Source organism: Oncorhynchus masou, chromosome 31, assembly GCF_036934945.1.
Source record: "Oncorhynchus masou masou isolate Uvic2021 chromosome 31, UVic_Omas_1.1, whole genome shotgun sequence".
Classification (NCBI taxonomy): domain Eukaryota; kingdom Metazoa; phylum Chordata; class Actinopteri; order Salmoniformes; family Salmonidae; genus Oncorhynchus; species Oncorhynchus masou.
In genome coordinates this window covers 89,474,040-89,618,218 of record NC_088242.1, presented here as the reverse complement: position 1 = coordinate 89,618,218, position 144,179 = coordinate 89,474,040, and the positions used below count along the sequence as shown (strand labels likewise).

Sequence of the window (144,179 nt, the reverse complement as noted above, 5' to 3'; positions counted from 1 at the left end):
GAGAAAGAGAGGGAGAGGGAGAGGCCAAACTGATTTTGTATAGGACCAGATAAAGCGTTTTCAGCCCTATAGCCACAAAGCTGCAGTGGTGATTAGATTTCTCTCTCATTCATCCTCAGTCATCAGTATTGCTAATCAACTAAAGGAATGCGTAGGTTTTTTCCACCATCTGCCTTAGTCGTCACAGATTCAAAAGAGATCATAAGGACCAACAGAACCGTTTGTAGACATTTGAATAGTCACCTAATTATCAAAACTCAGAGGTGGACTGTAAAAAGCCTGTCGAGTGCATATACTATACGGCTTAATCCAGATCACTCACTACCTCTATTCACATGGGCTTATTGTATCTGCTGATAAAAGGTGAGAACTTGGGTCCAGAGCTAGATCCAATGTCCATCTCCATGCTCACAACCGAATGTAGCAAACAGCGTTTGGTAAGGAGTGTTTGCGTGTTGTGTTTGCATTCAGATGAGATCAGATCGGATTATGAAGACACACAGTGTGCGAGAGTCACTTTGCTCCACTGAGACGTGTTTAACACCTGTCCAACAAATGTCGTGCATAACTTTGACCTCTGCGAGTCAAGGGCAGACAAACACAGAAATATCTCACACAATCTGCTCACGCTTTCATATCTATACTTAAATACATACAGTACCCACACACACAGCATCCATGCATACACTATAATACTACTCCCACTCAACTCCTCAAGGAAATTCACACAATACTATAAATTCCATTAACAAGGGATCCATTCCTCTGCCACCATCACCCTTCCAGACTCCGGCATGAGAAGTTATTCCAAGTGGATATCAGTGTTAGAGCTGTCCATGATGTATGAGGAGTCAATCATTGAATAGGAGTAGGGTCAGCCCTCGTCCGTCATCCCCACCCGCCCTCGTCGCACCCCCAACTGTCTCAGGGGAGTTCATGGCGAGGGCCTCCACTGCGCCTCCCTCACTGACCAGGCGGCTGAGAGGCACAAAGATACCCTTAAGGAGCTTTGCGCTCTGGAGGAAACGTAATCTTTTTTAACGCCATCCCTGAATAGAGAATGGAGCTTGGGTAGAGGGAGGAGCCGGCTACAGAGTATCTCCCAGCCCACATGGCAGCCCAGCCCCAGATCTGAATATCTGAGCCATGGCAAAGAAGCTGAGACACTCCCGACACCAGCATAGGAATTAGCCCTCCGACAGACTGTGCTAAATCCCAACTCCTCTCCCCCCACTCTACGCTCTCACCTAACCATAGATACTACGCCCCCTACTTTATTTCTGACCCCCCCCCCTTCCACTCTGCACGGTACATGTCCATTGGGTTTGGGGCCTGAGAGACAGAGGGTGAGAGACAGGCAGACAGACACAGACAGAATTTAAAATAAATAAAGCGAGAGAGAAAGAGAGAAAGAAAAAGAAAGAGGGAAAGAAAGAAAGAAAGAAAAAAAGGAGAAAGAAAGAAAGTGAAGAGCTTTCATTTAAACTGTTACTGTGCTGGAGATGATAGCCATTACTTCCCAGTTTAAGTATTCCTATTGAAGACACTCATTGTGCGTCCATCACCAGAGTCATTCTTCATCATGTCTTGGTTTTGCGACAAATTCAGCAGCAGAGGACAGACACAAAGAGGACATGCGGCATATAAAGAAAGAATCTCTCGTGACAGACTCGTGCAAAAAATCTCTGAGCCCATTATATTTGTAGGGAGGCGTGACAGATTACCGGCGAGGCGGACTCTTTAGTGATGAGAGGTAGAGAACCCTCTTTACCCAAACACTTTAGGAGCAGTGCTCTGACATGCTCCTTTAGCACCCGGTCAGAACACTATTCCCAAAGCAAACACAGTCAAGGGCTTCTCTCCACAAGTCTGGCCCTGCCTGGTTGGCCCTGTCCGGGGGTATTGTTGGACGAGGCCACAGTGTCCCCCAACCAAACCGACCCCTGTCCCCGTCTCCAGTATCTATGCTGCAATAGTCTATATCTGGCGTAATTCTCCTGTCTTATCTGGTGTCCTGTGCGCATTTAAGTACACTCCCTCTGACTCTCTCCCTCTCTCCCTCCCGGAGGACCTGAGCCCTAGGATCATGCCTCAGGACTATCTGGCCTGATGACTCCTGGCATTCCCCAGTCCACCTGGTTGTGCTGCTGCTCCAGTTTCAACTATTCTGCCTGCAGTTAGGGATCACTGACCTGTTCAACGGATATGTTACCTTGTCCCAGACCTGCTGTTTTAACTCTTTCTCTCTGCCGCACCTGCTGTCTCAACCTCTGAATGCTCGGCTATGAAAAGCCAACTGACATTTATTCCTGAGGTACTAACCTGTTGCCCCCTCTACAACCACTGATTATTATTTGATCCTGCTGGCCAACTATGAACATTTGAACATCTTGAAGAACAATCTGGCCTTAAATGGCCATGTACTCTTATAATCTCCAACCAGCATAGCCAAAAGAGGACTGGCCACCCCTCAGAGCCTGGTTCCTCTCTAGGTTTCTTCCTAGGTTCCTGCCTTTCTAGGGAGTTTTTTCTAGCCACCGTGCTTCTACATCTGCATTGCTTGCTGTTTGGGGTTTTAGGCTGGGTTTCTGTACAGCACTTTGTGACATCTTCTGATGCAAAAAGGGCTTTATAAATACATTTGATTGCTTGATTGATAAACCTCCCTGAAAAGTATTTAACCAGCGTCGAAGAGCCACAAGAAAACAAGATGTGGGCAAACCTAACAGACCCCTAGTACAAAGCCCTGACCATGGTATTTTTTTGTCAATATAAAAGGAAAACTTCATCCAAAGACAATCTTTTGGTATTTGTTTCATTAGTCCATTGTTGACATAATCCCAAAATGTTTCTCGTCAGCAATCAAGTTAAAGATGTAACTTTCAAAACACAGAAATCATGATGCAAAATGCATTAGACATGGATGATTTTTGTGTTTTGAAAGTTGCATATCTTAAAACTTGATTGTCCCATTTTTCTTTCTTGCCAGCAATGTCAACTAACTAAACTAATGTTAGTTAACTAACTAAACAAATACCAAAAGATGGAATTTTCCTTTAGCAGGAGTAAAGAGAGTGAAGGTGTGAATGGAGATGCCGAGCTGTATTTCATGCTCAAAGTGTACACAATTGTAAAAGCAATTTCTTTAAAAATGTAGAAGAAGAACATTAACCTACAATGTGCCTTGTGGAATTCATGATGTGTCGGTCACAATACAAATGTGACAATTGTAAATTATTTTGTATTTCGTTACCTACTGTGATCTACGGTGGCCCTAAGGAGCAAAGTAGCTTCTTGCAATTAAGATTACTTAATCCATCTCTTCAAAAACTGTCCACGTAAATGAAACATAAAGTATTATATCGTATCATATCATGTCATACTTCGTACCTTGTATCTCACATCGTGTCATATCTTATTGTCAGACAATCAACAGAACTGATTCCATACCAGCTGGCCTATAGTGCTTTCTTGGCTAGTGTAATAAATTACAGTGAAGGTGATGTGAGTGTGTTTTTTGGGGGTTCCATGTAGAGCCCTCAGTGGAAAGGGTTCTACATGGAACTAAAAAGGTTCTAACTGGAACCATGCTGCAAAGAGCTGAGTTGTGTCCCAAATGGCACCCTATTCGTATATAGTGCACTACTTTGGGTCAAAATCTCTATGTAGAGAATAGGGTGCTATTTGGGACTCAACCCTGTAGTCTGAGTGAGAACTATTTCAGCTGAGCTGACATGGCTGGCGTAGATCACAGAGAAGGTCTCTTTCTCTCTTATAGAAGAGATTACATGTGAATGGGCAATTATACCTGTATATAAATGTAGGATCTTAATTTGATCATTTTATTTTTCAGTGAATTTTCCTGCTCGGCAGGAAATGCAAACTTGTAGTATATTCGACATTTTAAAAGGCTTCTCATGTTTGTAATTTCCACTTACAAATTTCTGACGTGATTTGCACAAACAAAAACTTGATCAACCCCTAAAAAAATGCATTAATTATAATCTACATAATAATTCACATTACCTGTTGCTGCAGGATTATTTTCCTGCTGTAGCAAACTGTCTCAAATGAAGATCCTACATCTGTAGGCTTATATAAAATCTTATAATCTGATAAACAAGAGCACAATGAAAGGCGCTGATTGCTTAAAGTCCTATTTATGATTCAGTGTGAAAATGATGCTCATTTTATTGGTGGTGGGTGGGGATAATCACACAGTTAAAAAACACAGTTCACTGAGAAATTACTCCATATGCTTTTTGTTTTACCCCAACTCTAACCGAATGTAATGAAATTCACAGACCGCTGTCCAGTCTTACAACTGTGTAGTACAGTTGTGGCCAAAAGTTTTGAGAATGACACAAATATTAATTTTCACAAAGTTTGCTGCTTCAATGTCTTTCGATATTGAAGTATAATTACAAGCATTTCATAAGTGTCAAAGGCTTTTATTGACAATTACATGAAGTCGATGCAAAGAGTAAATATTTGCAGTGTTGACATTTCTTTTTCAAGACCTCTGCAATCTGCCCTGGCATGCTGTCAATTAACTTCTGGGCCACACCCTGACTGATGGCAGCCCATTCTTGCATAATCAATGCTTGGAGTTTGTTAGAATTTGTGGGTTTTTGTTTGCCCACCCGCCTCTTGAGGATTGACCATAAGTTCTCAATGGGATTAAGGTCTGGGGAGTTTCCTGGCCATGGACGCAAAACATCGATGTTTTATTCCCCGAGCCACTTAGTTATCACCTTTGCCTTATGGCAAGGAGCTCCATCATGCTGGAAAAGGTATTGTTCGTCACCAAACTGTTCCTGAATGGTTGGGAGAAGTTGCTCTCGGAGGATGTGTTGGTACCATTCTTTATTCATGGCTGTGTTCTTTGGAAAAATTGTGAGTGAGCCCACTCCCTTGGCTGAGAAGCAACCCCACACATGAATGGTCTCAGGATGCTTTACTGTTGCCATGACACAGGACTGATGGTAGCGCTCACCTTGTCTTCTCAGGACATGCTTTTCTTCCGGATGCCCCAAACAATCGGAAGCGGATTCATCAGAGAAAATGACTTTACCCCAGTTCTCAGCAGTCCAATCCCTGTACCTTTTGCAGAATATCAGTCTGTCCCTGATGTTTTTCCTGGAGATATGTGGCTTCTTTGCTGCCCTACTTGACACCAGGCCAACCTCTAAAAGTCTTCGCCTCACTGTGCATGCAGATGCACTTACACCTGCCTGATGCTATACCTGAGCAAGCTCTGGCACGGGTGGTGCCCCGATCCCGCAGCTGAATCCCCTTTAGGAGACGGTCCTGGCACTTGCTGGACTTTCTTGGGTGCCCTGAAGCATTCTTCACAACAATTGAACCACTCTCCTTGAAGTTCTTGATGATCCGATAAATGGTTGATTCAGGTGCAATCTTACTGGCAGCAATATACTTGCATGTGAAGCCCTTTTTGTGCAAAGCAATGATGACGGCATGTGTTTCCTTGCAGGTAACCATGATTGACAGAGGAAGAACAATGATTCCAAGCACCACCCTCCTTTTGAAGCTTCCAGTCTGTTATTCAAACTCAGTCAGCGTGACAGAGTGATCTCCAGCCTTGTCCTCGTCAACACTCACACCTGTGTTAATGAGAGAATCACTGACATGATGTCAGCTGGTCCTTTTGTGGCAGGGTTGAAATGCAGTGGAAATGTTTTTTGGGGATTCAGTTCATATTCATGGCAAAGAGGGACTTTGCAATTATTTGCAATTCATCTGATCACTCTTCATAACATTCTGGAGTATATGCAAATCGCCATCATACAAACTGAGGCAGCAGACTTCGTGAAAATTAATATTTGTGTCATTCTCAAAACTTTTGGCCACGACTGTACACGAGGCTCAAATGTAACGCCTTCACACTTGACCAGAGACCTGACAGAGAACTTCTGTGATGTGTTGTGTGTTGGACATCTTCCCTTTGCCACTTTGTGTCAACTGTGTCAACCGTGTTCTATTCTCCTCAGCAAATGAGCCCAGGGAAGAAACCTCTGTCACCCCTCTGACACTATTATTTTAGAATGGGACTTAAGACTACATTTCAACAGGGAAAACATGATAAAAGGAGGGGTCAGTAATTCAGAATTTCATTTAGCCATTCATCCCTCTGTGGAATCGCCTTTATTGGAATTCAATGTTGTTGCGTGTGTGCATGCGTGAGTGTTTGTGTGTGTATGTATGTATGTGTGAGTGAGGAGGGTTGGAGGGGGGAATATTGGACCCCCTTTTATAAAATCCCTCGCCTCTAGCCTGCCTGATGGGCTCTCAAATACATTCCTCTTGAGCCTGGAGCAGACTTAGATATATTTGTTATATAATCAAATGTGAAATACAATGTAGTTTATGGTGAAAGGGGCCAGGGCCTTTATTCGAGAAGGAAGGGGGGGATATCATTTACTTTGTTCTCTCTTTTCCAGCAGCTCGAACCAGCCTCTTACTGCTTTCATGTCGTTTAGATGAGGGGTTAATAAGGCAGAGCGTTGAAGAGATTATGATCCGATTGGGCAACGCAAGGAGGGGTAAGAGGGGTGGAGTTTAAAGCTTCTGAGAAAGGGTCAGGGGGTGAAAATAAGGGTGGTGGTGTACGACGCCAGGCTGGTGGGGTGTACAATGGTGGGGTGTACAATGCTAGGCTGGTGGGGTGTACGACGCCCGGCTGGTGGGGTGTACGACGCCCGGCTGGTGGGGTGTACGACGCCCGGCTGGTGGGGTGTACGACGCCCGGCTGGTGGGGTGTACGACGCCAGGCTGGTGGGGTGTACGACGCCAGGCTGGTGGGGTGTACGACGCCAGGCTGGTGGGGTGTACGACGCCAGGCTGGTGGGGTGTACGACGCCAGGCTGGTGGGGTGTACGACGCCCGGCTGGTGGGGTGTACGACGCCCGGCTGGTGGGGTGTACGACGCCCGGCTGGTGGGGTGTACGACGCCCGGCTGGTGGGGTGTATAACGCTAGACTGGTGGGCTGTATAACACTAGGATGTGGTACGTACAACACGAGGCTGGTGGGGTGCATAACGCTAGGCTGGTGGGGTGCATAACGCTAGGCTGGTGGGGTGCATAACGCTAGGCTTGTGGGGTGCATAACGCTAGGCTGGTGGGGTGCATAACGCTAGGCTGGTGAGGTGTATAACACTAGGATGTGGTATGTACGACGCTAGGCTGGTGTGGTGCATAACGCTAGGCTGGTGAGGTGTATAATGCTAGGATGTGGTACGTACGACGCTAGGCTGGTGGGGTGCATAACGCTAGGCTGGTGGGGTGCATAACGCTAGGCTGGTGAGGTCTATAACGCTAGGATGTGGTACGTACGACGCTAGGCTGGTGGGGTGCATAACGCTAGGCTGGTGGAGTGCATAACGCTAGGCTGGTGAGGTGTATAACACTAGGATGTGGTACGTACGACGCTAGGCTGGTGGGGTGCATAACGCTAGGCTGGTGGGGTGCATAACGCTAGGCTGGTGAGGTGTATAACGCTAGGATGTGGTACGTACAACGCTAGGCTGGTGAGGTGTATAACACTAGGATGTGGTACATACGACACTAGGCTGGTGGGGTGCATAACGCTAGGCTGGTGGGGTGCATAACGCTAGGCTGGTGGGGTGCATAACACTAGGATGTGGTACGTACAACGCTAGGCTGGTGGGGTGTATAACGCTAGGATGTGGTACGTACAACGCTAGGCTGGTGACGCGTATAATACTAGGATGTGGTACGTACAACGCTAGCCTGGTGGGGTGTATAACACTAGGCTGGTGGGGTGTACAAAACTAGGTTGGTGGGGTGGTGGTGGAGGAGGTCTAGGGGGGTAGGGGCCAATCGCCCTAACATCAGTGCCCGACCTCACTAATGCTCTTGTGGATGAATGGAAGCAAGTCTGTGTAGCAATGTTCCAACATCGAGAGGAAAGTCTTCCCAGAAGAGTGGAGGCTGTTATAGCATCAAAGGGAGGACCAACTCCATATTAATGCCCATTTTTTTATGAGATGTTCGAAGAGCCGGTGTCCACATACTTTTGGTCAAGTAGCACTGTAGTAGTAATCAAATGCAATCTTGACTTATGTACACCAGGATAATTTACACAAGATCAGCTAAGAATGATATGTTCAGCAGTAGACATATTAGTGTAAGCAATGTCAATAATCCAGTGTATAAATAAATATGCGGTGTGTATAAACAGTGTAACTGAAATACAATGTACAGTGGTTCAATGTCTCTATAGCATGGGACAGCAGTGTTGGCTGTGTGTGTGTGTGTGTGTGTGTGTGTGTGTGTGTGTGTGTGTGTGTGTGTGTGTGTGTGTGTGTGTGTGTGTGTGTGTGTGTGTGTGTGTGTGTGTGTGTGTGTGTGTGTGTGTGTGTGTGCGTGCGTGCGAGCGTGCGTGCGTGGTCGGCGGCTAGTGATGGCTGTTCATCAGTCTGATGGTCTGGTAATAGAAGCTGTTCATCAGGCTGATGGAAATAGAAGCTGTTCAACAGTCTGATGGTAATAGAAGCTGTTCAACAGGCTGATGGAAATAGAAGCTGTTCAACAGTCTGATGGTAATAGAAGCTGTTCAACAGTCTCATGTCCTGGTAATAGAAGCTGTTTTTTAGTCTGTCTGCACCTGTGCCGTCTGTCGGACGGTAGCCAGGTGAACAATCCGTGGCTTGAGTGGCTGAGGTCCTGATCTTGGCCTTCCTTTGAACCTGGGTGCTGTAGATGTCCTAGAGGGATGACAGTGTGCCCCTGGTGATGCATTGGGCTGCCCGCACCACCCTTTGGAGAGCCATATGGTTGAGGGCGTCGCAGTTACAATACCAGGCAGTGATACAGCCCAACAGAATGCCTTTAATGGTGTATCTGTAGAAGTTTGTGAAGGTCATAGGGGCCAAGCCAAATTTCTTCATCCTCCTAATGTTGAAGAGGTGCTGTTGCACCTTCTTCACCATGCTGTCTGTGTGAAGGGACCATTTCAGGTTGTCGGTGGTGTGCATGCAGAGGAACTTGAAGCTTTTGATCCTCTCCACTGCGGCCCCGTCGATGAGGATGGTGGGTGTGCTCTCTCTTCTGTCTCCTGTAGTCCACAATAAGCTCCTTCATTTTGTTGAGGGAGAGGTTATTGTCCTGGCACCACTCTGCCAGAGCTCAAACCTCCTCCCTGTAGACGATCTCGTCGCTGTTAGTCATCAGACCTACCACTGTCGTGCCGTCGACAAAGTTGATGATTGAGTTGGAGTCGTGCGTTGCCACACAGTCATGGGTGAACAGGGAGTACAGGAGGGGGGGCTGAGCACACACCCCTGGGGGGCCCCGTTGTTGAGGTTCAGCGTGGCAGAATTGTTGTTGCCTACTCTCACCATCTGCGATCGGCCTGTCAGGAAATCTAGGATCCAGTTGCACAGGGAGGAGTTCAGACACAAGGCCCACAGCTTAGTGAAGAGGTTGGAGGGCACTGTGGTGGTAAAAGCTGAGCTGTAGCCGATGAACAGCATTCGCACAGTGCAACGGTGCAGTCAAAACAAATCAAATTGTATTTGTCATCAAATTCGTAAACATCAGGTATAGACCCCAGTACCTCCAGGCTCTGATCAGGCCCTACACCCAAACAAGGGCACTGCGTTCATCCACCTCTGGCCTGCTCGCCTCCCTACCACTGAGGAAGTACAGTTCCCGCTCAGCCCAGTCAAAACTGTTCGCTGCTCTGGCCCCCCAATGGTGGAACAAACTCCCTCACGACGCCAGGACAGCGGAGTCAATCACCACCTTCCGGAGACACCTGAAACCCCACCTCTTCAAGGAATACCTAGGATAGGATAAAGTGGTCCTTCTCACCCCCCCCCCCTTAAATGATTTAGATGCACTATTGTAAAGTGGCTGTTCCACTGGATGTCAGAAGGTGAATTCACCAATTTGTATAAGAGCGTCTGCTAAATGACTTAAATGTAATGTAAATGAAATGCTTACTTCCAACAATGCAGAGAGAAAGAAAATAGAGAAATAGTAGAAAAGTAAAATACGTAAAAAATGTAACTAATAATATATACACAATGAGTAACGATAAGTTGCCTGTATACACGGGGCAACAGTACCGAGTCGATATGCGCAGGGGTACGAGGTAGTTGAGCTAGATATGTACTAGATATGTACATATAACTAGGAATACAGTGACAGATAAGAAACAGCAGCAGCAGCGTATGTGATGAGTCATAAAGGCTCAATGCAGATAGTTAAATAGTTAACCAAATACCTACCTGGACTAACTAATTAGCAGTCTTATGGCTCGGGTGTAGAAGCTGTTCAGAACATTTTTGGTCCCAGCAGAGGGGGCATGAAATAACATGAAATACCATTGACATGCTTAATATGGAAGTAGTAAGATGAAGCGGATGCTAAATTACAGGACGGTTTCATTAGCACAGACTGGAATATGTCTGGCTCTCCTTTTTAAAGGTCTTATTCACATCGGCCACCGAGAGTGTGATCACACGGTCATCTGGAACAACTGGTGCTCTTGCTCATGGTTCAGTGTTGCTTGTCTCGAAGCAGGTGTAGAAGGCATTTAGCTAGTGTGGTATGCTTGCGTCACTGGGCAGCTCACATCTGGGTTTCCCTTTGTAATCTGCGATAGTTTGCGAGCCCTGCCACATCCAACGAGCATCTGAGCCAATGTAGTATGATTCAATCTTAGTCCTGTATTGATGCTTTGCCTGTTTGATGGTTTGTCAGAAGGCGTAGCGGGATTTCTTATAAGGGTCCGGATTAGTGTTCTGCTCCTTGAAAGTGGCAGCTCTAGCCTTTAGCTCAGTGCGGATGTTGCCTGTAATGTTTGACTTCTGGTTGGGATATGCACGTACGGTTAGTGTTTGGACGACTTCGAGTATGCATTTATTTATGAAGCTGGTGACTGATGTGGTAAACTCCTCAATGTCATTGGATGAATCACAGAACATATTCCAGTCTGTGCTAATGAAACCGTCCTGTAATTTAGCATCCACTTCATATTACTACTTCCATATTAAGCATGTCAATGGTATTTCATGTTAGAGTTTTTGCTTGTAAGCAGGAATCCGGAGGATAGAGTTACAGTGCCTTGCGAAAGTATTCTGCCCCCTTGAACTTTGCGACCTTTTGCCACATTTCAGGCTTCAAACATAAAGATATAAAACTGTATTTTTTTGTGAAGAATCAACAACAAGTGGGACACAATCATGAAGTGGAACGACATTTATTGGATATTTCAAACTTTTTTAACAAATCAAAAACTGAAAAATTGGGCGTGCAAAATTATTTAGCCCCCTTAAGTTAATACTTTGTAGCGCCACCTTTTGCTGCGATTACAGCTGTAAGTCGCTTGGGGTATGTCTCTATCAGTTTTGCACTTCGAGAGACTGAAATTTTTTCCCATTCCTCCTTGCAAAACAGCTCGAGCTCAGTGAGGTTGGATGGAGAGCATTTGTGAACAGCGGTTTTCAGTTCTTTCCACAGATTCTCGATTGGATTCAGGTCTGGACTTTGACTTGGCCATTCTAACACCTGCATATGTTTATTTTTTAACCATTCCATTGTAGATTTTGCTTTATGTTTTGGATCATTGTCTTGTTGGAAGACAAATCTCCGTCCCAGTTTCAGGTCTTTTGCAGACTCCATCAGGTTTTCTTCCAGAATGGTCCTGTATTTGGCTCCATCCATCTTCCCATAAATTTTAACCATCTTCCCTGTCCCTGCTGAAGAAAAGCAGGCCCAAACCATGATGCTGCTGCCACCACCATGTTTGACAGTGGGGATGGTATGTTCAGAGTGATGAGCTGTGTTGCTTTTAAGCCAAACATAACGTTTTGCATTGTTGCCAAAAGGTTCAATTTTGGTTTCATCTGACCAGAGCACCTGTGGCAAAAGGTCGCAAAGTTCAAGGGGGCCGAATACTTTCGCAAGGCACTGTATGTTCAGATGAGCCAAATGGAGGGCGAGGGAAAGCTTTGTATGCATCTCTGTGTGTGGAGTAAAGGTGATCTAGAGGGGGGTTTTCCCTCTAGGTGACATGCTGGTAAAATTTTGGTAAAACAGATTTCAGTTTTCCTGCATTGAAATCACTGTCCATTAGGAGTACAGCCTCTGGATGAGCATTTTCCTGTTTGCTTATGGCCCTATTCAGCTCTTAGTGCTTTTTCGCTGGACTGGATTTTGTCATCTTGTTGACTTTTTCAAAATCACAGGTAAGTACAGTCATTAACATAAATTACAAAATTGTTCAAACGCTGTCAGTCTCAGTGGTATTGTGTTGATCTAATACAAGTATGTCACACTACAAGAAACTCCAAAATTATCCTCTTCCCTTGTTAAAATCGTAATCTCACCTATCACTATGTTCAAGGCACATATTAATAGCTCACAATGAGAAATAAAACATATGCATGAAGGCATGTGGGTGGTAGGACGTAGGGTTATATAGATTTTGGGTTAATTATCACCACGTGAGGTTTGATGATGAAAAGGGAACATACATCTCTCTTGGGAGGGACACACACAGGTTGTTGTCGTTTCCCCCCCATCCCCCACCCCCGGACACACACACAAATAACTGTATAATAGCTTCTCAGACAGGACTGAGAAGTCACATCCCCATTGATGTTATTTTCCTACACTGTCATCAGATTCCAGGCTCTACCCAGTTACTTCTTCATTCATATTCATGAGGTGTCAGATTGGTCCCAAAGGGCCCTTCTACTGGCAGCCACAAGAGGCCCCTGGGACAGCTAATACACTCCAATACCTACAAATCATTACAGACATTCACAGTGTCTTAATGTAGTTGCAAAATGTTACTATGGGTCTAAATAGGCTTTTGAATGACTCAGTAACAAAATGATATGGCCCTTAATCTGCTGTTTTAAAAAAGAAGAAAAGGGCAACATGATATAAATTGGACCAAAAAAAAAGTACCTACAGTGGCTTGTGAAAGTATTCACTCCCTTGGCATTTTTCCTATTTTGTTGCCTTACAATCTGGAATTAAAAATAGATTTTTTTGAGGGTTTGTATCATTTGATTTACACAACATTCCTACCACTTTGAAGATACAAAATATTTTTTCTTGTGAAACAAACAAGAAATAAGATTTAAAAAACTAAAGAACTTGAGCGTGCATAACTATTCACCCCCCCCCCCCCCCAAATCAAATGTTTATAGAGCCAACTTTTGCAACAATTACAGCTGCAAGTCTCTTGGGATATGTCTCTATAAGCTTGGCACATCTAGCCACTGGGATTTTTGCCCATTCTTCAAGGCAAAACTGCTCCAGCTCCTTCAAGTTGGATGGGTTCCGCTGGTGTACAGCAATATTTAAGTCATACCACAGATTCTCAATTGGATTGAGCTCTGGGCTTTGACTAAGCCATTCCAGGACATTTAAATGTTTCCCCTTAACTTCTTGCGTCGAGCAATCCTGGATCCGGGATCCTATTTATAGTCTCAAGCTCATTAGCATAATGCAACATTAACTATTCATGAAAATCGCAAATGAAATGAAATAAATATATTTGCTCTCAAGCTTAGACTTTTGTTAACAACACTGTCATCTCAGATTTTCAAAATATGCTTTTGAACCATAGCAAAACAAGCATTTGTGTAAGAGTATTGATAGCTAGCGTAGCATTTAGCGTAGCATTTAGCGGGCAACATTTGCACAAAAACCAGAAAAGGATTCAAATAAAATCATTTACCTTTGAAGAACTTCGGATGTTTTCAATGAGGAGACTCTCAGCTACATAACAAATGTTCAGTTTTTCCTGAAAGATTCTTTGTGTAGGAGAAATCGCTCCGTTTTGTACATCACGTTTGGGTACCAAAAAAATGAAAATTCAGTCATCAAAACGGCGAACTGTTTTCCAAATTAACTCCATAATATCGACTGAAACACGGCAAACGCTGTTTAGAATCAATCCTCAAGGTGTTTTCCACATATCTCTTCATTGATATATCGTTCGTGGATATCTACTTTCTCCTGTGAATCGCTTGGAAAAAGACGTGCAGTCGAAGATGACGCACCAATTTCGACGGAGGACACCGGGCGGACACCTGGCAAATGTAGTCTCTTATGGTCAATCTTCCAATGATATGCCTACAAATACGTCAAAATGCTGCAGACACCTTGGGGAAACGATAGATCGGGCAGGCTCATTCCTTGCGCATTCACAGCCAATGAAGACAATGAAAAACAGAGCCTCAAAAATCCTGCTCATTTCCTGTTTGAAGTTTCATCTTGGTTTCGCCTGTAGCATCAGTTCTGGGGCACTCACAGACAATAGTTTGGAAACGTCAGAGTGTTCTCTTTCCAAAGCTGTCAATTATATGCATAGTCGAGCATCTTTTTGTGACAAAATATTGCGCTTAAAACGGGCACGTTTTTTTATCCAACAATGAAATAGCGCCCCCATAGATGTAACAGGTTAAACCACTTGAGTGTTGCTTTAGCAGTATGCTTATGGTCATTGTCCTGCTGGAAGGTGTACCTCCGTCCCAGTCTCAAATCTCTGGAAGACTGAAACAGCTTTCCCTCCATCCATCATTCCTTCAATTCTGACCAGTTTTCCAGTCCCTGCCGATGAAAAACATACCCACAGCATGATGCTGCCACCACCATGTTTCACTGTGGGGATGATGTTCTCGGGGTGATGAGAGGTGTTGGGTTTGTGCCAGACATAGCATTTTCCTTGATGGCCAAAAAGCTCAATTTTAGTCTCATCTAACCAGAGTACCTTCTTCCATATGTTTGGGGAGTCTCCCACATGCCTTTTGGCAAACACAAAAGGCTTATTTTTTCTTTAACCTCTCTGGGATATGTGGGAGGGTAGCGTCCCAGCTGGCCAAAAGCCAGAGAAAATGCAGAGCGCCAAATTCAAATAAATTACTATAAAAATCAAACTTTCATGAAATCACACATGCAAGATAGCAAATTAAAGCTACACTTGTTGTGAATCCAGCCAACATGTCAGATTCCAAAAAGGCTTTTTGGCGAAAGCAAACAATGCTATTATCTGAGGATAGAACCATAGTAAACAAAGAGAGAAAAGCACAAACTCTATGTTTGTTTTTCTATGATTTTGGGGATTTCTATGTTTATGGTAGTATGGTTCTCAATCAGAGGCAGGTGTCATTAGTTGTCTCTGATTGAGAATCATACTTAGGTAGCCTGGGTTTCACTGTTTGTTTGTGGGTGATTGTCTATGTTAGTTGCTACCATGCTCTAGCTCTGTGGGAAGCTAATCAACTGATCATTAATGAATTAATAAGTAAACAAAGATATCAATTATTCATTAGCTATGCCTACCCCTACTGTGTGTGTGTGTGTGTGTGTGTGTGTGTGTGTGCGTGCGTGAGTGCGTGCGTGCGTGCGTGTGTGCGTGCGTGCGTGCGTGCGTGCGTTGGAGGCACTATCTAAGGAGGGGGTCCCCAGTGATGATCTGACAGGCCAACCACAGTCCCTTTACATGGCCAGATGGGCCCAGCAAGACTCCTTTCAGTCTCGAGCCAGGCAAAGTGTGTGCGGTTTAAGTGGTTCGATTCGGGGTGGAGAGCAGTTGGGTACAGCCAGAGATTGGTGCAATGGGGGTAGCTACAGTAGCTTTAGCTGAGCTGACAATATCAGCAAATGCCTAATGATCCTAGCTGCTATCTTATGCTGGATGAGGTTTATGCACAGAAGCATACATGATTGATGTGCTATAGAATTGCATGTTGAAGAATTGTAGGATCTCTGTATACTGCTAGCATACACATACTGTAGAATTGTTCTTGCAATCAACTTGAATCCACACATTACAATGGATGTAGACTACTTTTCCAAGGTTATGTTTGTCCCTGTTTCCGGTAATCATTACAATGGATTGTTACGTTCCCCAGTTTGTGTTGTAGTTTGTGTATTTGCATGTGTTTATTTCAGAAAATGGCTTCCTGAAATCCCTCAAGCAGCTGATTGGTCGACTCCATGGCTAATTGGAGAGCTGACCCCACCCCTACGTCAAGACACAGCTGTCTCCAGTTACACATTCATTCTGAAGCTATATAAAAGCCAGTGTTCTGTTCAGGAGGTTTATTGCTGGGAGGTCATTGCAGAGAGATTGAATGTGATAGAGAATCATTGCTAAGCGAGGAGGCTGATGGATGTGGATAATTTACTATGTTAGTTGTTGGGTAGCAGTTGGTATGTTCAGTGAGTTTGTTGCTCAGATAGAGCTTACTTGATGTCCTTTGTTTCTTAGTTTGTTTGAGAAATTATTTGTTCTCCTGTTTCATTTGTTCCCAGGGGGAAAGGGGAAGGCACCAAGGGAGTGCTTAGGCAAGAGGCCCGCGGGCATACATATACCCGTAGCATATTCACTGTCTAGGCACACTAGGTAAGACCTGGGCGGACCACCCCTGTATTTTGGTTAGGGCACCAGGTGGTGCTAAATTAGGTAAGTAATGGTTAGGCAGGTAAGATAGGAGAGGGGGGGGCTTTGAGATTTACTTTCTTTGCTTTGGTTCCGTCCAGCCCCTTTTCCCCATATTACCGTGTAAAGGAATAAAGTCCTTGTAAACGGTACCACAGTCTGTCTGTTGTCATACTTACTCGCACCTACAGTCCATACATATTTCACTTCACGGAGTGTTGAATTGTAGCACTTCACGGAGTGTTGAATTGTAGCAGGGTGTTGCGTTCCCTCTTCATAGAGGCGTGCGTAACATGGATGTAAACTACTTTTCCAAGGTTGTTTGTCCCTGTTTCCGGTGATCATTACAATGGATGTAGACTACATTTCCTACGTTACGTTTGTCCTTGTTTCCAGCGATCATTACAATGAATGTAGACTACATTCCCTAGGCTACCTTTGTCCCGGTTGTACCACTTGAGCAGGTATCCAAGATGGCGTAGCAGTCAGACGTCGTGTCGTGTCCCTTGTATATATTCGTTTTATTTACATATTTTTCTTTGCATATCTTTTAAAACATTTTTCTAAACCTCAACATCTAAATACTCTCCTGCAACCCACCTCACCCAATGTAGCGTGGATCTGCTTTTTTTCTAAAGTATTTATATTTACTTCAGATCCGGAACCCCTCAACTGAAGCTAGCCAGCTAACTACCAGCTATCAGACAGCAAACCATTGCTAGCGGTCATTAGCTAACCTTTAGCTCGGAAAGCTCTCGCCAGTTCGAACAACGCGACTCTCTGGACACCATTTGTGAATTGATTGCCCCCCATCTAGCTTCAGAGTTTGTTCTGTTAGGTGACCTAAACTGGGATATGCTTAACACCCCGGCAGTCCTACAATCTAAGCTAGATGCCCTCAATATCACACAAATCATCAAGGAATCCACCAGGTACAACCCTAAATCTGTAAACAAGGGCACCCTCATAGACGTCATCCTGACCAACTGGACCTCCAAATACACCTCCGCTGTCTTCAATCAGGATCTCAGCGATCACTGCCTCATTGCCTGTATCCGCTACGGATCCGCAGTCAAATGACCACCCCTCATCACTGTCAAACGCTCCCTAAAACACTTCTGTGAGCAGGCCTTTCAAATCGACCTGGCCCGGGTATCCTGGAAGGACATTGACCTCATCCCGTCAGTTGAGGATGCCTGGTTATTCTTTAAAAGTAACTTCCTCACCATTTTAGAAAAGCATGCTCCGTTCAAAAAATGCAGAACTAAGAACAGATATAGCCCTTGGTTCACCCCAGACCTGACTGCCCTCGACCAGCACAAAAAACATCCTGTGGCGGACTGCAATAGCATCGAATAGTCCCCGCGATATGCAACTGTTCAGGGAAGTCAGGAATCAATACACGCAGTCAGTCAGGAAAGCAAAGGCCAGCTTCTTCAGGCAGAAATTTGCATCCTGTAGCTCTAACTCCAAAAAGTTCTGGGACACAGTGAAGTCCATGGAGAACAAGAGCACCTCCTCCCAGCTGCCCACTGCACTGAGGCTAGGTAACACGGTCACCACAGATAAATCCATGATTAACGAAAACTTCAACAAGCATTTCTCAACGGCTGGCCATGCCTTCCTCCTGGCTACTCCAACCTCAGCCAACAGCTCCGCCCCCCGGCAGCTACTCGCCCAAGCCTCTCCAGGTTCTCCTTTACCCAAATCCAGATAGCAGATGTTCTGAAAGAACTGCAAAACCTGGACCAGTATAAATCAGCTGGGCTTGACAATACGGACCCTCTATTTCTGAAACTATCCGCCGCCATTGTCGCAACCCCAATTACCAGCCTGTTCAACCTCTCTTTCATATCGTCTGAGATCCCCAAGGATTGGAAAGCTGCCGCAGTCATCCCCCTCTTCAAATGGGGAGACACCCTGGACCCAAACTGTTACAGACCTATATCTATCCTGCCCTGCCTATTTAAGGTCTTCGAAAGCCAAGTCAACAAACAGGTCACTGACCATCTCGAATCACACCGTACCTTCTTCGCTGTGCAATCTGGTTTCCGAGCCGGTCACGGGTGCACCTCAGCCACGCTCAAGGTACTAAACGATATCATAACCGCTATCGATAAAAGACAGTACTGTGCAGCCATCTTCATCGACCTTGCCAAGGCTTTCGACTCTGTCAATCACCATATTCTTATCGGCAGACTCAGTAGCCTCGGTTTTTCTGATGACTGCCTTGCCTGGTTCACCAACTACTTTGCAGACAGCGTTCAGTGTGTCAAATCGGAGGGCATGCTGTCCGGTCCTCTGGCAGTCTCTATGGGGGTGCCACAGGGTTCAATTCTCGGGCCGACTCTTTTCTCTGTATATATCAATGATGTTGCTCTTGCTGTGGGCGATTCCCTGATCCACCTCTACGCAGACTACACCATTCTGTATACTTCTGGCCCGTCCTTAGACACTGTGCTATCTAACCTCCAAACGAGGTTCAATGCCATACAACACCCCTTCCGTGGCCTCCAACTGCTCTTAAACGCTAGTAAAACCAAATGCATGCTTTTCAACCGTTCGCTGCCAGCACCCGCATGCCCGACTAGCATCACCACCCTGGATGGTTCTGAACTAGAATATGTGGACATCTATAAGTACCTAGGTGTCTGGCTAGACTGTAAACTCTCCTTCCAGACTCATGTCAAACATCTCCAATCTAAAATCAAATCTAGAGTCGGCTTTCTATTCAGCAACAAAGCCTCCTTCACTCACGCCGCCAAACTTACCCTAGTAGAACTGACTATCCTACCGATCCTCGACTTCGGTGATGTCATCTACAAAAGTGCCATCCGTTTTGTTACTAAAGCACCTTATACCACCCACCACTGCGACCTGTATGCTCTAGTTGGCTGGCCCTCGCTACATATTCGTCGCCAGACCCACTGGCTCCAGGTCATCTTCAAGTCCATGCTAGATAAAGCTCCGCCTTATCTCAGTTCACTGGTCACGATGGCAACACCCACCCGTAGCACGCGCTCCAGCAGGTGTATCTCACTGATCATCCCTAAAGCCAACACCTCATTTGGCCGCCTTTCGTTCCAGTTCTCTGTTGACTGGAACGAAGTGCAAAAATCTCTGAAGTTGGAGACTTTTATCTCCCTCACCAACTTCAAACATCTGCTATCTGAGCAGCTAACCGATCGCTGCAGCTGTACATAGTCTATCGGTAAATAGCCCACCCAATTTTACCTACCTCATCCCCATACGGTTTATATTTATTTACTTTTCTGCTCTTTTGCACACCAATATCTCTACCTGTACATGACCATCTGATCATTTATCACTCCAGTGTTAATCTGCAAAATTGTAATTATTCTCCTACCGCCTCATGCCTTTTGCACACAATGAATATAGACTTTCTTTTTTTTCTACTGTGTTATTGACTTGTTAATTGTTTACTCCATGTGTAACTCTGTGTTGTCTGTTCACACTGCTATGCTTTATCTTGGCCAGGTTGCAGTTGCAAATGAGAACTTGTTCTCAACTAGCCTACCTGGTTAAATAAAGCTGAAATAAATAAAATAAAATAAAGTGGCTGGTCTAGATGTCCCTGTGGAGAGACTGCTGCCAACAGGCTAACTCAGCTATTCCCCAGAGGTACGCGCAATGCTGTCAGAGGTACGCAGCAGATTTGAAATGGAAAAGAAAATGAAAAGGCCTGATTGTGATGCTGGAGGAAAGGTCAAGTGGTCACCAAATCAATAGATTTCTTCCACTTGGGGTCTAGATTTTCCAACTGGGCTGTACATTTGGGTGATGTTTTTTTCTCGACTGAGTAGCCTCATTTCACTGCCAAAAATAAAATTAAACCATCTAGTGTTCAGCGAAATAACAACGTAATGTCAAATACAGGTAGCCTAATCAAATAATTAACATCCAATCACATTAACCGTTACTCTCTCACGGGAATTCCACTAACGGTCCGTATGTAGCCAAACGTACAGTAGATGCTGCTCATTCCGTTTGCTCGAAAATTGATAAATGGTTCAAAAAAAGAAAGGCCCATGTCCATAGAGACACATACCAGCTCTACTGGTAGTACTGCTACTACCAGTAGTACTACACCTGCCCCTGTTGACATCACAAGCTGCTCTGCTTCCACAAGCACATCCAATGCTAGCATCAGTAATTCTACATTTGTTGTTAGCCCAGCTAGCATGGACACTGACAGTTGTGAATCTGATGCAGCCGAAGAGCTACTGCCCCTTTACCTGGGAAAGCACCGAACAACAAACAGGGACGTTGGACCATCAAAGAGGCGCAAATATGATGAGAACTACATTGATTTGGGGTTCACTTACACTGGGAGTACTGCCTTTCCAACGCCACAGTGTGTTATATGTGCAAAAGTACTCTCACAACTCGATGAAACCTTCACTCTTGCGCAGACATTTAGAAACGATTTGAAAAATAAGCCACGGGAGTTTTAGTAAGACATGTATAAAAGCAACCGATACCATAAATAAGAAGGGGCCAGAAGCATCTTATATGGTGAGCTACCGAGGGGATAGGACAGGCAAGCCCCATACTATTGTGGAGGACTTAATTCTTCCTGCTCAGACAATGCTGGAGGAAAAGGCCAAAAAAACTACACAGACAATGCTTTCATCAAACAATGAAAAGAGTAGGTTAGGCCGTGACTGGGGGGTTAGTCTAGTTTATCATTTCTATGTGGGGTTTTAGGTTTGTTTTTCTATGTTGGTGATTGTGAATGATTCCCAACTAGAGCCAGGTGGTAATCATTGTCTCTAATTGGGGAACATATTTAAGCAGCTGTTTTTCCCACCTTTGTTTATGGGATATTGTTTTGAGTTAGTGCACGTAGCATCTCTGTTGTCACAGTTTCACTTTCTATTAAATAATGTGGAACTCAATATCCGCTGTGCCTTGGCCCGACATTTATTCTAGCGAACGTGACAGCAGTAGATGTTTTGAAACAATTACTGCTTCACATACAAGTCAGTGAATTATATGCGTTACAGCTGGATGAGTCAGCAGACGTGGCGGGCCTGGCACAGCTCCTGGTATATGTCCATTACGTTTATGGGTGGTCAATTAAGGAAGACATCCTATTCTGCAACAGGAGAGGACAACAGGACAACAGGAGAGGATGTTTTTAAGGCACTGGACAGCTTTGTGACGTCAAATGGACTTTGGTGGTCAAGATGTGTTGGTACCTGTACTGATGGAGCAAAAGCCATGACAGGGAGACATAGTGGAGAGGTAACGCTCATACAAGCAGTTGCTCCCGGTGCCACTTGGGTAAACTGCAGCATCCGCCAAGAGGCTCTTGCTGGCAAGGGAATGCCTGACAGCTTGAAAGACGTTTTGGACACAACAGTGAAAATGGTTAACTTTGTTAAAGCAAGGCCCCTGAACTCTCGTGCCCATGTAATGCTTTTACAACATACAGAAGTGCACTAGTTATCAAGGCACATTGGACACATTTTTAAAATTGAGAGACGTTTTCTTAAAGTTTTCTTTACTGACCATAATTTTAACTTTTCTGACCGCTTGCATGATGACAAATTTCTCAGACGACTGGCCTACCTGGCTGATGTTTTTTCTCGTCTGATGTTTTTTCTCTCCACAACTATATTCAATGTGCGGGACAAAATTGAGGCTATGATTAAGAAATTGGAGCTCTTCTCTGTCTGCATTAACAAGGACAACACACAGGTCTTTCCATCATTGTATGATTTTTTTGTGTGCAAATGAACTCAAGCTTACGGACAATGTCAAATGTGACATAGTGAAGCACCTGAGTGAGCTGAGTGTGCAATTACACAGGTACTTTCCCGAAACGGATGACACAAACAACTGGATTCGTTATCCCTTTCATGCCTTGCCTCCAGTCCACTTACCAATATCTGAAAAGAAAGCCTCATCGAAATTGCAACAAGCGGTTCTGTGAAAATATAATTGAATCAGAGGCCACTGCCAGATTTCTGGATAGGGCTGCACTCAAAGTGTCCTGCGTTGGCAAATTGTGCTGTTAAGACACTGATGTGCTTCGCAACCACGTACCTATGTGAGAGTGGTTTCTCGGCCTTCACTAGCATGACAACTAAATACAGGCCCAGACTGTGTGTGGAAAAGGATTTAAGACTGAGACCCTCTCCAATACAACATAACATTGCAGAGCTATGTGCGACCTTTCAAGCACACCCCTCTTATTAAACTGTGGTGAGTTATTCACAATTTCTGATGAGCAAGTAAGGTTTTATATGTAAACAGGGGTGCCAACAGGGATTTTGGGCCCCATAAAAAGATATCACATTGGGCCCCACCACCACAGGCCACACCAACCCTGTGGAACCTGCAGAACCCACACACACCTCCAGAACTCCAGAAGCTTTAAATAAGTCTACATTTGCAGGCTTGCAACTCTCTTGTAGTCCAATATTTACTGTACAATATTTACTGATAGTGAGCTGTGAAAATATAACCGTGCAGACATGCATGCAATATTCTGCATACAGTGGAATTTACTATTTGATGCAAGGCTGATGTGAAATGTGTTAAAGGCCATCTTTTACAGTTTAAATGTCTACATTTAATTTTAACTGAAAAATTATTGAAAATTCTCTAACCATTAATGAATAACTTAAAATAAATATAACTTAAATATACATTAACCTCTTTAACCTCAATTAACATAATCATCTATAGAATGATATAACAAACAAAATAATAAAATCTGCAGTAGATTTTTGAACTAAGTATACATACCAACAAGAAAATTAAGCAGCTGTAAAAGTGTAAATGGAAAATGGAAAAGGAAATGAAAAGGCCTGATTGTGACGCTGGAGGAAAGGTCAAGTGGTCACCAAATCAATAGATTTCTTCCACTTGGGGTCATGATTGTGCACAACAAATTGTATGGCAATCCAGGCATTACTTTGAGATAAATATTTTTCTCAGTCTGCTCTCAGCCTGTGGGCATCGTGTGTAGTGATCCAATATCCATAGCCATGCCATTTAACAGTTGTCACTGGCCCTTGATCAGCCTTACTCACCAAGAGCCCAGTGCCGAACCCTCTTGCTAGCAGTCACTGATCAAGTCTTTCATGTCCCGCTTTCTAGCTAACTGACTTTCAATGGACAGCATGGCAAGACTGCAAAGCCTGTCCTGGGACATAGTGGACCTCAAATAGTTGTTTTAATCAGTTTTAGCTTACTGACAACTCTCTTGCCACCAGCAGTCACAGCCAGCGTGCAAAATATACGTAAAGCTTCTCCAAAAATGCTTTGCAGCTGCATCTTACAAATTACATTCAGGAGACCAAGAGGGGACAAGTTAGGGGGGAAAGTGGCAGCATATACAGTGTTCAGGTGTCTTACTTCATGATGAAACCCAGGTGTCAGATCTCTGGAATACTTCATGATCAGTGGTTGGCACCCAGAAGGGACTTTATCCTCATTAATCTGCCCAACTTTCAGAACAGTACAACATTCTTCTACAATTATTGCAGTGGTGTAGAACCTAGTGTCCAAGTCATTTATGATGTCCATATCAGTAAAAAACACTGTGTTCCGAAACACCATTGCTGTCCTGAGCTGTTTCCTCTTGAGAGGTCTCATCATGGAATCTCTTCTTTTTCTTCTGGCGGCTGTGTTCCTTGCTAAATTGAGGTGCAGCATCCACTACAGCCTGGGATTCAGAACTGGCCATGACCAGGAGTCCCATATGGCGGCGCATAATTGGCCCAGCGTCGTCCGGGTTCGGGGAGGTTTTGGCCGGGGGAATTTACTTGGCTCATCAAGCAACTCCTTGTGGCGGGCCAGGTGTCTGCAGGCTGACTTCAGTCGTCACTTGAACGGTGTTTCCTCTGACACATTGTTGCAGCTGGCTTCCGGGTTCAGCAAGTGGGTGTTAAAAAGCGTGACTTTGGCGGGTCATGTTTCGGGGGACTCGACCATTGCCTCTTGAGCCCATTGGGGAGTTGCAGCGATGAGACAATCACGAAATTAGAGAGAAAAAAGGGGTAACAATTACAACAACCCCCCCCAAAATTTTTTTTTTATAATAATATATCCCTTATGTTCCTTCCATAATACACTGTACAGTGAAGTTTATAGGGGTTTGGACAGCTTCAGATAGTTATGTTCTGTGGCTGATTGTAGGCAGTGGCGATTTTAGCATGTACATTTTAGTGGGAAAAAAACAAGTGGGATGCATGCCAGCAAAACCACTACACTACACTAAACAATACATTAATTGCACTACAACGGTGACTAACTGTGCCCACAAATGGTGCCCACAAACTGGGCCGACATAAAGCTGTCCCAGCAGCAGTCCCAACATCTTACCGCTGTCAAGTCAGCGAAGCCTTGTCTGCCAGTGAAACAGTTCATTCAGCCTTATTTACTGCCTTTAAAAAAACATAGCTGATATGGCTGACTTGCTTAAACAAATGTGGTTTCTAATGACATTTGACATGTACAAACTATGGCATAAGGGGACGAGAAGAGGATAAGAGGCAATCCGTAATTTCGATGAAGACTTTAATGAGCAAGCTGATGGATGTAGTCAATATAAGTGTTTCTTTAGCACTTTTGAAATGTACAGCGACAGAATTCAGAACATGAGCCGTTCTTACAATGTTCTCCCTGTACACCAAGTCAGAACCGTGGGATAAATAATGGTGGCATATAAGCAGACAGTGAAAGCTCTTACAATATTCGATTATTTCATTTCTTTAAAACAGGATATAGGCTACATGTGCACCACTAACTCAGAACAGTAGGCAAAATTACTTACTTCTGTCAATCTTTACTAACGACATGGCTTTGACTAAAGCCACAATATAGCAGGGGTGTAAATGTGTAAAGCCTATAACACATATGTTTTTCCAGCAGCAGACTATGATCAATAATCAATCAAAAGCTGGACTGAAGAGTAACAAAACAGCCCACAATTTTTTTTATCATCATTGTCTCTCATCCAATCGTTAGTAATTTGTGTAAGTGCTGTGCTTGTTGAATGTCCTTCCCCGTGTTGAAAGTCTGTAAAATAACATTGTATCTGGTCAAACACAATGTTTTCCAAAACCTTACTAAGGGTTGGTAACAGGCTGATTGGACAGCTATTTGAGTCAGTAAAGGGGACTTTACCATTATTAGGTAGCGGAAGGACTTTTGCTTCCCTCCAGGCCTGAGGGTATACACTGTCTAGTAGGCTTAAATTGAAGGTGTGGCAATATCATCAGCTGTTATCCTCAGTAATTTTCCATCCAAGTTGTCAGACCCCCGTGGCTTGTCCTTGTTGATAGACAACACTACTTTTTTTACCTCTTCCACACTCACTTCACGGAATTCAAAATTACAACACTTGTCTTTCATAATTTGGTAAGATATACTTGGATGTGTAGTGTCAGCGTTTGTTGCAGGCATGTCATGCCTAAATTTGCTCATCTTGCCAATTAAAAAATAATTAAAGTAGTTGGTAATATCAGTCGGTTTTGTGATGAATGAGCCATCTGATTCAATGAATGATGGAGCTGATGGAGCTGAGATGAGGTTCAATTCTCTAAATGTCTTGGACAAGATGACTCACTGATGCTGTAAAGCACTTTTGATCAGATTTAGCAACAATAGACAGATTTTGAGGGCTGAGAGGTAGTTGGGTAGGTGGTATTATATTATTATCACACCATCAGTTTTCTCCCATTCCTTCAATTTAGAAAATACTTTCCAAGTGCTCCCAAATCAGATAAAACAGTAGGAGAAAATCAACATTTCCACCTAAATGTTCTCAGCGTTATGATGCTGACAAGCTTACAGAAAGGATAATGTCTGGATGGCTTTGGTGAGACTATGTGGGAGTTGGAGGTGTAAACTCACCCTTAACTTTTTGATACAGTCTACTGAATATTTAGCCTGATCCAACATCATGACCGGACTGCTGCAAAGTGAAAATGCAGTCCAATGGGTATAACCAATGTTCCCTCTAATTCTTTGGGGCACTGAGCAAATGTTTGGTCTTGTGAGCGGAAACTTGAACGTTGTGAGAATTTTGTGCAACTTCCGGTGCGTGTTTACAGTGAACACTGAGGTTGTTTTAGACAGTAGCCAATAGCTATTTGAACATAATGTAGGCCTACCAACAAAACCAATGGAGCAAATCCCATAACATTTTCACATGGAAATAGCTTTTCTATGATATAGCCTACAGTAGCCTATATGTAGTGTTCAATGCAGGCCTACATTGCATGAGACTTATAAAATAGTTTTTATATTATGAAGGCTTGACATGAATTCATTATTCTTTACTTGGTCTAACACCATGAGCCAAATTGGTGTCGTAAATTGCATTGTATTGTGTTGTATAATGCAAGAAACCACTTAACAAAATACAATTAATTATTATGACCATACAGAGAATTAGACAACGTAGGCTACCCCTCTGCCTATTGACTTATTTGCATATTCAAGCCTGTCTTAAAATACAACACTGGACCTTTAATTGCTTTTTACCTGACTGGCTTTTCAAAGACAGCTTGCAATGTAGCCTGTTGATGTAGATGGGAATGTGCTCTCTCTGCTGTCTCCTGTAGTCTATGATCAACTCCCTCGTTCTGTTGACGTTGAGGGAGAGGTTATTTTCCTGGCACCATTCTGCCAGAGCCCTCACCTCCTCCCTGTCTCATCAGTGTTGGTTATCAGGCCTTACAATGTTGTGTTGTCAGCAAACTTGATGATTGAGTTGGAGACGTGTGTGACTACGCAGTCATGGGTTTAACAAAATCTACAGAGCTGAGATTGTTGTATGCCCCATATACAGTTGAAGTTGGAAGTTTAAATACACTTACGTTGGAGTCATTAAAACTCGTTTTTCAATCACTCCCCAAATTTCTTGTTAACAAACTATAGTTTTGGCAAGTCGGTTAGGACATCTACTTTGTGCATGATACAAGTAATTTTTCCAACAATTGTTTACAGACATTATTTCACTTATAATTCACTGTATCACAATTCCAGTGGGTCAGAAGATTACATACACTAAGTTGACTGTGCCTTTAAACAGCTTGTAAAATTCCAGAAAATGATGTCATAGCTTTAGAAGCTTCTGATAGGCTAATTGATATCATTTGTGTCAATTAGAGGTGTACCTGTGTATATAAAATGTAGACCTCCACAAGTCTGGTTCATCCTTGGGAGCAATTTCCAAATGCCTGTAAGTACCACATTCATCTATATAAACAATAGTACGCAAGTATATCTATACAAACAATAGTACGCAAGTATAAACTCCATGGGACCATGCAGCCGTCATACCGCTCAGGAAGGAGACGCGTTCTGTCTCCTAGAGATGAACATACTTTGGTGCGAAAAGTGCAAATCAAACCCAGCAGCAAAGGACCTTGTGAAAAGGCTGGAGGAAACAGGCACAAAAGTATCTATACCCACAGTATAACGATTCCTATATCGACATAACCTGAAAGGCCGCTCAGCAAGGAAGAAGCCACTCCTCCAAAACCTCCATAAAAATGCCAGAATACAGTTTGCAACTGCACATGGGGACAAAGATTGTACTTTTTGGAGAAATGTCCTCTGGTCTAATGAAAAAAAAATAGAACTGTTTGGCCATAATGACCGTTGTTATATTTGGAGGAAAACGTGGGAGGCTTGCAAGCCGAAAAACACCATCCCAACCGTAAAGCACAGGGATGACAGCATCATGTTGTCGGGTTGCTTCGCTGCAGGAGGAATTGGTACAATTCACAAAATAGATGGCATCATGAGGTAGGAAAATTATGTGGATATATTGAAGCAACATCTCAAGACATCAATCAGGAAGTTAAAGCTTGGTCGCAAATGGGTCTTCCAAATGGACAATGACCCCAAGCATACTTCCAAAGTTGTGGCAAAATGGTTTAAGGACAACAAAGTCAAGGTATTGGAGTGGCCATCACAAAGCCCTGACCTCAATCTTATAGAAAATGTGTGGTCAGAACTGAAAAAGAGTGTGAGAGCAAGGAGGCCTACCCAAGTTAAACAATTTAAAGGCAATGCTACCAATACTAATTGAGTGTATGTAAACTTCTGACACTGGAATGTGATGAAAGAAATAACAGCTGAAATAAATAATTCTTTCAACTATTATTCTGACATTTCACATTCATAAAATAGAGTGGTGATCCTAACTGACCTAAAACACAGAATTTTTACTAGGATTAAATGTCAGGAATTGTGAAAAACTGAGTTTAAATATGTTTTGCTAAGGTGTATGTACACTTCATACTTCAACTGTATATAGCATTTTGATGGTGGCAAGAATTTTACATAATTATTGAAATTGAAAAACTCTAAGTGTTGATTCAAGTGTTGTTTTTTTGTACCCGTTTAAAAACCATGTGCCATGGAATTGGTACACTGTTTATTTTGTCATCTGTATGGAGCAGCTGTCAATATTTGTGTCCTCAGATAAAACTGGTATATTTGTATATTCATACAAGTTCCTTTCAGACAATTTGTATCTTTAATATTCAGCAGACAAACAAGCCCCATACCTGCTCCCTTTCTACTTGCCTCCTTCATTTTTGTGGTGCTGCTGCAATCAGCTGGTTTTAAGTTTGGATTGAGCAGATATTCCCATATATTTTGATAACTAGATATGTGACATAAATCCTCCGTTTCTATTTTATTTTTTTTTAAACATAAATCATGTTTTTTTCATTCATCAATATATTTGAGTTTAACCATAACATGTGTTGTAATATTTGTAATATATTTTCTGGAGGAAAAAACTGCAATTGTAACCAGCTTTGTATGGCTTGGTTGAGAATGGGCAGTACTTTAAACTAAATTCCATTTTCAATTAGTCAGAAATGAAAAGTTGTAATCTGAATGAAGGCAAAAAGACAATTTTTTAACAAAGGATGAGACTTTCTTAATAATCTACTGTAGAACCATTTGGGGTTTAAGTATAATTTATGTATGAGTGAAGCTTGTAGTGAGATTTTTAAAGCTTTAATATTTTATAATTTTAGCCCCCCAAACACATATTCATTATATAAATAGACATGTTCAATTTTGTCTGGCTTAGCATTCCAAATAACATGAAATATTGTTTGCTCATATGATTTAAAAAATGAGTCACCTGGAGTAGGCAGTGCCTAAGTAAGTAAACTGTGATAGGATCAAAAAGTTAATCAATGTGATTTTCCATAAATAGACAAGTAAACTTTCTATTGAAATTAATTGTGGTAAATTCATTAATATTTTTTGAGATGTGAATAGCAAGTATGTCTACTTCATCATCTGCCCATTTTATTGGTAAACTACAAGGTAGTGTAAACACTGTATTTTTTACCAATCCAATATGTAATATGGTATGCTTGTCATTACATTTACATTTACATTTAAGTCATTTAGCAGACGCTCTTATCATAATTATGTTTTAATCCAGAGAGGCTAGAAAGGTGATCAAGATCTTCAATGAGACTGTGCAGGGATCCAGATTGAAGACTTAAGAAAAAACTAGTGACACTTTTTTTTTATCCCCTGGATTTCTAACCCTTTGATATTTTTGTTGGATCTAATTTTAATAGCAGCATTTCAATGACCATAATAAATAGATATGGAGACAATAGACAGCCTTGTTTTAATCCTTTTAAAAGTGAAATACTTTCTGAGAAGTAACCATTATTTACTCTTTTACATCTGGGATTGCTGTACATAACTTTAACCCGTTGATCCTGTTAGAGATCGTGCTACTTTTTTCAAAATTCTGTTAAAAATCGTGCAACATTTCAACGTCCTGCTACTCATGCCAGGAATATAGTATATGCATATGATTAGTATGTGTGCATAGGAAACACTCTGAAGTTTCTAGAACTGGTTCAATGATGTCTGTGACTATAACAGAACGAGTTCCGTTGTCAAAATCGCAAGAAAACCTCATCACAAAATCTACAAAGAAAAATCCATCCACCAGTGTTTGTATTGTCTAAGGCTTGTCATAAATGATGGAACTGTGCTTGTAATTCCTACAGATTCCACACGATGTCACCAGTGTTGTGATTACCAGGGCCCTTTTTCCTTGGTTAGATTGGTCAATAACACATCCGGTCTTCAGGTGCGCAACAGAAAAAATGTCCGTGAGGAACTGGAATTCGTTTTGTAAACGTCTAGTTATTGAATACAGATCACTCCGTGATCAATTTGATCGTTTATTAACGTTTACTAATACCTAAACTTGGATTACAGAAGTAGTGTTTTGTCAAAGTTTATAGGCAACTTTATGAATTTTTAAAAATTACATTGCGTTGGGAAAGGTGCCTTTTTACATGGATTTCACGGTGTTCATAAATGGACATTTTGGGTATATATGGACCGATTTAATCGATTAAAAGACCCAATTGTGATGTTTATGGGACATATAGGAGTGCCAACAAAGAATCTCGTCAAAGGTAATGAATGTTTTATATTTTATTTCTGCGTTTTGGGTAGCGCCGGCTACGCTAATTTCTTTGTTTACGTCCCCTTTGTGTGTTTCTGGGGGCTGCATGCCATCAGATAATAGCTTCTCATGCTTTCGCCGAAAAGCATTTTACAAATCTGACATGTTGGCTATATTCACAACGAGTGTGGCTTGAATTGAGTACCCTGCATGTGAATTTTAATGAAAGTTTGAGTTTTAACAAGTACAATTAGTTGGCGCTCTGGAATTTCCGCTGATTTGGTTCCTGTACAGGAACAAACTCCTGAAGTTGATAAGAGATTTACCCAAATTAAAGTAATCCAGGCACTTATATATGAATTCTAGTCGTACTTTATCAAATGCCTGTTCAAAATCTGCTATGAAGACCAGACCTGGTATCTTTGATGTTTTGTAATGTTCAATTGTTTCAAGTAATTGTCGTATATTATCTCCAATATATCGTCCAGGTAAAAAACCTGTCTGATCAAGATGAATAATATCTGGTATGCATTTCGCCAGGATTTTCACATCACAACAAGTGTTAGAGGCCTCCAGTTTTTTAAATGGACTGGATCTTTATACTTACCACCCGGGTGCTGTTTGAGTAGTAATGAAATCAGACATTCTTGTTGAGTACCTAAATGTCTACCATTTGTATAAGACTAATTAAAACATGCTAATAATAGATCTTTGAGTATATAAAAAAAAGTCTGATATACCTCTACTAGTATACCGTCAAGCCCTGGTGTTTTTCCAGATTGAAAAGTTTCTCTTCTATAAGATGGCCTTCACACAGGTCTTTCTGTAAATTTGTTCATTTTACATTATTATTATTATTATTAGGATAGAAATCCTTACAGTTAACATCATTCAGTGGAAATTGAGGAGGCTGAAAAGAAAACGTGCTTAAAATCTTTTTCAAAATATAATTCCATTTGTAACAAGTTTCTGTAAATTATTTTTGGTAGAATTTCTATGTTGAAGATTCCTGTCAGGGTTTACCAGAATTGGACCCAGAAGCAGACCATGACAAGGTGAGTATAAAGATGGTGAGTATTTATTAATCAATGAGAACGTGGAGGTAGATAGTTCCTGGTGGAGGAGCGGGCAGCGGAGGTGGGTTGATGGGAGTGGATAGGCAGATCCAATGGATAACAATACACTGGCGACGAGCAGACAGGGATGGGGTATGGGTTCCGGGTGAATGGTGTTCATGGCTAACGATCCGGCAGGGAATGGATGTCAGGTCAGAGCTTTTGAATGGGAGAGGTGATGATCAGGACAGGTGTGCAGATTACTGATGGGATACAGGTGCGGGTGAACATCGATCTCCCAACAAGCTAATTCGCCCGGCAACCAGACAGGGTGCGTTCCAGGACACCGGAAACACACTCCAGGACAGAAACACAGGCAAACACAGACTCAGGAAGCGGGATTCGTGACAATTCCAGAAAAATTTGGGGCATTTTTCACAATTTTCCATTTAATTCGCTTTATTTTTGTAATATATTACACTTGATCGTTCTTGAATAAGTACCTCCATTTCTTTTTGTTTTTCCTCTAACCTATTTTGTTCCTCTAAAGTACAGTTTCCATTACCATCTACCTGCGCTGTTACTTCCTCTATTTCCTTTATTAGCCTAATCTCTTTTGACCTAAACTGCTTTTGTTTTAATGATGAGTATTCTATTGAATGGCCTCTAAACGTACATTTGAAAGTGTCCCATACAATAAGAGGATCTGCTGTACCTACGTTGTACAAAAAAAAGTCAATTATGAATTATTTTGTCTTAGTTAAGAACAAATTGCCATCCAATAGGCTTTGATAAAATGTCCAATATCCCAGTCCACGTGGAAATTCAGTAAGAGTTATATGGAGGACAATTAGATGGTGTTCCGATCGCATTCGGTCTCCTATTAATACTTTAAAAATACTTTTGATGCCAGCAAGAATAAGAATAGGAAGTAATCAAGACGAATAGCTTGATTAAGCCTCCTCCATGTATGTCTCACTAGATCAGGGTTTTTCAACCTCCATATATTCACCAGCTCTAATGTATCCATGATATTTATGATCTCCTTAAGTGCTTGAGGGTGACAGTTTGTAGAATGATTTCCTTTACGATCCATTGAGGTACTTTAAACCGTATTATAATCTCCCACCATAATAGATTATTTTGTTGCTTGTGAGCTTTTTGAAGAAGTGTGGATCATCATTATCTGTCCCATATAGATTAATTATCCAGATCTGTTTTTGGTCCAATAGAATATTTAAAATAATCCATCTTCCTTGTTGATCTGTTTGCACAGTTTGCACAATCGGATAAAAATTTGTATTAATTAGTATGATCACCCTTTTTGAGTTTCTTTGCACATGACAAAAATCCATTTCTCCCTCCTAGTCCTTTTTCCACCTAACCTCATCTATATTTGTAGAATGAGTTCCCTGTAAACAATAGACATTATATTCTTATATTTTTTTTACGATCTGCTAAGCCGTTACAATTATAACTTGCTATACTTATTTCCCCACTTACCATAATGATACCCAAGTTTCAATTATACTTACCACAACCAATGTTTATAGACTTACCATTAAAAAGCACCATGATGATTAAGTGTCCATATACCTGCACCATAATAATGTGGACTGCTAAGCATACTGTAGCTGCAACTTTGTAAACCTCCAATTGTCCTAATATTCCACCCACTAAAACCTCCCCCCATATCTAGGTCTGTTGTCACTAAGACCATCAGACCATCTTCCTGACTCATGACGCACCTTTGCGTTCTAAAGCAAACCCTTGGCTGCCAATTGGCATTGGCCAGAGAGAAATATGGGCAGTCCCATGATAACATAAATATCTATGAGGATGCTTTAGAGAACTAACCAAATAACATGGAAAACAGTCAGAAAAAAAATAAATGTAACAATAATAAATCATATTAATAGAAATAAATAACAGCACAATCGTATAAATGCATGCTCATATTTAGAAAGTCCTAGCAAGGCTGTAAGCATGTCAGCCCAGCCTGCTCAATTCATTGGATTCAACCTAATCATGTCAGCCCAGCCTGCTCAATTCATTGGATTCAATTGTTCAAAAGAAATTTGAAAAAATGAAGAGAAAACAACTCGCAAGACCAGTCCTTTTTTTATATCCATTACATGTAATACATATTTCATGTAGGTCCTCATTATGTCCTGTTGTATGCCGACAAAACCAGAAGGAAAAAGGAACATAGATTCTAACGGCCACTAATGACTACAAGTAAAAATGTGTCTTAGGCATCACATTATATCCTGTTGTATTCCTTTTGCACCGTGCCATGGTTGTGCCTATCTATCCACGGTGTTTGGTTTGGATAAGTTCTAGTATTGGTTTCCTTACCGTAAGCAGTCCAAGGACAAAGTAATACAGGTAAGGAAACCAATATGTTGAATGTTGGGTGAACTTTCCTTTCAAAGAGGTGTACACTAATTATGATAAACAAAGAGCCCAAATGACACACATAATCTGTTATTTCTAGCCTGACATAACATAATCTGTTGATGGTCTGCCTATCCCTTTCCCCTCTTTTCTGTGGTGACTGACTCTTGGGTACAGCTAGTCCCAGTGCAGTCTCTCTCCCCTGGTTGATAGTTTAATTACCCCAGATAAATCCATTGGCAATTTGTCATGCTGTGTCTCTGTCTCTTCCCTCCCTCTGCTCCCCCTCCCTGGTTCTAAGCCCCTGTAATGAATCACTGTTCACCCGGTCTATGAAGAGAATCTCCAGCACATTATCCCATAATTACCCCACACTAGTAGAGGCTCTGATTCTGGCCAGCAGAGGGCACTCTGGGAAGTGGAGTCCTCACATAGTTGAAGTAAATCTAATCAAGTGTAGGCCAAATTTTTGTTATGTGTTCTGTATGTTTTTATGGGATAAAATGTTTGCTGCCTTGTCTGGCTATTTTTTCTGTCAGATGTTCAGTCCAATGGAGTTTCAGTCAGCGACCATCGACCATCTCCTTGTCCAATGGATCCAAAATGGAGAGGTAGTTTGAAAGCCTGCTGGCTGGGGCAGTGATCAAATAGAAGCTGTCTTGTTCTCCATCTCTACCTCTTGTTTGGCAGAGAAGCCATCTTGTTTTCCATCTCTCCCTCATCTTTGGCAGAGTAGGGTCTAAATGGTTCTCCTGTAGAGTGTTTGGGCCACGGCAGAAAATGGAGGCCTAACTCCCTATCTCACTCCCAGAGTAATTTGCAGATGCTATACGGGGGCGTGTCACCGCGGACCAAAGATGAAAATTGGAATTGGCAGCCGACATGGAACAGGGTCAGGGGATTTGATCTCGACACACACAGATTGTGTGATGGGGGCACATCTTGTTTACAAGGGGGTCTGTTAAATCAATGGAATTAGGGGTGTATAATAGTCGAGGAATGTCATTCCAGTCTTTGCAACATGATACAGAACTCTGCTAGATGTGTTAATGTTTTTAACATTCTCTGGAACATCTCCACATCCTAGGTACACTCCACTGATTTCACTCTGATATAGAATGAACCGATCCAAATATAAATGTGGATTTGTGGGAGGGTTTAGACACAGGTCAGAGTGTTTTGGGGATTCAGAGTGATGAAGCAGATTTACTAAACAGTGTGTGTGCTGGGACAGAAAGTTTCCCGTAGTGCTTGGTCTCGAACTGAGAAAAGAGCAATGAAAAGGGTCTCTAGATCACACAGCATCGGCCATCTTTAACATTTGCCTAGATGTCGCTTTCTCACAAATGTGCGAGATCTCATCACTTATTTAATAACCTTTTTAGTATAGCCTAAATAATATTTTCCAGAATACCTTTTCAATGTTTACCCGACTTTATCTGGGGTACTAAATCTTATGCTTGAACAAAATCCTCTATGGTAGTTTTGGGATCCTGGTGTCCGTTTTTTGTCAGTGTGGAGGTGAAAGCCTGTCAGAAATGGTTAGCTTCTCCATTGAAACTACTTCTTTGCATCTTATAGCTCCAGGTCTTGCCCTGTGTCTGCACCATTTCTTTCTATCCTCTTGTTTCTCTCCTTTTGTTTAGATAAAGCGAAGGATTAGGGAAGATTTGCCCCCATAAAGTAGTGGTTTGATAGGCTTTTATCCCTCCATGTTGCTAAAGCTGTGTCTCCCCTGGATTAGGCTGCCACAATAGAAACCCTTGTGCTAGGCTGCAGTCCGAGGGTGGACAACCAAACACTGGCTTTGGGAGAAAGGGTGGAAACAAACCTGCCAACTTCGATATGTCAAGTTGGCCAGAGGAACCGTTCGCCAGAGTGGCTGTGGAGCATGTGTGGTGGTGTGTTGATCCGTGCTTCTCCATTCCAGTCCTGGAGGGCTGAAACACTTCTGTTTTTATACTCTCCTTCTTGTCAGGGATTAATTCATACCTGGAACACCAGGTGGGTGCAATTAACTACCAGGTAGAAACAAAAAACAGAAGTGTTTCAGCCCTTCAGGCAGATCTAGATTCTACAGGGTCCATTGGAGTCAAACCCTTCAAGGGTGCTACTGACACAGAATATCCAATACCCAATACTAGTACCCAATATGACTTAAAATCAACCTTTCTGGTTACACTATACATTACAGAGCTAATAGGGGCACCAGGGTCCTATTTATGTCAGTTATGAGTATTAACACCAATGATTCTCAACCTACGCACCTGTTGAGATGAGTTCTGTGGTTACCCTAAGAGTTGTACTGCCCAGGAATCCTATGGCAAAATGATGCCATATATCCTTCATATTTAAAATATTCAACAGGGCAACGGACACTAGGAGCTAACCGAATCCCATTGTGATACAGGGAGGGACAGTATTTGGTAGGCAGACACAATTTGGCATGAAAGGCCCATATTTATAAAGTGTCTCCCGTGTGCTGATCTAGGATCAGTTATATTTTAGATCATGATGAATACGATTATTATAGACAGGGATGACCTGATCCTAGTTCAGCTCTGCTTGATACACACGTGCCCAGATTTTCTAAGGTTTGACATCTTTTGTATGCAAGCATGCAGCGTCACTTGTGTCTCTTAAAGGTCAAATGGAGCCATTTTATCTCAATATTAAATCATTTATGGGTAACAATTAAGTACATTACTGTGATTGTTTTAATTTAAAATCATCAAACATAAACAAAAAAAGCTTCTTAGCAAAAAGCAATTTCTCAAGTAAGAATTTTGCTAGGACTGTCTGGGAATGGTCTGAGGGGGAGGGGAAAACGTTATTGGCAGAGTAACCTAAAGTAGCAGGTGTAAAATAAACTACACTGCTCAAAAAAATAAAAGGAACATTAAAATAACACATCCTAGATCTGAATGAATGAAATATTCTTATGAAATACTTTTTTCTTTACATAGTTGAATGTGCTGACAACAAAATCACACAAATTATCAATGGAAATCAAATTTATCAACCCATGGAGGTCTGGATTTGGAGTCACACTCAAAATTAAAGTGGAAAACCACACTACAGGCTGATCCAACTTTGATGTAATGTCCTTAAAACAAGTCAAAATGAGGCTCAGTAATGTGTGTGTGGCCTCCACGTGCCTGTATGACCTCCCTACAACACCTGGGCATGCTCCTGATGAGGTGGAGGATGGTCTCCTGAGGGATCTCCTCCCACACCTGGACTAAAGCATCCACCAACTCCTGGAAAGTCTGTGGTGCAACGTGGCGTTGGTGGATGGAGCGAGACATGATGTCCCAGATGTGCTCAATTGGATTCAGGTCTGAGGAACGGGCGGGCCAGTCCATAGCATCAATGCCTTCCTCTTGCAGGAACTGCTGACACACTCCAGCCACATGAGGTCTAGCATTGTCTTGCATTAGGAGGAACCCAGGGCCAACCGTACCAGCATATGGTCTCACAAGGGGTCTGAGATCTCATCTTGGTACCTAATGGCAGTCAGGCTAACTCTGGCGAGCACATGGAGGGCTGTGCGGCCCCCCAAAGAAATGCCACCCCACACCCATGACTGACCCACCGCCAAACCGGTCATGCTGGAGGATGTTGCAGGCAGCAGAACGTTCTCCAAGGCGTCTCCAGACTCTGTCACGTCTGTCACATGTGCTCAGTGTGAACCTGCTTTCATCTGTGAAGAGCACAGGGCGCCAGTGGCGAATTTGCCAATCTTGGTGTTCTCTGGCAAATGCCAAACATCCTGCACGGTGTTGGGCTGTAAGCACAACTCCCACCTGTGGACGTCGGGCCCTCATACCACCCTCATGGAGTCTGTTTCTGACCGTTTGAGCAGACACGTGCACATTTGTGGCCTGCTGGAGGTCATTTTCAATTCTTACCAAGATGGCATAGCAGTTCAGACGTCATTTGTCCTCGTCTTGTCGTGTCCCGTATATATATATATTTACAACTTTTTTCATACATTTTTTTATTTAAATTTTCCATAAACTCATCCTCAAAACACTCTCCTACAACCCACCTCACCAATTTATATTTATAAAAAAGTATAAAAAAGTATTATTTACCTCAAGTCTGAAATCATCCAAGAAGCTAGCCAGAAACTAGCCAGAAGCTAGCCAGAAACTAGCCAGAAGCTAGCCAGGAGCTAGCCAGAAGCTAGCCAGGAGCTAATCCAGAAGCTAATAACAAGCTGGGTCAGGAGCTGGCCGGAAACTGGCCAGAAGCTAGCCAGGAGCTAGCCAGAAGCTAATCCAGAAGCTAATCGGAAGCTAGTTGGAGTTTTCGTCGACTCCGGAGCGAGCATCGGTTGTTCCGGGGCTAGCCAGCTGAGGAGTTCCATCAATCGCTCCTGGGCTGCGGTCACTTGTACGGACCCGTTTTGCTGCCTGCGCGGAGCCCCGCCGGGCCTTCACGGCTGAACTGCCGACGTTGTCTACCCGAGGGAGTTATCCGTCTGGTTCCTCCGTCGCGACGTTGCCTGGGCGCCCATCTGCGGCCTGCTAGCCATTAGCTGTCTTATCGGCTGCTATCTGAATAGATAATCGGACAATTTATTTATTTATTTTTATTGTTATTGTTTTCTTCTTCTGGGCCTCTAGCTATATCTATTGTTTTTATTTTTGTTGTTGTTGTGTGATTTGGATTGGTCCACTCTACCACACGGAACCCCACTAATCTACTGACGGAGCGCAAGAGGTGGCTAATAACAGATGTCCATCCTATGCTAGCTTGCTATTGATGGCCTAGCTGGCTGTCTGGATCGCCGTGACCCCCAACCAACCTCTCCACTCTGGACCCTTTTGATCACTCGACTAAGCATGCCTCTCCTTAATGTCAATATGCCTTGTCCATTGCTGTTCTGGTTAGTGGTTATTGGCTTATTTCACTGTAGAGCCTCTAGTCCTGCTCACCATACCTTATCCAACCTATTAGTTCCACCACCCACACATGCAATGACATCTCCTGGTTTCAATGATGTTTCTAGAGACAATATCTCTCTCTTCATCACTCAATACCTAGGTTTACCTCCACTGTATTCACATCCTACCATACCTTTGTCTGTACATTATACCTTGATGCTATTTTATCGCCCCCAGAAACCTTCCTTAACTCTCTGTTCCAGACGTTCTAGACGACCAATTCTTATTGCTTTCAGCCGCACCCTTATTCTACTCCTCCTCTGTTCCTCTGGCGATGTAGAGGTGAATCCAGGCCCTACAGTTCCTCGCTCCACTCCTATTCCCCAGGCGCTCTCTTTTGACGACTTCTGTAACCATAATAGCCTTGGTTTCATGCATGTTAACATTAGAAGCCTCCTCCCTAAGTTTGTTCTATTCACTGCTTTAACACACTCTGCCAACCCGGATGTTCTAGCTGTGTCTGAATCCTGGCTTAGGAAGACTACCAAAAATTCTGAAATTTTAATTCCAAACTACAACCTTTTCAGACAAGATAGAACTGCCAAAGGGGGCGGTGTTGCAATCTACTGCAAAGATAGCCTGCAGAGTTCTGTCCTACTATCCAGGTCTGTACCCAAACAATTTGAACTTCTACTTTTAAAAATCCACCTCTCTAAAAACAAGTCTCTCACCGTTGCAGTCTGCTATAGACCACCCTCTGCCCGCAGTTGTGCTCTGGACACCATATGTGAACTGATTGCCCCCCATCTATCTTCAGAGCTCGTGCTGCTAGGCGACCTAAACTGGAACATGCTTAACACCCCAGCCACTCTACAATCTAAACTTGATGCCCTCAATCTCACACAAATTATCAATGAACCTACAAGGTACCTCCCCAAAGCCTTAAACACGGGCACCCTCATAGATATCATCCTAAACAACTTGCCCTCTAAATACACCTCTGCTGTCTTCAACCAAGATCTCAGCGATCACTGCCTCATTGCCTGCATCCGTAATGGGTCAGCGGTCAAACAACCCCCACTCATCACTGTAAAACGCTCCCTGAAACACTTCAGTGAGCAGGCCTTTCTAATCGACCTGGCCGGGGTATCCTGGTAGGATATTGATCTCATCCCGTCAGTAGAGGATGCCTGGATATTTTTTTTAAATGCCTTCCCAACCATCTTAAATAAACATGCCCCATTCAAGAAATTTAGAACCAGGAACAGATATAGCCCTTGGTTCTCCCCAGACCTGACTGCCCTTAACCAACACAAAAACATCCTATGGCGTTCTGCATTAGCATCGAACAGCCCCTGTGATATGCAGCTGTTCAGGGAAGCTAGAAACCATTATACACAGGCAGTTAGAAAAGCCAAGGCTAGCTTTTTCAAGCAGAAATTTGCTTCCTGCAACAAGGACTCAAAAAAGTTCTGGGACACTGTAAAGTCCATGGAGAATAAGAACACCTCCTCCCAGCTGCCCACTGCACTGAAGATAGGAAACACTGTCACCACTGATAAATCCACCATAATTGAGAATTTCAATAAGTATTTTTCTACGGCTGGCCATGCTTTCCACCTGGCTACTCCTACCCCGGTCAACAGCACTGCACCCCCCACAGCAACTCGCCCAAGCCTTCCCCATTTCTCCTTCTCCCAAATCCGTTCAGCTGATGTTCTGAAAGAGCGGCAAAATCTGTACCCCTACAAATCAGCCGGGCTAGACAATCTGGACCCTTTCTTTCTAAAATTATCTGCCGAAATTGTTGCCACCCCTATTACTAGCCTGTTCAACCTCTCTTTCGTGTCGTCTGCACTGTAGAAACTATTACACTCGACGGAACGACTTGATTAGTGTAGTGTCAACAACGCAGCCACTGCCAGCTAGCCTACAAAGTCAACAATGCAGCCACTGCCAGCTAGCCTACTCCAGCAGTACTGTATCATTTCAATCATTTTAGTCAATAAGATTCTTGCTACGTAAGCTTAACTTTCTGAACATTCGAGACGTGTAGTCCACTTGTCATTCCAATCTCCTTTGCATTAGCGTAGCCTCTTCTGTAGCCTGTCAACTATGTGTCTATCTATCCCTGTTCTCTCCTCTCTGCACAGACCATACAAACGCTCCACACCGCGTGGCCGCGGCCACCCTAATCTGGTGGTCCCAGCGCGCACGACCCACGTGGAGTTCCAGGTCTCCGGTAGCCTCTGGAACTGCCGATCTGCGGCCAACAAGGCAGAGTTCATCTCAGCCTATGCCTCCCTCCAGTCCCTCGACTTCTTGGCACTGACGGAAACATGGATCACCACAGATAACACTGCTACTCCTACTGCTCTCTCTTCGTCCGCCCACGTGTTCTCGCACACCCCGAGAGCTTCTGGTCAGCGGGGTGGTGGCACCGGGATCCTCATCTCTCCCAAGTGGTCATTCTCTCTTTCTCCCCTTACCCATCTGTCTATCGCCTCCTTTGAATTCCATGCTGTCACAGTTACCAGCCCTTTCAAGCTTAACATCCTTATCATTTATCGCCCTCCAGGTTCCTCGGAGAGTTCATCAATGAGCTTGATGCCTTGATAAGCTCCTTTCCTGAGGACGGCTCACCTCTCACAGTCCTGGGCGACTTTAACCTCCCCACGTCTACCTTTGACTCATTCCTCTCTGCCTCCTTCTTTCCACTCCTCTCCTCTTTTGACCTCACCCTCTCACCTTCCCCCTACTCACAAGGCAGGCAATACGCTCGACCTCATCTTTACTAGATGCTGTTCTTCCACTAACCTCATTGCAACTCCCCTCCAAGTCTCCGATCACTACCTTGTATCCTTTTCCCTCTCGCTCTCATCCAACACTTCCCACACTGCCCCAACTCGGATGGTATCGCGCCGTCCCAACCTTCGCTCTCTCTCCCCCGCTACTCTCTCCTCTTCCATCCTATCATCTCTTCCCTCTGCTCAAACCTTCTCCAACCTATCTCCTGATTCTGCCTCCTCAACCCTCCTCTCTTCCCTTTATGCATCCTTTGACTCTCTATGTCCCCTATCCTCCAGGCCGGCTCGGTCCTCCCCTCCCGCTCCGTGGCTCGACGACTCATTGCGAGCTCACAGAACAGGGCTCCGGGCAGCCAAGCGGAAATGGAGGAAAACTCGCCTCCCTGCGGACCTGGCATCCTTTCACTCCCTCCTCTCTACATTTTCCTCCTCTGTCTCTGCTGCTAAAGCCACTTTCTACCACTCTAAATTCCAAGCATCTGCCTCTAACCCTAGGAAGCTCTTTGCCACCTTCTCCTCCCTCCTGAATCCTCCCCCCCCTCCTCCCTCTCTGCAGATGACTTCGTCAACCATTTTGAAAAGAAGGTCGACGACATCCGATCCTCGTTTGCTAAGTCAAACGACACCGCTGGTTCTGCTCACACTGCCCTACCCTGTGCTCTGACCTCTTTCTCCCCTCTCTCTCCAGATGAAATCTCGCTTCTTGTGACGGCCGGCCGCCCAACAACCTGCCCGCTTGACCCTATCCCCTCCTCTCTTCTCCAGACCATTTCCGGAGACCTTCTCCCTTACCTCACCTCGCTCATCAACTCATCCCTGACCGCTGGCTACGTCCCTGCCGTCTTCAAGAGAGCGAGAGTTGCACCCTTCTGAAAAAACCTACACTCGATCCCTCCGATGTCAACAACTACAGACCAGTATCCCTTCTTTCTTTTCTCTCCAAAACTCTTGAACGTGCCGTCCTTGGCCAGCTCTCCCGCTATCTCTCTCAGAATGACCTTCTTGATCCAAATCAGTCAGGTTTCAAGACTAGTCATTCAACTGAGACTGCTCTTCTCTGTATCACGGAGGCGCTCCGCACTGCTAAAGCTAACTCTCTCTCCTCTGCTCTCATCCTTCTAGACCTATCGGCTGCCTTCGATACTGTGAACCATCAGATCCTCCTCTCCACCCTCTCCGAGTTGGGCATCTCCGGCGCGGCCCACGCTTGGATTGCGTCCTACCTGACAGGTCGCTCCTACCAGGTGGCGTGGCGAGAATCTGTCTCCTCACCACGCGCTCTCACCACTGGTGTCCCCCAGGGCTCTGTTCTAGGCCCTCTCCTATTCTCGCTATACACCAAGTCACTTGGCTCTGTCATAACCTCACATGGTCTCTCCTATCATTGCTATGCAGACGACACACAATTAATCTTCTCCTTTCCCCCTTCTGATGACCAGGTGGCGAATCGCATCTCTGCATGTCTGGCAGACATATCAGTGTGGATGACGGATCACCACCTAAGCTGAACCTCGGCAAGACGGAGCTGCTCTTCCTCCCGGGGAAGGACTGCCCGTTCCATGATCTCGCCATCACGGTTGACAACTCCATTGTGTCCTCCTCCCAGAGCGCTAAGAACCTTGGCGTGATCCTGGACAACACCCTGTCGTTCTCAACTAACATCAAGGCGGTGGCCCGTTCCTGTAGGTTCATGCTCTACAACATCCGCAGAGTACGACCCTGCCTCACACAGGAAGCGGCACAGGTCCTAATCCAGGCACTTGTCATCTCCCGTCTGGATTACTGCAACTCGCTGTTGGCTGGGCTCCCTGCCTGTGCCATTAAACCCCTACAACTCATCCAGAACGCCGCAGCCCGTCTGGTGTTCAACCTTCCCAAGTTCTCTCACGTCACCCCGCTCCTCCGCTCTCTCCACTGGCTTCCAGTTGAAGCTCGCATCCGCTACAAGACCATGGTGCTTGACTACGGAGCTGAGAGGGGAACGGCACCACAGTACCTCCAGGCTCTGATCAGGCCCTACACCCAAACAAGGGCACTGCGTTCATCCACCTCTGGCCTGCTCGCCTCCCTACCACTGAGGAAGTACAGTTCCCGCTCTGCCCAGTCAAAACTGTTCGCTGCTCTGGCCCCCCAATGGTGGAACAAACTCCCTCACGACGCCAGGACAGCGGAGTCAATCACCACCTTCCGGAGACACCTGAAACCCCACCTCTTTAAGGAATACCTAGGATAGGATAAAGTTATCCTTCTCACCCCCCCCCCTTAAATGATTTAGATGCACTATTGTAAAGTGGCTGTTCCACTGGATGTCATTAGGTGAATTCACCAATTTGTAAGTCGCTCTGGATAAGAGCGTCTGCCAAATGATTTAAATGTAAATGTAATGTAAATGTCTGAGATCCCCAAAGATTGGAAAGCAGCTGCGGTCATCCCCCTCTTCAAAGGGGGGGACACTCTTGACCCAAACTGCTACAGACCTATATCTATCCTACCATGCCTTTCTAAGGTCTTCGAAAGCCAAGTCAACAAACAGATTACCGACCATTTCGAGTCTCACCATACCTTCTCTGCTATGCAATCTGGTTTCAGAGCTGGTCATGGGTGCACCTCAGCCACACTCAAGGTCCTAAACGATATCTTAACCGCCATCGATAAGAAACATTACTGTGCAGCCGTGTTCATTGATCCGTCCAAGGCTTTCGACTCTGTCAATCACCACATCCTCATCGGCAGCCTCGACCGCCTTGGTTTCTCAAATGATTGCCTCGCCTGGTTCACCAACTACTTCTCTGATAGAGTTCAGTGTGTCAAATCGGAGGGTCTGCTGTCCGGACCTCTGGCAGTCTCTATGGGGGTGCAACAGGGTTCAATTCTTGGACCGACTCTCTTCTCTGTATACATCAATGAGGTCGCTCTTGCTGCTGGTGAGTCTCTGATCCACCTCTACGCAGACGCCACCATTCTGTATACTTCTGGCCCTTCTTTGGACACTGTGTTAACAACCCTCCAGGCAAGCTTCAATGCCATACAACTCTCCTTCCGTGGCCTCCAACTGCTCTTAAATGCAAGTAAAACTAAATGCATGCTCTTCAACCGATCGCTACCCGCTCCTACCCGCCCATCCAACATCACTACTCTGGACGGCTCCGATTTAGAATACGTGGACAACTACAAATACTTAGGTGTCTGGTTAGACTGTAAACTCGCCTTCCAGACCCATATCAAATATCTCCAATCCCAAGTTAAATCTAGAATTGGCTTCCTATTTCGCAACAAAGCATCCTTCACTCATGCTGCCAAACATACCCTTGTAAAACTGACCATCCTACCAATCCTTGACTTTGGCGATGTCATTTACGAAATAGCCTCCAATACCCTACTCAACAAACTGGATGCAGTCTATCACAGTGCAATCCGTTTTGTCACCAAAGCCCCATATACTACCCACCATTGCGACCTGTACGCTCTCGTTGGCTGGCCCTCGCTTCATACTCGTCGCCAAACCCACTGGCTCCATGCCATCTACAAGACCCTGCTAGGTAAAGTCCCCCCTTATCTCAGCTCGCTGGTCACCATAGCATCTCCCACCTGTAGCACACGCTCCAGCAGGTATATCTCTCTAGTCACCCCCAAAACCAATTCTTTCTTTGGCCGCCTCTCCTTCCAGTTCTCTGCTGCCAATGACTGGAACGAACTACAAAAAGCACTGAAACTGGAAACACTTATCTCCCTCACTAGCTTTAAGCACCAACTGTCAGAGCAGCTCACAGATTACTGCAACTGTACATAGCCCACCTATATTTTAGCCCAAACAACTACCTCTTTCCCTACTGTATTTAATGTATTTATTTTGCTCCTTTGCACCCCATTATTTTTATTTTTACTTTGCACATTCTTCCATTGCAAATCTACCATTCCAGTGTTTTACTTGCTATATTGTATTTACTTTGCCACCATGGCCTTTTTTTGCCTTTACCTCCCTTATCTCACCTCATTTGCTCACATCGTATATAGACTTGTTTATACTGTATTATTGACTGTATGTTTGTTTTGCTCCATGTGTAACTCTGTGTCGTTGTATGTGTCGAACTGCTTTGCTTGATCTTGGCCAGGTCGCAATTGTAAATGAGAACTTGTTCTCAACTTGCCTACCTGGTTAAATAAAGGTTAAATAAATAAATACATTTTGCAGGGCTCAGGCAGTGCTTCTCCTGCTCCTCCTTGCACAAAGGCGGAGGTAGCAGTCCTGCTGATGGGTTGTTGCCCTCCTACGGCCCCCTCCACATCTCCTGATGTACTGGCCTGTCTCCTGGTAGCGCCTCCATGCTCTGGACACTACGCTGACAGACACAGCAAACCTTCTTGCCACAACTCGCATTGATGTGCCATCCTGGATGAGCTGCACTACCTGAGCCACTTGTGTGGGTTGTAGACTCCGTCTCATGCTACCACTAGAGTGAAAGCACCGCCAGCATTCAAAAGTGACCAAAACATCAGCCAGGAAGCATAGGAACTGAGAAGTGGTCTGTGTTCACCACCTGCAGAACCACTCCTTTATTGGAGGTGTCTTGCTAATTGACTATAATTTCCACCTGTTGTCTATTCCATTTGCACAACAGCATGTGAAATTTATTGTCAATCAGTGTTGCTTCCTAAGTGGACAGTTTGATTTCACAAAAGTGTGATTGACTTGGAGTTACATTGTGTTGTTTAAGTGTTCCCTTTATTTTTTTGAGCAGTGTATATACCCTCATGACGAAAATGTAAATAACTGTTGGGGTAGGTTCTCTTCTGCACTGTTCGACCAATCCAAGACGGAGTGTCACCTTGTTAACATCCAAGAGCAGAAGTCGTGTCACAGGCTCTCTTTATATTTCCCCTGAAAACCGGAACATCCGGTTGTTGGGGACTCAGCTGAGGCTATTGGTAGAGAGATTTTAAACTCTTTCTTATTGGTCTATCAACTAATTTACCGCCTGTTGATCTCACCAGCAGTGGAACTATAGGAGGACAGGCTCATTGTGATGGCTGGAATGGAACAGAGTCAAACATGTGGTTTCCATACGTTTGATGTGCTTGATACCGTTTATGTATTTCATTTCAGCCTACAGAATGTCTGTTCTCCTATAGATCCTCACACCAGTCTCCTCTGGTCACGAAGCGGGCCAAAACTCCCTCCCACCAGTCTCCTCTGGTCACGAGGCGGGCCAAAACTCCCTCCCACCAAAATAGGCAAACATTTCAGGCAGTCTTTTCAAACAGTTCTTACACCTAAAGGAATACATCATCATTTTCACATTATTATTCCAACCTCATAATGTGGAAATATAACATAGAAAAATCACACTTTTGATTACATTGGACCTTTAATATGTCTCACAGTAATGATTCAGAAATACACTGCATCTATTTTCATTAATTTCCCCTCACCCTCTACAGTACTTTCCGATTCAACTTACAGATGATGTATCATTATCCACCATTCTGATGGCCCAAATGGGGCCACAGAGCTCTGTTCAGAAGTGTAGGGAGTAGAGTGCCGTTTGAGACAGAACCTCGGACTAAGACTGGATACCTTGTTAGAGGTTGTTGAGTTATAAGCTGTATAAGGAAATAAGCAAACAGGAAACCACTCACCCAGAGGCGGCGCTCCTAGTGGCCGAGAGACTTTAATGCAGAGACTATAATCAGTTCTTCCAAATTTCTGTCAACATGTTAAATGTGCAAGCTGAGGGAAAAGAATTCTAGATCACCTGTACTCCAGACACAGAAACGTGTACAAAGCTCTCCCTCGCCCTCCATTTGGTAAATCCAACCACAACTCTATCCTCCTGATTCCTGCTTAGAAGCTAAAACTAAAGCAGGAAGCACCAGTGACTCGGTCTATAAAAAAAGTGGTCAGATGAAGCAGATGCTAAACTACAGGACTGTTTTGCTATCACAGACAGGGACATGTTCCGGGATTCTTCCGATGGCATTGAGGAGTACACCACATCAGTCACTGGCTTCATCAATAAGTACATCGAGGAAGTCATCCCCACAGAGACCGTACGTACATACCCAAACCAGAAGCCATGTATTACAGGCAACATTCGCACTGAGCTAAAGGGTAGAGCTCCCGCTTTCAAGGTGCGGGACTCTAACCAGGAAGCTTACACGAAATCCTGCTATGCCCTGCGACGAACCATCAAACAGGCAAAATGTCAATACAGGGCTAAGATTGAATCTTACTACACCGGCTCCAACGCTCGTCCTATGTGGCAGGGCTTGCAAACTATTACAGACAACAAAGGGAAGCACAGCTGCGAGCTGCCCAGTGACACGAGCCTATCAGACGAAATAAACCACTTCTATGCTCGCATCGAAGCAAGCAACACTGAGGCATGCATGAGAGCATCAGCTGTTCCGGACGACTGTGTGATCACTCTCTCCATAGCTGACTTGAGTAAGATCTTTAAACAGGTCAACATACCCATGGCTGCAGGGCCAGACGGATTGCCAGGACGTGTGCTCCGGGCATGTGCTGACCAACTGGCAGGTGTCTTTACTGACATTTTCAACATGTCTCTGATTGAGTCTGTAATACCAACATGTTTCAAGCAGACCACCATAGTCCCTGTGCTCAAGAACACAAAGGCAACCTGCCTAAATGACTACAGACCCGTAGCACTCACGTCCGTAGCCATGAAGTGCTTTGAAAGGTTGGTAATGGCTCACAACAAAATTATCCCAGAAACCCTAGACCCACTCCAATTTGCATACCGCCCAAACAGATCCACAGATGATGCAATTTCTATTGCATTCCACACTGCCCTTTCCCACCTGGGCAAAAAGAACACCTATGTGACAATGCTATTCATCAACTACAGCTCAGCGTTCAACAACATAGTACCCTCAAAGCTCATCACTAAGCTAAAGATCCTGGGACTAAACACCTCCCTCTGCAACTGGATCCTGGACTTCCTGACGGGCCGCTCCCAAGTAGTGAGGGTAGGTAGCGACACATCTGCCACGTTGATCCTCAACACTGGAGCTCCACAGGGGTGCATGCTCAGTCCCCTCCTGTACTCCCTGTTCACCCACGACTGCATGGCCAGGAAAGACTCAAACACCATCATTAAGTTTGCAGACGACACAACAGTGGTAGGCCTGACGAGAAAGCCTATAGGGAGGTCAGAGACCTGGCTGTGAGGTGCCAGAATAACAACCTATCCCTCAATGTAGAGGGCACGACAAAGCCTATTCCCCCTCAGGAAACTAAAAAGATTTGGCATGGGTCCTGAGATCCTCAAAAGGTTCTACAGCTGCAACATCGAGAGCATCCTGAATGGTTGCATCACTGCCTGGTATGGCAATTGTTCGACCTCCAACCGCAAGACACTACAGAGGGTAGTACGTACGGCCCAGTACATCACTTCTACGCCTGCATTGCTTGCTGTTTGGGGTTTTAAGCTGGGTTTCTGTACAGCACTTTGATATATCAGCTGATTCAAGGGCTATATAAATACATTTGATTTGGATTTGATCACTGGGGCTATGCAGCCTGCCATCCAGGACCTCTACACCAGGCGGTGTCAGAGGAAGGCCCTAAAAATGGTCAGAGTCCCCAGCCACCCCAGTCATAGACTGTTCTCTCCACTACCGCATGGCAAGCGTTACCGGAGTGCCAAGTCTAGGACAAAAAGGCTTCTCAACAGTTTTTACTCCCCAGGCCATAGGACTCCTGAACAGGTAATCAATGGCTACCGGGACTATTTGCATTGTGTTCCCCCCCAAACCCTCCTTTTACGCTGCTACCCTCTGTTTATCTTATATGCATAGTCACTTTAACTATACATTCATGTACATACTACCTCAATTGGGCCAACCAACCAGTGCTCCCGCACATTGGCTAACTGGGCTACCTGCATTGTGTCCTGCCACCCACCCTCCCCCCTCTTTTACACTACTGCTACTCTCTGTTCATCATATATGCAGTCACTTTAACCATACCTACATGTACATACTACCTTAATAAGCCTGACTAACCGGTGTCTGTATGTAGCCTCGCTAATCTTATAGCCTTGCTACTGAATATAGCATGTGTTTTTACTGTTTTATTTCTTTACCTACCCATTTTTCACCTAACACCTTTTTTGCACTATTGGTTAGAGCCTGTAAGTAAGCATTTCACTGTAAGGTCACTGTGCACCAAACACCTGTTGTATTCGGTGCACGTGACAAATAAACTTGATTTGAAGACAAGAGAGCAATGTGATTTGTTAATGAGTATTCGAATGCTACCAGAAACCAAGGAATGTGAATGATTGCAAGCAACATGAAATCTATGAAAACACTTACCTTTAGACTCCCATTTTAAAATGTGCACTTCATGCATGAAACGTGTGTTTCAAGTTTTCAATGAAATGCTTACTTGCAGGTTCCTTCTCGACAATGCAACAAGAGTAAGAAATAGAAAAAGTTACGAATACGAACATAAAGTAAATGGATCAGTAGAATATAATAAACATTTTGTAACGGCTGTTGGAAGGAGTGCTACATGTTCATCTTTATTATTTAAACTGAACACTGATTAACAAAAACAACAAGCGACTAAATGAAACCGGAACAGTTCTGTCTGGTGCAGACACAAAAACAGAAAACTACCCACGAAACCGACGTGGGGAAAAAGCTACCCAAGTATGGTTCTCAATCAGAGACAACGATAGACAGCTGCCTCTGATTGAGAACCACACCGGCCAATCAACAAAGAAATACAAAACATAGAAAATGAACATAGAATGCCTACCCTAGTCACACCCTGGCCTAACCAAAATAGAGAATAAAAGCCTCTATGGCCAGGGCGTGACAATCCCCCCCACCCCAAAGGTGCGGACTCCGGCCGCAAAACCTAAACCTATAGGGGAGGGTCTGGGTGGGCATTACTCCGCGGTGGCGGCTCTGGTGAGGGACGTGGACTCCGCTCCACCTATGGCTCGGTCCACTTAAGTAACGCCTCTAGAGCGGGGACCCTCACCTCCGACCCCGTATTGAAAGCCCTCGCAGAGAGCCCCGGACTGGAAGGCGCCTCTGGAACAAAGGGCAGCTCCGGACAGGAGGGAGACTCTGGCAGCTCCGGACAGGAGGGAGACTCTGGCAGCTCCGGACAGGAGGGAGACTCTGGCAGCTCCGGACAGGAGGGAGAGACAGGACTCGTCGGGGCTGGGGAGACATCCAGAAGGCCTATTCCTTGGCCGAGGCACCGGATACACTGGGCCTTGGAGGCGCACTGGCGGTCTCGAGCGCAGAGCTGGCCCCACCCTTTCTGGCTAAATGCCAGCTTCCACCCGGCAAATGCGGGACGCTGGCACCGAGCACACCGGCCTGTGAATATTCGGCCGAGACACAGTGCGCATCACCCCATAGCACGGGGCCTGACCAATCCCATGCTCGCCACGGTAAGCACGGGGGGTGGGCTCAGGTCTCCAACCTGACTCTGCCACACTCCCCATGTGCCCCAATTTTTTTTTTTTTGGGGGGGGGGGCTGCCTCTCGGGCTTCCTTGCCAGCAGTGTTCCCTCAAAATTGCTGGTTCCCTTTTCCTGCTGCCTTCGCTCTCCTGGCTGCCTCCACCTGTTCCCATGGGAGGTGATCCCTTCCAGCCAGGATCTCCTCCCATATGTAGGATCCTTTGCCGTCCAGGATGTCCTCCCATGTCCATTCCTCCTTTTTACCACGCTGCTTGGTCTGTTGGTGGTGGATAGTTCTGTAACGGCTGTTGGAAGTAGTGGACCAAAGCGCAGTGTGGTACGTCTTCATCTTTATTATTTAAACTGAACACTGATTAACAAAAACAACGAGAATAAATGAAACCGGAACAGTTCTGTCTGGTGCAGACACAAAAACAGAAAACAACTACCCACAAAACTCATGTGGGAAAAAGCTACCTAAGTATGGTTCTCAATCAGAGACAACGATAAACAGCTGCCTCTGATTGAGAACCACACCCGGCCAAACAACAAAGAAATGCAAAACATAGAAACTGAACATAGAATGCCCACCTTAGCCTATGGCCAGGGCGTGACACATTTCAGCATAAGTTTAATACAGGAAGGTACAATTTATAGTACAGTATTTACAGCTGTTTCAAAAGCGCAGTATTTCGCAATAATAATAATAATAATAAGAGTCTGGTAGCAGTAGTTGTGATGTGTGTGTGTGTGTAGCATGTATGCATCAGTCAAAAGTTTGGACACAACTACTCAATCAAAGGTTTTTCTTTATCATTATTTTACAATGTAGAAAATAGTAAAAATAAAGACATCAAAACTATGAAATAACACATATGGAATCATGTAGTAACAAAAAAAGTTAAATGAAAATATATTTTATATTCTTCAAAGTAGCCACCCTTTGCCTTGATGACAGCTTTGCAAACTCTTCTCTCAACCAGCTTCACCTGGAATGCTTTTCCAACGGTCATGATGGAGTTCCCACATATGCTTATTACTTGTTGGCTGTTTTTCCTTCACTCTGCGGTCTAACTCATCCCAACCATCTTAATTGGGTTGAGGTCGGGTGATTGTGGAGGCCATTTTCCGGATTGACTGACCTTCATATCTTAACTTCTTGTGACGAGCAAACCCGTATCCGGGAGCGTAATCATAGCCTCAAACGCATTAGCATAACGCAACTTTTCCTATTCATGGAAATCGCAAATGAAATGAAATAAATATATTCAAACATAAGCTTAGCCTTTTGTTAAAGTAATGATGGACTGTCATTTCTCTTTGCTTATTTGAGCTGTTCTTGCCAAAATATGGACTTGGTCTTTTACCAAATAGGGCTATCTTCTGTATACCCCCCTACCTTGTCACAACACAACTTATTGGATCAAACACAAGTGTCACACCCTGATCTGTTTCACCTGTCTTTGAGCTTGTCTCCACCCCCCTCCAGGTGTCACCCATCTTCCCCATTATCCCCTGTGTATTTATACCTGTGTTCTCCGTTTATCTGTTGCCAGTTCGTTTTGTTTCGTCAGGCCTACCAGCGGTTTCCCCTCTGGTCCTGTCCCTCGATTTGTTCCTGTTTCCTAGTTTTCCTAGTGTTGACCATTCTGCCTGCCCTGACCATGAGCATGCCTGCCATCCCTGTACCTTTGCCCTACTACTCGGGATTACCAACCTCTGCCTGACCCTGAGCCCACTTGCTGTTCTGGTGCCTTACACCCACTCTGAATTATTGACCCCTGCCTGCCTTGACCTGTCGTTTGCCTGTCCCAATTGTAATAAACATTGTTACTTCGGCAGTCTGCATTTGGGTCTTACCTTAAACGTGATATTAAGATGGAAAGAATTTGCGGAATTTAACTTGCAGAAAGCACAGCTGTTAATTGAAATGCATTCCAGGTGAATACCTCATGAAGCTGGTTGAGAGAATGCCAGGAGTGTGCAAAACTGTCATCTCGGCAAAGGGGGACTATTTGAAGAATCTCAAATGAAAAATATTTTGATTAGTTTAACACTTTTTTGGTTACTACATGATTCCATGTGTGTTATTTCATAGTTTATGTATTCACTATTATTCTACAATGTAGAAAATAGTATAAAAAAGTATATACATTTTTTAATTAAATGAGTAGGTGTTCTAAAACTTTTGAACGGTAGTGTGTGTCTGTGTGTGTGTGTGTGCGTGGGTAAGTGGATGTGTTCTAAGGTGTGGAGAGTCAGTGCAGTTAGTCCAGTTCACTTGGGTTGCGAAAACCTCATAATGACTCAATGTGCTTTGAGAGACTCCATTTTCCACTCTATTAATGCAAAATATCAGTCTAAAATGTGCTCTATTTTTGAGCTGTAAAATGAAACGCCTATGCGTAATAAACATGATTAAACTATAATCGAAAGTCCTTTAGTTACCATTTAGTGTTTTACCGCTGGAGTTAGTTTATGAAGGCATGTGCTGCCCAAAGTCCTGATATGACTGGATACAGTTTTAGATCCTGAAAGCAGGCAGGCCTACGTCATTCAGAGATGAAGAAGAGCAAAGACACGGATCATTCGAGGCTTCTACATGATAAAGTCTGAACTGACCAGATGCCGGGTATGCAGAAAACAATGAGCCCTAGAGCAATAAAGCCCTTAAATTGAATTGTATTGAGACAGAAATATCGCTGTAGGCCTAATATAAATTAGTCTTCGTCATGACCCTTGGCTTTAAACCTTTTCGACGCGCTGGACATTAGCCCGCATTAAGTTCTGTAGACAGCTGATTTGAGGAAGAGCAGCTGGGGGTATACCTTCTCGCTTTAATTGCTTTAGAAAGTGTTCCCACAAAGAGACACTGCCCAGATTTGCCTCCCGTTTACGTTCTTATTTCCATCAGTTCACAAGTTAATCCGATTTCTCTCGCAGACCCAAATACTCCGTGATATGTGATGACAAGGGGTCGACTTGAAGGAATAAAAACTTTCCCAAAAATAATAACAAACAATGGGAAACGAATGTGCATTTGTTCCAATTAACTCCCAATTCAGCTTTATTGATGCACTGCCAAACGTGTTGTCGTTATTTTCATTAGGTCTATTAACCCTATAGATAGTCTAATTATCACTTAAATAGGCTTATTAGTTGAATATTGAAAATTACTATTAGGCCTAAATCATTGTCATTGTAACGGCGTTCTTCGTTTGTTGCAAGAGAGTCGGACCGAAATGCAGCGTGTTGGTTACTCATGTTGTTTAATGAAACAAATGACGAATACATGAAAATACTGAGACAAAATATAAAACAACAAAACGTGAAACCTAAGTACAGCCTATCTGGTGAAACTACACAGAGACAGGAACAATCACCCACAAAATACACAATGAAACCCAGGCTACCTAAATACGGTTCCCCATCAGAGACAACAAGAATCACCTGACTCTGATTGAGAACCGCCTCAGGCAGCCAAACCTAAACTAAACACACCCCTAATCAACCACAATCCCAATGCCTACAAAAACCCCAATATATTAACACAATAACATAAACCCATGTCACACCCTGGCCTGACCAACTAATAAACTAAAAACACAAAATACTAAGACCAAGGCGTGACAGTCATCATTATAATAAGGGATTATCATGGCTATTAAGTCACCAAGACCCATCAAGACTCAAATCGGGAACAATTTTCTTCGACAATAAATCAAAGATTTAAAACAAGAGAATAGCAAAACACCCATTCTGATGTTGAATAAACCTCTCATTAAATTTACTGGATCTGCATAGATCATTGTTGTAGTAGATAGGCCTAATATGATAAAGTATCACAAATAAACATGATTCATAGAGATATTGAATAGTCCATCTGTTGCGCGTAATGATCTCCAGGGCGCGCAGTAACTCGTCCTGCCAACCTGCTCAATCCACCAGGCTATGCCAAAACGGCTTATTCATTCCACAACAATTTAATATCGTTACCACTATTTGCATCATAAGTTTCACAATTGTTTCATGTAGTCAATCAAGATGTGAGAATTGCACGACCTACAAATAAAATACAACAACATATTCGTCTTGAGTGTATTTTTAAAATAATTTCTCCGGCATAGTTGTTATTGATAATTCACCTCTTGACTGGATTGTGACCGTGTCGCGAGTGCCTACACGTTTTCTTTCCGTGTAAAGTCGAAAATTCTATATATGAATATAACCAAAGATCACATTGAGTGTAAGATTCACCCCCCCACCCTCACTTTCTCTCCTCTTGGAGAACTTCAACAAAATATGCAAGCACTACATTAGAAGGCTACCCTTAATTCCAGCCTAAACGGTTTTTCTCCAGAATAAATCATTTCTAAAAACCTTGAAGAAGAGAGGGACATTATTGTTTTAATCCTCTTAGTAGCAGTCATTTTAAGACCGTTTTTTGGAGTCTGAAATGGCGTCTTGTCTCTGCAATCCTAAACTAAATCCCTTGGGGCCGGGAGAGTTTCTAAAGGCAGCACCCTAGCATCTATTAGCCAGCTCTCCACCGCAGTCTCCTCTGCAAGTGGCTCGACAAAGTCGAAAAGCAAATAAAATTAAAGCATGAGTAACTTAATAGCCCTTTAAACACCTCAAACCCTGCATGCAAACCATTGTAATTGAAAGCGTCATTGAAGCCATTGGCACTTCTTGAATGAACAATCATAAGTTCTTATTTACCACAGATTTGAATGAACCTATTATTACTATTATTATTATTGCTATGATTATATGTAGGCTATTATAATGTTACATGTGTTTGCAACATGACATGGAAGATTTTAGTCAATATTCCGTGTTCCGTTTGAAAATAGACTGCATATTGACCAAATATATACACACAGTAGGCTACAAAGGGCCGACATGCAAAACAATTACCAAATGTATATCTGAATTAAGATAATGAGTCAAGGAAACACATATTTCTGCATATCAAAATATAGACTGAGCAACATGCGGGTTTCCCTAATGCATGACCTCTACGTACAATTAAAAGTTTATGGCCTAAGAAAATGAAATTAAAATATGTTGGTGTAGGCCTATATGGCAAAAATAATAATAATAATAATAATAATATTGATATTTTGATAGGCTTAATGATACTATAATTATAACATTAATGTCCAGGAAATGATTAATTAATTAATAGTTTAAATCAGTAATGAGAAAGCTTGGAGTAGAAGAAACCTCTTTTGGTTGACACAGCAAAGGTCCATTTGAAATCCTGCATGACCTCACCAGGCGCTCGAGCTCCTTAAAGCCCATTCGTCGTGCGCGAGCCCTTTGGATGGCAACTCTCGGTATTCTCCAACGACTGGAGAGTGAGAGCACCGCGCGCAGAAAACGGACTACAGTATTCCTGAGGAGTTTTGAGTTCAAACATGAGTATACAGGACTAAACAGCACGGAATTGAGAAGTAACATACAAGGTGATACTTTGAAAGCTAATATTCCATTTGAAAACAGCCGGACATAGGCTATAGGCCACGACCCCACGGGCAGCGTACGTAAGAGGTAAGACCTTTTTGAAAGGCATGCATCTGTATAAACAATCAGGTTGGACCTTTTAGTAAAGTAAATTGATGTGCGTCTGTCACAATTCCAGTTTTATTGCATTTCTTTGCAACTTTAAACCTCTTCCATTTAAACATTGGAGCAATATATTGCCCGGGTCTTCTCATTATGCATGGAATACAAGCATTTCGCTACATTCGCATTAACATCTTCTAATCATGAGTATGTGACCAATAAAATTTGATTTGAAAAGTCTAAACTGAAACTTAGACTTCAACATTATTTCATGACATTTTTAAATCTCCGGAATAGTTTCTTAATTTAAATGATCCACGTCTACCGGGGTAATTTTGGGCAAAACTTGAAAAAAAGGGTCAATGTAGAAGAAAGAGTGTGTCGCCTGTACAGGCATATCAGCGGGCCGATATTTAGCCTCTACGGTGTGTGGGATAGAACTAAATCCACGGCAATTAGCATAATGAGTGTTAAATCAGCTCCCCAAGGCTATCTGACTTTGTCCACATCGAGAGATTCATATTTTTAGTGATGAAAATTATTAAAAACCTCAATAAAGCAATTGTAAACAATATGTAGGCTACAGGCAATGACACTTATGAGGAACAGTCATATTCAAAAAAGGACATTATTAATCACACACACACACCTAGTAGTTGAAACCTATTTGCACCTACATTAGATGAGTAGCCAACAGGCGTTACCTATGCATATATTTAACCTTACATCTACCCGCCTCTGCAAGCCTCCGGGTAGTGGGGCGGGAGCCGCCATAGACCAGGAGAAACGGCTCCCATTCAACTCCAGTACTCAGGGAGCGAAATAAATATTTTGATAAGCACCTTCTGTCCCGTTCCTGGCCAAAGTAAAGTGTTCCCTAATGGCCTATGGCATATTCCAGTTTATTATAAATCATTCCATTGTAATAATACTAATAATAATGAAATATGACAGTAAAAAGTAAGCCTATGATTTAAGCCTGTATTTTAGGCCTATGATAATCTCTGTAAATGTGTACTGTATTATTGTCAAGGCAAAAAATGAGACAATTCATGATAGGTATGCTTCCATCATAAATTATAAATCAAGATATGTATAGCATTCAGACATAGATCTTAGTAAATGTTCATGCTCCTGCATTTGGTGACAATAAGAACGTGACTTTATATAAGGTATATCCAGGTTATGAGCGTTGATTCTGATTATTATTCTGATTATATTAAGCTTTTATTACCAATTCTTATGTAACTTCGAGCATTCTACATTTCTGCATGATCAATTACACGCTGAAATGTTAAGGTCTTGATAGCGGTCTGATACTATGATTTTGGTACTGTATTTAGCTTTATTGTTGGGGTACAAATTCCCGCTGTCACCCTTCGGGCTTTTCATTCCCAAGAGCATATAAAACAAAATAATACCGTCGACTGTATAATCTTTTCGACATACGTTTCAACTCGATGTAAGCCTACTAGACGAAGAAAATAAATAAATCCAAAAGTGGCATATTTTAATCCACATTTTTGAGGGATTCAAATTATATTCAAACAAATATTATTGTAGGCCTAGATAGTTTTTACAGAATTGTTCAAAAATTTGAACGCAAAATGAACGCATATGAAGCTAGGACAACTTGTTTTACAATGAAATAAAACACTAAAACATGATTCGTTTTGACTTGTTTAATTCTCAGGATGTGATTAAATTCGGAACGCACTGACCAACTTCTGATTTATGTGGTAGGTAGCCTTTTCAACAGCAGGCTTGGGGCATTTTCTATCGTAATCTATAGGCGTAATCTGTGTAAATAAAAATGGTTAGTTATGCTATTATGCACGCTATTGTGCTACACGTTATGGATAATGACAATAATTAGGCAATTTATAGGACTCAATGAAAATATGATAATATCATTTAATAAATGAGTCTGGTCACACCAATTTATTTTGTGTGCTTTTTCAGGAGAAAAGTCCCTGATTAATTTCTGATCATTGTTTAGTTTTTAAATTCTGCTAGCGCTGTAGGGGACCTATAGTTTGCCTATTTAGTAGGCCCACGTCGCTTAGCTATTCAGGCACAACGTCAAGGGCGACATTAAATTAATGAATATCAATATCAGCATTAATGTTGCGATAACACAGGAGAGTAGGCTAATTATTTCACACAGCCCCTCGGGCTTTAGTGGGGGGAACTCTCATGGGAAGGACTGGTTAAATAGCGAGCTCTCCGTGGCAAAAGGGGTTTATAGGTTTAGTGGCTGGCAAGGTTTCTCAATGTCGTCATATAATAATGTCACTCTCAGCTTGAATCTTCTTAAAGAAACATATTTACAGTTATAGACATATAATAACTGATGTAATATTGGATCATGTCCAAATGCAGCTTCACCATTAGGTTATATGAAATCAGCTACTGACAGTTTTAATAAAACGGGCGGCAGGTATCCTAGGTTAGAGTGTTGGGCCAGTGATGGAACGTCGCTGGTTGAAATACCCGAGACGACAAGGTGAAAAATCTGTATGTTGCCTTGAGCAAGGCACTTAACACTAATTTGCTCCAGTGGCGCCTTACTACTATGGCTGACCCTGTAAAACAACACGTCACTGCACCTATCCGGTGTATGTGACAATAAAACACCTTAAATTAATGGATATAAAAAAACGAAGTTTAATATAAATACATAGCCAGCATAAATACAAGTGTAAAACAAAAATGTTCGATAATAATTTAGGCCACTTGATGTTTAAATCTAGGCCTACATTTGCAGCCCAAGACTTGCTTACAGGTACATAAATCAAAACACTGATATTACTGGTTTTACTAATTCAACAATAACGAATTGTTTGAAACAATTTATCCCTCTGTATTTACAGGTGACGCAGCCATGCAGCACTACGGAGTGAATGGATATTCTCTCCACGCCATGAACTCACTAAATGCCATGTACAATCTCCACCAGCAGGCGGCGCAGCATGCCCAGCACGCGCCCGACTACCGGCCGTCCGTGCACGCGCTCACGCTGGCAGAGAGACTGGCTGGTAAGAACTGGTTGCACATTTATTAATTCTACTGCGTAAATCTGTCCATAAATCAGGCTATCATGCTGTGTGATGGACAAAAATTGTTGTCTTATGTTCAAAATGTGTTCTAGAGTTCAATGCAATAAATTGTTACATTGTTTCAGAAAGGCTTATTGATAAGCACTATATGACCTGTTCCTCAATTAAATTGGCCCAATCTCTTTTCCTTCAACGGCTGCACATTTCAAGACATAATCCTCGAGGCCCGGTATGGCTCCCAGCACAGGAAGCAGCGGCGCAGTCGCACAGCCTTCACTGCCCAGCAGCTGGAGGCCCTGGAAAAGACCTTCCAGAAGACCCACTACCCTGACGTGGTGATGCGCGAACGCCTGGCCATGTGTACCAACTTACCAGAGGCCCGTGTGCAGGTGAGGATACTACTTAGTCAAAATAAATAAACCATTTCACCTGCATCTTAACTTTCAGTATTGGTTGTGTAGAAGAGGGGGAGTGTGGGTGATGTTGAGAAATACTTACTTAACCGTCTTCGTTGCTGGGGGAACATAGGACCATGCTAAAGATCTCCAACGTTGCTGGTGGAACATAGGACCATACTAAAGATCTCCAACGTTGCTGGGGGAACATAGGACCATACTAAAGATCTCCAACGTTGCTGGTGGAACATAGGACCATACTAAAGATCTCCAACGTTGCTGGTGGAACATAGGACCATACTAAAGATCTCCAACGTTGCTGGGTGAACATAGGACCATGCTAAAGATCTCCAATGTTGCTGGTGGAACATAGGACCATGCTAAAGATCTCCAACGTTGCTGGTGGAACATAGGACCATGCTAAAGATCTCCAACGTTGCTGGCGGAACATAGGACCATGCTAAAGATCTCCAACGTTGCTGGTGGAACATAGGACCATTCTAAAGATCTCCAACGTTGCTGGTGGAACATAGGACCATATTAAAGATCTCCAACGTTGCTGGTGGAACATAGGACCATTCTAAAGATCTCCAACGTTGCGGGTCTCGGCTGCTTTTTTTGTTGCTTCTGGCCATGACAAGTGGATGTTTTTGAGTTCCGCTGTCAAGGAGTTCAAATGCAATTAGTTAAAATGATATTAGTAATTTACAGGTTTGACACACCAAAGCCATGTAACAAATCACCAAAATTGACATTATCAGAAGCCTTGGCTATTAGAGAATTATAGTTTATTACAAAGTGATGAAATTGTGTTTATTACTGTATAACAACTGACATCCGTCCTCTCACCAGGTGTGGTTCAAGAACCGCCGCGCCAAGTTCCGCAAGAAGCAACGCAGCCTGCAGAAGGAGCAGCTCCAGAAACAGAAGGAGGCCAACAGAGAGGGAGGTGACGAGGAAGAGGTCAAGACCCCCGACCCTTCCACCCAGACATCTCCATCGCCACCCTCCCTCTCGGAGACCATGCGGCCCCAGCCTGTGGAGATGAGTGTGGAGGTGAACATCACCTCCCCGGAGGCCTCGGACAGCGAGTCGGCTGCAGAGGACAACGGTGATGAGGAGCTGAAGTGGGAGAGGCTGCAGGATACTCATCAGCATCAGCATCAGGGGGAGGTGCAGCAGGGCGGTGCAGGGCTGCAGCCGGGAGGAGGATCTCCATCCTGCAAACGCTTCAGCCCTACACCAGGTGAGAAATCCCATAGACAAATGGGCCATGAGACATATGTATTTATTATACTGTAGATGCAGATATGTCAATTTTTGTTAGTGTGATCATCCCTTATCTGCAAGACTTCAATGTATTCTATATTATTATGAATTTGTCTTGAAAGCGGAAAATACATCTTTCTCTCAAAAATAATAAAAACTATAACTAAAATCTCTCTCTCTCAGACTCTCCCTCCCTCCCCTCCTCTAGCGGTGGTAGCAGTTGTGTGTCCCAAGGCTCCTATGCCTCGTCCCCCCTCAGCCTCTTCCGTCTGCAGGAGCAGTTCCGCCAGCACATGGCTGCAACCAACAACGTGGTCCACTACCCCTCCTTCGACATGAGTACCCCCTCCTCCCTGCCCTACCTGGGCATGAACGTCAACATGCCCTCCCCCCTGGGCTCTCTGCCCTGCCAATCTTACTACCAGTCCCTGTCCCAGGCATCCATGTCCCAAGTGTCCATGTCTCAGGCCCAGCAGGTGTGGAACAGCCCCTTGACGGGTCTCCAGGCCCCTCCGAGCAGCCTACCCAGCCTCAACAGCAAGACCACCAGCATCGAGAACCTGCGTCTGAGGGCCAAGCAGCATGCTGCCTCCCTGGGCCTGGACACGCTACCCAACTGACCCCCTGGACACGCTACCCAACTGACCCCCTGGACACGCCACCCAACTGACCCCCTGGACACGCTACCCAACTGACCCCCTGGACACGCCACCCAACTGACCCCCTGGACACGCTACCCAACTGACCCCCTGGACACGCCACCCAACTGACCCCCTGGACACGCCACCCAACTGACCCCCTGGACACGCTACCCAACTGACCCCTGGACACGCTACCCAACTGACCCCTGGACACGCTACCCAACTGACCCCTGGACACGCTACCCAACTGACCCCCTGGACACGCTACCCAACTGACCCCCTGGACACGCTACCCAACTGACCCCCTGGACACGCCACCCAACTGACCCCCTGGACACGCTACCCAACTGACCCCCCAGGGCAGGGCAGCTACCTTTATTTTTATTTATTTTACTAGGCAAGTCAGTTAAGAACAAATTCTTACCTGGGACACAGTCAGATGCTATGACCCTTTCTACTGACTGGACATTATAGACACTGCATTAGTTTTGTACACTGGGACTGCATGGGACTGGACATTATAGACACTGCATCAGTTCTGTACACTGGGACTGCATGGGACTGGACATTATAGACACGGCATCAGTTCTGTACACTGGGACTGCATGGGACTGGACATTATAGACACTGCACCAGTTTCGTACACTGGGACTGCATGGGACTGGACATTATAGACACTGCATCAGTTCTGTACACTGGGACTGAACATTAGATAAGAACCCTACCGGACTATACTTATTTGACACCCTTGCAGGTGAGATACATAGACCTAGTGCAATCTCACTACTATACTGAAGAAAAATATAAATGGAACATGTAAAGTGTTGGTCCCATGTTTCATGAGTTCAAATAAAATATCCCAGAAATTGTCCATATGCACAAAAAGCAAATTTCATGGTCAAATTTGTTTGCATCCCTGTTAATGAGCATTTCTCCTTTGCCAAGATAATCCAGCCACCTGACAGGTGTGGCATATCAAGAAGCTGATTAAACAGCATGATTATTACACAGGTGCATCTTTTGAAGGGGACAATAAAAGGTCACTCTAAAATGTGCAGTTTTGTCACACAACACAATGCCACAGATGTCTCAAGTTGAGGTGTGTGCAATTGGCATGCTGACTACAAGAATGTCCACTAGAGCGGTTGTCAGAGAATTCAATGTTAATTTCTCTACCATAAGCCACCTCGAACATTGTTTTAGAGAATCTGGCAGTACATCCAACCGGCCTCACAACCGCAGACCACGTGTAACTACGCCAACTCAGGACCTCCACATCCGGCTTCGTCACCTGCGGGATCGTCTGAGACCAGCCACCTGGACAGCTGATGAAACTGAGGAGTATTTCTGTCTGTAATTAAAGCTCTTTTGTGGTGAAAAAGTAATTCTGATTGGTTAGGCCTGGCTCCCCAGTGGTTAGACCTGGCTCCCCAGTGGTTAGGCCTGGCTCCCCAGTGGGTAGGCCTGGCTCCCCAGTGGGTAGGCCTGGCTCCCCAGTGGGTAGGCCTGGCTCCCCAGTGGGTAGGCCTGGCTCCCCAGTGGTTGGGCCTGGCTCCCCAGTGGTTGGGCCATTGCCTTCCCAGGCCCACCCATGGCTGCGCCCCTGCCCAGTCATGGGAAATCCATAAATTAGGGCCCAATGAACTGATTTCAATTGACTGAATTCCTTATATGAACTGTAACTGGGTAAAATCGTTGAAATTGATGCATGTTCGGTTTATATTTTGTTCAGTATACTCCCTACCAAACCAGTTGGATCAGGCTTCAAATGCTACACTCCTAAATCACAAAGCCATCATCTCATATGGGGCAAATGCATTATGGTCGTCTACAGTATATCTGATGATCTCAACACTAGAAGTGGTGAGGGTGACAATAATATTAAAGATGAGCTTTGCATGCATCTGAGACAGGGATTACAACAGCACAAAGATAGAAATGGTACAAAGAAAACTCCCATTCAAATATTTACAACAGGACAGACTGGCCAGTTCAATAGCCTACAAATCCCACAATGCCCTGCACCTGGCAGATGGACAATACTTCCTGTTTTAGAGCTACATCCAGAGAGGAAGAGGCGAAGCAAGATGGTTCACTCCGCCCAAAATCTGTCCACGAAAACAAAACTAGGGAGACATTTTTGTATGGAGGTCAATGAATGTTGAATTTGGTGAACAAAAAATGTAATTGCTAATTTGCTACCGGAGGCTTATTTGAGTGAATAGAAGTGTCAGTGGATAGGTTGCTATGAATGCACTGATTTAAGTGGATGCACATGGCATTTTGAAAAAAAAAAAAGATTTAGTAAATTAATTTATATAGGAGTTGCCTGTTGTTCACATGCGTATCTGCCCTCTCATTGGCTAAAATGGTCTAACCTGATCTTGCCTCCTCCCGTCTTCGAGGATATGTATTTCCATTGTAAGAGCAGTCACTAGACTATCTAGTCAATATAATAGATCTTTGTTACATCCCACCTGCAAGAATTTATTCCACATTGTACTGTAAATACCCCTCCATGTTTGTTTCCATCCCATCTTTTTTATTATTATACCTTTATTTTACTAGGCAAGCCAGTTAAGAACAAATTCTTGTTTTCAATGACGGCCTAGGAACAGTGGGTTAACTGCAGAATGACAGATTTTTACCTTGTCAGCTCGGGGATTTGAACTTGCAACCTTCAGGTTACTAGTCCAATGCTCTAACCACTAGGCTACCCTGCCACCCCTACCCTGCATGGTTAGGGAGTGTAAGTTGGTGTCTCCTTTTGTGTCGGAGTACTTACAAGAGACATTCAAACTATTTTGGAATTGTTCCATTGTGGCTTAATGCAAAGGACCCCCCAGTAGAATGAGCCAATACCTGCTCGGTACAGATTAGTCTATGGAATCCTACAGGGGGAACAGAGCGACGTTCAAATGTAAAACTGTTCAACCTGTTATGTGGGTGCCAGGCTGTTTCTGCGTTCAAGAGCGTTGGTACATCCTTAAAAAGACAAGAAAAAAAACTTGGTGTTGTTGACTAAAGCAGAAACGGACAGGCACCCAGGCCATAGCTACAGTATATGCATTTAATCATTGTAGATCCCAGACGTGTACTTGTCAATTTTTTACTTAAATGCGAGTCATTTATATGTTAAAATGCAAGGGAATAAACCACATGTATGAAGACTGATTGGTTAATGAGATTATTATTTTAGAGGTTTATTAAAATTATGCAAATTACAATTTATGAATGGTTTAATCCAAACAATTTTGTGAACACATCACAGGCTACAGAGGACAAACTGGTTTGAACTCTTATATTGTACGGGGAAGACGGCTTTAAAACTACTGTATCGGCACAAGAGTGCACACACGTAGGAACACACACACCGCACGCAAAGACTTCCTAAAAGTTACAACTTTAGGAGAGACCATTCAGTATGAAATTAATACAATACAAAAAACACCGAGCAAAAATATAAACGCAACATTGTGTTAAAGGATTTGTTTTTTCCGTTTATGTTTTTTGTAGGTTGGACTTTAGCACGTATAGATCATTAGCACGTAGGGCACGCAGATCGGTGTCATCTCGTTAGTCAGTCTGTGTTACACCTGTGCTGGTTGCCATATCGTTAGTGGGGAGGTGTTCACCTGTGCTGTCCCAGGTGCTATTTAAGCGAAGCGTACCAGTTGTTTGGATAGATGCGGAGGATCAACACTTTTAATTTGCGCTATCTATTTTGAGTTCTAAACAAACAATCCTTTATCTGACTTTGTTTTGCTCTACCTTTTTGGTTTGCTTCCCGTCTTTAAGTTTGGTGTGGGTTTTTCTTTTGTTTGCCTCTTGTGCAAATTTAATGGGCGTTCATGGTGGTCTTCTAGATTCCAGGTGTTGTTGCTAGTCAACTTTCAGTGGACACCCCCCATGTGTCTTTCAGAACCCCTCCTAAAACCCCACCCGTTTTGTTTTGGTTGTTGGTCAGTGACTGTTAATTCCCCCTTCTGTTTGAGCCACATTGTGTTCTTGCTGGGGAATGTAATAAAATGTGAATGTGTTTTCTTGAGCTAAAATATCCCAGAAATGTTCACATACACACAAAAAGCTTATTTCTCTCAATGTGTGCACAAATTAGTTTACATCCCTGTTACTGAACATTTCTCCATTGCCAAGATAATCCATCCACATGGCAGGTGTGGCATATCAAGAAGCTGTTAAACAGCATGATCATTACAGGTGCACCTTGTGCTGGGGACAAAACGCTACTCTAAAATGTGCAGTTGTCACAACACACTGCCACAGATGCCTCAAGTTGAGGGAGCGTGCAATTGGCATGCTGACTGCAGGAATGTCCACCAGAGCTGTTGCCAGAGAATTTAATGTTAATTTCTCTACCATAAGCCCTCTCCAACATTGTTTTAGAGAATTTGGCAGTACGTCAAACCGGCCTCACAACCGCAGACCACGTGTAACCAGCCCAGGACCTCCACATCCAGCTTCTTCACCTGTGGAATCATCTGAGACCAGCCACTCAGTTTGTGCAGAAATTCTTCATCAGCAGTCTATCAGAAACAGTCTCAAGGAAGCGCATCTGTGTGTTCTTCGTCCTCACCGCGGTCTGACTGCAGTTTGGCATCGTAACTGCCTACTGTGGGCAAACGCTCACCTTTGATGGCCACTGGCACGCTGGAGAAGTGTGCTCTGCGGGGTTATGGCCTGCCCATACCATAACCCACCACCACCATGTGGCACTCTGTTCACAACAATGACATCAGTAAACCGCTTGCCCACACAACGCTATACACACAATTTGTATTCCCAGTCAGGGTAAGCTATGGACAACAAACACGATGGCAATTTGAATGCACAGAGATACCGTGACGAGATCCTGAGGCTCATTGTCGTGCCATTTAACCGGCACCATCACCTCATGTTTCAGAATGATGCACGGCCCCATGGTGCAAGGATCTGTACACAATTCCTGGAACCTGAAAATGTCCCAGTTCTCACCAGACATGTCACGTATTGAGCATGTTCGGGATGTTCTGGATCGACGTGTATGACAGCAGGTTCCAGTTCCCGACAATATCCAGCAACTTCGCACAACCATTGTAGAAGAGTGGGACAACATATTTTACAGGTCACAATCAGCAGCCTGATCAACTATGTGAAGGAGATGTCACGCTGCACGAGGCAAATGGGGGTCACACCAGATACTCTCTGGTTTTCTGATCCACGCCCCTACCTTTTTTTAAGGTATCTGTGACCAAACAGATGCATATCTGTATTCCCAGTCATGTGAAACCCATAGATTAGGGCCTAATTAATTCATTTCAATTGACTGATTTCCTTATATGAACTGTAACTGAAATGGTTGAATTTTGCATTTATATTTTTGTTCAGTGTAACTACGCATCCCTCCCAAATACATGATCACTGTTAACACAATACACAATTAACTTTCCATGTTACGCAAACATGCACAGAGCTGAAGTCCCGGTTTCAGGACTCGTCTCAAACAGAACACACACACACACACAGCCCATGCTACTTGTCCACCGAATGCAGAGTAACTAATCCTAAAGGAAATTACTGAAGCACAGTGTCAGGCTCTAAAGAGTCCCCAATCCCCTTCCTCCCTTCTCGGCCCTGTCAGTCAAGGTTTGGCTACACCGAAACAGAATGCTTTGCCATAAGAAGGATTACCTTAGGTTGGGATATCGATGGATTAAGTAAGAATAGAATAAGTTGAAATAGAACTGAAAGGGTTCCTAGAGTTTACCATGGTCCACCCTCTCACTCCCTCAACCCATAAAATCAGAAATCTCTGTCCCACTTATTTAACGGAAGGATAGCAAGTTGCAGAGTACATAAAAAAATGATTTAAAAAAAATAAAAACTTCCTCTGTCATTTCAAATCTTTTGTTGATATTAAAAATCCTGCCAGAGAAATATTGGGTTGTTCAAGCCTGTGATTATGTGGTCATGTTCCGTTAATCAGTGGGGTTTGTGTATGTACACACATTTGTATATCACGAGTTTGTGTGTGGACTGGTTAATGCGAATGCTGTGTGTGTGTGTGTGTGTGTGTACACGACACTGCTAAGCCGCTGAAGGAAGGTTTCCATGAGCTCTTTGATGTGTATCTGGGTAATGTGCTATTAGGAGGGATTTTCCTCGTTGACAGCTCAGAGAATGTGTGGATGGAATTGCGATGCCAGCGGTCTAAGAGAATGCTGGAAACAGGATTAGGCTCATATTCTGGCAGCGCCTGTCACTTCATCAATGGGCTAAGGTTCCCTGGGTGACAGCCCTCCTCTGCCCAGCTAAAACCTTTAGTGGGCCCATAAAGGGAGTGAAAGAGGGGGGGGGGGACAATGATTAAATGAATGGTGCGCTATTATTTGGGTTGTGCTGGGATCAGGGGGGGTATTGTGTTGGGAGGTCTAGGGGGCATGGATTTGGAGGAAGGGGTGGGGGGAGGTGGTGGTACTGGGTGAATGACTGGAGTCTGGGAAATTATGCTGCATTCATAACATCTCGTAAATTGGTAAATACCAGCAAGCGACTAGGAAAAAATCCACTTGAACACCCCTCAAACGGGTACATTCTAGTGGGAAACATATCTATCATCTCTGAGCGTTGACTTCTCCCACATGCTAAACTCTGACATGACATATTAAAAGGAAATTACCTACATAACAGCGTTTTTGGCAGTTAAATGCAACAAAATATTATTTATAAAAACAATCCATTCTGAATATTCAACACTATAAATCGTTTACGAGCATGACAGCTGTACTTTCAGTTCATGGTTGACGCAGCTTGTTTGCCATCAGCGTTCAACGAGTTAAAAGCCCGTGAAGGCACAACAGCCCGTGAAGGCACAACAGCCCGTGAAGGCACAACAGCCCGTGAAGGCACAACACATTGCGCCCAGTTTACAAGCATTTCCAGAGTTTCCCAGATGCCGCATTACACATGCATGCACGCACAAAAACACAGACCCAATCCATTGGCTGTTCATAAGGGAGGGCTGTTACACTGATGCTATCGGACAGGGAGGAGGCAGGCAGTGTCCCCATAAGGAGAAACCGCAGCAGGTGTATGGTGAAGAACAGTGTCCTGTGAATGTTGACTTCTAGTAGAACATTCCCTTGTATCCAACTGTATCAATCATGCATGTAATACATTTGTTGTTGAATGATGACTAGTTTTATACACGTAGTTGTCTGAGCTCTATAGCGGTCTGAATAATCCAGTGATCTCTATAGTCAAATCACTGATGTTTGGTCCATTCGGGAAAGTCAGTAGCGACCAATTAGATTAGTTGAGTATACAGATGTAGGATCTGAATTTGATCACCCTGTTGCAGGAGAACTTTCCTGCAATGCATGTCCTTTTCAACGTGTAGGGTACTTGGAAGTTTAAAAAAAGGTTTCTGAAGTTGGTATTTTCCACTGATATTTCAGACTTGATTTTCCCTTACGAATGCATTAACCTCTACAAAAATGTCCATTAAATTATAAAACCACATTTCCTGTTGCTGCAGGATTATTTTCCTGCTGTAGCAAACAAGCTCAAATTATGATCCTATGTCCGTACTCAACTAGATGGTTTGTGTTGAATTTACTCAGATCGTTTACTTGATGGGATGTGTTTCTGCATATGACTAGAGGAAATAGAATAGTTCATATAACAAACAATGAACAGACTATATAAAAACATGTTTTGTCACAAACACCGGAGATGCAGTGAAATGTGTTGTTCTACAGGGTCTGCCATAGTAGTAAGATGCCCCTGGAGTAAATTAGGGTTAAGTGCCTTGCGGAAGGGCACATTGACAGATTATCAACATATTTTTTCCAGGTTGTCGGCTTGGGTATTCGAACCAGCTTACTTTCGGATACTGGTCCAACTCTCTAAGCGTTAGACTACCAGCCATGACTGCAGGATTACTTCACAGACTTCTCCGCTGAGAATGAGAAGTCACCATGACAGGGGTCAAAGGTTAGCGATGCTCCATTCAGCACCACCCACTCTTCCCCCACAAGGACCGGGTCCATATGCCTGGGACTCTTTGCCAGTGAACTTCTCTCGACATAGTTCTCCTTGTTTAACACTAATGCTATCCGAATATACAACCACTTTTGTTACAAAGACACAATCCCACACATGACCACTTGTTTGCATTCAGCACAGGTCTTAGAATTAGAACATCTTAGTTACTGAGGAGGATCGGATGCTGACTCTCAGCACAACTCACTCAAACTCCATTAATTTGTTTCCTGACTTAATTTATTAAAATAAAAAATTCAGACTTTGAACGTTACAGGATTTAAAATTCGGCATACCGGATGTATTTCTGCCTGCTTGAACAGCAATAGGTGAGATAAATATGAAAACAGGAAATGACCACGGGGAATCGATAGAACGTCGCTCAGAGATGCACAAAAACGACATGACATTCAAAAAGGGTGGATCTTTCCATTAAGCAAGATCACCCCAAAAAAAAGTCTACAACCTCTCCTCACAACTTAACCTCACAAGCCTGGACTTAAAACCATGACTTCAAGGACAGAAGAACGTCAAAGGGTTATTAATGTTAGGCCTGGTTAAGGTCAGGGTATGGGCTGCTACTACTTTCCCAGACCTGATACTATTTTCCCTTTAAAGCAGGGGTCCAACTCAATGTCTGGAGGGCTGTACGTCTGCTGGTGTTAGTTACCTCCTTTCAATTTGTGTTCAATTAAGACCTAGACAACCAGGTGAGGGGAGTTCCTAACTAATCCGTGACCTTAAACACCTCTCTGGGATGTGGGACAGTAGCGTCCCACTTGGCCAAAAGTTAGAGGAAATGCAGAGCGCCAAATTCAAATAAATTACTATAAAAATTAAACTTTCATGAAATCACACATGTAAGATAGCAAATTAAAGCTACATGTGTTGTGAATCCAGCCAACATGTCAGATTTCAAAAAGGCTTTTCGGCGAAAGCAAACGATGCTATTATCTGAGGATAGCACCTCCACAAGCAAAAGAGAGAAAACATTTCAACCCTGCAGGCGCGACACAGACAAGAGGTTTTTGGCATTGTTAAGGTGCAACCATTCAAAGACTCAATCAAGGACACTCAGTGACAGTTGTGGTTGCTTCGTGTGATGGATTGATGTCTCTATCTTCTTGCTCTTTGTACCATGTTTTGTGTTGCTAACATGTCATGTTGTTACCATCCTGTGTTTCCTTGTGTTGCTGCCATGCTACATAGTTTTCTTAGGTCTCTCTTTATGTAGTGGTGTGTTTTGTCCTATATTTTAAATGGTATGTTTTATTTTTAATCCCAGCCCCGCAGGAGAGCTTTTGTCTTCTGGTAGGCTGTCATTGTAAATAAGAATGTTATCTGACTTGCCTAGTTAAATAAAAGTACAAAATAAATACATACACACAAAGCCATGCTCCGTTTGTTTTTATGACATAGGCTTTGGTACAGCTGTCTAATAAGAATTGCCTAGTTGCCTTGTCTGTTCTAACAATTCTGACAGGCAAAGTATAATGATTCAAGTGATTGCTCGTGATGCGCGCCCCTCAAACTATACAGCTGTAACATCCTGAGCGTACCAGACTTGAAACAACGATACAGACGTAGCTGTGCCATTCAATGTATTATATGAGCGGCACTGGTGCTCCAAGTCAAAATTCCACAGGTCACATTTATAAGTGTGTGTTCCCAAAAATAATCAATATAATTTTTGTTTGCTGCACACCTGAGAGTTCCTCAAGGCGCCACTGCAATAGAGCATCACCAATGCCAACTGATCCTAGACCTGCTACTGGGCCAACTTCTCCTACGGAAGAACCCACAAGACTCCCTCCACCAGCGGCGCATAGTAACTCCCAGGTCTGCTCACCAGTTTGAAACAATATTTTCACAATACGGCGTAAGGAGTTCGATTGTTGGCCGACAAGTTCTATAATTCTCGGAATTACAGACTAGCATGCAAAAGCTAAATCCTGCTCTGAAAAGTGGATGAGCCGGCCTGTATCTGCAGGCTTCACTAGCGGCTCCTCAGCTTTGTACGGCCGAGATGCTCTTCTTTCTCCCCCTGACTTGGATGCTAATCCTGACATGCACTGTCTGCATTTTTGACTGTATGTGTTTAAGCGCATTTGCAGAGCATTTATCTCCCCAATGTAAACCAATTTGGCTAAAAGGGCTGCATGCCAAGCATGCTGCCAGTGGGAAGATAGGGAAAACTCTCAAACCTAGCAGATTGTGCAAGAGGTGCAAGTGATGGTGAGGTAGTGAGAAGAGAGGGAGGGGAGGACGAGAGGGGGGGGGGGGTTGATGAACACCTGAAAGCAGCAGAAAAAGGGAAGTGGAACAAACTTAAAAAATAAATAAGTGTCCTCTTGTCCAGAGGGGAAGCTTTTCAACGTTGGAATAGTGGCTCTTAAGACCGCTAGAATCTGGATCACGGATTTGTTGAGTCACATAATCTTAGGAAATCATTCAGAACTCTCGGCTAATCCAGTCACAGAGAGATTTTTCAGGCAAATACTTTCAAGATATCCCAGCCCCTATGCAAGAAGAAGCACAGTGCCTGGGCTGGTGCATTGAAAAAAAGCTCCCTTATGCCACTTGTGCTCCTCCATGTACACCAGTGTCAGCTGTTTGGTAATCTCCCCCATTCTGCTCCTCCTCCCTCTACATGCTCCCTCTTCTGATTGGAGAGTAATGGTGGATGAAATGGACCAAAGTCCTAAAAGCTGCCAATCTCACTCTGATGTCCCTTTGGAAGTGGCTTTCAGGTCTCAGAGGCAGAACTCAGCACTTTGAACATGCAGTAGCCAGGAGTCATGTTGCGACAGACATGACCTGCGAGTCTACGGCACTAGAAAGACCTCAGGGCTCCTTCGTCCCTGAAATGGCACATTAAGACAGAATCATATTAGTTTAGTTGGTGCGATATCGTGTTTTTTTTGTTTGCACCCAAACGGGGTGTGAATGGGTTGTTATGGCTTTTGAAGTACCTGATTTCATAGCCTGAGGTTTCTGTAAATGAGGTGTTTGGACCTCTAACCACTGGGCCATGACACGAGGACCCTGCTAGATGGTCTGATATGTTGTGTTTTCTTGGTCTGGAGCCAGGTAAAGCCACAGTTGAATGTTGAGCTCTAACTTTTCTCTAACTCTTGTTAGAAAACTCCCCCAGTTGTACAGTGTCCATATCAGGACAGCCTTAGTCTCAGTCCTGCTGAGATGGACAACGTACCTCAGGATTCAGTAAATGCCGTAAAGGTGTTAGTCCAACCATGCCCAGACCATAGGTTGATCATCAGTACAGGCTTGTTATTAGCAGAATGTGTGGCGTGGTAGCAGGTACTTCTACCTCTGTGAGCATGATAGTAGGGAACCACTACAGGAGCTATATTAAAAAACACACAAGTCATTAACTACAATCAGCTAACATTATTAAAACAATGACATCATCCTGATTACAGTTTGAAGTCAAGCGTTTAAGTAGAACAATTTGAATGTTGAGAGAGAGAGAGAGAGTGTGTCTCTGTAGGTAAGAGACCCGTGTTTGTTTAAGTAGAACAATTTGAATGTTGTGAGAGAGTGAGTGTGTCACTGTAGGTAAAAGATCCGTGTTTGGAAGACACTTGACCTGAACATGATAAATGTGCTCATTCCTAAAGCTTGCACACGAGAACGGCATCACAGAGGGCTATATTAAATAATTGTTTAATTTGAGATACAAAAAAACAGACATTTACATTTGAGTCATTTAGCAGACACTTATCCAGAGCGACTTACAGTTAGTGCAGCCATCTTAAGATAGCTAGTTGGGACAACCACATATCACAGGCATAGAAAGGACATTTTTCCTCGATAAAGTAGCTATTAGTAGAGTCAGAGCTAGAAGTCAAACTCATTTTCCTATATAATGATAAATGCATATGTTGATTATAATTGACAAATACCAAGTAATGTCTTACTTCATTAGGGTTTCCTTACATTATACATTATAAGTGGGGGGGGGGGGGGTTTAATCAACTGAGGTAAACATAATTTTTCAATTTCCTTGAGTGTGTAAGAAAAATATTACTTCCCATGTACTTACTATATCCCATGTACTTACTACTTACTAATTCCTATTTAAAGGTCTGGTGCACTGATAGCAGCCAAGAACAACCCTTAGTGTTTCTCAGTGCACTTGAATCAGTCTTCACTCCAATCTGGTTTCTTAGACATTTAGGATTACCTGGGCCAGGCTGCCTACTCAAGTTAACTCGCATCACAAGAACAATGTTATATTGAATTTTTACTACTTCTAAAACCCAGTAACATTTATGTACATAAACGTTTTAACTGTTTGATCAAACAGGTCCCAGTTACCATCTCTCCCTCTCTGTCGACCTCTCATTTCTTATCCTCTCTGACCAGCATCTCAACCTCTCTCATGAATCGCAGACAGAGCTCATCCTGCCAGGGCAGGGCCACACACTGGACAGCCACAGGAAGCCCCTCTCCACCAGTCACTGCCTGTAGACACACACAGCATGCCAAGTACATTAGTCCCAACCAATGATGTGCAGATCAGGGCTCGTACTCAGAAATCATTTCATCAGAGTAGGAGTGCTGATCTAGGAAGTTGCCCACAGTCCATCCCTCGTAATCTAAAAGGCTAAACTGATCCTATATCAGCACTCCTTCTCCGAGACGCTTTTTGAACATGGGCCCAGTGATCTGATCTCTGCAACACAACAACCAGGACCTCCATCTACTGGTTAAATGTGGAACCGCAGCCTAAGATTCACAGGTTAGTAGCTACATGAAGACATACATTAATGAACAATTATGAGACCATAGTGTTGTATCATGTGCTTAGGCTACAGGTTGTGCCAGCCGCAATGGGTAGAATGGTCACTTCAAGTCAAGATGTAAATATATTTGGAAAGGGCTAAATGTACTGTAAATATTTTAGGAAGAAGAGTTTGTGACTCCGACTACCTTTTTGTAGAGCTTGTCCCAGAGGTCCCCATAGTTTCCCTTGTAGTGCCTGAGTTCTTCCTCATCCTCTGATGTAACCGTGGAGACAGGAACCACCCCAGCAGGGAAGTTAAGGAGATTGTAGATAATAGTGTAGGAGAGTGTACCTGGAAAGAGAGAAGGAGAAACAACTTAATCACACCACTATCTTGTTACGCATTGGAAAATATGGCATGAATAAGTCAAAATAAAAAAGTCTCAAACCCCCAAAGGTTAAGTAAATCTTTGAGTGACTCCTAAGTAAATTATACAAGTGGCCTTGGACAACAAAATCAACTCTAAGCAAAAACAGTTAATTTCCTATGCTATAAAACATAAACCTAAAACCCACTTCATAAGGTGTTAATTTGCCACAGAGAGAGGAGAGGTGGGTACATACTGGTAAGCTGGCCACAGAGAGAGGAGAGATGGGTACATACTGGTAAGCTGGCCAGGGTAGTTATGGATGTAGGCTGGACCAATCATGGGACACAGCAGCACATCCAGCTCACACCTCCTCCACTCTGCAATCACCTCATGTATGTAGTCCTTAGAGAACAGATAGAGAGCAACATTTCCCTCAGAACATTGACACTCACAGCCTTCTCACCAAAGCTAGATGTGTTTTCCAGAACAAAAATATAAAATGCAACAATTGCATATATTTTACTGAGTTACAGTTCATATGAGGAAATCAGTCAATTGAAATAAATTCATTAGACCCTAATCTATGGATTTTACACGACTGGGAATACAGATATTCATGTTGGTCTCAGATACCTTAATAAAAAGGTAGGGGTGTGAATCAGAAAACCACCATTTGCCTCATGCAGCGCGACACATCTCCTTCACATAAGAGTTGATCAGGCTGTTGATTATGGCCTGTGGAATGTTGTCCCACTCCTCTTTAATGGCTGTGCGAAGACGCTGGATATTGGAACACGTCGATCCAGAGCATCCCAAACACGCTCGACAGGTGACATGTCTGGTGAGTATGCAGGCCATGGAAGAACTGGGACATTTTCAGCTTCCAGGAATTGTGTACAGATCCTTGCGACATGGTGCCGTGCATTATCATGCCGAAACATGATGGGTATGGTGGCGGATGAATGGCACGACAATGGGCCTCAGGACTTCGTCATGGTATTGCTAAGCATTCAAATTGCCATTGATAAAATGCAATTGTGTTCATCGTCCATAGCTTATGCCTGCCCATACCATAACCCCACTGCCACCATGGAACACTCTGTTCACACCAGCAAATCACTCGCCCACACAACGCCATGCACGTGGTCTGCAGTTGTGAGGCTGGTTGGAAATACTGCTAAATTCTCTAAAACATTGGAAGCAGCTTATGGTACAGAAATTATCATTATCTGGCAACAACAACAACTGGTGGAGATTTTTGCAGACAACAGGCCAATTACACGCTTCCTCAAAACTTGAGACATTGGTGGCATTCGTTTGTGTGACAAAACGGCACATTTTAGAGTGGCCTTTTATATTGGCCAAAGCACATGGTGCACCTGTGTAATGATCCTGCAGTTTAATCAGCTCCTTGATATGTCACACCTGTCGGGTGGATGGATTATCTTGGAAAAAGAGAAATGCTCACTAATAGGGATGTAAACAAATTTGTGCACGAAGTACATTTGTGCCTAGTTTGAGAAAGACGCCTCACAAGTCCTCAACTGGCAGCTTCATTAAATAGTACCCGCAAAACACCAGTGTCAACGTCAACAGTGAAGAGGTGACTCCGGGATGCTGGCCTTCGAGGCAGAGTTCCTCTGTCCAGTGTCTGTGTTCTTTTGCCCATCTTTTCTTTTTATTGGCCAGACTGAGATATGGCATTTCCTTTGCAACTATGCCTAGAAGGCCAGCACCTCAGACTCACCCATTCACTGTTGACGTTGAGACTGATGCTTTGCGGGTACTATTTAATGAAGCTACCAGCTGATAATGGGCCTCTGTATGCATATGTAGATATTCCATTAAAAAAAATGCCATTTCCAGCTACAATAGTTATTTACATGATTAACAATGTCAACTGTATTTCTGATCAATTTGATGTTATTTAATGGAAAAAAAATGTTTTTCTTTTCTTTCAAAAACAAGGAAATTTCAATGTGACTTCAAACTTTTGAACAGTAGTGTACATATTACCTCAACTAACCGGTGCCCCCACACATGAACTCTGTACCAGTACCCCCCTGTATACAGTCTCGCTAGTGTTATTTTATTGCTGCTACTTGTTACTTTTATTTCTTATTCTTATCCATATTTTTTTTGTGTCGTCTTGGCTGTGTGCTTAGGGTCGTTGTTCAGGCCAAATAGTTCAATCTTGGTTTCATCAGACCAGAGAATCTTGATTCTCCCTGACCAAGGCCTTTCTCCCCCGATTGCTCAGTTTGGCCGGGCGGCCAGCTCTAGGAAGTCTTGATGGTTCTAAACTTCTTCCATTTAAGAATGGAGGTCATTGTGTTCTTGGGGACCTTCAATTCTGCAGACATTTTTTGGTACCCTTCCCCAGATTTGTGCCTCAACACAATTCTGTCTTTGAGCTCTACGGACAATTCCTTCCACCTCATGGCTTGGTTTTATGCTTTGACATGCACTTTCAAATGTGGGACGTTATATAGACAGGTGTGAGCCTTTCCAAATCATGTCAAATCAATTCAATTTACCACAGGTGGACTCTAATCAAGTTGTAGAAACTTCTCAAGGATGATCAATGGAAAAAGGATGCACCTGAGCTCAATTTAAAGTCCCATAGCAAAGGGTCTGAATACTTATGTAAATAAGTAGTTTAAAAATATATATATAAATTAGCAAAAATTTACTTCTGCTTTGTCATTATGGGGTATTGTAGATTAAGGAAAAATAACCATTTTAGAATAAGGCTCTAACATAAAGTGTGGAAAAAGTTTAGGGGTCTGAATACTTTTCCGAATGCACTGTATATAACACAAACATGTCTATGACTTGTTCAATCGAATGCAACATCATTTTTAATAGACAAAGATATCAAGGTGTGAAATAATATTAATATGGCCTATGTAATCAAAACAAAAAATAATAATTGTGCACACGCATGAAAGAGTCGCCCACAAAAGCGTTTGCTTCTGCTGCGGCCGTCACTGTAAAATATAACTCATGGAGTGGTCACTTCGTTGACCTCTAGACTGATATGTGAAACACACTGATTACCAAATGTATACCTACTTCCACATCCGCGTGATGTCTCCACAGGTCTTGCACAGAGCTGGTGAAACAGGAAATGGAGTAATTCATTATGGTTACTTCTGTATTTCATAAACACTGTTACTGATAGAAACCTGGAGAACATGGCTGATCAGACAGCTCACCCAACTCCGCGCAGGCTATCCAGAGAGGCAGCGATGCGGGGAAACTGAGGGAGGAAAACGTGTCAGAAATATTCCCAGTCGACCAAATTCTCCAGCACTTTAGACCAAATGCAAACTACTCCTCACACACTTATACGCCTGTTAACTCCTGAGGGCAGGTGCACGTCATTTGGCGGATGTATGACCCCTATGTCTCTATACTGAATTTCCTTAAGCCCCCAGAAAGTATTTGGAATTGAAAAATGCCTGTGGAATATAATCAAAACAAAAGCATTGATGCTACAGTTTCATTAATTGAATATGAAGAAGAAAGACTCACTCTTCCACAGGAATTACAATGACGCAGAACTGTGAAGGAGTCATTGGGTGGGGGAATGGTTTCTCAACCTTCCCCTTCACTTACTAGAGGCTTGAGGAGAAGGGAGAGGATTTTCTTCACAGTGCGAGGCAGACTGTAGGGGATAATCTGATCCCTGAGACACGGGTCAACAGGCCCCCCTTTCCTGAAAAAACACACAAAAAACAGGGATTCTTTCATTGACAACATATTTTAGTGTACTGGATAGTTCATTTCACTCCCAGGGACGTTCATTTGGGTAGTTTTGCTAAACTCGTTGGAATTACTAGGGTCATGTTCATTAGGCCCAAAATGGAAGTAAACAGGTTGAAACAGGGAACAATACATTTTTTATTTAACTAGGTAATTCGGTTAAGAACAGATTCCTATTTACAATGACAGCCTACACCGGCCAAACCCGGACGATGCTGGGCCAATTGGGCTCCGCCCTATGGGACTACCAATCACGGACGGTTGTGATACAGCCTGGATTCAAACCAGAGTGTCTGTAGTGACACCTCAAGCACTGAGACGCAGTGCCTTAGACCGCTGCGCTACTCCAGAGCCAACCAATATGGACTTGTCTAATGAGAAACACAAATTTTTGTTTTTCCGTTTCTAAATATTTTGCTACGGTGTAGCTTACTGAACACAACCCAGGGAAATTTGACTCACAGGTGGCTAAGCAAGGTAGTGCATCCGTCACCTAAGAGACCCCTGACAACCAGCTCATGCATGGCATAGATCAGCCTTGGGGGACTGAAGGAAACCAACTAGAGAGAGAGGGAGCGAGAGATGGAGTGGTGGTGGAGGGATAGCGCAAAAGATGGAGGGGTAGAGGGAGAGAAAGGAATGCAATTTGTAATTACGTATCATTACAGTCATGGATCAAACTAATTATGCTTATTTTTATGTTTCTGTCATTCAGCAGTCCAAGTCACTGTCTGATAAGTGTTCAACCAAGCTCTGATCTGGATTATCACAAATAGATCAGACTGGGGCTGGGGGGGTACTCACCGTGTGCCCTGCTTTCTCCAGCAGGGCCTTGGTCTCCCTCAGGGCTCGGCCCATGCTAGGAGAGGGCATGGCATAGCCGTCATTCTCATAGTAACCGATTCTCAGGGGCTTGGAGCTCTGGTATACCTGGAGGAGAACAGAGGAAGAACATAGAAAGATTTTCCATCTGCTATCACAAAATATAATAGTAATATATACTGAACAGAAATATAATAGTAATATTTACTGAACAAAAATATAATAGTAATATATAAACACAACATGTAAAGTGCTGGTCCCATGTTTCATGTGCTAAAATAAAAGATAACAGAAATGTTACATAAGCACCAAACAGAAGTTGTGCACAAATTAGTTTACATTCCTGTAATGAACACTTCTCCTTTGCCAAGATAATACATCCACCTGACAGGTGTGGCAAAACAAGAAGGTGATTAAACAGCATTATAATTACACAGGTGAACCTTGTGCTGAGAACAATAAAAGGACACTCTAAAAATGTGCAGTTGTCACACATAGGGCTGTGGGGGGGGTCACGAAATTTGTGTCACCCGGTGATTGTCGAGCAAATAAGTGTCGGTCTCACTGTAATTGACGGTTAATTAGCAAACACATTTAACATATCCTGGCTTCCACACATCCATCCATTATTTTAGACAGGTCTAAAGAAGCATGATGTGAAGAAAATATAGTCTACTTCAGAAGAACAGAATGGCATACAGTGGGTTGTCCTTATGTTTGGTCATGATGTAGCTATGGGCTAACACTAGTTCATTTGGCAGACAAGATTTGCTTAGTATTCCGTGGTATTATTTTATATAATGAAGAATACAAGTGAACAAAGCTGAATAAAATAGAAAGGATATTTTCTCAAAACAATGAAGGAGTGCGCTCATGTGGTTAACAAAGAAATAGGTACTCCTATATGCTTAATTTAGGGTTTGTTCTACAAATGTTGTTTGGATTTTTAATACATTGTAAGGCTGCATGATGCTACTCCAATGATAATGATTTGAGAAAAAAGAAAATGCTTAAAAGGGCATATGAGCTCTGCTTTGTTTTTTTGCAGACTGTGCACACTGTCTGTCTCTCATTCACAATTTGAGAAGCACTTGATAATGCCTCAAATTTCCCAGTGGCATCCCCTTTGTGTGGCCATAATACACCCCTAAAATATATTTTTGCAGCCCTTCTCCCTAAATGCTGCCTGCTCCGAAGCACCTCTCATCTCTCTCACACGATCAGGTGTTTCTCACAGGCTACAAGTGAAGACAGACACATCAGGGAGGCAACTGCGTGCATCCTTATCCAATTCCAAGGTGCATACTGAAGATATTGGAAGAACTGTACACATTTACTTTTCGTCAGCCAACAAGACGAGTAGGCCTAACGAACAGCAGAAGCACTAGCCTATGTCAATCTACTATCCCCCATAGTACAAAAGTTGACCTATTCTATTCTGTGCAAGAAATAAATATTCCCAACCTAGTCTGGGACAATTGTGACAGAGTGAGTATAGGGACAATAGGGTGCCAAGTACCAGGCAGTTAGCAAGTTTGGTAGGCTACTAATCTCATCAGCAGCATCAGAGCTTGGAGAAGCTTAATTACCGTGGCTAAACAGTCACATGGAATTTGACTGCCTTCATGACTAGTGACCGCCGGTGTGGCGGTAATTCGGTCACCGCAACAGCCCTATGCACACAACACAATGCAAGACATCAGAAGTTGAAGGAGCAAGCAATTGGCATGCTGACTGCAGAATGTCCTCCACAGCTGTTGCCAGATAATTGAATGCTAATTTCTCTACCATAAGCCACCTCCGTCATTTTGGAGAATTTGGCAGTACGTCCAACCGGCCTCAAGCCCAGAAGCTAAGATATGCATATTAGTAGTAGATTTTCTAAAACTGTTTGAATGATGTCTGTGAGTATAACAGAACTCATATGGCAGGCAAAAACCTGAGAAAAAAATCCAACCAGGAAGTGGTAAATCTGAAGTTTGTAGTTTTTCAACTCTTTGCCTATCCAAGATAGTGTAAATTTGGTCCGATTGCACTTCCTAATGCTTCCACTAGATGTCAACAGTCTTTAGAACCTCGTTTCAGGCTTCTACTGTGAAGGAGGAGAGAATTAGAGCAGTTTGACTAAGAGGTCTGGCAGAAGGCCATGAGCTCAGTCTCACTTTTCTGGTTTAAGCACTCAACTTTCAAATAACTCTTTGTTGACTGTTGCTGGGTGCTATGGTCCGCCATCAGCACCAGCCTGTTAAAGACCTGGAGAATAAACGCTCCTCCTCACAGCTGCCCATGTACCTTAATAGTGATCTGGTTGTTACTGACATGAAGCACATGGCTGCGCTCTTTAATCACCACTTCATTAAGTCAAGATTCCTATTTGACTCAGCCATGCCCCCTTGCCCATCCAACATTTCCACATCTCCCACCCCTTCTAATGAAACTATCCCCGATGCTTCTCCCTCTTTTTCCCCTACCCCGCTACAAAGTTTCTCCCTGCAGGCAGTCATTGAGTCTGAGGTGCTAAAGGAGCTCCTGAAACTTGACCTCAAAAAAACATCTGGGTCAGATGGTTTAGACCATTTCTTCTTTAAGGTTGCTGCCCCCATCATCGACTAGCATGTCTCCTTTCTGGGGAGGTTCCTATTGCTTGGAAGGCAGCCACCATTCATAATTTATTTAAAGGGTGAGATCAAGCTGATCCTACATTTTATAGGCCTATCTATTTTGCCCTGTTTATCAAAAGTGGTGGGAAAACTTGTTAATCAACTGACTGGCTGTCTTGAAGTCTATAATATTCTCTCTGGTATGCAATTTGGTTTCCGCTAAGGTTATGGATGTGTCACTGCAACCTTAAAGGTCCTCAATGATGTCACCACCGCACTTGATTCTAAGCAATGTTGTGCTACTATTTTTATTGACTTGGCCAAAGCTTTTGATACGGTAGACCCTTCCATTCTTGTGGGCCAGCTAAGGAGTATTGGTGTCTCTGAGGGGTCTTTGCCCTGGTTTGCTAACTACCTCTCTCAGAGTGCAGTGTATAAAAGACAGAACATCTGCTGTCTCAGACACTGCCTGTCACCAAGGGTGTACCCCAAGTTCCAATCCTAGGCCCCACGCTCTTCTCAATTTACATCAACAACATAGCTCAGGCAGTAGGAAACTCTCTCTTCCATTTATTTACAGATTATACAGTCTTATACTCAGCAGGCTCCTCTGTTTGTACCATGTTTTGTGCTGCTACCATGTTGTTGTCGTGTTGCTACCATGCTGTGTTGTCATGTGTTGCTGCCTTAGGTCTCTCTTTATGTAGTGTTGTCTCTTGTTGTGATGTGTATTTTGTCATAATTTTTTATATATAAAAAATTATATATATATATATATATAAAAAATTATATATATATAAAAAATTATATATATATAAAAAATTATATATATATAAAAAATTATATATATATATATATATATAAAACATTATCTAGCCCAGCCCCCGTCCCCACGGGAGGCCTTTCGGTAGGCGGTCATTGTAAAAAAAATTGAATGTCTTAACTGACTTGCCTAGTTAAATAAAGGTTAAATAAAACTTGTTGTTTTTTTCGGTACATGGGGAATTTAACTGCAAAAGGTATTTATGTGCACTATGTCACCACACATAGAGAACCCACCTGTTGGTTGAATGGGATGGGTGGTACCGTGGGGTCCAGTCTGAACATGTGGTCACAGAGCAGAGCCTGCATACAGAGAGCCAGGCTGTCTACGTCTCTTGCCATGGGCCCGAGGGACGACAGCACTGGAACAAGCACAACACAAATAACTTGTGTTATCGTGACAGTGGAAAGTCAGTCACTAAAAGCTAACAAAACCATTAGTAACCATGTCGTTACTATACCAGAGTTACTGTATATAATGCATTAAGCACCCTTTTGAAATAATTACTATATTTTCCACAGAATCAAAGCAGTGCTCACTTTTCTTTTGGAAATGCTTTTTTGTAGACCTTATGAAGGACTGACGGAAGGGTCAAGTAAAATGTTATCTATTTATTTACTATGCATGAGCAGGGATAAAAGTTACATATTTGAGCCGTACCGGACTTTTGGCCCCGGATACAGGAGCTAGCACCTCGCAAACTAAAAAAGAACAAAAGGAACAAAGTCAGTCAGTCAATATCTAACCAAGCCTGGGAGTCTTGTGACGTACTCTTTCTTTGAACTGTGCTCAAGGTTATGAGCATTGTAAAAGATAACATGTTAGGCTGAGTCACCATGAGGCACACAGTTTCAATAACACACACTAACATATACATTTGATAAAAACACTAAGGAACACTGACAGACATACTAAGAGTAATAGACCCAATAACACACCCACCCACCTCAGCCTGTTGGCCGTGGGCTTGAAGCCACATATCCCACAGAAGGATGATGGGATGCGGATGCTGCCCCCGATGTCGGACCCTAAGCCCAGAATCGAGCCCCCTCCTCCGATCAGCGCCCCTTCCCCGCCAGACGAGCCCCCTGACGTTTTCTGGGGGTTGTGGGGGTTCAGAGTCAGCCCATAGATAGGGTTACCACAGTCAAAGCTGGAAATGAGGACAATAAACATATTTTTAGGACATATATAAAGGACTGCTTGCTAACATGACACATGGTATGACCAACCAGCTTTACTCTGGGTGCGGACTAGCCTGGTCTTAGGGCTTCGACGAGAACCACGTCCATACATTCCTCAATCACATTACTCAAGACAAAGCTCTTGCACTAAATTACATGGCTTATTGTGGTGCATGTCTCACCTACTAGAGTGTCAATGTAGTTCAAGTGTATGTGGTGAGCAGTCACCAGTTGACATTGTTTGGTATCCAAATAATATTCTGAAACTCATTTGTTGCATTCACAAGTCTAAAATAACTATATACTTTTGCAGGCCTTGGGGCACGTTGGTCTTGACGAAGGGAATGGCGCCTTGTCTCTTCAGCACTTCAACTAGCACACTGTCCCCTGTGGCAGGCAGGTCCAATTTACAGATTACGCCACACGTAGAGTCATGACCCTAAACACAAAAACAAGAGGAAACACTAAAACAAGGAAATCATTCATGTAAAAATATATTATTTCAGTAGACGTGCACATCTCTGAACCATGTTATCGGTAGGGCTATTGTCACGCGAGATTCAACTATACTGAACAAAAATATTAACGGAACATGAAACAATTTCAATGATTTTACTGAGTTACAGTTCATATAAGGAAATCAGTCAATTTAATTAGGCCCTAATCTATGGATTTCACATGACTGGGAAGGGGCGCAGGGAGGACATAGGCCCACCCAATGGGGAGCCAGGCACAGCCAATCAGAATGAGTTTCTCCCGACAAAAGGCTTTATTACAGACATAAATACTCCTCAGTTCCATCAGCTGTCCAGGTGGCTGGTCTCAGATGAAGAAGCCAGATGTGGAGGTCCTTGGCTGGTGTGGTTACATGTGGTCGTGAGGCCGGTTGGACGTCCTGACAAATTCTCTAAAATGACGTTGGAGGCAGCTTATGGTAGAGAAATTAACATTAAATTCTCTGACAACAACTTTGGTGGACATTCCTGCAGTCAGCATGCCAAATACACCTTCCCTCAAAGCATCTGTGGCATTGTGTTGTGTGACAACTGCACATTTTAGAATAGCCTTTTGTCCCCAGCACAAGGTGCACCTGTGTAATGATCATGCTGTTAAATCAGCTTCTTGATAGGCCACACCTGTCAGGTGGATGGATTATTTTGGCATAAAATAAATGTTCACTTATCAGGGATGTAAACAAATTTGTACACAAACAGAGAAATGTGCGTTTTGTGCATATGGAAAATGTATGCAATATCTTATTTCAGCTCATGAAACATGGCACCAACACTTTACATGTTGCATTTATATATTTTTTCAGTATAGAAGCACAATCTCTGAACCCAGAACCATGTTAGCGGTTGGGCTTATGTCATGAGAGTCAACAAGAAGCAAACAAACATATGTTACAGACAGGCCTACCGTGAAGCAGCTTCCTGCACACAGATTAAGACTTGTCCTAAAAAGCATACTCTATGGAGAATCTCCATTTAAAAGTGTTTTAGTCCAGGACTAGGCCTAGGTACAGGGGAAAAGGGCAATGAAACACCCAATCAACACTACCTTGTATCCAATATTTTCCTTGATGCTGACAGGGACCCCATAAAGGAGACCATCCTTGTGAGAGTCAACATCCTCCAGCTGATCCCAACTTTCCAGCAGGACCTCAGTGCAACAGTTCAGTCTCCTATTTACCACCAAGGTCTGTGAGGAAACAGCATGGGATAAATCAATGGGACTGCTTTGGTAGATTGATAGGCCTAGTAGCATGGTCCCAGATCTGTTTGTGTTGTCAACTCCTATGGTCATGGTAACAAGAACACAAACAGATCCCAAACAGATCTGGCACCAGGCTAGATTGATTACCACACCCCACAATAAATGTTGCCTAATAGGTGATAGGCTTTCAATACAACAACATGCATTGTTTTATACAATACAGCAGCATTTGTTTTGTAAACACTGCACAAATGATCCAGGCATGTCATCATACACTATGTACAAAACATTAAGGACACCTGATCTGTCCATGACAGACTGACCAGGTGAAAGCTATGATCCCTTATTGATGTCCCTTGTTAAATCCACTTCAATCAGTGTAGATGAAGGGGAGGAGACAGTTTAACGAAGGATTTTTAAGCATAGAGACAATTGAGACATGGATTGTGTATGTGTGCCATTCAAAGGGTGAATGGGCAAGACAAAATATTTAAGTGCCTTTGAATGGGTATGGTAGTAGGTGCCAGGCAAACCAGTTTGTGTCCAGAACTGCAACGCTGCTGGGGCTTTCACAATCAACAGTTTCCCATGTGTATCAAGAAAGGTCCCCCACCCAAAGGACATCCAGCCAACATGGGCCAGCATCCCTGCGGAACACTTTTGACACATTGTAGAGTCCATGCCCTGACAAAATGAGGCTGTTATGAGTGCAAAAGGGGGTACAACTCGACTTTAGGAAGGTGTTCCTAATGTTTTGTACACTCAGTGTAAACATATAGACCGTCAAGGCTGTCGGCTGTGACAATCGATTTAAATACATTAAAGTCAGTTAATGGTTTGCTGAAAACATTGCAGGAGTAGGATATGACCCGTCAAAGATCACCGACTTAGGGAACAAAACTAGGTCACCAATGCTTGCAATGAAAACAAAACTATGGGGGGAAAAATGATGCAGTCCACAAAAATCCACAACATGCACATTACAAATAGTTGGTATAAGCTATATGTGAATACAGGGGGTGTTGATTGGATTGTGCATTACCTTTTCCATGTATGAGTGGAACACAGCTTGTGGAGTTAGTGTTCCATCCTTCAGTTGTTTGGACAGCTCAGCCAGGGACAGTGAGAGGATGAGAGAGGTGTCTGTTTCAGGGTGCTGACATGGGATTCAAAGAAGGAGAGTATGAACATTGGGTAGGTCTATACTACCAAATGTCTCTAACTACACTTTCTGAAAATAAAAATGAAATGTCATGTTATCTCAGTCAGTGGGCTAGTCGTGTAGGGGATCCTCTGAATACCCCCTACTCCTCTTTTCACTTGATGCATGATGGAAAACTGAAAACTGGTTTGAACTTGGAGTGAGTTTGATATGAAATTGATCAGTTGTGACATAGTACTAGTGTCTAACAGCAAGTTCGAGTCACAGCTGTGTCTGACTAATCAGCCGTGTTGAATGTTCATTCGTTGTTAGCTAGCTTTCGCTTAGCCTATTCATAGAGGCAGAATCCACCCTTGGGTTCTCGAGAGCAATTTTTTGCTAAACTAAAGTCAAATTTACCGACTCGTTGAACTGACAGACAGCATGCTCTGCTCGTTGCAGCGACTTTTCTCTTCGCACTTTTGCCTTCTGAATTTTCTTCCACGACTGTTGGTGTCCGAACCATTTCAACAAAAGGACCAAGGCACTTGCACCGCATGCAGTGACTGTCACAATCACTGTCCATTTCGACTTTGCTCCAAAAATAAGTTGTTTATAGTTATCCATTCGGTCCATGACGCCTTTATTAAAGCTATCCACCTTGGACAACAGACTTTCTAAACTAATGTGGGAACGTTCCATGTATCATAAACATATATGGTGTGTGATTGCGGCCCGTAATTCGGGGCGTTCCTTTACATGTAGTTTATTCATGCCTCTACAAAAAAGCCCCCTATCGAGCATCCCATTGGTTCCGAGCACGCCATCTTCCTACTTGTGTGAAACTTGATATTCGGGATTTCCCCTGATAGTCTATGCGATTGAAATGTGTGTCAAAAGGGGAAATAAAACTATTATCTGAGTTTTTCAGTGGCGAAAGACATGGTCTACCGGAGTCCTAGCTAGCTAACAAGTTAGTAGTGTCCTTCGCTCCGGGCTGCCGATCACCTGCCCTCGTGGTTAACAGAACTGCAGGAAAGCAGTGCCCGACAGGCGTGGGGGAAGTGCACTGTCTACGGGTGTGCTAGGTATCGTTAGCTACCGAGGTAAAACTGGTTGTCACAGAATCATCAAGCTAGATATGATGTATTCTATAAATGTCTAGCATACTTATACGACCTTTGTTTTGAGTAGAAATGCCAGTGTTGACTTGATAGAAATACATAAAATCTATAAAATGCCATTTTAAAGCGGTATACATCAATAACTAATTCACTGTTTATCACAGAAACATCAAACTAGGTTTTGATTTATTCTATAAATGTCTAGCATACTTTCACAACCTTCTTTGAGGAAAAAAATCAGTTGATTTGATAGAGGGCATGTAGTCTGTCTAGAGGGCGTGTGGTCAAAGTTCTAACGAGTCTGTTATACCCTATTAGAAGGGACCTGGCAGAAGATTCTGCATCTTCATTCATATTAAATTAGATTACAGGAAGAAACTACGGGATGAAGGGGTCAGGCCTGACTAACAAAGAAGACAGGTGGATGGATCAAGAGAACCAAGAGGATCAATATGGACATGCCACAGCGGAGATAAGGAAAACTAAGAGTGAACCATAACATACATTTTTACTATATATATATATATATATATATATATATATATATATATATATATTAGCATGGGTATTGAAAGATACCAGAGGGTGGATAACAAAAAAAAATCACTAATATAAGAAGTACATGTTTGGTTTTTGGGCTAAATGTATACATTATGATTAGCCTCTGAACTGTATGTGAACCCCTCTGCAATCTACTGGCACTAACCATTAAAACTAGGACTTCAACCAGGCTCTGCACTCAGTTGCCACTTTATTAGGTTCACCACCCTGATTCACAAAAATAAATTGCTCCTACATACAGCAAGTCCAGCGGTCTTGGCTTACTAGGCACTAGAGCATGCGGAGAAGTATTCAGGTATTCTGTTACTGTTTGTTTGAACTTTAGAACGTGCAAAATGACAACACAGTCTGTGATGGTCTACAAAACTGTTTTTTTTTATAATTCCAACACTCAGCTTTTACTGACTGTCATAAAGTCCAACTGGACTTAAGAACTTGAACAGTCTATCTCCTTTCCCAGTTTCATCAACAGTTTTGAATTCACGCTGTTCCAGATGCAAAGGGTTGTACCTAATAAAATGACCACTGACCACTGTATCTATAGACTTTCCAGAATGTGTTGTGGGAATACCCGGGGTTATTAAACATTTGGCTGTAAGTGTTGAACAGTTGAATCCATTACCTCAAGGGAAAAAGCCTGAAAAAGGAAATACTGATAATGGAAAATACATTTTGGGAGGTTTAATGTACTTTGATGTAGGTTTGATGTACCTACTGCAGTTATTGTAATTAATGTTACATATATTTCTAAATATATGTCATGTTATCTCAGTCAGTGGGCTAGTCGTTTTTGTTTTTATGTCTTGGCCTCTAGGGGGAGGTGTTATTTTTTTTCTGGCCACTAGATAGCAGCATTGTGCGTGCAATCTTTTAGACTGATCTAATGATTGAGACTGCCCAAATGGGCCTAAATATAACTGTGTACTCTCCTCAAACAATAGCATGGTATTATATCACTGTAATAGCTACTGTAAATTGGACAGTGCAGTTAGATTAACAAGAATTTAAGCTTTCTGACGATATCGGATATGTCTGTCCTGGGAAATGTTCTTGTTACTTACAACCTCATGCTAATCGCATTAGCCTACGTTAACTCAACTGTCTCGTGGAGGACCTACCGATCCTGCAGAGGTTAAAACGTATTTTTCTTTTGGAAACATTGATAAGTATGTAACTTATCGAGCCTTGGTCGTGACACTTCCCTACAGTGCCTCGCTCCACGCCTATTCCCCAGGTGCTCTCATTTGTTGACTTCTGTAACCATAAAAGCCTTGGTTTCATGCATGTTAACATTAGAAGACTCTTCCCTAAGTTTGTTTTATTCACTGCTTTAGAACACTCTGCCAACCCGGATGTCCTAGCCGTGTCTGAATCCTGTCTTAGGAAGACCACCAAAACCCCTGAAATTTCCATTCCTAACTATAACATTTTCCGACAAGATAGAACTGCAAAAGGGGGCAGAGTTGCAATCTACTGCAGAAATAGCCTGCAGAGTTGTGTCTTACTATCCAGGTCTGTACCCAAACAATTCGAGCTTCTACTTCTAAAAATCCACCTTTCCAGAAACAAGTTTCTTACCGTTGCCGCTTGCTATAGTCCGCCCTCTGACCCCAGCTGTGCCCTGGACACCATATGTGAATTGATTGCCCCCCATCTATCTTCAGAGCTCGTGCTGCTAGGTAACCTGAACTGGGACATGCTTAACACCCCGGACATCCTACAATCTAAGCTTGATGCCCTCAATCTCACACAAATTATCAATGAACATACCAGGTACAATGCCAAATCCGTAAACACGGGCACCCTCAAAGATATCATCCTAACCAACTTGACCTCCAAATACACCTCTGCTGTTTTCAACCAAGATCTCAGCGATCACTGCCTTATTGCCTGGATCCGTAATGGGTCTGCGGTCAAACGACCACCCCTCATCACTGTCAAACGCTCCCAAAAACACTTCAGCGAGCAGGCCTTTCTAATCAACCTGGCCTGGGTATCCTGGAAGGATATTGACCTCATCCCATCAGTAGAGGATGCCTGGTTATTCTTTAAAAGTGCCTTCCTCACCATCTTAAATATTTTATTTAACCTTTATTTAACTAGGCAAGTCAGTTAAGAACAAATTCTTATTTTCAATGACGCCTAGGAACAGCGGGTTAACAGCCTGTTCAGGAGCAGAACGACAGATTTATACTTTGTCAGCTCGGGGATTTGAACTTGCAACCTTCCGGTTGCTAGTCCAACGCTCTAACCACTAGGCTACCCTGCATGCCCCATTCAAAAAATGTTGAACCAGGAACAGATATAAGCCCTTGGTTCACTCCAGAGCTGACTGCCCTTCACCAGCACAAAAACATCCTGTGGCATACTGCATTAGCATCAAATAGCCCCTGTGATATGCACATTTTCAGGGAAGTTAGGAACCAATAAGCACAGGCAGTTAGGAAAGCTAAAGCTAGCTTTCTCAAACAGAAATTTGCATCCTGTAGCACAAACTCAAAAACGTTCTAGGACTCTGTAAAGTCCATGGAGAATAAGAGCACCTCCTCCCAGCAGCCCACTGCACTGAGGCTAGGAAACACTGTCACCACCAATAAATCCAGTATAATTGAGAATTTCAATTAGCATTTTTCTACGGCTGGCCATTCTTTCCACCTGGCTATCCCTACCCCGTCAAATGCCCTGCACCCCCCACAGCAACTCGCCCAAGCCTCCTCCATTTCCCATTCACCCAAATCCAGATAGCTGATGTTCTAAAAGAGCTGCAAAATGTGTACCCCTTCAAATCAGCCAGGCTAGACAATCTGGACCCTCTCTTCCTAAAATTGTCTGCCGAAATTGTTGCAACCCCTATTACTAGCCTGTTCAACCTCTCTTTCGAATCATCTGAGATTCCCAAAGATTGGAAAGCTGCCGTGATCATCCCCCTCTTCAAAGGGGGAGACACTCTAGACCCAAACTGCTACAGATCTATATCTATCCTACCCTGCCTTTCTAAGGTCTTTGAAAGCCAAGTTAACAAACAGATTACCGACCATTTCGAATCGCACTGTACCTTCTCCACTATGCAATCTGGTTTCCGAGCTGGTTATGGGTGCACCTCAGCCACACTCAAGATCCTAAATGGTATCATAAGCGCCATCGACCTGGCCAAGGCTTTCGACTCTGTCAATCGCCACATTCTTATCGACAGACTCAACAGCCTTGGTTTCTCAAATGACTGCCTCGACTGGTTCACCAACTACTTCTCTGATAGAGTTCAGTGTGTCAGATCGGAGGGCCTGTTGTCCGGGCCTCTGGCAGTCTCTATGGGGGTGCCATAGGGTTAATTTCTCAGGCCAACTCTCTTCTCTGTATACATCAATGATGTCACTCTTGCTGCTGGTGATTCTCTGATCCACGTCTACGCAGACGACACCATTCTGTATACTTCTAACCCTTCTTTGGACGCTGTGTTAACTAACCTCCAGACGAGCATCAATGCCATACAACTCTCCTTCCGTGGTCGCCAACTGCTCTTAAATGCAAGGAAAACTAAATGCATGCTCTTCAACCGATCGCTGCCCGCCCATCCAGCATCACTACTCTGGACAGTTCTGACTTAGAATATGTGGACAACTACAAATACCTAGGTGTCTGGCTAGACTGTAAACTCTCCTTCCAGACTCACATTAAGCATCTCCAATCCAAAATTAAATCTAGAATCGGCTTCCTATTTCGCAACAAAGCATCCTTCACTCATGCTGCCAAACATACCCTCGTAAAACTGACCATCCTACCGATCCTCGACTTCGGCGATGTCATTTAAAAAATAGCCTCCAACACTCTACTCAACAAATTGGATGCAGTCCATCACAGTGCCATCCATTTTGTCACCAAAGCCCCATATACTACCCACCACTGCGACCTGTACTCTCTCATTGGCTGGCCCTCGCCAAACCCACTGGCTCCAGGTCATCTACAAGTCTCTGCTTGGTAAAGCCCTACCATATCTCAGCTCACTGGTCACCATAGCAAATCAAATCAAATGTATTTATATATCCCTTCATACATCAGCTGATATCTCAAAGTGCTGTACACAATGCAGGTGTAGAAGCATGGTGGCTAGGAAAAACTCCCTAGAAAGGCCAAAACCTAGGAAGAAACCTAGAGAGGAACCAGGCTATGTGGGGTGGCCAGTCCTCTTCTGTCTGTGCCAGGTGGAGATTATAACAGAACATGGCCAAGATGTTCAAATGTTCATAAATGACCAGCATGATCAAATAATAATAATCACACGCAGAACAGTTGAAACTGGAGCAGCAGCACGGCCAGGTGGACTGGGGACAGCAAGGAGTCATCATGTCAGGTAGTCCCGAGGCATAATCCTAGGGCTCAGGTCCTCCGAGAGAGAGAAAGAAAGAGAGAATTAGAGAGAGCATACTTAAATTCACACAGGACACCGGATAGGACAGGAGAAGTACTCCAGATATAACAAACTGACCCTAGCCCCCCGACACATAAACTACTGCAGCATAAATACTGGAGGCTGAGACAGGAGGGGTCAGGAGACACTGTGGCCCCATCTGATGACACCCCCAGACAGGGCCAAACAGGAAGGAAATAACCCCACCCACTTTGCCAAAGCACAGCCCCCACACCACTAGAGGGATATCTTCAACCTCCAACTTACCATCTTGAGACAAGGCCGAGTATAGCCCACAAAGATCTCCGCCACGGCACAACCCAAGGGGGGGGCGCCAACCCAGACAGGAAGATCACATCAGTGACTCAACCCGCTCAAGTGACGCACCCCTCCTAGGGACGGTATGAAAGAGCCCTAGTAAGCCAGTGACTCAGCCCCTGTAATAGGGTTAGAGGCAGAGAATCCCAGTGGAAAGAGGGGAACCGGCCAGGCAGAGACAGCAAGGGCGGTTCGTTGCTCCAGAGCCTTTCCATTCACCTTCACACTCCTGGGCCAGACTACACTCAATCATATGACCCACTGAAGAGATGAGTCTTCAGTAAAGACTTAAAGGTTGAGACCGAGTTTGCGTCTCTCACATGGGTAGGCAGACCATTCCATAAAAATGGAGCTCTATAGGAGAAAGCCCTGCCTCTAGCTGTTTGCTTAGAAATTCTAGGGGCAATTAGGAGGCCTGTGTCTTGTGACCGTAGCATACGTGTAGGTATGTATGGCAGGACCAAATCAGAGACACAGGTAGGAGCAAGCCCATATAATGCTTTGTAGGTTAGCAGTAAAACCTTGAAATCAGCCCTTGCCTTGACAGGAAGCCAGTGTAGGGAGTAATATGATCAAATGTTGTGGTTCTAGTCAAGATTCTAGCAACCGTATTTAGCACTAACTGAAGTTTATTTAGGGCTTTATCCGGGTAGCCGGAAAGTAGAGCATTGCAGTAGTCTAAAGCATGGATTAATTTTTCTGCATCATTTTAGGACAGAAAGTTTCTGATTTTTGCAATGTTACGTAGATGGAAAAAAGCTGTCCTTGAAACAGTCTTGATATGTTCTTCAAAAGAGAGATCAGGGTCCAGAGTATCGCCGAGGTCCCTCACAGTTTTATTTGAGACGACTGTACAACCATTAAGATTGATTGTCAGATTCAACAAAAGATCTCTTTGTTTCTTGGGACCTAGAACAAGCATCTCTGTTTTGTCCGAGTTTAAAAGTATAAAGTTTGCAGCCATCCACTTCCTTATGTCTGAAACACATGCTTCTAGCGAGGGCAATTTTGGGGCTTCACCACGTTTCATTGAAATGTACAGCTGTGTGTCATCCGCATAGCAGAGCAAGTTAACATTATGTTTTCGAATGACATAAAATATGTATTGAAAACAATAGTGGTCCTAAAACGGAACCTTGCAGCACCCACCCGTAGCATGCGCTCCAGCAGGTTTATCTCACTGGTCACCCCCAAAGCCAATTCCTGGTTTGGCTGCCTTTCCTTCCAGTTCTCTGCTGCCAATGACTGGAACGAACTGCAAAAATCACTGAAGCTGGAGACTCATATCTCCCTCACTAGCTTTAAGCACAAGCTGTCAGAGCAGCTCACAGATCACTGCACCTGTACATAGCCCATCTGTAAATAGTCCATCCAACTACCTCATCCCCATACTGTATTTATTTATTTATCTTGCTTCTTTGCACCCCAGTATCTCTATTTGCACATTCATCTCCTGCACATCTATCACTCCAGAGTTTAATTGGTATATTGTAATTACTTCGCCACCATGGCCTATTTATTGCCTTACCCCCTTATCTTACCTCATATGCACACACTGTATATAGACTTTCTCTACTGTATTATTGACTGTATGTTTGTTTATTCCATGTTTAACTCTGCATTGTTGTATGTGTCGAACTGCTTTTCTTTATCTTGGCCAGGTTGCAGTTGTAAATGAGAACTTGTTCTCAACTAGCCTATCTGGTGGGAAAAAAGTACAAATCGGAGCTCCAGCAAGGGTAGAGGTGTAAATAGTCGGGACTGTAAAACCTTGCCACATTGCTCAACAGCAGCCTCTTGTGTTCAGATTGGGCACCTGTGAGTTCAATCATGGAAGTATAGTTGGCGAATGTGTATATACTTCTGCAAAAATGTGCCGACTAAAGGCTTCTGTGTTGAGCAAGCAGTGTGACAAGAATCGGCCGGCTGCCGACACTTGCTTGAAGGAGGCATATGCGCACCCTTGACTATTCCGCAGCTGCTGAGGAGTTGCCCGGACAGAAGGAGAATTTAGACATGAACAAATGGGACGGAAGAAAAAGTGGGTCAAAAAATGTTTTTACTTCTTTTAAACATCGATCAGCTGAAAGTGTCCATTTGTATTCCATACATTGCCAATTGCAGAATGACTCTCTTGAACAATGAACTCCCTACTTTGATATTGCAGTCTTGGCAATGTAGACCAGCCTTCCAATTTCAGTTCAAGGCAAGGAACCATTTGACTGGCAACTAACCATATTCAGATTGGAAGCAAATATAATCTCATAAAAATGCACACTGTTTAGCACTAAAATAGGTTGCAATTGGTGAGCGTTTAATCTTGAAAAAGCTTGACATGTTTTTTTGTTTTTTTTACGACCAAAAAAACGCCTCGCTCTTGAGAACCCTTTGCTACAAGGTGTGAGAAAGGGTCAAAGCACAGACAGTGAAGAGAACAATGTAGTATGCAACAGTGGTGGATAGATTGTGTCTTTGAAGCGCAACCGTTTATAACTATGGGTTCCAGAAAACATCTTTAAATGTGTCAACAATGCATAACAAATGTGTGTCCTCTTTTTTTCCAGTCTTCAATGCAAAGCAAGACTGCTCAATGTGTGCTTTGCATCATCCACAGACAAATGATGACCATCTGGGTTTGTTTTTGTGGAATTTTTATTCAAAGACTGACATTATTATAATGTTTGATAATACAACATTGATGTGTGATACCTTTTTTTTAATCAACACATAAGTTTTTTGCAAATGTATACCTCTATGATTTATATTGCCTGAATACTCAACCATGATTAATACCTCAGTTATGTGCTTCTGTCAGGGTTGTGGTCAAATGCATGTCATTTAAATTCAATTTTGCAATTGAATAAAAATCCTATTTAATTTGAAAATGTTCCTCATTGCAAAAGCATGTAACAGAATTAGGGTATTCCAGAACTGTAATTTACATGTAAATAAACATAACCCTGTTTTGTGTTTTTAATACTGCAGATAGAATGCTCCGTGTGCCAGAGATGGCACCATTCAGTTTGTCTTGGGATGACAAAGAAGAACTTCAACAAAGCCAAAATAGAAAATGATTGAAAGGGGCTTTTCTGCTGTTAAATTAGAGACGTATAAATAAATGACTGGTGTGCCTTGTAACTACTTTAACATGTGGAACTGTTGCACTAAAATGCAAACATTGATTTGACATACAATTTAAGATTGTAAACATTGTCTAACTTCCTATATAACAAATTTAACTTGAAATTAACATATCTTTAAAGTTATGCAAATAAATGCATATTTTCAATTTTTTTCTGCGACAATCACTGAATTAGTTAATGATTTTTTCATCTTTAAATGCAATATTTGAGATTATGTATTTCTATCAAATCAAAACTGAAAAATGTATGACAGACATGTATAGAATAAATCATACATCGTTTGATGTTTCTGTGACAAACAGTGAATTAACGTTATTGATTTTTACCGCTTTAAATGGCATTTTATAGATTTTTATGTATTTCTATCAAGTCAAAACTGGAATTTTTACTCAAAACAAAGGTCCTAATAGTATGGTTGACATTTGTAGAACAAATCATAACTAGCTTGATGATTCTGTGACAAACGGTGAATGAGTTGTTGAATTTTACATTTTTAAATGGCTTTTGTCGAATATAAAACCAACTTCACCTCGATTCGTTAGCTACCTATCTCGTCTGCTGTGTACTGGGGTCCTAACTAGCTAGCAAAATGTCCTTCGCTCCCGCTAGCTGTACACCTGTCCTCGCCGTCGTTAATAACATAACTTCGGGAAACAGTGCCCGATAAGCGGGGGCGAGGTTCACCGGTGTGTTAGCTAACGTTACCTGTCCTCCCTGCTGTGTATAGGAGTCGTAGTTTTCCAACTCGCAAGTTATTACCCAGAGTCCTAAACGCCTGCCAAACAACTGACATCGTTAACAGAACTGCGGGGGCGAAGGACGTGTCTATCTGCTGTTGTCGCCCCCGCCTCTTATTCTGTGGGGTTTACTGTAATGTACTTGAGCGCTCCCGCATGTGAATCGGAGTCCTATTTTAGAAATTGACCTTTAGAAGTATAAAGAGGGGTTCCTGCAGATGCAGGAACGCCCCGAATTGCGAGAGCCCTTCCGGGCGGGCAGGAGACAAAATAAGGAAGTAGCTAACTAGCAGAGGAAGCCTAGTTTTGCCTGTGTACGGTAGAGGACGCATTGATGGTCCAGTTCATAGATCCTATTAAGTTAGTATACTAATTCCTAATTCGATGGTCCAGTTTGCCTTCGGATGATTGCCTGGCTACCCAGTCTCATTGCTCTGGCCAAACGCCACGCCAGTCTTCTCTGCAATGAAGTAGCTATGTAGCGATCAGTAGAGGCACAGACATTCGGATGGGGAACCTGTGATACATATTTCATGGCACATTAGGCTACTCTTGTGCCATATAGTATGATTGTACTTGTGAAGGCATGCAATACAAGAGGTTTTCATTAAGTGAAAATGCGTTTAAGCTAAACATAAAACAATTGTAATGCTTTGCAATTATCCAGTTTAGACCAAATTAATGTATGCTGCACTTGTCAAATTGATGCATTATTCCGTCTCAATAGCTATACCGCCAGCTGATAAGACAAGATTAGACGCATCATCCAATATATTAAATCCAACCACAGAAAACAAACACTGATTCAACACTTAATTTATAATTTATTCACATGAACAAATACAGTGTGTATGAGGTTACAACTTAGACTCAGAGGAATCCTTTAAAACCAGGTACTTGTCACTTAAGTTAAATGGTAGTTGTCTATATCTGACAAGGAACTTCTGCCAGTAGTGCAGGGAGCTGGAGGGACTTTACTTGACAGAATGGAAGACTTTGTGAGCCACCTGTAGGACAGAAATTAAAGGACAAGTTATTGCAAACTGTCTTGTACAAATGTATGCAAAGTGAGTGACACTTGTCTCCTAAAGTAGCTAGTCATCCCATCCAAAGTTGGGAGTATGTTCTATTCATTCCTCCTGTCTGACGATAGAAAGCACCCAGACTTATCACCAAATGAGGTTCGGTCCACTCATATGTCCCCGTTTCTCCACAGCCTTCTCCTCCATCCTGCTATTCAACTACTGTTCTCAAATTCTAACATCTCCAATCATGAGGAACTTAATGAAGGAGGAGCATGCAATAGAGTAAATCCACTGAATCCTGGATATAATCTTGCTTGTAGAAGTTCAAATGTTGAGTCATCTAATTTACCCATGCATCAGTTGTGGTGGTACACCTGGATGATTAGCCCAATGCTGACAGTAATACTAGGCTATTATTTTCCCTAGAGATATAGGGAGGGAGTATACTACTACGCATCTCAATAGTCTTAAGTCGCGTTCTCTCCATCATCTGCACTGACGTGAAGGAACTGGACAGGTGAATGCAAACACCCAGTATGGTTTCAACCACAGTTCTGTCAACTGTTTTCAGAACAGTACAGATGAAGGAGAGGAGACAAGAAGAGAAAACCACTATATACGATTGAGATGAACCCACTGATATCACTCTCCTGTCAGTCTGACAGCCAGCTTCAGTGTCATGTTCATTATTGGCAGACAGAGATCTACCTCCAGCCTACATACAGTACCAGTCTGTAATATCTATGTGTTTCAAGCAGACCACCATAGTCCTTGTGCAAGGTAGCCTGTCTAAATTACTTTCGCCCCGTAGCACTCACATCTGTAGCCATGTAATGCATTGAAAGGCTGGTCATGGCTCACATCGACACCATCATCCCAGACACCCTGGACCCACTCCAATTCACATACCGCCCCTACAGATGATGCAATCTCTATTGCACTCCACACTACCCTCTCCCACCTGGACAAAAGGAACACCTATGTGAGAATGCTATTCATTTACTACAGCTCAGCGTTCAACACCATAGCGCCCTCAAAGCTCATCACTAAGCTAAGGATCCTGGGACTAAACACCTCCCTCTGCAAATGGATCCTGGACTTCCTGACGGGCCATCCCCAGGTGGTAAGGGTAAGCAACGACAACACGGGATCCTCAACACGGGGTCCCCTCAGGGGTGCGTGCTCAGTCCCCTCCTGTACTCCCTGTTCACTCATGACTGCACGGCCAGGCACGACTCCAACACCATCATTAAGTTTGCTGAAGACACTTCAGTGATAGACCTGATCACCAACGACGATGAGACAGACTACAGGGAGGTCAGTGACCAGGCAGGTGTGTCGCCAGGACAACAGCCTCTCCCTCGACATCAGCAAGACAAAGTAGCTGATCATGGACTACATCAAATGGATGGCCAAGCACGCCCCCATCCACATCGACCGGCTATAGTGAAGAGGGTTGAGAACTTCCAAGTTCCTCGGTGTCCACATCACTAATGAATTAACATGGTTCACACACACCAACACAGTCATGAAGAAGGCATGACAACGCCTCTTCCCCCTCAGGAGGCTGAAAAGATTTGTCATGTGCCCTCAGATCCTCAAAAAGTTCTACAGCTGCACCAGTGAAAGCAACCTGACTGGCTGCATCACCGATTGGTACGGCTACTGCTTGGCATCCAACCACAAGGCTACAGAGGGTACTGCGTACATCCCAGTACCTCACAGTGGCCGAGCTCCCTGCCATCCAGGACCTCTAAGCGTTGTCAGATGAAGGCTCTAAAAATGGTCAAGGACTCCAGGAACCCAAATCACTGATTATTGTACTTTTAAATTTGAATTGAAAACATGGCTAAAATCTATCCAAACCTGTACACAAGTTATCTGTGGTTCCTCATATGTAAGACTACAGTTGATGATAGTGTTGTTGTTGTTAGAATGATATATTATTGGATGTAATGTATTGGTATTTTGTATTGTTTTAGTGAGTTTTGTATTGTGGCTGTGTAATTGTCCTTAACTGCCCAGGGACTATGAATGCAAATTATCTTTTGGCTATCCCCAGCACATTTACATGGCTGTTGCATTATTGTAATATTGATTAATGTGCATTGTCCCCTATAAATAAATAAAACAATACATCAGACTGTTCCCTCTGCTACTGCACGGCAAGTGGTACCGATGCACCAAGTGTGGAACCAACAGGACCCTGAACAGCTTCTACCCTCAAGCCATAAGACTACTAAATAGTTGACCATATAGCTACCCGGACTATCTGCATTGACCCTCTTTTGCAGTAACTCTTGACTCATCACATAAGCTGCTGCTGCTACTACTACTTATTATCTATCCTGTTTCCTAGTCACTTTACCCCTACCTATATGTACAGTTGAAGTAAGAAGTTTACATACACTTAGGCTGGAGTCATTAAAACTAGTTTTTCAACCACTCCCCAAATTTCTTGCTAACAAACAATAATTTTGGCAAGTCGGTTAGGACAAGTCATTTTTCCAACAATTGTTTACAGATAGATAATTTCACTTATAATTCACTGTATCACAATTCCAGTGGGTCAGAAGTTCACATACACTAAGTTGACTGTGCCTTTAAACAGTTTGGAAAATTTCAGAAAATTATGTCACGGCTTTAGAAGCTTCTGATAGGCTAATTGACATCATTTGAGTCAATTGGAGGTGTACCTGTGGATGTATTTCAAGGCCTACCTTCAAACTCAGTGCCTCTTTGCTTGACATCATGGGAAAATCAAAAGAAATCAGCCAAGACCTCAAAACAATATTTGTAGACCTCCACAAGTCTGGTTCATCCTTGGGAGCAATTTCCAAATGCCTGAAGGTACCACGTTCATCTGTACAAACAATAGTACGCAAGTATAAACACCATGGGACAATCATACCACCATGGGCTGTCATACCGCTCAGGAAGGAGACGCGTTCTGTCTCCTACAGATGAACGTACTTTGGCGCGAAAAGTGCATCTTAATCCCAGAACAACAGCAAAGGACCTTGTAAAGATGCTGGAGGAAACGCGTACAAAAGTATCTATATCCACAGTAAAAACCAGTCCTATATTGACATAACCTGAAAAGCCGCTCAGCAAGGAAGAAGCCACTGCTCCAAAAACGCCAGACTACAGTTTACAACTTCATATGGGGACAAAGATCGTACTTTTTGGAGAAATGCCCTCTGATCTGATGAAACAAAAATAGAACTGTTTGGCCATAATGACCATTGTTATGTTTGGAGGAAAAAGGGGGAGGCTTACAAACCGAAGAACACCATCCGAACCATGACGCACAAGGGTAGCAGCATCATATTGTGGGGGTGCTTTGCTGCAGGAGGGACTGGGACACTTTACAAAATAGATGGCATCATGAGGTAGGAGAATTATGTGGATATATTGATGCAGCATCTCAAGACATCAGTCAGGAAGTTAAATCTTAGTTGCAAATGGGTATTCTAAATGGACAATGACCAAGTATACTTACAAAGTTTTGGAACAATTGCTTGAGGACAAAGTCAGGGTATTGGAGTGGCCATCACAAAGCCCTGACCTCAATCCTATAGATTATTTGTGGGCAGAACTGAAAAAGGGTGTGCAAGCAAGGAGGCCTACAAGTCTGACTCAATTTACACCAGCTCTGTCAAGAGGAATGGGCCAAAATTCACCCAACTTATTGTGGAAGGCTACCCGAACCGTTTGACCCAAGTTCAACAATTTAAAGGCAATGCTACCAAATACTAATTGAGTGTATGTAAACTTCTGACACACTGGGAATGTGATGAAAATAAATAAAACCTGAAATAAAATCACTATTATTCTGACATTTCACATTCTTAAAATGAAGTGGTGATCCTAACTGACCTAAAACAGGGATTTTTTACTAGGACTATATGTCAGGAATTGTGAAAAAAATGATTTTAAATGTAATTGGCTAAGGTGTATGTAAACTTCCGACTTCAACTGTGCATTATCTACCTCAATTAGCTCGTACCCCTGCTCATAAACTCGGTACTGGTAGCCTGTGTATATAGCCAGGTTATCGTTACTCATTGTGTATTTATTCCTTTTCTATAATTCTTTCTCTGCATTGTTGGGAAAGGCCCGTAAGTAAGCATTTCACTGTTAGTCTGCACCTGTTGTTTACGAAGCATATGACAAATAACATTTGATTTGAGTAGGCTCTACCAAGACCTGCAGGCATTATCAATGGAGTCACATGCACTCTCATGCCTGCTTGTATGTATTCCCTTGCACCCCCTTCTTCACTGTTGGTGAAAGTGTATGGGTAGATCTCACATACACAGTGGTCCCGCGCATGGAGGAAGTCGAAAAGCTCCTCGGTGCAGTCCTCTCTGGTTTCGGACTTGGAGCCGACCCTGGATTCACAGTCCTCCAGTTTCGCCCTGGCGTGGACGCAGTGCTCTGCCTGCGCACACTTGTCCCGCACCACCTCAAGGGGGTCCTGGAACAGATAAACCAAGGTCAATAAGTACACAAACCATCTATTCCCCTAGCCTGGTCTCAGATCTGTTTGTGCTATAGCCAACATGTCTGGCATAACAAACGACCATAGACTTGGCTATAGCTCAAACAGATCTGGGACCAGGCTATTAATTCCCTCCAGTTTGCTATGTTAGAACATATGTGGGTTTTCAGAACAAATGCAAGGTGGGCAAATTATGCTGCATCAAACCAAATCGATTCATACCACCATATCTTCCTCCTCCTCTTCCTCCTCCTCCTGAAAGAAAAACACATTTTAAACCACTCGAAACATTACACCGATGTTACACACTGGGCAATATACTAAGCTAGCTAGCGCGTACTATTTATTGCCACTGGTTGATCGAAAGCAACCTAGCAGATTATTGGCTAACTAGCTAGCGAGTATGCTAACGAATCTGCTAGCCACTTTGGCTCTCTCAAGTTTGGCCTTTAACAAATGACCCGTTCATTATTTAACGATATATTGAATACAACATGGTGAGTTCTCGTCTTACATCTTCAGGTTCCCCGTTCAGGATCATTTTCTCCTCGAAAACCATGACGTTTATGCTCTTGACCTGGTATGACCCACTGTTAGATGATGAATTTGATGTTGGAGGACGGACCAGTCCAGGTCACTCACCGGATGTTATCGTGTCGTCACATTACTTCCGGTGTCCACTAGTTACCACAGCCACAGAGTCGAAATTGGTTATATCGTAGACATTTTTGTTAATCATTTTTGGTCTTAATTTAAGGTTAGGAATAAGGTTATCAGTGGGTTACGATTAGGGCTAGGTTTAAGATCACATTTTAAGAAGATAAATTGTAGAAATGGGCGAGGTTTATAACTTTGTGGCTATGGTAACTGGTGACGACCCGCTACTTCTTCTATGTTTAATAATGGCATCTAGTTGAGTACGCTACTGCTGCATTGTGCAACGGAGTAGTTACATACCCTTTAAGCAGGGGTGTCAAAGTCAAATGGACGGAGGGCCAAATAAAAAATTTAGCTACAAGCCGAGGGCCGGACTGTTCGAATGTTCATTGAAAAATTTTTAAATGACGCATATAGTCTAGTGAACCTAATTGAACCTACTGAAAACCTAACAAATATATTCCAATATGATCAGATAAATAAAGCAATATTTTCTTATGGCTCTGTCAGTAATCTTTAATTTTCAACAGACACAAAAGACAAATTTCCTTTATATAAAAATCCCCATAACATGAACATTAAATGAAAGAAACCGGTATTCAAGGCACCATCAGTAGCCTATATTTTCTATTTTAGCAAAAGTGGGCTAAATTTACTTCAAAGAAAAAAACAATAATAGCAATTTTCTATCATCCACTCAACTGAAATATTTTTAAAATATAATTGGATTGAAATACAATAAAATAAAGTGCAAAAATCTATTAATCAAAAACAACACTTTGTTTAAGGAGAAGTAACATGCAGTGAAAACAAATATTAAACTTTAACTTTTAAACTTGAACTGAGTAAAAACTCTAAATATGTGATTGCACAGTAATGTTCACTTGTTTGAGGTTGAGGGTGATACTTGGTGGTGTCCCATCTTTTCCACAAGTTCATCAATGTTCGGGGTAAGGCTCTGAGCTGGAGGAAATCCTCAGAATTGAGTGGAGGTGTTCAGCAGTAAGTCGACTTCTGTGTGATGTTTTGTTCAGGTTCATCAAAGAAAAAGTTGTTCACACAGGTATGTGCTGCCAAACATAGACAACGTTTGAGCAGCCTGGATGCGCAGCTGGGGCATTGTGTCGGGGAGGAAACGGGCGAACTCCGCAGCACCCACTGCCGCATATTTTGCCCTCAGTGCATCATTGCATTGGAGGTCAATCAACTCCATTTGGAGGTTTGGTGGTGAGCTTTCCACGTCAACAGCAAATGGGTTACCGAGCAGTTCCAACCTGCTTTTTGTGCTTCAAAGTCAGCAAATCGGCGTCGAAAGTCAGCGGCAAGCATACCTATTTTATCAGCCAACTGTGCGCCGGGAACGCACTGGTAGAGAGCTTCTCTTTCATGGTCTGGCAGCTGGGAAAGTGGCTCAAATTTTCTTTCCGCATCTGCGTCTCCCACAGAGTCAGTTTGGTTTTAAATGCCTTCACTGTACTGTACATATCAGAGATGACATGATCCCGACCCTGCAGCTGCAAGTTCATTGCATTCAGATGACTCGTAATGTCACACAGAAAAGCCATTTCACACAGAAACATTTCGTCTCGGAGTTGTGTTGTGTCTTTCCCTTTGCTGTCCAAGAACAGACAAATCTCCTCACGAAGCTCGAAACATCTTTGAAGCACCTTTCCCTGGCTTAGCCATCGCACCTCTGTGTGATAAGGCAAATCACCATGCTCCGTTTCTAACTCCGTCAGAAATGCCTTGAACTTTAATTTTACTGTGATGCTGACGACTGCTGTGCCAATAAATATTGAAATGAAGCAGCCTACTGCTCGGTGCGTCACCGTTGCATTGTGGGAAATGTAGTATTGGTGCGTGTAAAAGATCTGCGGGCTGCCGGCTTGCTGCGGTCTGCGGGCCGGTTCTAATAATAAATCAAGATCATCCCAGGGGCCGTAAAAAACCTTCTCGCGGGCCGGATGTGGCCCGCGGGCCTTGACTCTGACATATGTGCCTTTAAGGGACTCAGTCACATACAGGACAGCCATTTCACATCTCGACCTATTTCCCAAATTCGAAATTCCCCCCCAAAATTCTAAATGAAACACCCCAAAAATTGTTTAAGAACAGAGTGAGATCTCCAAGATCAAAGGGCAAGGTCCAAGAAAAAAAATCAAAATTTGATTGGCCATTCTAGTGTCCATATTCAAATGATGTGAGGATCAGAGCAACAATATTGTTTTTACTTCACCTTTATTTAACCAGGTAGGCCAGTCGAGAACAAGTTCTCATTTACAACTGTGACCTGGCCAAGATAAAGCAAAGCAGTGCGACAAAAACAACACAGAGTTACACATAAACAAACGTACAGTCAATAACACAATAGAAAAATCTATGTACAGTGTGTGCAAATGTAGAAGAGTAGGGAGGTTAGGCAATTAATAGGCCATAGAGGCGAAAAAAATACAATTTAGCATAAACATTGGAGTGATAGATGTGCAGATAATGATGTGCAAGTAGAGATACCGGGGTGCAAAAGAGCAAGAGGATAAATAACAATATGGGGATGAGGTAGTTGGGTGTGCTATTTACAGATTGGCTGTGTACTGGTACAGTGGTCAGTAAGCTGCTCTGACAGCTGATGCTTAAAGTTAGAGAGGGAGATATAAGACTCCAGATTCAGTAATTTTTGCAGTTAGTTCCAGTCATTGGCAGCAGAAAACTGGAAGGAAAGGCGGCCAAAGCAAGTGTTGGCCAGTGAAATATACCTGCTGGAGCGCGTGCTACGGGTGTTGCTATGTTGACCAGTGAGCTGAGACTTATAGATGAGCTGGAGCCAGTGGGTTTGGCGACGAATATGTATTGAGGGCCAGCCAACAAGAGCATACAGGTCGCAGTGGTGGGTAGTATATGGGGCTTTGGTGACATAACGGATGGCACTGTGATAGACTACACCCAGTTTGCTGAGTAGAGTGTTGGAGGCTATTTTGTAAATGACATCGCCGAAGTCCAGAATCGGTAGGATAGTCAGTTTTACAAGGGTATGTTTGGCAGCATGAGTGAAGGAGGCTTTGTTGCGAAATAGGAAGCCGATTCTAGATTTAATTTTGAATTGGAGATGCTTAATTTTGAATTGGAGATAATAGCTGTTGTCATATCGATCCCGTTAACGGGATCTCAGGCCTAAGAAGTTAATGTGTCTGGATGGAGAGTTTACAGTCTAACCAGACACCTAGGTATTTTAGTTGTCCATATATTCTAAGTCAGAACCGTCCAGAGTAGTGATGCTAGTCGGGCGGGCGGGTGTGGGCAACAATCGGTTGAAGAGCATGCATTTAGGTTTACTTGCATTTAAAAGCAGTTGGAGGTCATGGAAGGAGTGTTGTATGGCATTGATGCTCGTTTGAAGGTTTGTTAACACATTGTCCAAAGAAGGGCCAGATAGAAACAGAATGGTGTCATCTGCGTAGAGGTTGATCAGAGAATCACCAGCATCAAGGGCGACATCATTGATGTATACAGAGAAGAGTCGGCCCGAGAATATAACCCTGTGGCACCCCCATAGAGACTGCCATAGGTCCAGACAACAGGCCCTCCGATTTGTCACACTGAACTCTAGATTTATCAGTGGTGACAATGTTTCCTATCCTCAGTGTAGTGGGCAGCTGGGAGGAGGTGCTCTTATTCTCCATGGACTTTAGAGTGTCCCAAATTTTGAGGGAATTAGTGTTACAGGATGCAAATTTCTGCTTGAAAAAGTTGGCCTTTGCTTTCCTGACTGACTGCGTGTATTGGTTCCTGACTTCCCTGAACAGTTGCATATCGCGGGGACTATTCGATGCTATTGCAGTCCGCCACAGGATGTTTTTGTGCTGGTCGAGGGCAGTCAGGTCTGGAGTGAACCAAGGGCTATATCTGTTCTTAGTTCTGCATTTTTTTGAACGGAGCATACTTATCTAAGATGGTGAGGAAGTTACTTTTAAAGAATGGCCAGGCATCCTCAACTGACGGGATGAGGTCAATATCCTTCCAGGATACCCGGGCCAGGTCAATTAGAAAGGCCTACTCTCAGAAGTGTTTTAGGGAGCGTTTGACAGTGATGAGGGGTGGTCGTTTGACTGCTGGCCCATAGCGGATACAGGCAATGAGGCAGTGATCGCTGAGATCCTGATTGAAGACAACGTAGGTGTATTTGGAGGGCCAGTTGGTCAGGATAACGTCTATGAGGGTGCCCTTGTTTGCAGATTTAGGGTTGTACCTGGTGGGTTCCTTGATGATTTGATGATTTAACTTTGATTTCTGACGCAGATCGCGCTGCAAGTCCTGCCCCTCCCATCTACTCATTGGTTTATAGAAGTAGGTACCCACGTACCATCTCCCGGTATCTTATTTGTGCCATCTCCTCATTGATAGGATGCAGCATCATCTGGATATGTATGCAACAAAAGTTCAACATTCACCTTCTGTTACCATTTCTGTCAAGCCGTCTACACATACAGTTTGACTCATACCTTTGATAAATCCAACTTATGCATCAATCACACCAACAGCGTCTTTGCATTTCGGTACACCAGAATTACATTCTGAAACACTGCGTTTGCCTTGCAGCATTGCATTGCAGAGAATGATTGAACATGTGTGTCTAACTGTATGCATAGAGGAGGGAGCAGAAGGTTAATGTTGAACTTTTGTTGCATACATATCCAGATGATGCTGCATCCTATTTTGAGCAGCGTGTTCAAAGAGTTATGCACCACAACTAACGCACTGCAACTGCCTCTGCAACGCAATTCTGCAAGGCAAACTCAGCATTTAATTGGAAATTAATGTAATTCTGATGTACCAAAATGCGATGACTTATAAGGGCACAGAGCGAGACCCAGATGCAGACATGGGAGGCAGACGGTTCGAGTCTCTTGATATTTATTATAATCCAAGGGACAGGCAAAAGATCATAAACTAGGTCATCCAGGAGGTACAGAATGGCAGGCAGGCTCAAGGTCAGAGCAGGCAGTATGGTCAGGTAGGCTGGTTCAGAGTCAAGGGTCAAAACTGGGAGGACTAGCAAAAACAGCAATAAGGGAAAAAAAATAACCAGGAGCACAGAAAACCACACTGATTGATTTGACAAGACGAACTGGCAACAGACAAACAGGACACAGGAATAAGTACAAATATTTTGTCAGTGTACCATGAAGAATAAAGGGATATAGTTCACAAACTGCATAAGAAACTGCAGTCTATAGCATTATGTTCACACAATGAAGTACAGTAATTAGCTAATACTGATTAAGCCATGAATGCTGGTTGGCTGACAGACATGTTATATCAGACCGTATACCACGGGTATGACAAAACATGTATTTTTACTGCTCTAATTATGTTGGTAACCAGTTTATAATAGCAATAAGGCTCCTCGGAGGGTTGTGGTATATGGCCAATATACCATGGCAAAGGTCTGTGTCCAGGCACTCCGCGATGCGTAACAGCAGTGGTATATTGGCCATATACCACAAACGTCAGAGGAGCCTTATTGCTTAAATCTACCCTCGTGTCTCTCCTCCAGGTAAACTAATGTGCCTGGGAGAGAGCTTGACCTGGATGGAGCTATTCCTCTTCTTCACCTTCATACAGAGGTTCTTGTTCTCCATGGCGCCCAGAGTGAAGCCCGTGATGGGACGACAACTTTGGCATCACCCTGTCACCCGTTCCCCATGACATCTGTGCCACCCCGCACTAATGAGAGGGCACGGATCCATTGAGATGGTATGATTTCTTCACGCCACAGTAACAGTTAACATAATTACATGAGAAGTTTCACTCATCATCAATAAGCTCATAATAATCATACACCCTGTTTTGGGAAGTAAATAAGTAAAGTAAACACATTTTGTATACAATGACTTCCAGAAATATAATTTCCAGTAAACAAAATGAAGAAAGAATTTGAATGCAATTCTAATACACCACTCTTACAATATAAACATCATGATGCACGAGCTGGATGCTGGAATTCTCTCCACCTCTACCAAATATTTCCTCAGTTAGAGTACAAAATATTTTAGACAGGCTTGACAAACAATGCTATTTATCTTCATCAACCAGTTCATGCAGGGCCTAGTCCTACACAAATTCATATCAATCGTATTTTCTTGATTCCTCACATCCTCCCTCCTCATCTCCTTCTCAAGGCACATTCCTCCAATGTATTTTGAGAAGGAGGCAAGGAGAGAGAACACAAGGAATCAACAAAATACAATAGAGATTCACCCAAGGTGTCTCATCGAGGCAAGGCACAGATTTTGAAGGGCTTTGGTCTACTGGTGATGCCCACCTGGCCCTCCAGGCCCAGCTCCCAGCCCCGTGGAGGTGTGAAGGTGAACCTCTGGAGCAGAAAGGTGAAGAACAGAAACAGTTCCATCCTGGCCAGCTGCTCCCCTGGACACATCCTCTTACCTGAGAGAGAGTAGAGCACACACACAGATACCTTTAACATGAGGATGGAGGGTGTGTGTGTGTGTTCTCCACTCTTCCACCCTCCGTGTCTTGGCAGAATCTATGGAAAATGAAAACCCGAACAATTCTGTTTAAAGACCCTGCAGTAGCACATTTGATTTTGAACAACCATTTCTCTGGTAGGGAGGATTGAAGGAAGATAGCTTTGTGATACACGTTTGGGAGACAAATTAAGGGTTTCTGTTATGAATTAACAGTAACATTTTACATTTTAAAGGGTGATGGAAACAGAAAGTACATCTAAGCAAAGAGATGTATTCAATCCACTAATACTAAACATGTGCATTTAACATAAACACATCTCTACATTTAGTATTTTGATCATTGATAAGGTTTATTTGAGCTATGGTCAGCACCATTTTAAATTGCCATAGTAACGACTGACGCCAGTGCGTCACTGGCAGGAATCATCAAATTGTCTGTGGTGTTGAGGCTTCGAAACACCAACAGCGTCATTGCATTTCGGCACACCAGAATTACATTGATTTCCAATGAAACGCTGCATTTGCCTTGCACCATTGTGTTGCAGAGGCAGTTGCAGTGCGTTCGGAGTGGTGCAAGCTAACATTCTACGAACTGCCTAGTGTAGTTACCATTCCTTTCCAATAGATGGGAGCAACAGCTAGTTGAAGTCACTGCTCTAACGACAGGGACACGGGATTAGTGCGCCTTGAGAGTTATTTTATTTTATAAGCAAGTTTCTGGTTACGCTTGAACCTGTCGTTATTGTGGATAAGCTAACCAATACTATTTTTTACAAAAGGCGCAGGCACTATGTCTTGAAAAAAAGGATAGATTTACTAAATTAACTGGTTTTATTCAAACTCTATGTTCAAACTCTATGTAAATGCCTTTGCTTCTGGGTATGCGCGCCTTAGGGAAGAAACTACACACGCCGTACACCTCTTCTAATTCTCCCTTGTGCCCATAGGGTGAACTGGCGATAAACTGCCAGCCTGTATGGTAAGCAAACAAAATCATTGAAGTTAGTCTGATACCGAAACTAAATCACAACGTATCTATGAGCACGCCCCGTTATTGGCTAGAATGAGATTTCATAAATCATGACGCTGTCTGCGATTAGAACTCGCTCGTCTAATAAAAAGGTAAATGTCTCACCATCGCGCCAAAAGGCGTTGGGGAAACACATCGTTATAAGATACTGATTATATATTGTAACGACCCAGGGTTTATAAGCGCGGAAATCGACCCTGCCGCACGAGCATGATTTTGCGGCACAGTCGATAGCGCGCCGGACCTCGGGCTAGAAGGTTGAGGGTTCGAGACCTGCTCCCTGCTGTTTCATTACAACATATTGAGCACCTAACCACTACTGATATTAAACTTACATTATTTCATTCTCTGTAATAAACTAATTATCAGACTCGGAGCTACTCTGTAAATTCAGCTATTTTTGGGAGTTCCAAAATTCTCTCCTGCCAGTGATGCAGCAATGCTAATATGGCGATGTACAGTTAAAATCCTAGTGTTTCCATCCCCTTTAAACGCATGTTCATAATACATTACCTATAGAAAATGGGATAAAATTGTCTTTTTTGACAAATTTTCCATTTTTATCCAGGAAATGTCCAGGATTGAACTGGTTAGGGGTTGCATACTCATCTCTGTCCTGTAGGATTGGTTTTAACATTGGAAGCACCATCATTCCCTGTGCAAAACAGAAGAGTTAATTTGTCAAACATCATTGCCAGTAAAACCTTTAATGTGAAGTCAACATGCACTATTGAACCAGCACGCATCAACTCAAACATTCAGTTGATCATGTACTCCAGCAGTAGATTCACAACAAATCCATCAACCCTACACCCACCTTGGGCACTAGATAGCCCGCCACGGTGGTGTCCTTATTGGCCACTCTGGGAGGCGTGAAAGGGACGATGTTCCCAAACCTCTGGATCTCATGGATCACAGCGTAGGTATATGGCATGTCGGCTCGGTCATCCATTGAGGGCTGGCGTGCCGAACCTATGACCTCATCGATCTCCGCTTGCACCTTCTCTATGGACGGAGTCAGAATGAGGAAGTTAATGATTTGCTAGGCCAGATGGCTGCATAGCACATGCAATATAATGGATTAACAAAGCCATAAAACAAGTAATTTTCCTGGTAAACACTAGGCTATTATAACAGAGTACTGTTAGGGCCTGTTTACGCTTAGCGCCTATTTCCTGAACACAGATGAAGCCTAGTTCTGGATTAAAAAACATGCTCAATGAAAATGTTCTATTGTGTCTGGGAAACCAGCCATTTGAAACCAACATTTTTTAATACTAATAGATGTGTTCCTGCCAGTGTCACACTTTGAATGTCGGGGTACTTGGCCATGTACAGCATTGCCCAGAGAAGGGTGTTGGACGTTGTTTCTGTCCCGGCCCCAAACAGATCCACCACGCAGTGCAGCAGGTTCTCCTCAGTGAAGCCAGCCGCCCCATCCTGATTCTGTAGGGGGAATGGTCATCAGGTGATGTTAAGTTGAGGGCAAATCATCATGCATTGTCAGGCTGTGGGGAGTTTGCTGACAAAGTCATTCTAAACCACAAATGCACAATCCAAAATATGACAAACTATATTAACACGGCTATCGTAATTCTAAAGAAATGAGAGTAGATCACAGGGAGTAACTGTTAAAGATAGAAAAGAGCTGAAAAGGTCAGGCTGTTGTATTACCTTCTCTATCTCTTCCAGGTAACAGTCTATGTAGTCTCTGGGGTTGGACGGGTTCCTGCCCTCTTTGTGTTTCTCTACTTCCTCCTTGATAAACTGCTTTATGGTAGCAAGGTTGATAAAGGCTGATTGGTGCCTCCCAGGTAAATAGTGCAGCAATGTGGGAAACTGATTATACATCTGTCGAAAGAACATGAAATTAGCCTGAGAAGGTAGATTTCCTGAGGAGACTGTGTGTCCTTGCAGATGCTGTGCACTATAATTCACTTTGCCAAAGAGATACACTGATCACCCAACAGAGAATAACAGACACATCTATGTCGTTGTAACCATACCCGTCCACAGAAGGTAGCAGGCAGCTGTAAAATGTCCTCAGAGCATTTCAGCATGTGGTGGAAGTGGTGGTCGTTGTATTCAAACCTACAACCAAACACCAGGGTGCAAACAATGTTGGCCACTGCATTGTTGGTGATGTCTTCAGGGTTAAAGGGCAGGCCTGAAACAGTTCAGAGGTTGGGTCAAAGATGGTGGATAAATGAAGATGTCTTACTCAGACAGTTTAGACACAGATGGAACAATGAGCCAGATATTTCACCGGATGTATAAGTGAAGCAGCTGGTTGACTTTTCCAAACAAAAACAAATACGGTGATGAGAGGAAGCCCAGTGGCCATCAGTGGGAGATCATGGACCGAGATGGATTGTGGTCAACATTATGAAACATTTGATCTCAATACAGTTTTCTGTTCCAAAAACGAAAATCTGTTATGACCAGATTGGACTCAGTTTTGTAGATTTTACCCTTTGCAAAAAAAAATAAATCATTGTTTAGAACTAGTGCAAGGGTGAGTTGAGTTATTGCACCTGCACACTTCACAGAGTAGGCGTTCCCCAATGGAAATATGCAAATAACTACATCTCAAGATGCTTGTTCATAGCATTCATTTACAAGTAGAGAGAGGATACCTTGATCAGAGACTGTTGGAAATTAAAGCTAAGAAACATCTGGACTTCACAATAGCAACGTTTTGGGTTTGAACGCCAGATAGCAATTAACCATACAACATCTAGCCATTCTGGATAAGAGTGCCAGTTAAACAACTGAGACTGTGGTTCATTCCCTGGTTTGGGCACCATAAAAGTGTAGCATAAACGCTGACTTCACCTCTCTCTGCCAAGTAGACATCACACAGGAAGTGGCTTTCCTGGAGGATGGAGGTCTCCAGAGTCTTCTTCCCCACTCCAAAGTATTTGAGCGTGGACACGGCAAAGCGCCTCTGCTGCCGCCACATGTGACCGTTAGAGGAGATCAGGCCTAGATAACCATCATCCGGTCAAGACATAGAGACAATGACAGAATTACTAAGATTAAATAGAACTAAATAAGACCCAATATGATTGTGTGGTTCTGCCTGATGTGTCATCCTTGAATTGTGGTGGTAAATGCTGTCCGTTAACTTTGGCACCATTTTGTAAAAACACAAAAACGTGACAAATAATACATCTACTGCTGTTATTTAATGTGAAAACCAATGTAAGTCCTTTATACTGAAAAACATATATTTTTATGTATTGTAGAAAATACTGGGGGTTAGCTAATTGGGGCGGCAGGGTAGCCTAGTGGTTAAAGCATTGGACTAGTAACTGAAAAGCTTCAAGTTCATATCCCCGAGCTGACAAGGTACAAATCTGTTGTTCTGCCCCTGAACAGGCAGTTAACCCCACTGTTCCTAGGCGTCATTGAAAATAAGAATTTGTTCTTAACTGACTTGCCTAGTTAAATAAAGGTCAAATGAACTTGTCCCACTGGTGATATGTAGAAATGCTTTGGGGATTTAGAGATATTATTTTGAATGCTAGACAGTGAAAAAAAAGTATTCATGGTCATCGTACAGAGGAGACCAAGGCACAGCGTGATATGAATACATTCTTCTTTTAATAAAGAAAGAACACTAACAAAACGACCGTGACGCTATATAGAACGTGTGCTGACATGCAACTACACATAGACAACAACCCACAAAACCAAAATGGCAAGCTAAATAGGATCCCCAATCAGAGACAACGATAAACAGCTGCCTCTGATTGGGAACCAATTCAGGCCACCATAAACCTACATTACCTAGACATACAAAAACCCATAGATATACAAAAACCCATAGATATACAAAAACACACATACCCACCCTGACCAAAATAATACATAAAACATAGATAACTAAGGTCAGGGCGTGACAATTAAAGATATTGTACAGATCAATAAAAACAAAGAAGGCTATTAAAACACTTTTTTTTACTAGCAGAATGTGTTTCCTTCAGTGTTATGTCATTGTTGTTACCACCTTGAAAATCACTGATCACAAAGATATACAAGGATCTTGAGCATCATCTCAAGTGGCAAACTGTTATTGGGGGAGGGGTCTTAATTAAAGAAAATTATGTCATAAATGTGAGGATTCCATTGATCATGTGGTGTGTCTAAATCCAAAGCCTCACTTGGTGTCAATTTAAATAAAGAGAAACAACATTGTGAGCAAAATGATTAATCATATCACTTTAGTAAATGTTTTTTAAGGATTGTGACCTCCATTCTAGAAAATGTACCAAAAATGTCTCATTGGTGTTATTACTCTTACTGGTGGCACAATGTCATAATGGTCAAACTTATTTCAATTAATTAAACCAAGGTTTCCCAAACTCGGCCCTAGGCCCCTCCTGGGTGCACATTTTGGTTTGTGTACCTGGGGGGGACCCAGGAGTTTGGGAACCCCTGCATTAAGCTACCATATTAGCCTACCCAAGCCTCTGCTTATCCTGTCGTTCAGGGGGTAAGATGGCCGATCAGTGAAGGCATCAGCCTGATCCACAAAGGCTTCCTTAAAGCCTTGGAGACCTGAGAGGAGCACACAGCGGTTCCCTCCACCCAAGTCTAATGTAGTCACATCCCCGTAGGTCTCTACAAACTGTAGAAAACACACTTTAGTGAGCATGTCACACTAAGCACACTAATTACATCATAATTTATTAGATCGGATATTTACAAAAGAAACAGATGATTACAGAATGACTAGATCCAATTGGTCACTGAGTATAGCATATTTTGTTCTTGTGGAAAAGCCTATGGAGATGTGGGGAAAACAATGTGCTATCTAGAACCTAAAAGGGTTCTTCAGCTGTCCCCATAGGTTAACTCTTTAAAGAACCCTTTTTGCATCCAGGTAGAACCTTTTTGGGTTCCATGTACAACCCTTTCCCCAGAAGTTTGTACATGGAAAGCAAAAGACTTCTAGCTGGAACCAAAAAGCAGTTACACACGACCTTATCCCTCACGTGTCCTTACCTTTTTAAAGGAGCCTATGTGGTCCTTGATGCTGATATTCAACATATTCCCAACAAAAGGCAGGGGGAAGGGGCCTGGTGGGTAGTTCTTAGGCGGCAGATCATGGATGTACTTGGTCACCAACAGAACCAAGAGGAACAGGAGGACCCCCTTGGTATCGATCCACTGTCCCACCAGACAGACTAACGCCTCCAACATGGTGGAAACCCTGACTGAACTCTCTGGTAATGCGTACAGAGGCAGTAGAAACCCTGAGTAGAAGTCTTTACTCTTAAGGCATGTATTAGAAGATCACATGTGGTCAGCGGACAAAACCGTAAACTTTTCTCTAGAATAAACAAGTCTTATTCTGTAAGAGAACATAAATCCATGGAGGACTGCAGTGATATAGGGCAGAGTTCAACAACTTCTAGCTTTCACAAATGTAAACACATTCCTTGCCTCTCCGGCCAAACCAATGAGGAAAAGGTTTCCTAAAATGGTACTTACATTTGTAGTTTTGTGTGACCCAGATGTCTCAGCCTGTTCAGACGGACTTTTACTGGGGCAAGAATTCAATCTGGGATATTCGTACATTTGTTACGCAATAGCTGCACAATGAAGGTCTCTGTGATAGGCTAGTTACACAAGGGAATATTTGCCTGCAATGTGCCAATACAGACTACTACATTCTATTTCCTAATATTTTCACGTGTAGACAATCTACATAGAGAAACTTTCACTTTATTATATCATTGATGATTTTCAATACATTAAATATCACAAACTATAAGCACGTGAGAGCTCTATTACACAACAATACATAACAGCACTATCCACGTAGTAAAGGTCAAATCCAAACTCGGTACACAAGATCGACAATAATCAACTAAACTGTGAAGGGCTCTCTTGCATTATATAACATGTTTTTCAAAACATTATTTTCCCTTCCTACAGAAATCTTCCCTCCCTGTCACCCTCCTCAGGTGAAGAGAACCTGCCCAGAAACAGAATGGATTGGGTCTGGTTGTGTCTAATGAAGAAAATAAAGGGGTGGTCTGCCGTGAAGTAATGCATGCTACTGAAACCGTACATTTTGCCCTCTGCCCCTGTGGACGCGCCTGCCTCTGTGCCTCTCTCGTTCACGTCTACGAAGGCCTTGTGGGCTACAGTGGATAGGTAGACTTCCTCTTCCATCGCTGCACTCATCCCAGATAGGTCTGCTCTGTCCTGGTCGAACACATCCACCATGCCCAGCGAGGCCAGGGGTGTGTTCAGCTGATAGTCCTCCTGCAGTTTAAACTTGGGGATTGAAACTTGGACTTTGGTCCTGGTACCCATTTTCTGCCGTTTGGTCCACTTGTGGATCCTCTCCGGTGTCAGCTCTCTCCCCAGCTGTGTCAGACAGTGGAGAATGACAAACAGGAGATGATGTAACCACAGGAGGTTGGTGGCACCTTAATTGGGGAGGACGGCCATGTGGTAATGGCTGGATCAGTATATGTGGAAGAGTATCAACAACATCAAACACATGGTTTCAATGTGTTTGATTCCATTCGCTCCGTTCCAGCTACTATTATGAGGCGTCCACCCCTCCACTGGCTATTAAACAGCACAACTCTATATTGGCGGTATATGGACCTTGCTGCCAGTCTTACATACAGTATGTTAACGCATTTAAAAGGTAAGAAGATATATGTTTTTGTAGTCAGTTTGTGGAGAAATTTGTTTTGTGACATATTACTTTCCAAGCAATTAAATGTCAGCAGAGGTTTTCACTATATCTACATATGAGTAGAGGCTGTTGAGAGGAGGACGGCTCATAATAATGGCTGGAACGGAGCAAATGAAAAGGCATCAAGCCATGTTTGATGTATGTGATACCATTCCACTGATTCCACTCCAGCCATTATCACGAGCCCGTCCTCCCCAATTAAGGTGTCACCAACATCCTGTGCTTCATACGGGAAAAGTTGTGGATGTATGATCCACAGAGTATTGAACCATGGTCTTCCACGCAACACAAGACTAATAGTCCTCTGAGCTGTCGTGACTTGACTTTAACATTAATCTGAAGACTGTTATTTATCTAAATTACTGAAATATGTTGTTACCTAATTAAATTAATCATGTAACAAGTAACTCATTAGGATCTGGGGCACCATGAGAGTGGCTCTTTAAAGAGTTACCATCTCCCCAATTAAACTCTAAAGGGTCTTTACCTATCACATCTATAAACAGTCAACTTATTAATCATAACCTCGTATCATTTCGTCATTCTGAACAGTCGTAACCTCCTTGCATCTGCAAAAACCTGAACCTTACTTCAGTACTACACAAATTGGTATATTTATTTACTAGCTAATTAAATGGTAACACAGGATAAACATACACAGGTAATATGTTAAAAAACAGGTCCCTAGCAGAATTACAACAACGTGGCTGCTTATTACAAAAGAGATGGGGAGGGAGGGAGAGAGCGGGACAGAGACACTTAACATTGGTACTTTCAGAAACTACTCTCACTTACAGTAACCACATACTTTGCACACGATCCGCCGCCTTCTTTGAGTAAGAAATCATGAATGCATTTACATGAAATGCCTTGGTTCGCCGGATCTCTCTCTTGGAAAGGAAGTTGGGCCTTTTCGCAGCACACTTTTAAGGCTCTGATTATTCAAAAGAGTTCCAACAAGTCTTCTACCTTTGTTCTCCTCTGTAGTTGTCTGGTATCGGGTGACTTGTCGTGTAGTCCTGAACAGGACTACAGAGTTTATTTTTCTTCCATCTGAAGATGCTTCTTTGAAGATAGGCTAGCCAGACGTGTAGATGGTTCCCAGTGGGGTGATGAGAGTAGCGTAATACGATTGTTTGAGTATTAGAATGGTCCTACTTAAATTCGCTTTCGAAGATATTTTACTTAGGACAGCCATACCAGAGATTGTCCGGGAGGTGACTTTCATCATTTTTCATATTACATGCATAGTATGGAGACTTCATACATGTAGTGAGTAAACTAGTGAGTGCAGTGAGTAAACTTTCCAAGTTACAGTATTTCCTTCATAACATTTTTAATGACATCACAAAATAACAAACAAAATTACATTAGTGTTCTGTAGATCGCCTCTGACCATTCCCCACGTTCTATGTTTGCTTTTGAACGTGTTAGAGTTTCGTCAGGAATGGTTTCTTGAAACAAAGGACATGCCTTGGTGAATATTGGAGAGGGAGACCTGAATCTTTGTTAGTTGAGAATTATCTGTTAATTGAATGATTAGAATATTCCGCACTGAAACATATAATTGTATGAGATTGATTAGAATGTATAAAATCATAATCAATACATGTCTTTATGGTATTTTAAAACACAGACTGTCTGAGCTCGGTGCCGACCTGACTAGAGATTTGGGAGAGAACGGGGAGTACGTCTCAAGGACAAGGTCACTATCTCTGTCGGCTGGGTAGTGAGACAGACAGTGTGTGCCTAGCAGTACATTGTGTGCGTCTGCTTGTGTGTATGTGTGTGTGTATGGTTGTGTGAATGTGTGGGTGTGAGAAGTCAGTATAAAATTAATGTCTTTGTATTGTGCACGCCACAACGTTCCCGTGAATAAACTTTTTTGACTATTTAGCTGGGCCTCCGTCTGTTTCATTCGACCAGGATCTTACAAATTCTGGTTTGCAGACAGAGTAATATAATTAAATTGGGTTATGTACCTTGAGAACATAATTCTCTAATCAATCTTCTCCCCTTGATTTACGACAGGACGTGAGTTTTTAATCACCACGAGCTCTTTCCTCCCTCTGATTGAAGTTATTCATTGCAAACCTGATCTGACCTATTTAGATTCTCATGGACAGTCATGACAGCGCTAAAGGCTGGGTCCAATAGTGGTTTTGGCTACACCTACCTCCAGTAACTGGTCAGGGTAATTGGAATCTGCAGGCAGAAGGAAGAACATGCTCAGCTCCTCCCCTTTATATGGAAGCTCCAGGATTTGGAGTTTGAACTGGGGTATGTAGTTGTATGGTAACTTCTTGACTTGAACCATCATCTGCACCTGTCTTTTCTCATTCTGAAACCACACAAAAGAGACAGGGTCATACATCAATAATCACAGTACAAATGACACAGACACACACACACACACACACACACACACACACACACACACACACGTAATCAAGAACCATGTTTAAGGACTGTATTTCCACAAGTTTTATGGCTTGAACAATTGGTGGGGCTGGTTGCAATTATGCAATTGTTGCAGACAGTGTATTTTCCACACTGATTTCAGAAGTATGTTTTTATGACTCAAATGGAGGATTTTCAGACACTGTAGTTCTCTCACCTCATTGACCTGAAAGGTGTGTTCCATGGTATCAGCTTCATGGAACTCACTTATCCATTGTGCTTTAAAGTAGACTGCATTCACAAGAACCAACCTGGTCATGCTGCTTAGAGTGTCAGGTTTCAACATCACTTTAATTTTATCTGTAGATAAAGAACACAAATAATTAACGGATCCAACTACTGAAGTTGGAGCAGACACATCCTTACATTAACATACAATAGTTAGATTTTACACTCCTGATTTACACCAGTCATCTTACTGTCTGTTTTCTTTTCCACCCAGCTGTTGATTTGTGCTCTGGACTCCTCTGCAGCCCCTATGAAGTCCATAGCCTTCAGCTCTGCATGGTAGAACTTCTGTGTGGCTTCAATGAACTCCTAGAGGAACCGTAAAGAGTCACTCTAAACTAAAGCAGCTGAGCGTATTACCAAACAGTCGAGAGTAGAATATTTCCAATGGTCATGAATTTATTTCCTATATTTACACAATTCTCATGTTAGGGGAAAGAGGAATGGCAACATTTGCAAACAAGGTAGTGATATTCAGTAGGGTTACTGCCTGCTGCTAGATATTTGGAAAGTAGCTGGTCTAACTCACTGGGAAGAAGTTGAAAGTCTCTTCTCCACACAGGCAGTTGACCAGTTTCAGTTGGTATGAAGCTGAGGGTTTGTTGATTTTTGAGCCGAGTTTTTGAAATTCAGAGTGGACATCAGTGGCAGTGTCGAGACACAGGGTCTAGGAATAGTAGAATGAGTGAGTAGTATCTCTTACACACACTTACCAGGTTGAGTGCTGTGGCAAAGACAGACTGGGCTGGTAAATGATTATATACACATAGAACAAAACTGGTTGCTGGTGTGTATGTGTGTGTGTGTGTGTGTGTGTGTGTGTGTGTGTGTGTGTGTGTGTGTGTGTGTGTGTGTGTGTGTGTGTGTGTGTGTGTGTGTGTGTGTGTGTGTGTGTGTGTGTGTGTGTGTGTGTGTGTGTGTGTGTGTAGGGCTACCTTTGCCATCTGTTTGGCGGTGTCTCCTTTGGCCCCCAGATAGACCATGGCGAGAGCTGAACTGATGCTCAGAGGGGAGAAAAATATGTTTCCATCTGCACGGTTTTCACTCAGTGTACGGTAAAGGTCCAGAGCAAACGCTGTGTTTGAGTTCCGAACAGTGGATGAAGGGTTGCTGAAAGGTATTGCCTCACCGTCTTTGGACTTATTTGGACTTTGTTGTCGAACGCAGCCGCTGAAACCAGATCCCATCTCAACTCTGCGAAGAATTATGGATGAGACAGCCTACTCATCCATAATTGTTGTAATGACATCAATATAGATTATATTAAACAGATGTCTGTCTGTAAACAATGGCTGGTTGCGGGACTATGGAAAAATAGAGATAAATATAGTCTACTTACATTGGTTTTTATCGTTGCTCTGAAACCCCTTTTCCTTCTACCGTTTATTGAGGACACATCTTTTCTAAGTGGGAGTGGTTGCAGGAGAAGGAGATGAGGATGTGGTTTCACTTTTCTCAGTGGTTCCCTCTCCCATCGACTCTGTGTCAGTATCATAATCCTGGCTTAGTTACCACTTTACAAGCTATAGAAATAGGCCTCATTGTAAATATACATGTATCTATGTGGGTCTTACAGGCACTAAATGGTATTTTGACCAACCATATCAGATCTTTCCACTTCAGATCTTTTTCAAAGCTGATCTGATTTTCTATTCCCAAAACTAGATTATGAACAGAGTTGACTAAGTTTTGTAGGCTTTACCCTTTGTAAAAGTTTATTAAAACCGAGTTGTTTAAAGGAGTACAAATGGTAATTGAGTTTTTGCACACACGCACTTCAGAGTAGGCGTTCCCTAACGGAATTATGCAAATACATGCTAGAACGCGCCAATAGGATCTCGCAGGCTTGTACTTTACTCTGCCCTCCTTCTTGCTTGTTTTGCCCACTATGACTCATTTGTTCCCATTAGAAACAACAGGTTGTGGTCTATCTTGGTTGAGCTATAAACATCTTTGGTTGGGCGTTGCCAAGATGTACACTTGTTTGAATTATTAAATGGCGACATCATGTGGCCAAGGCAGAAATACACACAATGAAAGCAAGGCAGAAAGAGTTTATGAATCTATTTCTTTATTTCAAATCCCTAAGGTCGATGTCCGCGCCCCCCGCTGAAATCGAATTAGCATAATACAAAAATCTCCATACAAATCCATCAGTTTAAACTAGAGATATCGTTTTTTTTGCATTGGATGCATCTCAATCCCCTCTGGAAAGATGAGACTCACGAACACGATGGTGTTTTGCTATACGACCCCCACAAGCTTGTTGGGACTCCTCTGAAGTCGATCTGCCAATTTATGTCTGTAGCGTCCGAACAGTTTGGGCTACATGCTAATATGACCCTTCTGTGGGTGAGACTCTCACAACAAGTACATGTCGGTTGTTTTGCTCAAGGACTAGGACTCACAAGACTCACAAGAATGGAAGTATATAGAGACTGTTTGGTGGAAAAGATCATGTCCAAAATAATAACAAATGTTTCCTGATCTTTCTTAAATCTTTCAGATATTTTTCATGTAGTGATACTTTAAGGGGTCTTAAAATTCAAAATGCACATGACCAAGGGTGCTCCATTCTTAAAGGGGACATCAGTAAATAACAGAACATAACACTTGGTATGACCTTCTTTAAACAATTCCATATAGCTTAGGGGAACCCCTGTCCCCACCCACCTTCATTAATACCATAAGCAATAGACTTGCAGCGGGGTCTATGTCCTGTCTCCTCTGGATTCTTTCCTCCATGGCCCAGAAACCGATAAGTGTTGGTGGACTGTGTCAATTTGTTAGTAAGCAAAAGGAAAACGGTTCTCCCCTCATCGACACCCTCCTTTCAGCGTGGAAGGCAAGTGTAGGCTATCCTACCAATAGAGATAGATAGAGAACTCATCTTTGTATCTGTGCTAGTGATGTGCAGATCAGCAGTTTTTACACCTGCAACCGCCTGCAATTGCTAATAAACCATCGGAAACCGCAAGACTATATGTCAAAACGTTAAAATCTGAGGCCCGCACCCGACCCTAACCAGCTAATATAGAAAATGGACTGCAGGCTACAGTCCGAGACAGAGGAATAATTTTTTTGACAGGGTGTGCATGATTTTTGTGCCAAATTTATACATGTTTCTGCTTATAATTTCCTACATTTTGGTAGGCTACTTGTTAGTCAACTTGTCTATAAATAGATACAGTGCATTCTGAAATGATTCTTTTACACATTTTGTAACAGCCTTATTCTAAAATTGATTAAATTGTTTTTTTTCCCCCATCATTCATCGACACATAATACCCCATAATGACAAAGGAAAACAGGTTTTTAGATTTGAAAAAAAGTTTCTCACATTCCTCTCTGCAGATCTTCTCAAGCTCTGTCAGGTTGGATGGGGAGCGTTGCTGCACAACTATTTTCAGCTCTCTAAAGAGATGTTTGATCGGGTTCAAGTCCGGGCTCTGGCTGGGCCACTCAGGGACAATCAGAGACTTGTCCCAAAGCCCCCCCTGCGTTGTTTTGGCTGTGTGCTTAGGGTCGTTGTCTTGTTGGAAGGTGAGCCTTCGCCCCAGTCTGAGGTGTTGAGCAGGTTTTCATCAAGGATCTCTCTATACTTCTCTCTGTTCATCTTTCCCCTATCCTGACTAGTCTCCAAGTCCCTGCCACTGAAAAACATGATGCTGCCACCACCATGCTTCACCGTAGGGATGGTGCCAGGTGGACTCCAATCAAGTTGTAGAAACATCTCAAGGATGATAAATGGAAACAGGATGCATGCACCTGAGCTCAATTTCGAGTCTCATAGCAAAGGGTCTGAATACTTATTGTTATAATGTATATACAGTTGAAGTCTGAAGTTTACATACACTTAGCAAAATTTCCAAATTACATCCGTTTGACCGGTTGTAAAGATATTAAGATGATGTGAGAGGTTATAGACCTACAGTCAGCGTCCAGATTTCAGTTTCCATTTAACCCATCCGAACAGTAGAATACAGTTCCCTTGATGTGCCATTGGCCTATTTGATGTTCCCATCTTGTGACTGTCTAATTTGTATAGCGCCTCACAATCATCACACTCCTATCATCCTCTTTAACTACTTCACCAAATCATTCCCAAACATTACTTTTCTGGCCCTCACTTCTCTTTATTTTAAACTCTCAATTTTGCAGCTTTTTTCTTATTTAATTAAACTCCGATGTTGTCCTTCTTGCCTAAGTGGATCGACAACCTTTTTCTGCCCGCCCCCATAAGCATATGATTGGCGTGTAAGCTATTTCGTGTGAGTAAAGTTAGATGGTGCGTCATCAGCACTCCATTATTGGTTCGACCGGCCATAGCCAGGTGCACCGCTGGTTTACATAGAGGGTTAAGAGAACTAACGTAGCAGGTTAGGATAATTAAGGTGGCAGGTTTAGAGAATTATGTTAAGGTTAGGAAAGGAGTTAGGTTTAGCTAAAATGCTACAGTTGTCAACAATCGACATGTTGTGCAACCCAATCAGTCAGGCAAAACGGTATTGAGTGGCAACAAATATGTCCAATTAGCTGATTCGCTTTTCCATACATCCTGTTCTGTTCATCCGCCCACTTCTGTTGACACGCCCACTTCCAAACACTCCATGTATGCAGTTACCCATGATTTTTTTTTTTAAATCAGCTATTGTTTTCTTGAAGGAGTAAAGTATGCGAACAGACAAAAAGTATACGCTTACTTATCCATTTGTCTATAAAATGTCTTGCACAACTAGCTACATTTATTTTTAATCACTTTATACATTTATTTTTGTAAACGTCGTTTGCGTGACTGACTGATCTACAAATAACATGGAGTAGTTATTTATGATATATGAATATATATTTTTTTTGATCAGTCTGCCGGCAGTTGCCTGCAATATCAACTGCTATGTCAATCAAGCCCTCTCATTTAATACACTCGTTTTTTAACACTTTCCCTCTCCTCTACTACCTTTAACGTGAGGCCAGAGAGGAAGGCTCAGAGAGGACGCAGGAGTTGAGCAAATTTAATTGAGAAAAGGAAAGGCCACTGACTCGGTTGTTGGATCGACAATGTCCATAATGAACGTGCTCTTGTGTTATATATATATATATATATATATATATATATATATATATATATATATATATATATATTTGTTTTTCATCAAGCAATTCAGTATTAAATTGCACTTTATATTAATTAATTAATTTATTGAACTTTTACTTGAAAACGTAAGGATAGCAAGGCAAACTTAAAATAAAAAAGTCAATCAATGTTTGACGTCATAATCAGTTCTCTGAGACTTGATTATGACGTCGATGTAATATGAACAGTGTCGGGACAACAACCCGAGTCAGGGATCTTCTTCACTGACTGTAGACTGAGAACATTATACAAGATTTAGGTAATATTTTCTAAATGTGATGTCCTTGGTTTATCATATGCGCATGTTTAGCCTATTTTCCCATATTTTTATTAATTGATTTCACCCCGCAAGATGCAAAGGAAAGTTGCCACGATTATTAATGAATCATTCAATAGAAAGGGGGGGAACTGTTGCTGACCAGATATTGCCACAGGGTGACGCGTAAAAAAGACGAGAGCTCCAAAGAGGCAGCCTTAACTCAAAATAAGAGGGTGTTTTGTAACTGTCTGTCTGGCCCGCGGACTCCTCCTCCACCTAACTGTCAGTAGCAACGTTCTGGTTGAGTCCCGTTTGCCTTGTGCTAGCAAATACCGGAGCAGATTTTTTTGTGTGAAAGTGTTACGAAGAGCCAACAAAGGGGTTGGCTCTTTATACCCTGTCCTGTCTACCACTAAATTGTTGTTCGGAAATGTATAGGGCTGCTGGTTGCAATTAGCCAAGTTATCGTTCCATTTGAGAGAGGTTACATTTGACAGCTCGCCACCTGGGACAGGGAGCTTTGCCTCTGCCTTACCCATGATGGCGACCCAAGAAGCGGGTAAGTCTGGACAAAATATATACGTTTGTTTACACCAAGTTTGTTTATGCACGTTTAATGGTACAAACTAGTTACAGTAGCTATGCCGTGAACTCGTGACGTGCTGTAACTAACAGTTTGCAAGGCAGATTAATTACTTTTTTCCTCATATGGGGATGATGCTGTTCGTGTCCGTGAGACGGCGGCTGAAGTGTCAGCATCTTGTTGATAAAACAACGCGTACTGATGTTCACAACACGCACGAGTATATCTTTGACACACAAACTTTTGAGGAACAGTTTCCAAGCTTCCAGGGGCACAGTCAACACATTTCCTATGATTTAGATGGCAATTATGTGCTGTTTGCTTTAAAATGACTCAACCCGGGTTTTTCTCTCTCGGTCTCTTTCTCTCTGTGTGTTTGTTGTGGTCTATTTGTCTATGTAGCCTGGCTGTGTGTATGGCAGTAGTAATGCTAGCTCTGCCAGCAATGCCTCCATGACCTGCCCCTCCCTTAACAGGAACACAACGTTCAAACGCTAACTCTCCTCTCTGATGTTCTAGGAGGAACATCATCCAATTTACTAATGAGGATCAGCTTCAAGCTGTTACAGAAACACGCGTATCTTTGTTTGTGTATTTTATGCGGCTGTTCTCCTGTATGTGTGTCAGGTCTAATGATGCTCTTTTGTAGTGTGTGGACTGTATTTGTGTCCCCATGTAATTATAGGCTAGCAAGCTACGAAAAAAGTATTAAAATATTCAGACCCCTTTACTTTTTCCACATTACAGCTTTATTTATTTTTTAGAACTCAATCTACACACAATATCCCATAATGAAAACATTTTTAGACATTTTTGCAAATAAAACAACTCTTTAAGTATTCAGACCCTTTGCTATCAGACTCGAAATTGAGCTTAGGTGCATCCTGTTTCCATTAATCACCTTGATGTTTCTACAACTTGATTGGAGTCCACCTGTGCTAAATTCCATTGACTGGACATGATTTTAGAAAGGCACACATCTGTCTATATAAAGGTCCCACAGGTGACGGTGCATGTCAGAGCAAAAACCAGGCCATGAGGTCCAAGGAATTGTCGGTAGAGCATTGAGACAGGATGATGTCGAGGCACAGATCTAGGGAAGGGTACAAAAAATGTCTGCAGCATTGAAGGTCCCCAAGAACACAGTGGCCTCCATCATTCTTAAATTTAAGAAGTTTAGAACCACCAATACTCTTCCTGGAGCTGGCCGCCCGGCCAAACTGAGCAATCGGGGGAGAAGGGCCTTGGTCAGGGAGGTGACCAAGAACCCAATGGTTACTCTGACAGAGCTCCAGAATTCCTCTGTAGAGATGGGAGAATCTTCCAAAAGAACAACCTCCACCAATCAGGCCTTTATGGTAGAGTGGCAAAACATAAGCCACTCCCCCAAAAGACCCATGACAGCCTGCTTGGAGTTTGCCAAAAGGCACCTAAAGGACTCTGAGGCCATGAGAAACAAGATTCTCTCGTTTGATGAAACCAAGATTGAACTCTTTGGCTGCATGCCAAGCGTCACGCGTCGTACCCAAGAAGACTCGAGGCTGTAATCACTGCCAAAGGTGCTTCAACAATGTACTGAGAAAAGGGTCTGAATACTTATGTTGATAATACTTATGCAAATAATACATTTGAGAAGTTCTAACTTGTTTTTGCTTCATCAATTTAATGAATTTATAGAATAAGGCTGTAATGTAACATAATGTGGTGGAAAAAGTTGTTGTCTAAATACTTTCCGAATGCACTGTAGATGAGAGGGGTTGATTAGATTGCAGGATCAGGTAAAGAAAGAGGGGAGGAGAGCTTAGTGAAGGAGGGAACTGAAGGCTATTGTAATGGGAAGCGGGATAAAGCGCTGAGACTGCAAGAGACGCCATTTTCAGTGGAATAGAGGATTGGAGAGAATTAGCCTATGGTACAATATGTTCAGTGATGCTAAAGCTTCTTTTCACACCAGAGGAAGGTAATGTATTCCAGACTCCATTGCATAACAATGAGAATGCTATTAATGTAGGCTACTTTAACCTGGCTGGCTGGATGGTTTTACCTCATGGTGTTGGCTCAATCCCACTTGATCACTTGACCTACATCAGTGTCTTTTTGTCTGTCAGTAACCATAGAGCAGTGTCTGTCCTTTTCCATGCCCTAACAACCTAAACTTGTTGTTAGTTGTTTACTGTAGTGTTGTCAAAGCTGCAGATAGTGTGGGCCATTTTCCTTTTTCTCAACTCTGTTGTCTGAATTTGCATATCACTCACATGTCTGACTTCCTGTCTCACCACACACCACATCCTCTTACACCTTATGCCATGCCTTTACCCTGTATTTTGGCTTCTCTGCAGTACTGCAGTACTCGAGCCACATGACTTGAGTCACAAATTTGATAACTTGAGACTTGAGTCCCGATTCTTGAGGCTCCAAGTCAACTTTGAGTCTTATGGCTTGGGGGTAGAAGCTGTTTAGAAGCCTCTTGGACCTAGACTTGGCGCTCCGGTACCTCTTGCCGTGCAGTAGCAGGGAGAACAGTCTGACTAGGGTGGCTGGAATTTTTGACAATTTTTAGGGCCTTCCTCTGACACCACCTACCGCTGTAGAACCTTTGAGGATCTGAGGACCCATGCCAAATCTTTTCAATCTACTGAGGGGAATAGGTTTTGTTGTGCCCTCTTCACAACTATCTTGGTGTGCTTGGACCATGTTAGTTTGTTGGTGATGTGGACACCAAGGAACTTGAAGCTCTCAACCTGCTCCACTGCAGCCCCGTCGTTGAGAATGGGGCCATGCTCGGTCCTCTTTTTCCTGTTGTCCACAACCATCTCCTTTGTCTTGATCACGTTGATGGAGATGTTGTTATCCTGGCACCACACAGCCTATAGGGAGGTCAGAGACCTGGCCGTCTCGTTGTTGTCGGTCATCGGCAAATTTAATGATGGTGTTGAAGTCGTGCCAGGCCGTGCAGTCATGAGTGAACAGGGAGTACAGGAGGGGACTGAGCACACACCCCTGACGGGCCCCTTGTGTTGAGGATCAGCGTGGCGCATGTGGTGTTACCTACCCTTACCACCTGGGGGTGGCCCGTTAGGAAGTCCAGGATCCAGTTGAATAGGGAGGTGTTTAGTACCAGGGTCCTTAGCTTATTGATGAGCTTTGAGGGCACTATGGTGTTGAACGCTGAGCTGTAGTCAATGAATAGCATTCTCACATAGGTGTCGCTTTGGTCCAGGTGGGAAAGGGCAGTGTGGAGTGCAATGGAGATTGCATCATCTGTGGATCTGTTGGTGTGGTATGCAAATTTGAGTGGGTCTAGGGTTTCTGGGATGATGGTGTTGAGGGCCATGACCAGCCTTTCAAGGCACTTCATGGCTACAGATGTGAGTGCTACGGGTCAATAGTCGTTTAGGCAGGTTACCTTAGTGTTCTTGGGCATATGTTGGTCTGCTTAAAACATGTTGGTATTACAGACTCGGACAGGGAGAGGTTGAAAATGTCAGTGAAGACACTTGCCAGTTGGTCAGTGCATGCTTGGAGTACACGTCCTGGTAATCTATCAGGCCCTGTGGCCTTGTGAATGTTGACCTGTTTAAAGGTCTTACTTACGTCGGCTGCGGAGAGCTTTATCACACAGTCTTCCGTAACAGCTGGTGCTCATGCATGTTTCAGTGTTACGCGCCTCGAAGCTAGCATAGAAGTAGTTTAGCTCATCTGGTAGGCTCGTGTCGCTGGGCAGCTCTCGGCTGTGCTTCCCTTTGTAGTCTGTAATGGTTTGCAAGCCCTGCCACATCTGACGAGCGCCAGAGCCGGTGTTCGACTCGATCTTAGTCCTGTATTGACGCTTTGCCTGTTTGATGGTTCGTCGGCAAGCATAGAGGGATTTCTTATAAGCTTCCGGGTTAGAGTCCCGCTCCTTGAATGCGGCAGCTCTGGCTTTTAGCTCAGTGTGGATGCTGCCTGTAAACATTGGCTTCTGTTTGGGGTATGTACTGTGGGGACGACGTCATCGATGCAGTTATTGATGAAGCAAATGACTGATGTGGTGTACTACTCAATGCCATCGGAGGTATGCCAGAAAATATTCCAGTCTGGGCTAGCAAAACAGTCCTGTAGCATAGCATCTGCTCCATCTAACCATTTTTTTAAATTGATCTGGTCACGGGCGAGGGAGAGCTTTGTATGTGTGTGTGGAGTATAGGTGGTTCAGAGTTCTTTTTCCTCTGATTGCACTTTTAACATGCTGATAGAAATTGGGTAAACCGGTTTAACTTTCTCTGCATTAAAGTCCCCGGCTACTAGGAGCGCCGCTTCTCGGTGAGCGTTTTCTTGTTTGCTTATGACTGAATACAGCTCATTAATGCTGTCTTAGTGCCAGCCTCTGACTATGGTGGTATGTAAACAGCTACGAAAAATACAGATGGAGGTAGGTAGTGTGGTCTACAGTTTATCATGAGATAAACGTCAGGCGAGCAATAGACTTCCTTAGATATCGTGCACCAGCTGTTTTTTTTAAACAAAAATACATAGTCTGCCGCCCCTTGTCTTACCAGACGCCGCTGTTCTATCCTGCCGGTACATCGTATAACCAGCCAGCTGTATGTCGTTCAGCCACGACTCTGAAGCATAAGATGTTACAGTTTTTAATGTCCTGTTGGTAGTTTAATCTTCCGCGTAACTTGTCGATTGCACGTTTGCAAGCAGAATGGAGGAAGTGGAGGTTTATTGGATCGCCTGCGAATTCTCAGAAGGCAGCTGGACCTTCGGCCACTTTTTCCGCATCCTCTTCACACAGATCACGGGTATCGGGGCCTGTTCCTGAGGAAGCAGTGTGTCCTTTGCGTCGGGCTGGTCAGAGTGGTGAAAGGAAAAAGAGGATTTTGCTAGTCCTTGGTGAGTAATCGCAGTCCTGATATCCAGAAGTTTTTTCGGTCATAAGAGATGGTAGCAGCAACATTATGTATAAGATAAGTGACAACGCAAATAAGAAAAAACAAAAAAACACAATTGGCTGGGGGCACGTAAAACGTCTGCCATATTCTCCAGCGCCATTTTAACCTGAAGACATCAAAACTATGAAATAACACATGGAATCATATAGTAGCCAAACAATTGTTAAACAAATCAAAATATATTTGAGATTCTTCAAAGTAGCCACCCTTTGCCTTGATGACAGTTTTGCACACTCTTGGCATTCTCTCAACCAACCTGGAATGCTTTTCCGACAGTCTTGATACCAGAAAAGCACCCCCACTCCATTACACCTCCTCCATGCTTCACGGTGGGAACCACACATGCTGAGATCATCCGTTCACCTACTGTGCGTCTCACAAAGACATAGCGGTTTGAACCAAAAATCTCAAATTGGGACTCAGCAGACCAAAGGACAGATTTCCTTTGGTTTAATGTCCCGCCATGTGCTCGCCAGAGGTAGCCTGACTGCTATTAGGTACCGAGATGAGATCCTCAGACCCCTTGTGAGACCATATGCTGGTGCGGTTGGCCCTGGGTTCCTCCTTAATGCAAGACAATACTAGACCTCATGTGGCTGGAGTTTGTCAGCAGTTCCTGTACTGTACATATGAGATGAGTAAAGCAGTATGTAAACATTTATTAAAGTAACTTGTGTTCCGTTAATTTAGTGGCCAGTGATTCCATGTCTATGTATAGGGCTGCAGCCTCTAAGATGCAGAGTTGAGTAACCGGGTGGTAGCCGGCTAGTGATGGCTATTTAACAGTCTGATGGCCTTGAGATAGAAGCTGTTTTTCAGTCCCAGCTTTGATGCACCTGTACTGAGTAATATGTAAGTTAGAGAGCCTCTCCTATCTCTCTCCTTCCACTAGCTCTGGGCTACTGCTACCACCAGCTCTGGGCTACTGCTACCACCAGCTCTGGGCTAGCGCTATGCTACCTCTTGGGAACCTCAATTTCCTTTTTACTGTAACTGTTCATCTCATCTATTTTTAACAACATATAAAAGCCTAATGACTGTTACAAAGTGTTATATTATTGATTTGCTGTGTGTGTGGGATTCCTCCGGTTAAAGCAGTTCGTATAACACAGTATCCTGTATAAGGTATTGTCTCTGTCTCTGTCTCTCTCTCTGTCAGACATGTCGCGGCGCAGTATGAGGCTGGTTTTAGGGGGATACTACCACCAGTCATCAGATGATGATGAGTCCTCCTCAGTTTCCTACAGGGAGAGCCCCGTGAGGTGTGTTTGTGTTTACATTTACATTTACATTTAAGTCATTTAGCAGACGCTCTTATCCAGAGCGACTTACAAATTGGTGAATTCACCTTCTGACATCCAGTGGAACAGCCACTTTACAATAGTGCATCTATTGTACCGTATAGCCTAATACAGTAGGCCTGACAAAGTTGCTTTAACAAAGCCCTTTCGCTCTCTCAGGGTTTTTACTAAGAGGAAGACAGGTGGTCGTAAAGTGGCGGCCTCTCGGACCTCCAGCCGGGCCAACAGCGTGGCTAGCACCGCTAGCAGCAAGGGTAGTACAGTGGAGCCACCCATCAATGCTGAGGACTACATTGGTACGGTTTACACCACTTCCTGCATCCACAGTCCTATTGACACTCACTCAGTTACTTTCATTGTCCATGCCTATACTGTATACACTGTACAGTATAGCTTTGTATTGCAGCTGCCTCTTTGTCTATGGTTATAGTTAGCTATTATGGCTATTCAAAACGAACCATCTGACTCTCTCTCTTTGTCCCCGCACCCCCTGCCCTTCAGGGGTCTCAAGCTTGGTTCAGAGAAGGAAGACCTTCCAGGAACCTGCTGCCCCAGCCCCCAGCCTGAACCTGGCTCCCAGCCCCATGGGCTTCTCGTCCTGCCAGACCGGCCTGAACCAGGCCCAGAGCCAGAGCAGCGCCATGGACAGCTCTGGTTACTCCTCTTCAGAGGCAAGACGTTACAGAGGATACTCTGGAGACTCCTCCTTAGGCGAACAAAGGGCTAGCGCCAGCCACAGATCTTGCACTAACAGGACAAGTGCTAGTGCCAATTGGAGTGAGTACTGTGTGTGTGCTAGCGTAGCATTAGCTGGTCTCTATGCTTGTAGCTTGTTCGTTAGCATTAGCTTTATCTCTCTCTCCTCCTGTAGCCCCTCCGTTTATCCCGGCCGATGTGGGGAAGGCCATTCTAATTGCCATCCTCCTCATCCTATTGACCTTCGGTGAGTGACATCACACTACAGAATCAGACAGTCTATAGTTCTATAGAACTTCCATGAAAAGAACCAACATCACTGTTACTTTATTGGTGCCAGCAGTACATTGTCCACAGATGACATGCCTAACCATAGTACTTACTGACAATTTAAATAACAGAAGTACAACACACACCCATTGTTGACGGGCAAAAATGTTCAAAATGTTGTCTGTGTAGCCTGTCCTGTATGATAATGTCCTCCTTAGTGTATTCAAGTCTATTCTACCCCTTTCTGCTAGGCTGCTGGCTCCTTGCCCCCTTGGTATGGGCCACCCTGACTTCAGCCCTGAATGCTATCACTATGACCCTGAACCGATCTGTCATCACCCCAACTCCGCCACCTGTCTTTACTACGCCACCTGTCAAGGCTATGGTAGGATCTGATGGGACCACATACCCGGCAATAATCTTTCTCTTGATTTGGTAGGATGCTACATTGACGCTCGGCATGTGTACTCCTGGATTGTACAGTTAAAAGCTTGTTTGTTGAAACTCTTTCTGCAGGATGGAGCTTCGGTATTGCCTTCTGCTCTGGAAGCCAAGATGAACACCATCCTGGTAAGAGAGACAGAGAGAATGCACAAACTATACTGCATTTGGGTGTATTAACTCACTTGTGTACATGTTCTCCCGCAGAGAGAGATTGAAATTCTTAAGAAGAAGGAACACCAGCAGAAATTTGTAACCGAGGTGAGTGCTCTGTAGTGCAGTATTATGTGGAATGGGGAGTCATAAGGTCCTATAACAGTCTAGTATGGAGAACATGGTTTCAGTTATAGATGTCTGTAGTAGTGTAATAGGGAGTCCTCTTATAGGGCTCTATAATAGTGCAGTATTTGGGAAATAGTGTGTTCTTTTTTTATGTAATAAATACACACATACACACTACTGTTAAAGTTTGGGGTCACTTAGAAATGTCCTTGTTTTTGAAAGAAAAGCAAAAAAATAGTCTAAAATAACATCAAATTGATCAGAAATGTAGTGTAGACATTGTTAATGTTGTAAATGACTATTGTAGCTGGAATCTACATAGGCCCATTATCGGCAACATCACGTCTGTGTTCCAATGGCACGATGTTAGCAGTTGTTATTCTTCAATAATACAAACCCCAAAGCAAATCGGGGAGAAAAAATGTATTTATTTGAAAAGGACAAATCATAGATGCTATGCTGGGAGGTAGATGTTCATTCCCCCTGTTGTCCTCAGCTTTTCTCCACAGAACAAATAACAGGATGTCATTTATAACCCCCCAACCTAGCTTAGGGTTGACCAATCAGAAGTCCTTGTAGTACAACTGGGCCAATGGCCATATAACAAGTATCCTGCTCCAGACTCAATGTACAGAACGTAGCTCTGAGTTCAGGACTGACATTCCACAGATTCTAAACAGCTGTTGAACCGAAGAAAAGCAAAACCAACTCCTATTTACATTGACAATTCCCTATTGACCATAGTACTCCGTTTAGTACGCTCGTCCTCATCCTCTGCATTGTTTATCTTCAAAATATTCTTGTATAGCTAATCTAAGTTTATCATTTTAAAATGCTAATTGATCATTAGAAAATTACAAAATGGTTATGTTAGCACAGTTAAACTGTAGTACTGATTTAAAGAATCAATAAAACTGGCCTTCTGTAGACTAGTTGAGTATCTGGAGCAGCAGCATTTGTGGCTTCGATTACAGGCTCAAAATGGCCAGAAACAAAGAACTAACTTCTGAAATTCATCAGTCTATTCTTGTTCTGAGAAATTTAAGGCTATTCCATTTGTGAAATTGCCAAGAAACTATAGATCTCGCACAATGCCTGTGTACTACTCCCTTCACAGAACGGTGCAAACTAGCTCTAACCAGAATAGAAAGGGGAGTGGGAGGCCCCAGTGCACACCTGAGTAAGAGGACGAGTACATTAGTGTGTCTAGTTTGAGAAGCAGATGCCTCACAAGTCCTCAACTGGCAGCTTCATTAAATAGTACCCGCAAAACCCCAGTCTCAACATCAACAGTGAAGCAGCTACCCCAGGATGCTGGCCTTCTAAGGAGGAGGTGTGATGGTGTGGGGGCGATTTGCTGGTGACACTGATTTATTTAGAATTCAAAGCACACATAACTAGCATGGCTACCACAGCATTCTGCAGCGATACGCCATCCCATCTGGTTTGCGCTTAGTGGGACTATCATTTATTTTTCAACAGGACAATGACCCAACACACCTCCAGGCTGTGTAAGGGCTATTTGACCAAGGAGAGTGATGGAGTGCTGCATCAGATGACTTGGCCTCCACAATCACCCGCCCTCAACCCAATTGAGATTGTTTGGGATGAGTTGGACCGCAGAGTGAAGGAAAAGCAGCCAATTATTCATATTTTTTTTACCTTTAATTAACTAGGCTAGTCAGTTAAGGGCACATTCTTATTTACAACGACGGCCAAACCCGGACGACACTGAGTTAATTGTGCGCCGCACTAATAGGACACCCAATCACGGCTGGATGTGATTCAGCCTTGATTCAAACCAGGGACTATAGTGACGCCTCTTGCACTGAGATGCAGTGCCTTAGATCACTGCGCCACTCAGGAGTGCAGAATATGTGGTAACTCCTTCAAAACTGTTGGAAAAGTATTCCAGGGGAAGCTGGTTGAGAGAATGCCAAGAGTCCAGGCAAAGGGTGTCTACTTTGAAGAATCTAAATGTTAAATATATTTTGGTTTCTTTAACACTTCTTTTGGGTACTACATGATTCCATGTGTTATTTCATAGTTTTGATGTCTTCACTATTATTCTACATGATGTAGAATATAGTAAAAATAAAGAAAAACCCTGGACTGAGTAGGCGTGCCCAAATTATTTACTGGTACTGTATATATGTTCTATAGAATTGTTGTATATTTACGTATATGGGTGAGATGTAGTGCTCGTCTATCCCAACAGATGGTAGAGAGACTGCAGACAGACTTGGCAGATGTGAGAACAGACATGAGGGACGTGAGCGTGAGAGTGGACAGGTGAGTGTGTGTTCGGCCCAATCCAAAACCTGCCCCTAGCTTCTGCCCCTAGCCCCTACCTCCTAGTATCTACCTCCTGTCCTTAGCCCTAGCTCCTGTCCCATGCTCCCTCGGCACTTGGGAAGATTTGAAAGGAGTGAAAACATACTCCCATACTTTTTCTGTTAACCAATCTAATGTCCAAACCTTGTTTGCAAAAAAAACTTTGGATTCAAGATTTCCTCTCTAGGTTTCGGCCTTTCTAGGGAGTTTTTCCTAACCAACGTGCTTCAACACCTGCATTGCTTGCTGTTTGGGGTTTTAGGCTGGGTTTCTGTACAGCACTTTGAGATATCAGCTGATGTACGAAGGGCTATATAAATACATTTGACATTTGATTTGAAGACAATCTTGACTTAGCCTTTAAAAATGTTTTGTGAGTTTGCTGTCTCAGGGGGTTGAAGATAAATAAATATCTCTGTTTCTCACTGGACAATTAAGTTATTTTTTTCTATTATAGTGTGAATCCACTGGATTGGGAGCATCGTTTGAGCGAGCAGACAGCCGGCTTCATCAGTCAGGTGGGCGAGCTGAAGGACCAACACGCACATGTTAAGCAGCGAGTCGCTGCCCTGGAGGACCAGAGTGCCACGGTAATGTACACAAAACACGCAAACTCAAGTCAAATTTGTAGCACTGAACTTTTGCACTTTAAGTGGTTCTGCATAAGAGATGGTGCTAAATAACTCAAATGAGAATGGTAGAGTCCAAAAAGGCACCCAATTCCTTACATAGTGCACTACATTTCCCATTTTAGTAATTTAGCAGACACTCTCCTCCAGAGCAACTTACAATTACTTTTGACCAGAGCCTTATGGTAGTGTACTATATAGGGAATGGGGTGCCGTTTGGGACACTAATTGATGAGCCTTCCTAACCTAATGGATGTGGTCTCTCTGTGTTGTGTAGCTGGGGAAGCAGGTCTACTCTGTTCAGAACCAGCCTCCTCCAGCTCCCAACCCCACCACAGCCAACACACACCTGACCCCTGAGCTCGAAGAGGCCATGGCCAAATGGCTGCATGAGAATGTGCCCCAGAATGAGCCACGGATGGTGAAAGAGGTTGTGAAGAACTGCAGTCCCCTATTGGCTGACAGGATGCCAGACTTTGCCTTGGAGTCCCAAGGTGCCAGTGTTGTGAGCACACGGTGTTCCGAGACGTACCGTACCCGCTCGGCATGCGTGTCCTTCCTGGGTGTACCCCTCTGGTACCCCTCTGAGAACCCCCGCACTGTTATCCAGGGTCAGGCGGTGCAAGCTGGGAAGTGCTGGGCATTCTACGGAGCGCAGGGCACCCTGGTCATCGCGCTATCTCATCCTGCCCACATCACCCACGTCACACTGGAGCACCTCCCGGTCTCCAACGCTCCCACCGGACGCATCGACAGCGCGCCCAAGGCCTTCTCTGTCTACGTGAGTCATCTGTGACCTCTAGCCCTTCCCTGACACTCTATTCAGTGCACAATTTTTTTCCCAGAGCCACATCTACATGATCTACTGTTGAAGATTTCCTACAGAGATGTTTAGAGCAGTATGGTGAATATCTTTAACGCTGATGACTCATTTCTGTCTTTAAAAATCGGTCTCATCGCTTTCTCTCTCTGTGCAGGGTATGTCCACTGAGACAGAAGATGGCACCTGGCTGGGAACCTTCACTTATGACCAGCACGGAGGGGCAATCCAGACCTTCCAACTGCCTGTGAGTCACATCATTTAAACTTTGCCTCGGTTGTATTCATTAGTACACACCGTTTCAAAATGAAGCAAAACATATTGCTATAAAAAATGAGTGTTTCTTATTGGACAAGTTCAGGTAGTCCCTCCCTCTTTCAGTTTGGTACCTCGTGAACACGACCTCTGGTTAGGATTACTAGGTTATTTTTGGGGGGCGTGAGACATTAGTCGGGCTCGATGTTTATGCAACAGACTACAGCTGAAATAAGCCTGGAATAGAACTGGACCAGGACCATAGAACGAAGTTCTAACTACCTAGCTAGTAGCTACTGTTGACCCTAATGCTTTATCCATTCAGTCAGTTCAGTTGCGTTGCTTGTTCTAACCCTTTACCCTTCCTGTTCTGTCAGAATCCTACCAGGGCCATCTATTATTTTGTGGAGCTGCGCGTTCTGAGTAACTGGGGTCACCTGGAGTACACATGCGTGTACCGCTTCCGTGTGCACGGACACATGGCCTCCTCCTCCAAGTGAGAGACGTTCATCGTCCACCTCAACCTCAGACCTCCGAGGCTTCGCTTTCATATCAGAGCAACGTTCTTTTTGCATCTCAACATTATGACGGACCATTCTAAATAAATGTCTTTATTTGCCGTAATCAGGATGGCTTCCTAAACTGGCTTCTGCCGGGTGTGAGGTCAGAGGTCTGCAAGGTTTTGTTACAATTTGCAGTTTCATTTCTGGCAGAGGTATTGACCTGGCTAATAGGAGTGTGGGGATGGGCTTTTGAGAGTTTCAAATTGAACTGTTTGTGTGTGTGTGCTTTTGAACATCGATTATTTGTTTGCATTTTAACGCCCGGCCACAGCGGACAAAGATTTCAGATTGTACTTTGTGTGTTCATGACAATCCCTCCTGGGTTACTGGGATCTTATTTTGTTTAATTCCATCTGTCTTAAAATTATATACAAAGGTTTAATTATGGTTAAAAAGAGCATTGTTGGATGTATATGTTGCAAGAATCAAGATGTATTGTTCATTATTTTATTAGTCCGATAAGAATAATATGTTTGTAAATGATTTCTGTTGGCCTGAATGGTTAAGTCTCAACGCACCTTGCCAATAGGCTTCCTATTATAGGATGAACTATATGATTGTAGATGCTTTCTACTTTGTATTTGGTAATGCACTGGTGTTTCAATGTCCTTTATAATAAGAGAGAGAAATAGACAGGAAGCACACTGAGGTTGCAACGTATTTTCTTTCATATTTATAAAAATATTTTTTTTTCCTTCCCAATTTCATGGTACCTAATTGGTAGTTACCGTCTTGTCTCATTGCTGCATCTCAACAACCCAACCAAGCCGCACTGCTTCTTGACACAATGCCCACTAAACCCGGAAGCCAGCCGCACCAATGTGTCGGAGGAAACGCCATACACCTGGCGACCGTGTCAGCGTGCACTGCGCCTGGCCCGCGACAGGAGTCGCTAGTGCGCGATGGGACATGGACATCCCTGCCGGCCAAACCCTTCCCTAATCCGGATGACGCTGGGCCAATTGTGCGCCGCTCCATGGGTCTTCCAGTCGGGCTGGCTGCGACAGAGCCTGGACTCTAACCTAGAATCTCTAACCTAGAATCTCTAACCTAGAATTAGACCACTGCCACTTGGGAGGCCTGGAACGTATTGTCTGAATTCAAAAATACAGCTTAGTTTACATGACTTGCAGCATTTATTTTGTCTTTATCAATTTTGATCAGTTTAATAGTAAATACATAATTGCTCTTACCAATTTTACTGCAATACTTGAATAACTTTCACCTCAAAGCAATGAGTCCATTGCAATGATGTCTAAATGTCAGGCTTTTCTACTTCTAAACATTTGTAAATAGAAAAAAAGAAACCTTGTACTTTTTGCTAGTGTTTGATGAAAATAATCAGGAACTTTTTTTATTTCATGTTTTAAATCATTATGTTTACAATTACAGTATTATGTGCAGCAGTGGTAGCTATAGACTAACAAAAGACTGATCACAAAACGAACCTATACAGTATGATTAGCTCTCAATAGCATTTTATTTCGGTATTGTGTGTTTTTCTGATGTTACGGCAGTGAAACATCATACTTAACGCTGGGTCAATTTGAAGTTTGTCCAAATACAACAGAAAATAAGTAAATCATTTCCCCATAGGAATGTAGTTCAATACCTGAAATGACTGGCTATGTATCCACCTCATTTTCGAATGCTTTTAAAACACGGAAGCCATATGCGGAAACTATGGTTACAACAATACAGTACCAGTCAAAAGTTTGGAGACAGCTACTCATTAAAGGCTTTTTATTTGTACTATTTTCTATGTTGTGGAATAATAGCGAAGACATCAAAGCTATGAAATAACACATGGAATCATGCAGTAACCAAAAAAGTGATAAACATATCAAAATATGAGTTTCTTCAAAGTAGCCACTCTTTGCCTTGATGACAGCTTTGCACACTCTTGGCAATCTCTCAACCAGCTTCACCTGGAATGCTTTTCCAACAGTCTTCTAGGAGTTCCCACATATGCTGAGCTCTTGTTGGCTGCTTTTCCTTCACTCGGGGCGGCAGGTATTAATAGTGTTTCATATCTCCTCAGTCTAATATTATTCTGTTGGTCCTGTGGGTACCTTTGCCACTGTTCCACCCCTTGTGTGTTGCGCTGTCATGGTGTATTTGTATTTAGTGGTTGGAGCATTGGGCTAGTAACTGAAAGTTGCGCAATCGAATCCCAGAGCTGACAAGGTAAAAATCTGTCATTCTGCCCACTGTTCCTAGGTCGTCATTGTAAATAAGAATTTGTTCTTAACTGACTTGCCTAGTTAAATAAAAATAAAAAATTAAACAAGAAAAACATCCCAAACCATCTCAATTGGGTTGAGGTCGGGTGATTGTGGAGGCCAAGTCATCTGATGCAGCACTCCATCACTTTCCTTGATCAAATAGCCCTTACACAGCCTGGAGGTGTGTTGGGTCATTCTGTTAAAAAACAAATGATTGTCCCACTAAGCGCAAACCAGATGGGATGGCGTATCGCTGCAGAATGCTGTGGTAGCCATGCTGGTTATGTGTGCCTTGAATTCTAAATAAATCACAGATCGTGTCACCAGTAAAGCACCATCACACCTCCTCCATACAGATCATACGTTCACCTACTCTGCCTCTCACAAACACACGACCTGATTCACGCAGTCTGCTCTGAACAGTTGATGTTGAGATTTGTCTGTTTCTTGAACTCTGTGAAGCATTTATATGGGCTAAAATTTCTGAGGCTGATAACTCTAATGAACCTATCCTCTGCAGAAGAGGTAACTCTGGGTCTTCCTTTCCTGAGGTGGTCCTCATGAGAGCCAGTTTCAACATAACACTTGATGGTTTTTGCGACTGCACCTGAAGAAACTTTCAGAGTTCTTAATGTTCCAGATTGACTGACCTTCATGTCTTTAAAGTAATGATGGACTGTCGTTTCTCTTTGCTTATTTGAGCTGTTCTTGCCATAATATGGACTTGGTATTTCGGCAAATAGGGCTATGTTCTGTATACCACCCCTACCTTGTCACAACACAACTGATTGGCTCAAACACATTAAGAAGGAAAGAAATTCCACAAATTAACTTTTAATGCACACCTGTTAATTGAAATGTATTCCAGGTGACTACCTCATGAAGCTGGTTGAGAGAATGCCAAGCGTGTGCAAAGCTGACATCGAGGTAAAGGGTGGCTACTTTGAAGAATCTCAAATATATTTTGATTTGTTTTAACACTTTTTTGGTTACTACATGATTCCATGTATTATTTCGTAGTTGTGATATCTTCACTATAGAAAATAGTAACAATAAAGAAACCCTGGAATGAGTAGGTGTTTCCAAACTTTTGACTGGGACATATATATATATATATATATATACACATATACATATATATACACATATACATATATATACATATATATATATCTATTACACACACACTGACTGACTGTGTATGACATCTTCTCTGAAATTGAACGGACACATTTTTTGGGGTTACTTTTCTGCAATAGTGCTCTTTGACAGGTACATGATCAGATGTTTAAAATTGGAACATACTGTACTTAACCAGGTGTGTGTGTTATATTGGCACGAAATGGGATAAAACATTTTGAAACAGGAAGGTAGTACCGGAAGTTGTTTTAAGAATTCAGAATTGTTTTGTGTTGCAAAATTATTGCTACATTGTATCCAACTGAATACGGCACAGGTGAACATAATGCTCATGATATTGGTTAGTATTTATTTAACCATGTGCATATCAAACATAATTGAATGAAGGACATTGTGTTATGAGTTTTTCAAATTCTCAGTGGTCTATATGATATTTATTTGCTATGGATCAGGTCATTGATAATGCATCAATATTGTACCATGTAATTAATGTAGGGTAATGTAAAATGACTGCAGAAGTCTTCCCTTGGACTGTTAAATCCAAGTCCAGGCACTCGTGTGGTTTGAAAGTTAAAAAATACTTTAATTTATGGGCTACACCATTATTAAAATTGTATCGGCTTACTGTGTCTGATACAAAATGGAGGAGATGCAGTTGTATAGCCTCGACTCACTTTGTATCACACACCCGGATGAAGGCCTAAGCCGATGCGCATTTTAATAATGTTGTATCCCATTGATGAAAGGCTTCCTAAAGTTCAAACCCACCAGGTTCCTTGACTTTGATTGTTTATGCCACTTATCACTTATTTGACGTTATAATATTCCCATATGCTTTTCAATTCCTATTCCTCTCAAAGGGCACCAGTGGTTGTTTTGTAATACTTGAAGCGCTTCTGCTCGGCTTGTTTTTTAAGATGTTATAGACATTGGAGTGACAAATAAAACTTTTCAACCCTGTTGCTTTTATCAAGCGGCAATTGTAAGAGCCTTTTTTCTGGAGAGGTGGATTTTTAAAAGTAGAAGCTCAAATTGTTTGGGCACAGACCTGGATAGTAAGACAGAACTCTGCAGGCTATCCCTCCAGTAGATTGCAACTCCGCCCCCTTTGGCAGTTCTAACTTGTCGGAAAATGTTATAGTTAGGGATGGAATTTTCAGGGGTTTTGGTGGTCTTCCTAAGCCAGGATTCAGACACGGCTAGGACATCCATGTTAACTATTATTATTGAACACGGAATGAATCCATTTAACTTAT

General features: G+C 43.1%; 6 protein-coding genes and 1 long non-coding RNA gene across 8 annotated transcripts; 3 read left to right on the top strand and 4 right to left on the bottom strand.

Annotated features, from left to right (window-relative positions):
* Window positions 1-57,028: 57,028 nt before the first annotated feature.
* Window positions 57,029-62,533, top strand: LOC135525333 (diencephalon/mesencephalon homeobox protein 1-B-like). The gene is made up of 5 exons (XM_064953035.1): window positions 57,029-57,059; window positions 59,948-60,112; window positions 60,344-60,522; window positions 61,381-61,774; window positions 61,981-62,533. The coding sequence occupies exons 2-5, from the start codon at window positions 59,959-59,961 to the stop codon at window positions 62,415-62,417; spliced, it is 1,164 nt and encodes a 387-aa protein (XP_064809107.1). The 5' UTR covers window positions 57,029-57,059; window positions 59,948-59,958; the 3' UTR covers window positions 62,418-62,533.
* Window positions 62,534-74,149: 11,616 nt separating this feature from the next.
* LOC135524724 (fatty-acid amide hydrolase 1-like) lies at window positions 74,150-88,391 on the bottom strand. The gene is made up of 15 exons (XM_064952495.1): window positions 88,074-88,391; window positions 87,555-87,668; window positions 86,357-86,497; window positions 85,102-85,235; window positions 84,559-84,765; window positions 84,273-84,313; window positions 83,849-83,973; window positions 80,172-80,297; window positions 79,830-79,927; window positions 79,221-79,320; window positions 78,818-78,861; window positions 78,675-78,714; window positions 75,893-76,001; window positions 75,435-75,580; window positions 74,150-74,966 (listed from the first exon to the last, which is right to left on the bottom strand). Exons 1-15 carry the CDS (start codon window positions 88,353-88,355, stop codon window positions 74,844-74,846), a joined length of 1,830 nt encoding a protein of 609 aa, XP_064808567.1. The 5' UTR covers window positions 88,356-88,391; the 3' UTR covers window positions 74,150-74,843.
* A 7,475-nt stretch (window positions 88,392-95,866) lies between these two features.
* Window positions 95,867-97,503, top strand: LOC135525332 (uncharacterized). Its single transcript, XR_010453123.1, has 3 exons — window positions 95,867-96,102; window positions 96,626-96,694; window positions 97,047-97,503. It is a non-coding gene; the product is annotated as an uncharacterized LOC135525332 (long non-coding RNA).
* Window positions 97,504-98,745: 1,242 nt separating this feature from the next.
* LOC135524722 (cytochrome b-c1 complex subunit 6, mitochondrial-like) lies at window positions 98,746-104,124 on the bottom strand. The gene is made up of 4 exons (XM_064952494.1): window positions 103,985-104,124; window positions 103,693-103,725; window positions 103,285-103,446; window positions 98,746-98,948 (listed from the first exon to the last, which is right to left on the bottom strand). Exons 1-4 carry the CDS (start codon window positions 104,027-104,029, stop codon window positions 98,916-98,918), a joined length of 273 nt encoding a protein of 90 aa, XP_064808566.1. The 5' UTR covers window positions 104,030-104,124; the 3' UTR covers window positions 98,746-98,915.
* Window positions 104,125-109,290: 5,166 nt separating this feature from the next.
* Window positions 109,291-117,229, bottom strand: LOC135524720 (cytochrome P450 2J4-like). Its single transcript, XM_064952492.1, has 9 exons — window positions 116,653-117,229; window positions 116,110-116,275; window positions 114,478-114,627; window positions 113,649-113,809; window positions 113,317-113,493; window positions 112,950-113,088; window positions 112,460-112,647; window positions 112,156-112,297; window positions 109,291-110,568 (listed from the first exon to the last, which is right to left on the bottom strand). The coding sequence occupies exons 1-9, from the start codon at window positions 116,848-116,850 to the stop codon at window positions 110,393-110,395; spliced, it is 1,497 nt and encodes a 498-aa protein (XP_064808564.1). The 5' UTR covers window positions 116,851-117,229; the 3' UTR covers window positions 109,291-110,392.
* Window positions 117,230-117,355: 126 nt separating this feature from the next.
* Window positions 117,356-122,485, bottom strand: LOC135524721 (leukocyte elastase inhibitor-like). Its single transcript, XM_064952493.1, has 7 exons — window positions 122,394-122,485; window positions 121,990-122,274; window positions 121,584-121,721; window positions 121,246-121,363; window positions 120,984-121,126; window positions 120,543-120,707; window positions 117,356-118,026 (listed from the first exon to the last, which is right to left on the bottom strand). Exons 2-7 carry the CDS (start codon window positions 122,239-122,241, stop codon window positions 117,583-117,585), a joined length of 1,260 nt encoding a protein of 419 aa, XP_064808565.1. The 5' UTR covers window positions 122,242-122,274; window positions 122,394-122,485; the 3' UTR covers window positions 117,356-117,582.
* A 4,226-nt stretch (window positions 122,486-126,711) lies between these two features.
* Window positions 126,712-143,903, top strand: LOC135524719 (SUN domain-containing protein 2-like). Of its 2 annotated transcripts, none has more exons than XM_064952490.1 (13): window positions 126,712-127,006; window positions 133,127-133,229; window positions 133,428-133,564; window positions 133,770-134,045; window positions 134,140-134,211; window positions 134,486-134,619; window positions 134,751-134,804; window positions 134,883-134,936; window positions 137,176-137,249; window positions 137,749-137,881; window positions 138,198-138,701; window positions 138,898-138,987; window positions 139,373-143,903. In XM_064952490.1, exons 1-13 carry the CDS (start codon window positions 126,985-126,987, stop codon window positions 139,493-139,495), a joined length of 1,776 nt encoding a protein of 591 aa, XP_064808562.1. In that variant the 5' UTR covers window positions 126,712-126,984; the 3' UTR covers window positions 139,496-143,903. The 2 variants fall into 2 exon arrangements, with proteins under 2 accessions (XP_064808562.1, XP_064808563.1); XM_064952491.1 differs by lacking the exon at window positions 126,712-127,006 and adding an exon at window positions 130,669-131,908.
* Window positions 143,904-144,179: the final 276 nt, after the last annotated feature.

Coding starts and splice junctions, on each gene's coding strand:
- LOC135524722 (XM_064952494.1), bottom strand. CDS start 104,029: ATGGTTTTCGAGGAGAAAATGATCCTGAACGGGGAACCTGAAGAT. Junction 103,726..103,984: donor TGAACGGGGAACCTGAAGAT/GTAAGACGAGAA, acceptor TTTTTCTTTCAG/GAGGAGGAGGAAGAGGAGGA. Junction 103,447..103,692: donor AGGAGGAGGAAGATATGGTG/GTATGAATCGAT, acceptor TATCTGTTCCAG/GACCCCCTTGAGGTGGTGCG.
- LOC135524720 (XM_064952492.1), bottom strand. CDS start 116,850: ATGTTGGAGGCGTTAGTCTGTCTGGTGGGACAGTGGATCGATACCAAG. Junction 116,276..116,652: donor ACATAGGCTCCTTTAAAAAG/GTAAGGACACGT, acceptor TGTTTTCTACAG/TTTGTAGAGACCTACGGGGA. Junction 112,298..112,459: donor CGGGCTATCTAGTGCCCAAG/GTGGGTGTAGGG, acceptor TGTTTTGCACAG/GGAATGATGGTGCTTCCAAT.
- LOC135524724 (XM_064952495.1), bottom strand. CDS start 88,355: ATGGAACGTTCCCACATTAGTTTAGAAAGTCTGTTGTCCAAGGTGGAT. Junction 79,321..79,829: donor ACTACCTTGCTTAGCCACCT/GTGAGTCAAATT, acceptor GTGTTTTTTCAG/GAAAGGGGGGCCTGTTGACC. Junction 76,002..78,674: donor GACATCACGCGGATGTGGAA/GTAGGTATACAT, acceptor CTGTTCTCTAAG/GACTACATACATGAGGTGAT.
- LOC135525333 (XM_064953035.1), top strand. CDS start 59,959: ATGCAGCACTACGGAGTGAATGGATATTCTCTCCACGCCATGAACTCA. Junction 60,113..60,343: donor GCTGGCAGAGAGACTGGCTG/GTAAGAACTGGT, acceptor GCACATTTCAAG/ACATAATCCTCGAGGCCCGG. Junction 60,523..61,380: donor TACCAGAGGCCCGTGTGCAG/GTGAGGATACTA, acceptor TCCTCTCACCAG/GTGTGGTTCAAGAACCGCCG.
- LOC135524719 (XM_064952490.1), top strand. CDS start 126,985: ATGATGGCGACCCAAGAAGCGG. Junction 134,046..134,139: donor AAGTGCTAGTGCCAATTGGA/GTGAGTACTGTG, acceptor CTCCTCCTGTAG/CCCCTCCGTTTATCCCGGCC. Junction 134,805..134,882: donor CCAAGATGAACACCATCCTG/GTAAGAGAGACA, acceptor GTTCTCCCGCAG/AGAGAGATTGAAATTCTTAA.
- LOC135524721 (XM_064952493.1), bottom strand. CDS start 122,241: ATGGGATCTGGTTTCAGCGGCTGCGTTCGACAACAAAGTCCAAATAAG. Junction 121,722..121,989: donor CCGCCAAACAGATGGCAAAG/GTAGCCCTACAC, acceptor TACTATTCCTAG/ACCCTGTGTCTCGACACTGC. Junction 121,127..121,245: donor GGTGGAAAAGAAAACAGACA/GTAAGATGACTG, acceptor CTTTATCTACAG/ATAAAATTAAAGTGATGTTG.